The sequence below is a fragment of the Eucyclogobius newberryi genome, unplaced genomic scaffold (assembly GCF_026437365.1).
Source record: "Eucyclogobius newberryi isolate DKJ021-1_F unplaced genomic scaffold, fEucNew1.0.hap1 SCAF_10, whole genome shotgun sequence".
NCBI lineage: Eukaryota > Metazoa > Chordata > Actinopteri > Gobiiformes > Gobiidae > Eucyclogobius > Eucyclogobius newberryi.
In genome coordinates, this window is record NW_027315724.1 from 11,860,200 (window position 1) to 11,982,095 (window position 121,896).

Below are 121,896 nucleotides of genomic sequence, written 5' to 3' on the forward strand. Positions count from 1 at the left end.
CGTGAGTGAAGGAGTGCGTTAGTGAGTGTTTGGAAGTAGGCTCGATTTCGTGCGCACTTTCGCAGCCGTGCTTCGCACGGCCTTACGAGATTAATAGGCCTCTCGCCAGCTTGTGGCGCTCGGGCCTAATAATAATCATCATCATCTAAAACAGAAACGTTCAGTGTTCATCGGTAAATATGACCATAATGAGTGAAGGGGAACGTGAAGAAGACAAGAGACTCACTCTATAGTGGCAAGTCATGAATCAAAAAAAGAAATATACAACCTTGACTCAAATAAAGACGATGGATGAAAACTGTTCTTAGTCTTTAAAAATGTGCTCATCCAATGCTTGACCAATGCTACATAAGAAATTATAAGAAAAAAATATATAAGAATTTTAAAAAACCCATGACCGTTTAAAATGATAATACACATTCTGATAGTCACATACATGACCCTGTCTGGAGCCTGTTTAGAAGCCGGCCCGTGACTCACTCCTGTGTCACTAATGCTTTTGCCATGAATGAACAAACACATACAGATAGTGCCAGTGCTACCACCGCTCTGAGGAAGTGTTGTGGAGTGTTGTGCATGAGCCATCCTTACTCATACTCTTGGGCTGTCTGAGCATCCCCATACAGTCACAAGTAATTGATCTAAAAAAAAAAAAAAAAGAATTACAAAATATATCAAAAGCGTCTGTCTTTCAAGTAGCGGGGAAAGTGTGTGGGGACTGAGCAGAGATGCGGAGTGGAACACCTGTTGTCTGAAGCCGTCCTCTCATCTCAGGCAGGTTCTTCTCATTTGGCCGGCTCTTCGGGAAGGCAGCAGCTCCAGAGATGTGCGTCCTTGTTAGGAGCCTGACAGTTCTGGCGGCGGGAGAGACAGGGAAGTAGCTTGTTATGAAGAATAGACTAACTATATGTCAATCCTTGCTATGTGCAGGGAGAAACGCAGGCTCGGGATAAACAAGACACTACATTTGAATGAAGTTAATAAATGGTTTGATTGCAACGAGAACATTTTGTTAAATGTATTTTGATGTATTAAAATGTTATACTGCATAGCAACATTTGGGGGCCTCCATTCATGAATGTATATTACAATGTACACTAAGTAGCTGCCTCGTCTTAATTATTGTGTTTCAAATTCCCCTCTTCAGTTCATTTCCCTGGATTAAAGGTGTTTCCATTATAGCTGGAGTGCCTAATTTTACACACCACAAAAGGTAGGATGTAAGTATTTAAATCTGTCCTGTCCCACAAACCCTAATGCCTTAATTTTGGGGCACATGTACAGCTTTAGAACAGCTTTTTTCAGAAGGTAAAGTGAAATTGGGTTGGACCACCAAAGGGCAGCCAATCAGAGTGCAGTTTACAGCGCTTTCTTCCAAGTTGACGAGATAAAATATATTATTATTAGCTGCAAAGTGCTGCTTTTACAGTATTCTCTTTCAGGGAAACAAACAACAAAACAAAAATGTTGGTGGAAAAACTGAAAACACACTGAACTACATTTTGACACAGTTGATTAAACAAACAGCTTATGATAGCTAAATGATAAATAATTAACAATGGCTTTCTGACCGACATTTTGTAAAGAAACAACAACTTAAACAGCCATAAATAAAGCAACATACAACAACAACAACAACAACAACAACAACCAACAACAACCAACACCACAACAAACATTTCAGTGCAAACCAGTTGAATGGTCATGGTGTGGCAATCCAGACATAAATGCTCCAAAGTCTGGATGATTTTGACAATGAGGCTATTTATTTCTAATTGAGCAAATGGACTCCTAAAACACTAGACTCAATTTTAAACGAGACAAGACTTAGATGCATGGGCAGTCTCTGTCATTACAAGCTGCCCTAAACTGTAAACCTAATTTGCTGCTCATCGAGGCCTGTCATAGCTGGGCTGTAATTACACTGCGCCCAATATCACAGAGAAATGTTAACAGATTTAGCAAATCTCTGATAGGCATTATAGACTTACAGTGATTGGGCTGTCTGCTAGGCTGCTTATCACAAGGATGTGGGAATGCAAAGCCCAACTTTACTTAAGTTAGAGGATTAATTATATATTGGGATTTAAACAAACGCAACTACCACTTAACTAAGGCTATAAAATGCAATAATTGTGCTATGATAATAATAATAATAATAATATAAAATGTTTACAATATCACCCAATTATTGTTCTTATGATAATAATTTTGCAGATATCCAAAACAACAATTGTGATTATCAACTGTTTGCTCTATCGCCCACTTCTAAATACTATGTTTCAAAATGAGCTATATGGAGCTATAGATTTTCATATGCACTGACTTACTATAAAGCTAAAAACCTGACTGTATCTTACATTTAGGCTTAACGTGTAGGTAAGAGCCTAGGAGTAGAGCAGAAAGGTCTCTTCCTCTGTCATCACATGTAATCATCAGACCAGTGAGGATTAAGTAATAGCGTCCCACTAAAGAAGCTTTGCACGTCCAAATGTAGGACCACGGCCACTCCTAAGCTTCCTAATATGCTCTGGAAGAAATGATGCCGCTGCCTTAACCTCAGATTGGATTAGAAGCTCAGGAATGGAGAAGAGCGCCTTGCTGTGGCCACAAGGGAAACTGCAAATGAAAGATGTAAGCCCACATGATAAAAACATCACATAAAACATGCTTTAGTGTCATATTTGCACAGGGAAAGTTACATTCAGCATATGTCATATGGACTCATACTGCCTTGACCGATAGGGCTGTATCCAAACAATTATTTTATTCATTGACTAGTCTAGGAAAATACATTATCAACGAAATAATGACTCAAGGCTTCTAGACAGCAAATATTTACATATAAAGTTCTTCTTTTGACATTTTGATTCAATATCAATATCCAATTTATTATTAAGATGATCAAAATAAGATCACTTATAGACAAGCAGTGGCGGTTTTTGGGGTGGGCGAGGTGGGCAACCACCCAGGGGGGCGTTGCCCAAGGGGCGGCAGGAGGAGGAGGAGTCAGATACGTGGAATGCACGTCACAACAGTCCTGTCATGCAGCCTTCAGCCTTTGATTCCTATAGTCTACAGTCTGGACCACGCCCCCATGAGGGCCCATTGACTGGGGCCTAAAGTCCTAGCCCCTCATCCCGGGACCTATCCAAGGTGGGAGCAGGAGAACGATGTGAATGATCAATCTGACTGAACGAAGGAGACTAAAACATAAAGTTCCTGGGCAATAGGGGTGTTTTGAAGCACAGAGAGACACTCTATTGACTCTATTGACACTCTATTTCCCACTTTTAATATTATGAAAGTAGACCTCATATTCTAGGATCATTATGATTATTTCTGATTATTAACTCGACAGGCACAGTGCCTTCCCCTGATAATCTCCACTGTGTACTGAGCATTAGACAGTGACTCGATCTATGCCAGGAAGTCCAGGGGCGGTTTTAAAAAGGGGGGATTATAAGAAGTTTCAAAACACACTCTTAATAGAACTCTTATGAACAAAACAAAAAACTCTTATTAACAAAACTCCTCTCCTATCTTAATAGGGAATGGAGGGGGGAAATAAAATAAAATAGATAATAAAAATACAAAATAAAGATAAAAAATCAGATAATAATAATAAAATAAAATAATGAAAATAGAATAAAATAAAATAAAAATAAAATAAAATAAAGTAAAAATAACTAGCACAAGACTAGGTAATACTATTAGCAGGTAAGTAAACAAAATAGAACACTCTTATTTACAGGTATTGCACATGGTTGATTCAGTATTGCACATGTTCAGGGCTAGCAGTGTTTGTTGTAGAGTCTGATAGCAGCAGGAAGGAAAGATCTGCAAAACCTTTCCTTCACACAGCGAGGAATAGACATGATTAGAGGCAACTGTTGTTGTGATTTTGGGCGTTACAAAAATAAATTGAATTGAATTGAATTGAATTAGCTGATTAATCACAGCGGCCCTATTGACCATAAAGAAGTTTTGAAGTCATAGCTAATATTGATTAAAAAAGGCTAAGAAATACCATTAACTGATATTCAGAATATTTTGGCTGATGTGATAAATTATTGGCTCATCTTTCGTATTGTGTATGTATTATATCAAAGGCAAGGTTAACCAGTTTAAATGTATTTATAAAAACATATATGTCCATAGCTTCATGAGACTATAATATAGTCCATTATCTTCTAAAGAGGTCACAGGAAAATCTAACTTCTACTTTTAGCAAACAAAAACAATCAATGTCTTGTGAATGATGCTAAACCAAGAAGAAAAAGATACAATGCATTCCATCTTGCCCCAGTCGCACATACTCTGGGGCGAAGGAAGTCTCAGAGGCCCAGGAAAGAAACAGGAATTATGCATTAAAATGGGTCATTCACAAGACCAAATGCGTGACATGGAATACCGAAAAGATGACATTCTGTGGTCACAGTCATTGGCCACATTATTCAGGTTATTGCTACTGTCCTGATTAACTTCAAGGATGGACGCAGACAGACGGAGGGGGCCAAGGAAGCAGGGGGGGAGGCAGGGCCGGACATGTGACAAGGCAAATGTGGACTCGTGAAGAATTCAGAGCAGGACAGTGGCTGTCTCTGTGTTCACCCGGCAGCATGGAGAAGGCCTGTGACATTGATCTGGTCTTACCAATAAACTTCTTCCTCCAGCAGAATGGCATTGTAGTAAATGCAAGAGAGTTCAAACATGCAATACAAACACCATCAGACAATGTTGCTATTATCATTATTATTTTATTATTCATAGTTTAATGTTGCACCTTAAGTTCCGATGTTTGCAAACTGTGTTCAATGGCAATGGCAACACCTTTTCTGTGTCTGATTCTGAGACACACAGTAAATTCGGGGGTGGGACTCAAATTAAATCCTTGCCATGATCTAAAATACGTAAAAATGCCACATTCATAATAAAGGTAGTATTACCTCAGTAAGGCATTGAGCGGTAACGTGCCGGCACATTGGTGCAGTGGCAGCGCTGTTAGACCCTAACCCAGGACCAGACACTCAGACTATCCTGGTTTGATTCCTTTTGTGGTTATATATAGAGCTGTATGCATATGGGGAGTTCATATGTAGGGGTGGGCGGGGTGTTTTTCTTTCTATTTTCTATTTTTTAAGGACATGCAGATGCAATGTTTTAAGTGTATGTAGCAGAATGTGCTCATTTTCAACACCTGCCCATTGGGCCAATTTAGAGTTGCCAATTTTACCTAACAAATGCATGTTTTTGGACGGTGGGAGGAAGCCGGAGTACCCGGAGAGAACCCACGGCAGACTCCTCATGTGATGTTGGTCTGGTCCGGGAATCGAACCCATGATCTCCTTCTTGGGAGGCAAGAGCGCCACCGTGCACTCCTTCTTATTATGCATTGGCAAAAGTAATATTTCAGCCATAGCAGCAGCTCTCAGAGGCCATGCTCATGTGCTGGAGAACAGGACTGAGGCAGCAGAGGCTGAGGCAGAGGCAGAGTTTGACTTTTGTGTTGGGGAAGCAAACTTTTTATCCATCATAAGTCTCTAGCCAATCACATGCTTTAGCATTCTGAGCACAAAGTCAATGTACCGGTATATATAGAGGCAACATTATTGATTTGAAATAGACACCTTTGGCAAATTGTCAGAGTCAGGACTCGACCGACACTGCGGCCGGCGGCACATGGAGCCTGGCATGTGTGCTGTGACTTAACTACTCCACCACCGGGCAGCTACGACGTGTTGCATTTACAACAAACACTGTTAGCCCTGAACATGTGTATACTGTCATACCCATGTGCAATACTGACATAATCATGTGTAATACTGACATAATCATGTGCAATACTGACTTAATCATGTGCAATACTGTCATATTCATACGCAATGCTGTCTATTCATGTGCAATACTCTGACATAATGTCAACCATATTGGTGCAATATTCTCTGTCCATACAACTGCTGTAAATAAGAGTGTTATTTTTGTTACTATTTTCTTTCTTTTTACCTTTATTAAGAATATAAGAGTTTTTTTTTTACAAGTTTTTTTATAAGAGCTTTTCTATTATTAAGAGTTTTTTTTTTTAAGTCTTCTATAAGTTATCTGTTCTCTCACTCAGTTCTGTACCAACGTTGCGTTGCAACACTGGAATTTCCCCACTGCGTGGACAAATAAAGGCTTATCTTATCTGGACCTTGGACAAGAGGGTGGGCCCAGGTACCCAGACTCATTGTGGCCCTGAGTGTGCATTAAACATGCTTGATAACCCCCCGTCACACCCAGGCTGGGCTATAGTAGAGATGAGCACGCACAGAGCTGCAGCACATCATGGACGGCATGTGTCATCACTCTATAAAAAAAACCTTTTGCATGAATCGTTTTGATATTAATAAAAGTCCATTGTAAAAGTCTGCAAGATTAGTTGCAATGGAACCAAAATAGCAGTTTGAAGGAACGCAAATAGCAAATGGCAAAGGCAGCAATTTTTCAAGCGCCATCATTTCCTCCACAAACATGCTCTGAAATTAGTTAATGACTCCTCTGTCCCTCCTCTATCCCTCCTCTGTCTTTCCTCTGTCCCTCCTCTATCCCTCTTCTGTCTCTCCTCTGTCCCTCCTGTCCCTCCTCTGACCCTCCTGTCCCTCCTCTGACCCTCCTGTCTCCCCGTCTGTCCCTCCCATAATAGATCCATGGTCCCTCCTCTGTCCCTCCTGCTGTCTTGGTTCCCATCGCGCTCGTCTCCCTCCTCTTTCTAGAATCTAACTTTTGAACTTGCACTACTACAGACCGTCATGTGACAAATAGAAAACAATGCGTGTGCACTAAGATCCTTTCCCCTTTGATCCCATGAGCTTTAAACACAATGAAACATAAACGCAGTGGTACAAGTCAGCCCCACAGTAAACATTCTGTGTGTGACACTCGTGGACCCGCTGTGGTAAAAGTGAACCACAAAGTGATCCACAGTTCAGCCAATTCCGCCCTGTCCACGAGGGGAGCGCGCCAGAAAAAGTTTGCGAAGCTCTGGCTCAGTGTATTAGAAACACATTAGATAGCTATATAGTTATTACTATTTATTGAACACTTGGTTAACTAATTGGCTTAAGGGCATTTTAACAATGCCTTCCAAGATAATTTAGCCAGCGCAAAGAGTGCAACATGTAAGCTAGTATATATATTCTCTTTACGTAAATACAGATAAATAAATGATTGTTGGCTGTATTCATAGAAAGAACACAAACACAAGAACCACAGACATTAACACAGCAAAACCCTATTACATCCATGGCAAAACCTCATCAGGTCGACATACTCACTTTAATTATGTCAGTCCAAATTATGAAGCGAATTTAATAACCACCACCAGAAAGTCTTACGACAGGAGAACCTTCACAATAAATTCAAACATGCGGAGTAATTCTGTAGATAAATAATAATAAAGCATTTTTTAATTTAACACAAAATAAATCGAATGCAAACAACACATTCCCACTGTCCCAATTTCATGTGCTGAAAATGCCGTAAAAACGACATGGTAACTGTTCATTGTTTACGTTTGACAGTACAAACCGGAAGTGCACGGAGGCATCTGTTTGGCTTGACAGAGTTGAGAAAGTTGATGGACGTGGACGAGAAACTTGCAGTGCTCAAGTCTTCGCGTTCACCCTCACCGTGCAAAATGTCAGCCCGTTGTGGTCATGTTTCTTTTGCACGGTGAAGTGGCAGCGTGTCCGTTATGGGGACCACACTGTGCAGACGCCCCTATGATGCAAAGTGAGTGAACAAAGTTTGAAGAGGTTGGAACTTGTCTGCGCTCCTGATCTGCGGCACCATGGCTCTGCACCACCGCGCTCCGCTCTCCTTTTGGCCATTTGTCTTGACTTTGTGCGCTGGTGTGTCCGAGGGTTACTTTGCTGTACCACTCAAACTAAACACAGGCAAAGTCAAAGTTACTTCCACTTTAAGTTTGGCTTCTCTTCGGAGCGCGACTGTGGATGGAAAAGGCTTGTCACTGGCCACGGACATCACCGATCAAGTCAACTTTCTGGACATGGTCAACAACCTGCAAGGAGACTCTGGGAGAGGCTACTACATAGAGATGACGATGGGCACGCCTGGTCAGACGGTAAGTGGCACTGGGTCACGCCACCTGCTTGTCTTCATGGAGATACGTTTAATCACGTATTATTGTGAACGGAGACGAGCAGGTGGTGCACCAGGCCCAAGTTACAGATCTGTGGAGAGGCGAGCCCGTTCACTGTAAGAATGTATGTTTGTCAAGGTATTTTTGAGCAATAAATACACCTGTAATTGGGGGGGAAATGCATATACAAAGATACATACGTTTAATGTCATATTGTGGAACGTTCCTGGCAAAACAATTACAGCTCCATGGTGGAGGACCCCCACTATAAAATAAACATAATAACTATTTTTAAAATGCTTAAATCACAAACAAGGTGGTAAGTTATGCCATTATTCTAAACCTTTCAAAGATAATGTCACTGATGGACCATTTGATTGACTTGACTGACATGTAGGCCATAATGTGTGAATGAATGAATGCATTTTATTTGAGTATGGTCATTTAGCTTAGGTCATGTAGTGGATTACAATTCAGACATAGATAATTATTTTTCTCCAGTGCTCATTTACTACTTTTAAACATATTTCAAACAGGGACTTCCCTTTTTGAGTGTAAACGTATTGTATGGCTTAGCCTCAGGACTTGGGGATATAACAAGGATTGAATTGTAACTATGCTCCATACTGTTTTCCCCCTCATTCCTTTCTGTTTCTGTTTTAGGCAAGTATTTACTCATGGTCATGAGTTCCATACATGCAGTGACTGATGCAGCCTGCCCACCATGTGACCACTGAACAGGGCTGTGGGAGGGGTCCCTGTCACATTCCCTGGAGCGTCTCTTCTCCTACTGTAGTGTCTATACATAAGCTTTAATTCATAAATCAAAACTTCACATGTCCGGGGAAGCTCTGTCCTGCATACTTGTCCTGGTGGAGAATAGATGAATGAAAAGAGCTTTTTATCCCAGTGTTGTCTGTGCTGAGCTGATGAGACCAGGGAGCTGCAGGGCTGCGTGCAGTGCTGCAGCCTTAGGAAGTGTAGGTAGACTAAAGGCCCGCTCACATGCACTCACATGATGTGGCCTCGCAGTGAGGACCGCTGCGTCTTACCAGGCAGCTGACCGGGATTAGGAGGACCCAGTGCGCTAAGAGCTGCCCCACAGTTAGCACACAAGAGTGTACATGCCTACATTTGATTTCCACTTCTCTAAAGAAATAGTTGAGTAAAGTTTTATAGAATTTTTCCTTGTTTTCCTTTTTCCCTGTAGGGGAAGTTGCCTGTATTTAGTGAGTTGATACATTCACTAGTTGTTATGGACCTTCAGTACAATATGATCAGACTAAATCATCCTGGAGGGGCAGAATCACATTTACACATTGCAGTTAAAAATTAATGCTGCTTGAAGGAAATCAAGGCCCTGTGCTCCAGATGGTTTAGAATGTATTAAATGGCTAATTGATTCATGGGAGACGTGACCTTTGAACAGTTCTCAGGTTAAGAGCAGGGCTTTTAAGGTCCTGTGACACGTCTCCGAACAGCAGCTCTGTGAGGCTTGTTAGTGCTTTCCGTGTGCCTGCTGAGCCCCAGAGGTAACTGCCGGGGCTCGCCAAAACAACGCCGTTCCCACACAACTCTCCAAATTGACGAATAGAAAAAGAGCCACACTACTAGCTCTACAGTGGTTTAAGATTACTCAGTAAATCCACTGTGTACATAGAGTGTTGTGTGTGTGTTCTGTGGGCGGGATAAGCTCAGAATACTGGGATCACTTAAAGCTTCTACTAGTTGCTTCCATGCCACTGGAAAAATATTGAAAATATATGGTAGTGTTGTTCATTGCCATGTTTGCAAGGTTAATTAAGAAAGGATTATAAAAGTGTAGAATCATTTATTATTTGTTTGGGACAGAGTTTCCTGTTGCTGATTTCATCTGTTCTCTTGATCTGGGGTGAAGGACATAGTGGCATTGTCAGTTCCAAGTTCAATAATGATGCCCGGCTGTCTATTCTTTTCTTTGATTCCAATATATTCAAAATTCACTTGGCTCCAAACTTTTGACACTTAAACAAAAGTTTAGCTGTGGTTCAGACCATAGACCAAACTGACTGAGGGTGCATCCGAGTTTCAAAGGGGTGCAAACATGATACTCTTCCATTAAGTGTCATTATTTTAATGTGGGTATGAACACTTTTAAATCAGGTTGCGCCTCTGTAGACCTGGTCCTGACCAGCATTACATAAAAAGACAATTTATATGTAATTGTATATATGGGCTTTTCTCAAAATAATTCTCTCCAGTATGTTACAACAACAATTGGTTTATAATCTATTTTTGAAATAGTATTGGCACAAACATGGGATGCTTTAGCAATGTTGTCCTGGAATGCCTCAAACACATTACAGCTGATTCTCACTCAATGTTCTGCTTGTTCGACTGTGATTACATAAGCGCAGTGTTAAACGAGGTACTATTCAAATGAGGCGCTAATTGGCGCATCTGTTAGCATGTGGCATAGCCGGGCCACATGAGGGGATGTCTGCCGCACTTCACATCTGCTAATTGTTACAAACAGGTAGCAGCTGCAAAGGGCCTCCATGGGGCCGTGCCAATTAAAGCTGGAGTGCTTAACTAGAGGTGAGAGCAATCAGCTTGAGGCTCTCAGGAGCATGATGTGACTGCAAGAGAACAGAAACAAGGCCCTGAGCCCCCTCCGACTTCCAGGTTTTAACAAATGGCTGTGTTTTACTGGTCTAGACTAGGCCCAAATGTTGCAAATAACCACAGCCATAGTATGTCAGTGTTTCCCAGGGAATCTTAATTCATTTGAACAGCTACTTTATGTTTAGGACCGTACAATGAGCAACAACGTGTGATTATGGTATGCTGACAATTGTCCAAGTTGTTGTTAATATTGATTGCCAATAATGTGTGCTATATGTCTTTCCAATATAAAAAGTATGTCAGTTAGTCTGTGTTCACACCTCCTGCTGCAGACCTGGTTTGGTTTGTCATCTTTACTGTTTAGTCTGGGTGGAGTCAGTCCTTCACATTTTGATGTGGTGTTTAGAGCTGCTTGATTATTGCAAAAATCATTGCTTCTTGTGTAAAATTGTTTTATTTATATAATAGTAGAAAAAGCTTCAGTTGTAGTCATCTGGACTCAGTTTGAAAAAATAGACGTTTCGACTCTCATCCAAGAGTCATTGTCAATAAAAGAATTTAGATCGAGAACTCCGATATTAATACTGTTCTGTGGTAAGACCCGCCCATTGGGAGGAGCCTTCCTGAAGTAGAAAGAGTTGTTTGTTTCAACAGAAACTCCCCCCTTGTATCTACCGACTCTTGGATGAGAGTCAAAACGTCTATTTTTTCAAACTGAGTCCAGATGACTACAACTGAAGCTTTTTCTACTATGGAACACGCCTGGACGAATGAGGGATTACACCGACTTATTTATCTCTATCTCTATCTCTATCTCTATCTCTATCTCTATCTCTATCTCTATCTCTATCTCTATCTCTATCTCTATATCTATATCTATATCTATATCGATAGATAGATAGATAGATAGATAGATAGATAGATAGATAGATAGATAGATAGATAGATAGATAGATAGATAGATCTATCTATAGAGATAGATAGATAGATAGATAGATCTATCTATAGAGATAGATAGATAGATAGATAGATCTATCTATAGAGATAGATAGATAGATAGATAGATCTATCTATAGAGATAGATAGATAGATAGATAGATCTATCTATAGAGATAGATAGATAGATAGATAGATCTATCTATAGAGATAGATAGATAGATAGATAGATCTATCTATAGAGATAGATAGATCTATCTATAGAGATAGATAGATAGATAGATAGATCTATCTATAGAGATAGAGATAGATAGATCTATCTATAGAGATAGAGATAGATCTCTATCTCTATCTCTCTAGATAGAGATATAGATATCGATCTATATATATATATATATCTATATCTCTATCTATATATATCTATATATATATATATATATATCTATATCTATATCTATCTCTGGTCTGAATTAAAAATTCAACCAGACATTCTAGTTGGTGCTATCATGGCTTTCCTATGTACATTTTCTTTTTGACCCCCCCTGGGGAGGCGGTACAGTCCCCCTGATATGACCTGGGCCCATTCAGTGAGGAGGAAGAGATAATGCCAACCCATGCTTGTCTTTCCATGCCTCACTGCTCTGCTCCAAAACACATGCTTGATTCCAACTACATGTAATCATTGATAGTAGTAGTATCTTTGTGCAGAATTATCAATAGTTGCAGACATGTGCACACTTTTAAATGTCAAATAATTCCCGTATTTTTGTAATAAAACATCGCTTTGGGTTTGGAAAACGTTAAACCTTGGGTTACTTACTGCAGTGTACGTTCTAAGTGTGGATCTTAATTGCATGTCTGACTGTTCCTTTCGTTATAAATGTCAAGTTTTTTTAAAATCAGACTCAGAAAAGGGTTTATTGCCATTTGTCGATGAACAAAAATTCACAAACATAGGAACTTGTCCTGGTGGTTTGGTGACTACAACACAGACTTCATCACTGAAACTATTTTTGTTCTGGACTAGGGTTGCACAATATTGGACAATAAGTACTGCAATATCGATAGTTTTGTGATATATTAGATACTTTTTGACACAATAGCTTCAGTTGTACTAAAACCGAGACAAAACTGAGACTAATCAAGGCTAAAGGCTAATTTAGATCTTAACATGGAAAAAACTTGAATAAAGTTGGGCTTTTTTTTCCTGCTTTTTTTTTTTTTCATTTTTTCTTCTTTTCATTTTAAAAACTACATTTGTATCAAAGGCGGTTCTTGGTTTAGCTTGTTATTGATCATTGCATCAGCCGATATTGCGATACATTATCCAGCCCTATGCTGGAGACTACTGTCAAATTCAAATTTTATTAATTAATCTAGTTGATTTTTGATTAATCACAGCAATTTTCAAACAGTGTTGTAATTGATGAATGGTTATGAGTGTGTGGACCATACAGAGACGCCAAAACATGCCAAACATGTAAATTTAGTGTTATAATGATAAAACATACTCAGGCATCGCTTTTGCTTAATCTGGTAAAAATGTAGTAAAAAAAAATATTCAGAGGAATCAAAACAACTAATTCATCATCTAAATAATAATTGGCAGAATAAATGTTAGTTTTGACTTAAGTATGGCTATTAGACTCAACTAAAACCTAATGTTCTTTTTTGTAAATAAAGGCAACTACATCCTGGTTATGTTTGCTTAGATAATGGATCATGAATGAATGAGGATTAACCAGCTGTGCCCAAGCCAACCAGCGCAGGCTTCTTCCTCATTGGAAACAGTCCGCTTGTGTTTGGTGTGTCATCGATTTAAGGCCCCGCGTTGGTGAGGAATGCTACGGGGGCCGTGGAGGTGACGACAGTACGCCGGATAATTAGTTCCTACTTGTCGACGTCACGCCCGAGGATCCGCTGTGGGCTGTTCTCTGCTGTGCAAATACTACAGAGGCCGTTGGATGTCTTATAACACATATTTCACTCAGTGAGGAGTAGTCCGATGTTAATATTTAAATCCAACAGAAACATGTTAAAATATGTCCTTAATTGTATTTGTTTGAGTTTAATTATCAGACAAATGTTAAGTGTCTGTCAAATGAGTCACAAAAGTGCAAAAATATCACCTGTATTCCCCTATTTGTAAAACATAACCTGTTTATTTTGAGGTCAAAACTATTTTATTTTTTGGTCAGTTACATGGAGAACAATGCAAAAGTACACCGTAAACTACTAGGGGTAATCATACTATCCATCCATCCATTTTCTACCGCTTGTTCCCTTTCGGGGTCACAAATCATGATATAATAATTAAACAATTATAATAAATTATAACTAATAAGATGGTACAGAACTGTCTAAAATCAGGAAATGCCTTTATATTAAAACCTCTGGGCTGCTCTTTATTTCATGTCGAAATAGTGCTACAATCAACTCCAACTTGTATCCAAATCAATGATCAATTAAAATACATCAATATATACATCAAATATATGGTACATAAAATAAAGTAATATTTTTGCATATTTTTCTTACTCAAGTTTAAGGCGAGACACTGCAGGTGAATAGGAAAAAAATCTTAAATTTATCAATTTGAAATGTCTCCTGTAATTTACTCACATAAATGTAAGCAACAATTGGATTACAAATGTTTCTCCATGCAAGGCTTTCTTATAGATATACGTATTGTATGTGTAAAAATGACCAAAATGCCACTTTTTGGTTCATTTTGTTGACATATTGGATACAAAAAAGGTGCAGATTTTGGACATCGTATTTAATTTTTGAGTAAACTGAAAATGTCACATTTTGCCCCATTTAGTATTAGGTTCTACTTTGAGTAGTGATCGTTATGTTTCTGTTGAAGAAATGTACATTTTAAGAAAAAAAGTTACAATGCCCCCATGTAGTGGATTCAATTAAATTCTTAAAAACTAAGAGTAAATTGAACAATGTTGTTGTTTCCACGTGAAAGCCTGTATGTTACTAGAGCAAACTGACCCAATAACATTTCAAAAATGAGTTTTGCCTACAGTGTTTTGCCCTAAAAGTTTTAGCCAAACGTCAGGAGCTTGTAAAGCAAATATGTGTGTTTTTCAGGTAAATATTTTGGTGGACACAGGCAGCAGTAACTTTGCAGTGGCGGCGGCTTTACACCCTTTTATCACTCACTACTTCAACACTACCCTGTGAGTACACACTGCACACTGCGTCATGGCCACAGGCATACTTTTCTAAAAGATATGGTTGTTGTTGTTAGGGAAAAACATGTCAATATTTTATGAATGGTATACTAATTAAGTGTTTCACTGTTACTTTAGAATGGGCTATAATCAGTTAAACCAGTGCTATGGTTCTTTTGTTGTGCTTTATTCAAACGTTTTACATTGCTATTGATCACCTTAGCTAACCTTGTAATGTTTTATAACAGTATTTAACAGTCTATCAAACAAGTAAAGGTAATCTACCCAGAACTTGACTTCAGTACTCTGTGTTTTAAGTGCTTGAAGTGTATTGCCCTAGGATTATTTGTGTGTCTCAAAAAACTCAATCTAAAATGTTAATGCAAGTTTATTTCTGTGTATACTGTTTAGGTCAAGTACCTATGTGTCTACGGGCCGAACGGTGATGGTCCAGTACACTCAAGGGAACTGGGAGGGTGAGCTGGGCATCGACCACGTGTCCATCCCCAAAGGCCTCAACGGCACGATCACCATCAACATAGCAGCCATCTTATCTTCTGAAAGCTTTTTCCTCCCCGGGATCAACTGGCAGGGCATTCTGGGCCTGGCCTACCCCACGCTCGCTCGGGTAAGAGAGTAAAGGCAGGGTCTCGTAATCAAATAAATATAGCACAATGTGAAGAGAGCACAGAGAAGCATTGTCCCAGAGAGAGACCTGATCTTATCAACTCTCAGGGCTCTAGAGCTAAGATCACAGCTCCACTCATAATGAGTGGCTTATCTGAGCAGAGTCATGGACATTCCACATGACAACAAAAGGTTCCGTGTGTATTATTTATTTTCATTACCAAAGGCTATGATAATGTAATAAAAAAAACAAAACTGTACTCATTCAATCTTAAAAGGGTTCAAGAGTGAATGAGTTCATTGCCTGCAAATTACAACTACAAACTCAATTAGAAGAAATTATGAAGCATTTCTAGATAAATAAATCAATTTCATGTAATATTATGGACATGATCGTTTTGTCTTGAATGGTGATGTCTGCTCAAACATGAACTTTGTCTCGGGAAGCTTTGGATGGAATGCAAGGGACAGATCCTCCACATATTGAACAGGTTTTTCTCTGCATGACATTAAATCAGAGATGTAAGCTAGGAAAAGATAAGACAATACTCTGGTCATGTTGGATCACAATAATGTTCCACAATCTGACACTCACATGGTGGGCATTATGTCTGTGGTGCTGTCTGGGAAGTCCGATTGTTCTCTTTTGAGTTCCATTATTATGTGCGTGTGCGTGCGTGCGTGCTCTTGTTAAAAAAATTAATTGTTATTTATATTTGCTGTGCAAACAACAAAGCGTGCGAGTACGTCTCCACCAGCTGTATTTACTCTGATCTTAAATGTTTGAAACTAAAGGCACGCACGCACACACACTTTGTTTTTACTATTGAGTTCAACATCATGTCCATGCCTCATGTTTTGTGTCTCCTCAGCCAGACTCCTCAGTGGAGCCCTTCTTTAACTCAGTGGTCAAACAGCGGGGGATTCCTGACGTTTTCTCCCTACAGATGTGTGGAGCTGGACTGTCTGCCAGCAGCTCTGCACAGCCGGGAGGCGGAAGTCTAGTGAGCATTTATTCTATTTCATTAGTGTTGGTTTTGCAACTACTACTACTACTACTACTAATAATAATAATATATTGTGCCATTCATGAGCCAACCAAAGTGCTTCACAGTGCAATATTTATTTACTTCAGTTTACTACAGTTTCAGACCATGTCTTTGTGAATTATTACTATTGTTGCTGGCCATGCAGAGACTGTCCTGGTTAAAGGCGCAATGGAAAATTTTTCGGCGATTTGAGAACGCAGGCGAAAGTGCGCATGCGCACTTCCCCGTGCGGACTGATACAACACACACGTGCGTTTGTTTATTAGCGCAACGGAGCGCATCGCATCTCTCGTCTCCTGTAGATTTCCGTCTTCTTCTGAGTCAGCTCGAACAGTCTTTCTCCGTCTTCATTTTGTCCCGTACACTGAGGAAACTATATTATGATAGATCCATGCGCTTAGACGCGCGGAACCGTGCTGCCCTTGGGGACTAACCGCACGCGGCTGCAGGTGAGCGGTAGGTGCGTTTTATGATTGATACTTGGCAGGACTAATTGGCAGTCCACGCCACGAGGAAATGAGACTCAGATTTGGGTAAAAAAAAAATCGTCCATTCAACCTTTAAGTATGATGTCGTATCAACATTAGCAACTTAGCTATGTTGTAATTTAATATAACATCTAGTGTCTAGGATATGATCCTGATGAGAGCAAATGTGTCAGTGACAGATTCATTAATATAGTAATGAGTTTATAGTGAACCTTGTGTGTTTTCCACAGATTATGGGGGGCATTGAACCAACTCTGTACCGAGGGGCAATGTGGTACACTTCGATCATAGAGGAGTGGTACTACCAAGTGGAAGTGTTGAAGCTGGAGGTCGGAGACCACAATCTAGACCTGGACTGCAAAGAGGTACAGTAGTTAATATTCACCAGTCACGTAAATGAATGAGTTGCTGTAACCATCTGTGTTCAGATGTTTTGACCTCAGTTTTCATTATGTAATTTGAGCTCACGGTCACCCATGTCTTTACCTTTTCCTTTCAGTACAATATGGATAAAGCAATAGTTGACAGTGGGACAACTCTGCTACGACTGCCTGCCAACGTGTTCACTGCAGTAGTGCAGGCTATCACACAAAGCTCTTTGGTATGGCCATATCTATTTATTATAGCCTGATATACATATTTGCAATTAATGATCTTATCCTTTTTAGATCCAAGATTTTTCCACAGGTTTCTGGGATGGTACAAAACTAGCCTGCTGGATGAAAGGAGAAACGCCATGGAGGTTTTTTCCCAATTTGTCCATCTACCTAAGGGCCACAAACACCAGTCAGTCCTTCCGCATCACCATCCTGCCCCAGGTGCTCTCACATTTACATCAACCATTTAAGACACTTTTCAAAACGATGCGAAGAACATGAATGACCTAAAACTCTTAATATGTAACTGTGTGCAGCTGTACATTCAGCCAGTCACAGACGTTGATGGGACTCTCGACTGCTTCCGCTTTGGGGTGTCGTCTTCAGCGAATGGCCTGGTGATCGGAGCTACTGTGATGGAGGGCTTCTATGTGGTGTTTGACCGCGCCCAGAAAAGACTAGGCTTTGCACTTAGCAACTGTGCAGGTAAGAGATAAGTCAACCAGGAAGTTGTGCAGAGGCCTCTATTACCGCTGCAACCAATCTCTGTACAGTGGCACTTCCTGTTTCTTCAGTATGATCTGGCCTCCTCATTCTCAAGAACAGGACAAAGATGACTTATGTTATCACATAAATAAAGAGGCTAGAAGTAGATGTAGGGAGAAGGTTCCTGCAGACTTGTGACAACAGGGCCGCCAGCTGCAAGAGCTGTCATGTCAATTGTAGTCCTGTGATTTCATTTGGGTTTTGTTCAGTTTAATATTTGTTACCATTTACTTTATTTAAACCCAAATCACTACTAAACCAAAACACATAATGCAAAAACCATCATAACAAATCAACAAAAAAAACACTGTCATTTAAGTTTGGTATATTTAGTTATTATCGTGTACTTAAATTAAGTGGCGCAGTGGCCTAAGATTGCTGTTGCTCCGCCCACCACGAGATTCTGGAAGTAAATCATTACTTCCCAGGCTTTTAGAGAAAAAAATCATATCAAACATTTGAAAACTTGCTCTGGGCTAATCAGCCATGTGGTAACTAATGACCACAATATTCTGTTTATGAAATCTTATTAACTGCCAATTCATTAAAACATTCTGCAGAAATGTAAGTTTTATTAGATAACTGGTTAGTTTCTGCCAGGCCTTTGAAACTCTTAATATTTGAATTTTCTAAAAAGGGAAAATGAACGAAAAATTTACTCAGCAGGTTTCGACTGTTGGGCTCCATTGCACCTTTTTGGACTTGACAATGTCGTTCAAAGTGATACACTGTAGTAATATCAGTCCATACTCTAGTCTATATGGTGGTAAGCTACTCCTGCCACAGCTGCCCTAGGGCTGAACAGAGGTTGCCAATCTGCACCATAGGCATTACTCACGGCACTCGCCACATTCATGAGACTCAAGGTGGGTGAACTGCCTTGTCCACATCGTCAGAACTTGGTCCGAGCGGGAATTAGGGATGTCATAATATCAAATTTGATTGTTACGATTAAACGATTATTCCCAATAATTTAGACCAAACAGTGAAATCTTTAATTTTGTTTAATTCCCTTGGTCTGACATGTTACCGTTCCTCAAGTTTGTGATCGGCTTTGTGAAATTGCACTTCCCAAAAGACTAACTAAATCAAATATGACAAACAGCCCGATAAAATAAAGTTATTTACATTTTGTTTGATTTTCGGGCTGTTTATTGAACAAAAATATAGCTCGTTATGACTCCACGCAACTGGTAGTGTGCTGTGGCTGGCTCCCGCAATCGAAACGGGAGCAGTTGAAACAAATTGCGACAGGTAGAATATACATTTGATTAATTTTCCATAATGAGGAAAAGCCACTTAATTTCAAATGCCCTAAAATCAAGCTTTTGCCATTTGCAGTGAGTGGAGGAGTCGCGCTCTCAGAAGTAGCCGGACCCTTCTCTGCCGCAGACGTGGCGGCCGACTGCTCCACGCGGATGCTCAAGGAGTCCGTCATGTGGGTGGTGACCTACGCCCTGATGGCCATATGCGTTCTGGTGCTCATCATCCTGCTTCTGCTGGTGCTGATGCTGCCTTGCAGACGCAGGCAACGCTCGGGCGAAATCACCGACGAATCCTCGCTAGTCCGAAACCGTATCAAGTGACTGAGAGTGATATCGCGAGCTAACAAGGTGAGCATGGAGGTGTGCGCTGAGCAGAGCACGACCGAATCAGTGGAGAAAGGAATTAGCCAAAGCCCACATCGAGCTGGTCCGACAGACTCAAAAGTGCAAAGAACTGCTCGTCCCGTGGAGGTAGATATAGAGACTTGTGCTGCCTCGAAAAGGGAAACGTCACCCTGAAATTCCACTGCACTCTTCGAACTGCTGATTGCAAATTGTGTTGTAATTACTTTATAACTGGTAATTGTTTGGGCAATTCTTGTAAATATTAAAAATTGTATTGTCACTGAACTAAGGAGTCGATAAAGTGATCGTGGCGGGTAGTGAGTTAGCAGTTGCCATTACGATTGTTTGCTTATTTATTATTACGGTTCTTTAATCTTTAACATTGTGCATATCAGTTACATTATTTGAAAGTAGTACTGTTGAATTTCCTTTGCTGACTATGGTTTAAATTTGATCACAGAACACTTCTTCCAATCATGTTCTCCCCTAATGGACATCAAACATGATTATGAGTTTGACGTTTGTTATGATTGAGTCAAAGGTCAAGTAAAAATAACTTCCGGGTGGCAGTCGAAATGTCTTGATTTCAAAAACATCATTTATTCAAACTACAGTTGAAACCTTTTCTACTAAAGTTTAAAGTTAAGGTTTCCGACAAGGCTGGTGACAGTAACTCATAAGGAACTATTGCATTTAAAATATTGATTCCTGGTTTTGGAAATGTACAGTGCCTGAAGTACCATTTCACTGCACTTTTTAATGATCATAAGCTAATACAAACTACATGTGTAAAAGTTAATGAGAAACCAATCTTTTTTTCTGAATTTGACACCTAAAATATATATTGTGAGTCTACTGTAGATTAAATTCTTTATTTTTAAATTGTTGATTGAGAGTACACTTGAATCTTTTGAATGTTAAATATCTCCTGTACTTAAATTTTATGTGTATTGTCTGTAATAACTTGTGACCACACAGAAGTGATATTGAAGCAGATCAAGGTTTCTTTTGTGAAAAGTGAGTGCATGGCGGCATCTAATGGAACAAAATAAAACTGCAATATTAAGTCTAATGTTTTTGCACCCTGAGGAGCATCAACTATCTTTATTATTCCTTTGGTTATTTCTGTAATGTTAACACAACAAAAATATAAAAGTTGTGTACAAAACCTCCCACACAGGCGACAGCAGAAATCATGTTTTGAGAGTATGATACTGACCGTGTACTAAATTCCTACAGTATAGGCTTGTAATATACACCGTAGAACTAAAGTATATACAATCTATAAAACAAAAAAATTATTGTTTCATTTTATTGACATTGTCATCATACACTACTGAATGCGTATAGTGTCACTGATATTGTATTCAATATGAACTTTAAATAAATAATACACATTTAAACAAAAACTCAACACTAGTAAGTTTAGTTCTTTGGAAGAATTATCCATTTTGATGCTTCTGTGAGAGAAAACGAAACCCATTTTAGCTGATATTTTGTGATGATGGTATAAAAGATGCAGTTATGTTGTGGTACCTTCATCTGAGAGAAGATCCAGTCCATGAAGAATGTGATGTTGGCATAAACATCTGGTTTATAGTCCTCAGTGCAGTGTCTTCCCCAAAGATTGTCCCCAAGCAGCCACCATCTACCATCCAGCAAACACATGAGGGGCCCCCCACTGTCGCTCTGGAATAGTGTGAACAAATGAAACACTTCAATGTCAACCGAGTATGAGGCCGATACGTGTGGACAGTGGACACAGAATCTACCTTTACTTTACTACTTCTACTTCAATCCTTTGTAGCTTAGCTTTTAATTCAAACTTGAATAATAAATACAAATGTTTACCTTTTTCTTTTTAAATATATACATATTTTTTTTCAGATTTTTACCTGTGTGAAAGTGCTTTGCAAAAAAACATAGATCTTTGACTTAGATCAAAGCCCACACTAGACTCCTTCAAGAGCATTAACACATGTTTGATTGACGTCTGCTCCCTTTGAACTAACTATGAGATGGATAGGACCGGACCTTTCTCTTTGGTGACACGTGTACAATTCCATAATCAATATTTACTCAGAGGGAGGAGGCAGAACAGTTTGGGCTCACCAGGCAGCGGTCTGTGGCAGTTTCCTTCTCACTGGCACAAGTCATGTGCTTGGTCACTCTGCCGTTGTAGTCGAATGAGCACTCTGCACTGTCCACGACTGACACCTGGGCTTCCAACAGGCTCAGTACATCTGCCACACACGGAACAATGACAAATGGAAAAGGAAAGTAAAACAATTCTTTCAAATCTACAGTATATTATGTGTCAAGATGCTGTATTATGCGACTGTGAAGCTGGGCCAGTCTTTACATGTTGGTATTTTATCAACACGAGCTACATCTTTATTCATATATAATAGTTTTTTTTTCTCCCCTCAAGAGCTTGTGTGAGCTTATGTACATGTTCTAAATTCCATTGCCACTCCTCTACACCACAAGCAAGATCGCATGATGATGAATTAAGCCTTTTCTATGACAATAAAGGAAGTTCAACAGTTTGAACACATTGGAATGCAGTGGAAGTAACCTTGCACTTTACCTCCATTTAAGTTGTAACCAAACTTTGTTATCCAGAACGATTGTGCCTCTGCAATGTTTAGGTCTGACGTGAGGAGGCATATAGGTTGAATATTATTGGAACCTGTTGATATAAAATGGAAAATTATAAAAAGGAAAATTATATTAATTGACTAAAAAAAAATACTTTTATGAACCCAGACTGGCCTGTCATGTCCAGAGGATTAGCCAGCCTCATCAGAGCGATGTCGTTTTGCTGAGTGACTGGATCGTAGTCTTGATGAGGGATGATGTGGCTCACGCTGTGGACTGGGTTAAAGAGAGTGTCTAAGTCTCCCACTATCCCAGCGTACACCTGCCAGCTCTGCGGAGAGGACTGCCTGCGGACCAGAGATACTCAAGAACTGAGCCAGAGCCAGCGCCAACAAGACATGTTTAAGAATGTCTCTTTAGTGCAGATTTACCCCATGTACTGTCAAAATCAAGTATTGTCATTGTCCATAGTCATTTCTCATGTCATATTTTGTAGGATTGTCTTATTTTGATTTGAGTCTTTTTGATGTTGCCTATAACCTATATTTAAGTCAGTATTATAAAATCCATGGCAATCCTGTGGCCCTCAGAGGCAACTGTTGTTGTGATTTTGGGCCTTACAAAAATAAATTGATTTGATAAATTGAAGCCCGACCAGTGGAAGTAAAGTTCTGCAAAATAACATACATGAAAATGACAATTAAATATATTTTCTCAGATAAGTTTATAATGTGTTGTAGTTTTTATGATGATCATGTTAACATACAGCCACCTGTTTAGCTCAATTTATCATCTATTGCCATTAGAAATATAAACAATTATGGGGAATTTTGTTCACTAGTCTCCAATATCAGATACCAATATTAGCATCAATATATTGCTCGCCACTACATTTTTGTTATAAATGCTAAATAAAATAGATCCAACGAAATACAAATAAAATGCTATATAAGTATATAAATGGCTGATTTGTACTTTGATTGAAAAAACAAACAAACTGAGATGTCTTAATTTCACCACACTAACCAGGTCTATTTGCAGTCTGCTATTTGAGAGGAGAAATGAGTTTGCAGGACATGGGCGTCGCACCTGAGCACACAGTGTGCTGCTGTGAGTATCCAGTGTGGGGAGATGAGCGCTCCTCCACAGCGGTGTGTGCCTTCTCTCTGAAGACTGAGCTGCCAGGGCCACGAGCCTGGGGCCGCCTGCTGTCTGCTGCTGGAGTTTAGACCGATGCCACAGTCTGAAGCAAGAGCAGCCATAAGAAACACTGCAGATTTGATGTGATATCTATGATGTTATCTGGTTTTCTGTAAAAGGAGATGTGCTTTTTTTCCCCCCAGATACTTAGTATTGAACTATGACATCAGTAGATCATAATTTTTCATTATGTTTGTTATAAGCCACAATAACATGCACAATACAGATCAAAAACAGCAGGGTAATTGAAACATGTCCACTGACTTCCTGTGCAAAACTGCAGAACTGATAAGCCCCGCCTCTACATAGTGACACTTCACTGTAACAAGCAGCGGATATTCATTTATATGTTTTTCTTTCTTTTTTAAAGTAGAACCCTACACGTGTCACTTGGAGCCTTCATATTTCAAAAGTACAGGTATGTGGGCGGGGATAGGGGTATTTGGACATTTCTGAGCACTGGAGCCCATTACAGGACAACACAGGATTACTCAAACATGAATCAATCAAAACACAGCTTTACAGAGTAAATTAACGATGAGGAAACATAATTGTAACGGTTAAAAGCTCATTTAAGTTGATTTAGTATAATATGTCCCCTTTAAATGCTTTAAGGAATGTAAATGAAAAAAACTGGTTTTACCTGTACAACGCAAGACCACCACACTTTTGTTAGGACAGGAATCACTGCAAATTTAGAGCAAAGTTGTATTTATTTATATCTATTTTGAGCTTTTTTTCTATCTCTGAACGTTTACCAACCTGTGAATAAGCTGTTTTACAATGAAAGTATCGGGTTTAACTTCAGCCTTAACAATCAGAAATCCATCACTATTGTTTGACACCAGCTGCTCTGATTTATAATATGTGTTCCTGTTGAATAAAGACATTAAATGTACTATAAACACGCTGGTGTTGCTGTGACAAACTGCTCTCTTACTTGCTGAATCCCATCTGCCGGCAGCTGGCTCGGCCCTGCAGCTCTGTCCAGCCGTGAGCGCACACCGTCCTCCAGCTCTTACTCTGAGTGCAGTAGATCTGAAGGAGGAAATCGGACCCATGCACCCGCACTGCGCACACAGAGCAAAGCGGCACATTGACGCGGCGTGATGGCAAAGGAAGGAAGGTGATGCCAACTAGAATCGATTATAAAAAATCCTGATGCAAATAGAGCAAATAAAAACACAGATAAGTATGCTAGTTTAAGTGTTTTATTGCAAAGTTTTTCAGAATAACATAACATTTTCATATTTCTATTATATATAAGGCCCATACTCTGTAATACAAATGTGAATAACATCTTGCTGTTTTCATTTGAGGTTCTTTTATAGTAATAGACGTGGAGTAAAAAGAATAATTACAAGTACAGTATGAAAAGGATAATTATTAATGGTTTGTATTCATATAGTCTCATCACACATCATAGAGATTTTAAGATACCAAATACTGAACTTAGCATTCATTAAAACGTTGAGTGATAGATGTATTTCCCAGTTGTGACCCAGCAGTTTTTTAATCATTCATCACATCTACAATTAACAGCTACAGTATGTACAAATCAGATGAGAAACGTTTGACTTTTGGCCAGTTTAAACAGTGCATATGACAGGTTTGAATGTTTTTCTAATTATTATTACTTAGTTTGGTAGAAAATATTTATAGATTTACATCGGTCAAGTTGGAGTTGAAAAGTTTAAATAAACAAAACTAAACTAGAAAAAAGAATCCCTGGCTATGTCCCATAGAAAACAGACAATTTAAACGAAACACAGTTTTCTGACCGTTTTAACAATTATTTCACAAAATAAAGGTGATATCAGGTATTATTATTTGTCAAATCTTCTTCTGAATTCTGGCCCTTGTTACAGTATAGATGCTAGGTACAGCTGTGGAATTACCTATACCTGTGAGACATCTGCTGCTCATGTCCAACCAGGAAGTGCAATTATAAAATGGCCAAAATGGGTAAGAATAGAACAATATTAAATGTAATGTAATGTTTTAGTGAAATGTGTAGTCTAAACTGTCATATGCACTGTTTGTTATGTACAATTTGCTGCTAATTACCACAGTTGGCTTCGTCCTGGCCCCCCCGACAGTCTACCACCCCGTCACACCACTGAGACTCCCACACACAGCTCCCGTCCCCGCACTGCAGCCCGTGGATACAAGACGACGAAACTGGGGCACAAAAAAGACAAGCTTTTTCAATGTAAAATGGCTTTCAATATTATGGTAAACGTAGAAGGTAAACAAGAACTCACAGTAGTAACCAAGCAGGATGCCAATGATGATCAGTAGTAACAGGAGGCAGCATAGGCCTGTTATCATCACGTTGATACATTTATCTTTGGCATCTAAAAGACAAAATTAAATGTTCAATGTTTCAGTTTCAATAAATTACTCTCAAGAAATATTTGTTTTGCTTTCTGTTGTGCAGAAAGTAGGAATACATGTTTTAGCTCCCCGTTTATAGATACATTTTATATCTATATACATCATGGTAACCTATAGTAACCAAAGACCAGTTCCAGGAGCAATTTTGTGAGTGTAAAATTCTACATACTTTAATATTACTGTACATTTTCTCTTAAATACTTTGTTAATGGGAGTTTACCATATATTTGTATTATATCTAATGCCCTTGCTAAACCATAATAATGTGAAAAACATCTTTGAAATATCTTATATATATTTTTTTTTTCAATTTTTGCCAACACATTTTTCTTTAATAGTACCGGTAATAGTAACAAAGAATAATTATCAATGGTCCTGTCCGCATGGTGTATTGATACACTCTACATCGATTCTGCATAAAAGTGTTGTCTTTTCAGGATGAATATTCATTTTTATTATTCAGACAAAAAACAGGGAGAGTTCTTGCATTATTAGAACAACAAATGTACCAAAATACATTAATATAAACCCTGTAATCAATTAATTTTCTGGTCCTGTTTTTACAGTTTCTCTCTCTAGCGAACCTTTATTATGCTTCAATGCTTTTACCCATTCAAAAGACCATGTAGTGTTAAATTTTTTTGGGGAAAAATCTAAATTGGGCCATCATTTATTTGCATGCCAGTCTTAACCAAAGGAGAAATGTTCAAATTGTCTTACTCTTTCTAGGGATGGAGGTTGTTATTTCAGGCGGGGGCAGAAGCTGGACGATGTGAACGTACTGGGGTCTGACGTCCACGCGACTTGGGGGTCTCTTCTCAGCATCCACCAGACTGGAACTCAAGTCTTCATGCTGTGGATAAAATATAAAAAGATACAAATTAAATAGTAGAATCAGCATACATTTTTTTTTTATAATTTGCAAAAAACTATTAATATAACTTTAGGGCACTGAATATTCGTTGTACTTACATTAGATGCCATTTCTTTCCCCAGATTAAGAAATCATTCCAAAATATTCCAGACTACAGTAATCTTAGCCTTACTTAGACTATCTGTAATACTTTGTAGCATCTTCCTCTCCCTACAACTATTCATTCCATTTAACCCTGCTTAAACCACACCTCTTCTGCCCAAGATACACCCCACGCTTTGATCATTTCCACTTCAACATCCATCCATCACCACAGAGACCTACTTAGGAACATATTAAGCCTCCAATGGTTTAGTCAATAAGTGACCGATGGAGAGGCCAGGAGATTCAAATAAGGACATTTACAACAGTTTCCATTACAATTGTTTTCATTAGTTTAATATTTCTAGTTTAATATTTCTAAGAGGATGGTGAATTTACAGTGAACTTTAAAACTATAGCGACAAAGCTACCAATAAAATACAAAGATATGCTTAAGTATGTAATGTTTTAAAAGGCAATTTATAGGCAATTGTGAAAGTTATTGCATATTCACAGTTTAGATCGATATGAAATGTTTACATCTGACCAAATAATACAGCAACAGTTGTATAAAAGTGCATGTCTTTTGAGAGTATGTTTGAACTGTTAATGTGTGCCCATAGTGTCTTTATTATATAAGGGAATGGAACGCAGCATCGTTTCAAGTAAAGGTTAGGAGTAAATGTTTTCTATTGATAACACAGAACATAAAGTACAAGGATGAACCCTTTGGTTGATCAAGCATCCTTCTCTTTAGTCTTTTTGCATCCTACACAAATATTGAATCTAGTCCCAGTTGTTTTGAGTTGGATGAAGCAAAAATAATGTGACAAAATCCGCATGAAAAAGCATAAAGTCAGTAAATCTTTGGTGTCTTTTGGTTCTAGACCCAGGCCTGCCATCCCGGGAACAGCCTGCTCAGGTTTTTGGTGTCCATGGCTTGTTGGATGAGCAGATTGACTTGTCCCCCCACGCTGAGCACTGTGCCCTCCTCCACACCCTTCAGCTTCTCCTGGAGCCTCAGCAACACCCGCTCTGCCACTTTGTTGAAGCTCTGACTGTCACTGGGGGAAAAAGAAAAAAAAAGGATAAAACAATATGCAGTTTGTTGTGGACGTGAGCCAAAAGGAGGCCGAATTTCTCAGTCTCGAGCCCCTCCCCTGAGCGTTACCATGAGACCCGTCTCGCTAATAATTCACTGTATTAAAATTATATACAATGAATTCTTATAAAACATTGTCCTTTCTTAGTTTTATATTCAAGCTTTTTAGGCCAACATTTCGATAAAATATGACTAGGCTGTTAAAGTAAGCCTGTACTGTTTTTCTATAGGCTAATAATGTTTAATCAATACAGGCCTTAATCTAAATCTAAATCTTGCTAGCCAAAAAAGTGTTTGTACACCTGCTTTAGAGGTCGTCATCACGAGCGTCTGGAAACAATTTAGAGAAGCAGGTCTTTAAAGATCAGAGAAAACTTAGGAGAGAAACCTTGTACCTAGATTTGCGCTGGTTGTCCAGATCATCTGCTCCCATGGTGGAGCTGAGGGTAGCATTGAGCTCCTGCTGCTCGTCGAGCTGGAGGTAGAAGGCTTTCAAAGGGTTCATGGTCCAATCAAACAGTGGGTCGTACAGCAGTACCTGAATGAGACGTGGTAAAGGAGCTTTAAAAGAGGTACAAGTGAGACGTCAAAAGAAGTTTCATTATCTGCTTTTCTACCTCAACGATTGTCAGTAAGGCCTCTTGGGAGCTCCTCATCACCTCCATGGTCTTTTCACAGCACCTGCCCACAACGACAATCATTAGTATGGAAATATATTTAGATTTAATTAGAGATGAATAAGATATGCAACATTTTAATTAAGTATTATCTTGTTTATAGAAAGAAACGCTACAAAAATTTGTCTGATACGTAAACCTCCACTAACAAGTTTAGAAACACATTTTAACACATTTTTATTGGATTCACTTGCACACTCCCATCTTTTCAATGTAACTCACCCGAAGACTTCATGTGAAAACCAAATTCAAATATTTTTTATACTGTATAATGTTTTATTTTTTTTGTACAAACCTTCTAAAAACTCCTTCCACACCAGTGATGCCCATGCCGTCCACAATGTCTCTGGACAGTCTGAATGGTACAGTCTCTGGGGTAGGCAAGATTTTCCCCTGCTCAAAGGCAACACCTGTTCCAAGGAAAAGTATATATATTTCAATTTCCTTCTGGCTTGGTAAAATAAGCCTGATTGTGAAAGCTTTTTGTAAACGACGTCACCTTACCTAAGTCAATGTGCACCAGTTCAGCCGTTTGTTCGTCCACCAGGATGTTCTGAATGTGTCTGTCCCCAAGACCCACAATGTATCCAACTGTACAAAGAAGAAACGCAGTCAATATTCAACTGGGAAGATTTGTGTTGGATTATTAAATTACCGTCACCTATAGAGGAAGTAGCGACACTGCGGGTGTAGGCCAGGCGCTTCTCCATCCACACAGCGGGATCCAGAAACTTCTCCATGCAGAAATACCTAAAGACAGGCCTGAAGTTCCGGCACACCTCTAGGTAAGCTTGGAGTTTTTCATCAAAAGCCATCTTCTGGGTGTCCTACAAAAAATATCAAGCGAAACGTTATTTCGATAGAGCAGGGATGGTGGTGCCAAATTCACATAGAAACTAACTGTGTCAAGAGATTCTGGGTTATTTTTGTACACTGGGATGTACAAATGATCGAGGACAGAAGAAAGCTAGAGCCTTTTATCGGATTTACAATGCTCCTAATTGACGGAGAAGTGGATTTTCTCCAACTAAATGGGCAGCAGTGAATCAGGCCTCACATAAACTAAAGTCTCATAATAATTCTAAATCGTTTTTTAAGGTTGTGCATTGGCAATTGGTCTAATAATTAAGAGAGAGTAGCTTGAAAAGAAACGATCCCAAATGCTTTTCAAAAACACCGTTTTTGCATAATTGACCTGCTTGTATTATGTTCACAGTAAAGCAAAACAGGTTTTTATTATTTTATCAAGATCAAATCATTTTTAATGCAATCTAACCCCTGCTTCCTCCACAAATGTAATCATGTGGGCTCCAACAGACTTATCATAAAAAAACATTCTAACAGGATGAAAAAACATGGCAGCAACTGTGGGTTTTTAAAAAAAAATCTCTTACCATCATTTTCTTGCGGCAGGCCAGGTTTGTCCAGTCTTGTGGCCGGAAGCGTTTGTGGGCTCCTTTGTTGGGGTCAGCCAGGAAATCCCCAATAGGAACAGTACCAGAGCACCACTCCAACACACCACTGCGCTGAGAGAAGGGCACAACCTACAAGAAAACACTTACTATAGGATTTGTCTAATAGAATAACATACAGATGTGCAGCCTTAAATTCAAACCTTGTAACGTCGGATGTTGAGCTTTCGTTTGCGAGTGTCGGTGTTGCGTTGCAGAAGCATCGAACACATGCTAAACACCTGCTGCATAACTGCGTCCTGTCGAAGATCATCCTGCCCCTGAACAAGAAATACATTTATTGTATTTGTATAATTTGGATCATTTCTGCATTCTGTAATATATAGTACAGCAATAACAAGCAATGGTACTATTTAAATGCCAAAAGAAAGCCATGTTTACAGAAAATATTAATACTGTGGTAAGTTTAAGGCTACCACAAAGGTGTTATTAAACTACACTGAAATAGGTCAAGTAAGGTTTAAATAATGACACTTAACAATAGTATCACTTGACAAATAGGACTTTTTTATCAAGACTGTGCAGTGTGGTCTGAGAGTGAATTATTACCCTTTAAGTGGCTGAAAATAGTTTTCCCAAACACCTTGCACTCAGAAGAATTTTTCTTTCACAAAAGGTGTAAAAGAACAGTGGAAAATCAACAAAGCTTTTGTTTGTTTCCACTTCAAAAACAGGATTAATCATTACCAACAAGCCAAAGGGAAGTGGAAAAGAACAGGACTCCACTGGGGCTGGTCACACTTTTAAAATGACATATCAGCAGAATTGTTGCTCAACCATGAATAAGGAAGAAATATTTTTAGTGAAGAGGTGAAGAGATGTCAGTAGTTGCCCAGTCATCTAAATTGGGTGGAGAGCAAAAGAGGAGGGTTGAATTCTGTCAACTGGAAAGAAGTCCAGATGATAAAATTCAACTAAAGGTGACTTTTTGATCAAATGTAAAAAAAATCATAAAATGTATTACACAATATAATTCAAACATCAGAAATGTGCTAAAATGTGCCTGTATATACGTCTTACTTGAGGAATCACACAAAACATGAATGGATCATAAAATTAACCAGTTTTATTTTTAACGAACCAAATTAATGAACAGATAATTTAGCTATGTAGACTTTTTTTTTTTCTAGCGCGCCACTCCGACATAAAATTAACCACTAATGGGCAGAAATATTCTTAGTACCCTTGATTGGGGGATGAAATAAGACATGTCTCTCTCTCTATAATGTCATTTTTAAGACAATATCCAATATTCTAATTTCTAAAACGACAATTGTCACTTTGCTGGACATATCTCCCTGCTCTACAACACACTTACTTTGACTAGCTGCCTTCTGCTCCTGCCATCAGAGCCCAAACAGTCGATGATCTTGGGCAGGTTGACTCCTCCAGCCAGGTGATATTGCGGAAGAAAGCTGTTTATGGTGACTATGTCCTGATACCTACAGGATGGATCGACCTGAAAAGACAAACAAAACCTTACAATAGATGGGCCGAGTAAACGTCAACAGCAAAATATAAAGCCTCCATTATTTCGACCCATCATTATTATACTGTATATTACATTTGCAATACTGGTGTACTTCATTGATTCCAACCCACCCATGTAAGCAAGTAACTATAGACTAGAATAAATATAAAATCATATCACTAGAATATTCAGAAAACCCAATATGTACATCTGATTTTGTGTTTACATGCACAAGAAATATTTGGTTGACACGTGGCATTTCATCAACTGTTTTCTGTATTTTGAAGCATGTAAAGAAGTAAAATGAATTTCAAATATTTCACATTTTCCCTGTCATTTTTGTCTTTGCCACAGTAGGTTTTTCTTTGCATAATTGTCTGATCGTTCCTTTCCTACACAGATGTGAACAAAGAATTCAGATTACTATCAGATGTAACCATTTACTTTCTACATTTTCATAATCTGATAACTCCAGAAACCATGTAAACGCAGCCTGTGATATCCCAGCTCTTTACCATAAGGATCCAAATGTTCAAAACAGCAGCAATAGTCATTTAATATAATTTCATATGTGCTTCACCTTTATCTCCATTGTTGGGATTGCAATCTCATCTAAATTCTTCATTTGCATGATGGGCTGGTCAGCAGGAATGGGAATAGCTCCTTAAAAAAAAGAGGGCAGGGCTTGTTAGAATTAAAAATATGAGGCATATTGCGATGTTGAATATACAGAATTCTGGTGCACACTTTTCTCCGCCTTGTGTCTGCTGGCGTCCATGTTGGCCAGAGTGATGTACGCGTCACACAGGCGCTCCATGTCCTGGATCATCTGCGGTCTTTTCTTCCTGATTGCGCTGATGATTTTGAGCGCAACGTTAGATCGCTCCTGTGTCAGAAAATAGATGCAGCTATTAGTTAGCAACTGCTATTTTACTCCAGTTTTCATCATCAACATTCTTGCCAAAAAATACCTTAAATATCATTATATAATAGGGATGTAGTGATATGCACATCCCACATCACATTTATCACAGTATTAATTCCACAGTGTAAAATGTTATTGTGGAGGCAAACAGAATTGTATAAATGACTTTAATAATAAATGCCTTCGCAAGCCTCTGGTTTCTTCATGTTAAATGGAGCAAACATTCCCACTGTTTCCTTAGCTGTTTTGCAACAAAACAATGCATTTAAAGATGTAGGTTTTTCCTCCATAGAGTAAAAGCAGCACCAGTTTCCTGTCTGCATGCATCTAACTGACTACAAACCCAGAATAAAAATGTTGATTCATCACCAAGATACATTTTTGGATGTGCGAGGGTGGTCCACCTTTGCTTCCCTTTGCTGCCTGAGGAAGCTGTTCTGAAGCTGTACAGTTGGATTCAATTCAACACCGAGACAACTTCCTCCTTTCACGGTTTGAAAAATCAGGTACAGCAGCTTTAAGCTAAGATGCTTGTAATTCAATATTTTGAAAGCAAAGTTTGCTTTAACCACTTCACATTTCTAATACTTTCCTACTACAAAAAGAAAGGAATCGGGTGACTATAGAACTCAATAAACCCTCACCAGGTCAAACTGTGAGGGTTGCCGTGGCGCGCCTTTGGAAAAGCGAGGTCTGCAAAAGTTCTCATCCTTGTTGGCGTTTACCAGAGCGAAGATGATGAAGAGCGTGTGATGAGGGTGCTCCAGTGACGAACGGCAAATGAGCTGTAAACGTGACAGAGGGAGGTTTTGTAGGTTATACGCAAGTCAAGGGAGTGTATTTTGAGTGTGAGTATAGTGCTTTACCTCACTGAGAACGTCATGAAAGCCCACGTCTTCATTGGTGGTCATTCTGGTTCCCATCCGAGCTGCCAGCTGATACATGAGCGGCAAAAACTTGTAGGAGGGGATTTTCTTTACCCCTTTCTGGAATACAAATGGATCTGGTGGATAAGGAAGGTTTTCAGTCCCCTTTCAGATCTAAATGTCTAAACCTTACTAATTAAATGTATTGTCACTAGAAGGTCGATGGAGATTGAGCAAAGGTTTTTACTTCTTACCCCTCACCGTTTTCATCTTATTCTATGCTTAGTTCATCTTGTTCTCGCTCTTTTTAAGTTCGACATGAAGGTCCATTCATGAGGTTTTCCTAGAGAGGCACGTACATTTCCAAACAAGAAACAATCAGGAGAATTTAGGAGTAGATCCCCCACGACCACGATTGAGAGGAACTGAAGGGTTCTGCAAGAAACTTCATGAATTTGCGTGAAGAACATGAATACTCTAACGGACTGAGGGATAGGACAAACAACTTTTGATAAATTTGTATTGTTTGTTTTTGTTCTTGTTTGCTCAGTCTGAACTCTGTTCCAAACCAAATGCTTTTAATGACAGAATATTGGCTGTGGACCTCTTGATTTAAAAGTCCCAAGCTGATTATTGACCATTGGAACTGACTGAATCTCAATCTTGATTAAACTTAAATTCATTGCGCAGCCCTACTTAGATTAAACACATTTATTTTTTATTAACAGTCTGATTTAGTATCCAGCTACACCACAGTAAAACACGCAGTGCTAGTGACCTTCATCATGTCGTTCACATCCTTCTGGTCTGCGTTCTCCAGCCAGAGCGAGGCCAGTCTGAAGACCCAGGTGTCATGCTCCTCGCCCTGCTCTAAACACTGGATGTAGTTCTCCACGGCTTTACACATGAAGCGCTGTCGGTCCGTCTGCAGATTGGATAGCGCCTTCTGGTCCAACTCCAGCTCTTTCTGGACTTTTATTGTGTACCTTATGAGCACAAGAACGTTAAATTGCAAATCAAAGATAAAATGCAGTTTTCTCTAATAAAAAACAGTCTTAAAAGAGGCACCTATGCGGTACAGGACAAACTTTACAGTTTTGTACTTAACAAGATTTTTAGCGCTTGTACAAAAGGATTTTTACACACAATTTTAAGCCTGATTTTTAGACACAATTTTAAGCCTGATTTTTACACACAATTTTAACCCCTAAAAAAAGAAAAAAGGCTAAATGCATTTTCAGTAAGATCTTATTTACTTCAATACTAACCAATAAATCTAAAATTTCCTCTGTACATTTTTAGTATCTATGTAAAACATAAAATGAAAATCAATCAATTTAAACATGGTTCTGTCCATTTTTAAGATGTATATGTATTAATTTGGCCAATTTTACAAATAAAATGCCTTGTATTTGTATGAAAAGCATTACATGACGGAAAACATGTAAAACATTTTTTCCTTACTTTTTTTTACATCACATGTATCTGTAGTGTCTCCCCTTAAATTATCCCTGAATACTTAAATTCTCAGGATTCTAGTTCAAGGACCTGTGTGGAATACACAATTATACACAAACCTGTTAGTTGTGACTTTGCGCTCTCTCATCAAATCTACTTCCTCTTTGGCCTTCTCCAGCAGGGCCTGCTTGTTCTCAAACTCAGAGGAGTTCATGTATTTGTCAATGCTCTGGTACTGTGCGTCAGAAAAGCGGGCCAGAGACAGAAAGGCCTCTGTCCTTTGACTCTGCAGCCGCGAGTCTTGTGCTCCGGATCCACCCTCAATGACCTCCACAGCCTTAAAAACACCATGCACAAGACTAATGTGTTACTTCTGTTATATTTCTCAATTATCAATAAACAAAAACATGTTGGTGTATCTAGATCTCTGAAATACAATTTAAAAAAAAATTACTTTACCCTCTCCAGGTACTTCTCCAGTATAACTCCAGGACTTTCCAGACAAGTTTCAGCCAGCCAGTTCCCACAAAGCCTCAGACATTCAGTGTAGACAGGAACAAGCGCAGGGTTAAAATCCACCTTCAAAGTAAATATAGTATTGTTGCTAGGAGAAGGGCTTGTATTGTAGTACAGGGGTATTCTTCTACACAGTATGAACATGTCTGACCTTCTCCTCTAAGTGGTGTATCATCTTTCTCAGCAGACCCAGAGCCAAAGCCTGCTCGCCTTTGGCCCAAAACACCTGGGCCTCCGCCAGTTGCCACGGCAATACACAGTTTGATGCCCAGGAGGCACCAGTACTGTGTCGTTTCATTTGAAAAACTGCTCGCTCTGCTAACTACAAGAATACAAGACTTTATTTGTGAAAAGATTGTACATTTAGCCACAACAACATTAGTGTTTAGTATAGTATAAACTCCACCTGTGTGTTACCCGCCCTCCGAGCGAGCCGGCACAGATCCATGAGGTGATCTGTGAACACAGAGCTGAGGTACTGCACAATGTCCGGCTCCTTCAGTGTGGACAGCAGAGTCTGCTGGGCCACAGAGCGCACTGCCAGAATGGGCTCCACTAAAGAAAAGTCACTGTCCACTAACAGCTGCAGGTGCTGCTGCCACTGGCTGCAAGCCTCCCTCAGAGTTATGTCTGAAAAAGGTCTGCGAGAACAAACAGAACATTATTCTGAAAGTAATCAAGAATGTGAGATTATTAAAGCTTGTTCTTCTCACCTGGAGAACAGATGCTTTACACCCTCCAGTTCCCCGATGGTTTGCAGATTCCTGAGAGTTGGATATAAAGAAGACACAGCTTCTAGACTGCCTCTGCACAGCTCCTCTACCTCGGCTCCTCTGAGGAAGTACACAGGGTTCACAGGGACTATTTCATGGAAGTCTCTTGCGAGTCATCCATCCACAGCAATAGGGTATTACCTTGCATCTTTTATGTTCACACCAAATACTGAGAATTCCTTATCTCTCAAGGCTTGCATGGTAGAGTACACAAACTCATGGAAGCCAGGTTTGATTTTGTCACCCCTAGAGATGAAAGACCATTCTGTATACAAACTACGGATTTGTTGTTATTTTGTGTGACATGTTAATGCACTGGTTTACTGACCTCTCTGAAATGTCAAAGTCCCACTGAGTGTTCCTCCAGGCTGCCTGAAAGCGCAGCTCTCTGAGCTCTGCCCCCCACTCCACCCCTTCACTCTCCAGACCCCTCATGTAGGTGGACAGAATACTGCTCAGACCAAAGTTCTGCAGCCCCTTCAGGCCACACAGGAAAAAGTGAATAATGATGAACATTAAGAGACTGAATTAAAAAAAACATTTACCTCCATAATGCCCACTTGTCGAATGACCTCAGGCAGAGAAGAGTGAAGATCATACGATGTCAAAGCCTTAGCCCACATTGCCTCATGTTCATATGTCCGAATCCTAAAGATGCAAATCAATAACATGGTGTTTATTACGAAATTTGCATTGTTGTTGTCTTTTTAAAATACTGATCTACATTCATCAATTACATTTGATATTTGGTTATAGTTGTGTTCACAATTTCTGAAGATAAAGCAGAACAAAATGCATTAAAATAAGCTAATAATTAGCTTGAATTATCCAATTTCATCAACACTTTGAGCCAAACCACTAGTTGACAATAATGCCTTTGTTTCACCTGGTCAAAGGACTGGTCATGGTCTCGCCTCCACAGCCGTACAGGCTGTCTGGCTCTCCAATGCTACGGTACACTTCGATCAGAAGCTCCTAAAACATGTTGAGGAAAGGTTTAGAAATGTTCTAAGGTTATGATACATTGATAAGAGCCTTTCCTGAAAATGAAGTTGTACAACAATAAAAAGGTGTGCACAATAGACTTACTTGTAAGCTGATGTTTGTGTCTTCCAAGCTCTTTTCAGTCAGATTAGAGATAGTTAAATTCTGACTAGTGTCTTCAAAGTTTATTCTACGTGTTGCTTTGGGCCGGCTTCTACGGAGAAAAACAAAAAAGAGAAAACCTATTATTTGCTGTTGCATTTGTTGTTGTACCATTTGACAATACCCTTTAATGTCTTCCAAATTGGCCTTGATTTTATCCACATAGATCTCAGTGTAGAGAAGAGCAGTGAAGTGAGCTGAGCAGGACTGCGCCGCTTTGGCCACTTCCAGGTAGTTCAGGTCCAGCCAGAAGTTCGAGTGACAAATTGTGCCGCAGGAGTTGCTAAAGGAAACGCATACATGTGATTTCAAAAGCTTTGGTCCAGTAGAATAAAACCATTGCATAGTTTTTACATAAATCACCTGTCAGACTTTAGAGGTCTTGGTTGATGTCTCAGATAGTCGATAACTGATAACATTGTGCGAAGAGAGGTTTTGTCTGAGAAGCCTTGACCTGCAGTATCAGACACTGGAGGAGAAAACAAACAGTAGATTTACAACCAAAGCTTAGTTTTATTGATCTATCGCATTCAGGAAATATTACCAGGGCTAGAATTGATGGGCGTGGCAGAACGGCTGGATCCCGTAGCACATTTGGAGAAAAAGCTGAAAAAGTCCTGAATGCGAGGCGATAGAATTGCCCTCCATGAACCACCCGATTCATCCTGCAGCACCGAGTGAACGATCAGAGGCAACAACCTCTGACAGCAGGACACCTTCACCTGGAAATAGTCACCAACAATAAAATTACTTGAAATTATTGGTAGTCAGGGTAATTTAATTCAAGGTAACATTAAATGACATGCTCACCAGGCACAGTGGCCGTGTCAGCAGCAGCGCCTCATTCCTGACCGCTCCACTGTCCAGAAGGGCAGTGCACAGAGATGTGAGCCAGGCTTTGTGTCCTCCAGCTTGAGGAATCCAAAACTCTAGATTCTGCAGTTTCTCTTGAGCAGCCTTACTTTGTTCTGCACTCACATCCACAGCCTAAATAGAGAGAACATGTTTCAAAGAACAGTGGTCAGCACTCCCCTGAAAGTAAGCGCATCCTGCAAGAAGAGGGTTTTAGCTTTCATTGTGGCTTTCTCTCATAATTTTTACAAACGTTGCAATGTGATTGATTCATATACGTTTGAGCATATTTCCCTGAAATTGAGGCGCTTGAGTGCTCAGAAAGTTTATCCTCACCTACAGCCCGATGCCGGGCCACAGCGCCGTACTTGCGATTAGTATAAAGAAAATAGGCTTTGGGTAAGGCACAAAAATGTCAGCCATTTCTCTTGAATAAAAACACATAAATGAAAATCTGCGCTTTTGTGAAATGCCACTACAGAGTCTCAGTGCTGAAGTTTTGAACATGAAGTTCATAGTCTCATTCTTATTACTTTACTAAGCCATTTCAGGGCAATATTGCCGCTTACAATGAAAAAAAAACAATCTATGTATGTTATGGTTTATTCCCTATTAAGTACCAGAATAAACAAAGGGTTTTATATGATATCATCTATTTTTCATGTTACAAATAAATTACAAACCTCCATCTTGGCCTTTCGAAAGGGGTTGAGGTACGCTAGCATTGGGTCTCTGTTGTCCTTGTATTCCTCCCAGAAGTCCATTCCACTTTGAGATGCTAAAATGTTCTTTGCACAATGAGCTGAGGCCTGTCTCACCTCAATCCTATAAAACAACAGTGTTAAAGTATAGTTAAGTGAAGATTTGGGAAAACCCGCTGATGGTAAGGCTGGAGTACCGCTGGTCCGTGAGGGTGTCATTGATGCAACTGAGGATGATGTAGATACACTGCGACTCAGAGGAGTTGAAGACAGAAGCCGCTTTATACAGAGGATCTCTGCCATGAAGCAACGCTGTGGTCGAAAAGTCCACAGGGCCCAATTCTCCCAGACAGCTCCCAGCAGCAACTGTAAAAATAATAATATAAAAACATTAAATAGTGAAAGTGAAAATAAGGATAACAGTTTGTTTCCTAGCAAAGTATTTATAAAGGCATTGATAAGTACTATATATTTGTTTATACACTTATAAAAGCATTTACTCGCCTTGTTATAAGCTATCAACAAATAATGTGTGTTATTAAACAACATGTTATAATATAATGTAAATGTGATGTAAGAACATTAATATGATGCTTACTAATTTACTTTCAAGGGATAAATGCCTTAAAAGTGATTGTAAACAAATAGCTAGTGGTGGAAACAGTACTCAAGAGTTTGTTATTGAAGTTAAAGTACTGCCACAGGGGCAAAGAATTACCTAAGCATAGTTAAAAGTATCACACAAAAGATTTTCGTAAGAATTTCACACAGATTTTGAAAACAATTAGTGTTCAATGTAAAAGCTTTGTTAAAGAATTGTGCTAATTTTTGGTCAAAAGAAGTCATTTTGAACACTTTTTTTTTTTCAAAGCAGAATGTCACCATGGCTATTTCATGTGCTTTCAAACCCTACAGAAAAGTACTTAACATGTCAGTCCAGTTGGAAAATGTAGTGTAGAAAGTACAATGTACAAAAACTTGCACTCAAATATAGTGAAATAACAGTAAAAAGTTAATTCCTTTCCACTACTGCCTTATTAATTTGTTTACTAGGAAAACCTTAATTCAAAGTGTTACCAAAAAAGTTTCACTATTGTCCTCAGAATTGTACAAGTAAAAGTAAAACTTTACTCAGAATGTCCATTCCTTCAGGATGAGTCACTGCCAGTTTACAAAGGTTTAGAAGTGAGAGGACCATCTTCACCAAGACACTATCTGTGGGCTCATCTACAGAAAAGAATATGAATATTTGAAAACAAAATATTCAGTAGCCTTTTGAAAAATACTTTGCATACTTTGACATTCTTTGAGGAGCTCTCTCATTTGTGCTTTGTTGACATGCAGCTGTCTGGTCAGCTCCTTCACACCCTCTAACCTGGTCAGAGGCAAGGACTCACATGGCGTCACAGACAAAAAGTGTGCTATCTCCTGAAAGAGTGGAATAAGTTTGACTTTTAACCAATTGTCTGAAAGTATTTGCTGACTAACAGTGCTCCTCTTTTACCTGTCTAAGAGAAAAGTTCCCAGTGTTGTATTTGAGCTTCTGTTGAACAGTCCTCAGCTCTCTGAACTCTGGGAGATCAGGAAAAGGATCCAGCTTGCAGATCGCTCCTTTCAACTTTTGCACATTGTCGATTACTAAAAGCCGTAACAGACTGAGAACCTGCACCAAAAAGCACACCATTTAAGACTCTAGAAAGAAAATAGAAACAATACGTGACTGCAACATTTATCCAATGTGTTTTACCTGCTCAGAAATTGTCGGTTGGGTGGTTACTTGTGCTGTAAGAGTCCCGGCAATGACCTGTAGGTGGCAGTCCAGTGCATCGTCACAGTACTGAAGGGATGCTTTGCAAACTGAAGTCAAAATGTCACAACACAGAGCCAGGCTGCGCCCAGACACCTCATCATTTTGCCCTGACCTGAAGACAAAAAAAAACGTGTTTAATTTGATATTCCTTAGACGTATTAGAATTATATCATTAGTATTATCATATGCTTATATCTGCGTTCAGGGTAGTTCTAAGATATTTAGGTTCAAAGTTGTAATCAATTGTACAGCACAAATATAAGAGGAGATAAATGTATTTGGAGGGTCTTGTGTATTTTGGAAGGAGGCCATTTTCAGATTCAGAACATTATAATTCTGAAAAAGCAATATTCATTTGGAGTTATTGGGTTCTATATACAAAACAAGCACTTAGGTTTCACAGGTCAACATATTTTAAATCAAACAACTGTTTTAAAGAATACTATATACAATTAAAAGTCAAATTAATGCTTCAGCATTAGTTGTAAACGACACCGTACGTTATAACTTAAACCTTTAGACCAATTAACAAAAAAGCATCAAATATGCGGGGCCCTGCCGGGCACAGCCCGAAAGAGCGACCCGGCCCCGGATAAAGCGGTAGAAAATGGATGGATGGATGGATGCCATCAAATAGGATCCAGACTGTAATGTATAAATACATTTTTGCTATGCTTGATAAATGAAAGTTATTGAAAATCTTTTTCTTCTTCCATCTTTTTTTTTCCATTTTCTATTCTCCCTGCATTTTACTTAAGTCAGATTAAAACTCCAAGTGGCATTTGATTTTATTTGTCATTCATAATGTCTCAAAATACATTTACTAATATAAAGTCTGAAGGCAGGTATAACACAAAATTAATCTTTAACATTTTGTTTGTTTTTAGTCATAAAATCCTCAAAACTGCACCAAACAAGAAGTGACCCAGGAACCAGAATATACTGCATGAATAAATCATTTGACAGAAATGTCAGGCAGAATCGTATAATAAATGATTGTGGATTTAGAATGTTGATTAACAATACACTGTATACAAATATTTCGTAGATTGTTCGTAGTACAACAATAGTAAAACACTCACCGGCTGTTGAGGTGATGTATTAGTGTGTAGATAATGTCTCTGAGCACAAAGGCCCAGGCTCCTCCCAGTCCATCCTTCACCTCCTTCAGCAGCAGATTCACAAATAAGTGGTACATCATCAGGATGCGGTGGCGTTCGTAGTTATTGGTCGTCTCTGCAGCCTTTTCACACACAGACAGCAATATTCTTTGGATTGAACTCTGGAATGACACGGGTAAAATCACTTTATCATAAATTAAACACCTGAGAGCAAAAGTAATACAATTCATTTTTATTGCGCACAGGGTTTTTGGACAAAATAGCCACCAAGGATTTATGGTTAGCACTGTGGCATTTGCTGAGGTAATCCAGGGTTGCTCGGATGACATGAGAACTAAAGTATGGAGGGTTTGGTGCAGGATCCAGTTCCCTAAAAAACAAACAAAGTATCATGAGAATATAAGTGGATATACATCTTATAGAGAAGTGAGACAAAGCATCCTTACCCAGTGAAGTTTTTCAGATCACTGTCTCCGTCCCCGTCCGCTCCACTTCCCTCATATAAAGTCATTATAAGCTCTACCACAATATTGGCCAGATTACTGTGGATCAAGTCGTCAATTCGCTGATGGAAAATACATACCGTACATTATCTGGGTAAGTTTGAGTGGTGGTCCTTCAAACAAACATTCCACTATATTTTATAAGCCATCTACCTGTTTGCCCAGACAGTTGGGCTCCTTGAGGAGGTCATACACCCTATGGGCCTTTTTTCTCTGCTCCGTCACCTGAGTGTCCTGACCAGGCAGTGCAAAGTACGGCAGGATGTTGACCATGATCTTAGGGAAGCAGTCAGCAAGCAAGATCCTCCAGTCCTTGTCCACGTATCTGCTGATAGATTTCACCTGCTCAAAGTCGTCCAAGAAGACCAAGTGAGGGACCAACACGGGATAACAAGAGCTTCATGGAAACATAAGGAATTAACTGTTATTTTAGACTCGAGCAATGGTATCAGAAGGACAAACTGTAAAGTATCTGACTTGTAAAACTCCTCGACAGTGTTGTGATCTAGAAGTGTGCTGGGAAATGATCCCAGAGTGTAGCGATCATCTGACTGTCGCAGTGCTAACCACTCAGCAATCAAGTAATGCAGATGAGAGGTAACCATCGTTTTCACATTTTTATAGCCCAGCTCTTTGGAAACAGTGCATAACATCTGTAAAAGGAAAAAAATAAGATAGATTAGAATTATACTAGGACAAGTAACTATATTACCACTGCTGTACCTTTTTAATCAACTGTTCTTCAATATCATTCTCCTTATATGACTGCAACAGTGCAAACAATGCCTGTTTTTCACATACTGGACTACAGCACAGCACTGTCGACAGAGTTTTTAAGAGAGCAACTTTACGATTAAACATTTCATCTGTTTTTGCCTCAGAAGAAATGTTTTTCTGCAGAACATATTAAAACAGGTAAATGTTGACATCAAATTATCCTTGACAGTAACGACGTTACACAACCCACCTGGAGCCCCATGGCCTCTTGAGACTTTAGATAAAGGGTTTCAAATGCCTCCTGCTGATTTTTCAGTGGTAACATTTTTAGATTCTCTGGTCTTGCGTCCACAAATAACCTGTTTCAAATGATGATAACGTATTGCAAGTACTACATTATATCCAAACTATTAAATTACATTGTGTACAGTGCAATGTACCTCTCCACTGACAAAGCTACTAGCATCCGGACTTGGTGATGTGAATCTGCCAGGTGAGATGGAAGAAGGACAGATACTGGATGGTTCACCTCTTTAAGGCTCAGAATAGCCCATTTACAGCAAGGGTCAGCCTAAATTAGGGAAAAAATAAATATGAACTTTTAAATGAGCAAATAATCCATATTTTCCTGGGGAAGGTAGTAGGAATCTTACCTCTAACAGTGCAACAAGGCACCTCATCAAAGCTGTACGTACAGTGACAATGCATTTCCCAGTTTGACTCAGAGTACTATAAAAAAAACACACATTTATTCATCTTAATACTTATTCCTCAAGAAATGTGTGCTCACCAAAAACCCGCCAGCACTTGCAGTAAAGATCCATGAACATGTTTCATCTCTTCTGGTGTGTACTGTGTTCGGCCTAAAGTTTGGATTGAGGGCAGTAAAGCCAACAGAACTGCAGCACAAATCTCTTGGTCCTGACGATAGATTGAGCACACGTCTCTAAAACAGGACAGAAAACCCACAGTGTAATGAACGCGTTACAATTGTGTTACAGCCACCTAATTTACAAAATATATATAGCCTTGAATACATACGCAAGTGGGCGGAGCAGAGAATCGAACTCCTCTGGTGTTAGTGAGTCCTCAGCAGGAAGATTTTTTAACAAAACAAGATACTGCAAGACAGACACAAATTCTTATCCAGCAGCTCAACGATCAAAGCTACATCTACTCAAGCTGTGACTTACCATGTGAAGGTGGAGTGGCTTTGTGGAGTCAATTTGCTCCAAAAGTAGCAGCAGCCTGCGTCGGACCTCCTGTGGGTTAAAGAGCAGGCCACGGACACGAGGCAAGGAGGCACACGCACACAGGAACTCCAAGATGGGGAGAAGAGCCTGATCCTGAAGAGCCAAGCTCTCGTCTGCTAATGGACATTTTGCACCTAAATGAAGATTAAAACATCAGGGAATGGTGTCATACAACATACAAAACACCAGTTTTAGAATAAACCTTTCCTTAACAGGGAACTTATTAGTCAAACTAACTTTACTGAGCTTTTAACCTGGTTACGACCTTCTTTCCTCATCTTGAACTTGAAGTTCTGTCCTGCAACTGAAGCTTGAGTGCTCCAAAAATTCCTGTTTTCCCATACCCTTTATCCCCTCCCACTTCCATGTACTTGGTTGTGATTATTTGAACAACTAACACTTTAAGGGATACATGTAAGGTTCTATGTTACATAGACACTAAATGACAATCTGCTGCTTGTTACGGTGAAATGACACTATGAAGAGGCGGGGCTTATTAGTTCTGCTGTTTTGACCAGGAATTCAAGAGACCTGTTTCTATTACTGAGCCGTTTTAGATCAATATAGCTGTTTACAATCAAGAAAATGTAAAATTAAGATCTACTATTATATTGTAGGAATTACCTGGGCCCGTGGAGTTGTCTGCGTCTCCCTTTGGCCCATGAGAGCCATTAGTGCTGGTGTGAGGATTCTCTTCATCCTCAAATAAGTCGTTGCCATCTCCATGTTGGTTTCTGGTCATGTTGAACTCATCATCCATAGGATCATCTTCCTCCACGATGCTGACCCTCTTGGAAACACTGCTCAGCTGTGAGACAACAGTCAAATGTTCGCTATAAGCCTGGAAGATGAAGTATTTATTATAGTTTGTTGCTTACCAACAATTTGCAGAGCTCAGCGAGATCACTCAGGAGACTCCCAGGCAGGGCCATCATGAAGAGACTCAAAGAACTAAAAAAGACATTCTAAAAAAGAAAAAAAAAACATCAGATGCTATGGCATAGGCATAGACATATCCAGATCATCTGTGGGCACCTTATTCTTCCTTTTGACTGATGTGGCGCAAAGCTTCATAACAGATATCAGTGTAGTCATGGTTCCTTCTTCTGTCAACTTCACTTTTACATTGGAAATAAAACCACTGAAGTCCTGTGCAACGGTCTGAAAAAAAGAAAAGTGTTATCAGAAAATACACACATTAAATGGGGATACATTTATGTAAAATCAGCTTTTATGTGCTTGTAACCATGTTATAAATGTGTTCCCTCTTGATTCATGCATACAGTAATCCTGTATTGTACTGCATTCAAGGCTTCAGTGCTCTGAAAATGTCTGTACTCACCTACCCCCTATCCCCCACAAATGTTCCTGTACTTACTTGTATATTCAAGTACTCAGGTGAGATTTTTGAACCTTCCTGTACATTCTAACTACTTTTCAAAACTAAAAACAAACAAAAATTCAGTTAGTTTCAGTGACATGTTCCTATGAGGCGGGCGGGGCTTTTCAATTCAGCAGTTTTTCCAAGGAAGTTCATATCCCGGTTTCTATTAGTAAGCCATTTTTGATCAATATAGTAGCTTACAATGAACAAATTGTAAGCTAATGATCTAAGGAGGTTATAGTTAGAAAAGAAAATAGAAAACCTAATGTCTGCTTCTAAATACTGTATTAAATGTATAGCGCACCTTTGCTTTACGGAAGAGCGGGGAGCGACACGCATCTTCCTCTGTCAGAAATCCAGTGGCGACATAAGCAGCTAAAACACTGGTCAGCAGACTGAAACATCGCACCAGACACTCTGGAGGTGTGGAAGGGGTCTGCAGAGGGGAAAGGTTAAGTTAAACTTAAAACACATCAAACAAATAGGTGATAGATTAAAATGTTCACCTACATCAGGTGAGTAGCATTTGAGTAGATTGTCAGAAACAAAAAGTAAGGATTTCTCCAACCCAGCCTCTGGGACCAGGAAGAGCGGTGAATTGGCAGTGAGGTGTTCCCTTTTGCTTTTCACCAACAAGTCCTTGTTTTTCCAAGTGGATGCTACTGAAGCTAAACTGCGTGAAGAGTAGCTTGATTTCTCTCATAAAGTGTGTATCTGGTTGTAAATTGTCCTGATTCAAGGCACTAGAATGTAAAGAAAAATGAAAATAGTACCTGCAAAGTCAGTTCCATTGTCAGTGAGCCTCACCTCTCCACTTTATCACAACTGAGAAGAAACCTGAGCCCCGCTCTTGTGTCTTTAAAGGTTAAAGACACTAAGATACTTGCAATTAGAAGGTCAGGAAGGTCTCTGTACATGAAACAATTTAATGATAAAAAAGGCATGCTTTAGGTACGTGCAGGTTTTCTTTTTCTGCCAGGTTTTCTCTTTTTTTGCCAGGAGAGCCTACAGTACCTGCATATGATGGGATGAGGCCTGGAGTTGTCCTCAAGTTCATCACTCTGGTCACTCATTAGAAGCCATTCAACTATAGTACTCTTTAGGTTAGAGGGCTCAGATCCATCCATCACCCCTACAATGTCCCATCCTCGGTGCCCAGGATAAACTTTAGGGACAGGCCAAGTCATCAGAGCCTGAGCCAGACACAGGGCAGCACTCCTGTGCACAAGTGAAAAGTAAATAACAATATATTCAGCTTAAAATACAATATCAGTCACTCACTGTGAAGGTTTACATGCTGAGCCAGAGAAAAGCTTCCAAAACTCTCTGTCCATATTAATCAGTTCTCCATGGACAATGGATGCTAGCAGGTCTAGACTCGGGCCCTCTGTATGGGGGGAACTGACCCCCCGTAGGGTCAGAGACCAAACTTTACACCAGAGTCTGCTCAGCTCTGTCTTGCAGTTGTGATGTCTGCTAGGCTCCTTGGCCTGACAAGAGGACACTTCTTTCAGACAGTGGAGCACATACAGCCCCCTCTCCCCTTTTCGCTGCTCAGCCAGCAGCTGGAACAGCACTGAGAGTAAAGCCACAAGCTCCTGAGCAGGCACCATTGACGGGTACTTGGAAATGAGCAGTGCAGTAATCTGCAGCCTGAGAAGCAAAGAGGGACAATACTGTAAGTATTACTTAGCAGGGACCAAAATATTTGTAATTTCACTAACACAATGCATAGAAAATAATCTTTCCTACCATGGTATAATATCAAAGTCCTTTTGCTGAGGCTGCAGGTGATCCCGGAGGACCTCCCAGCTTAGTTCAATTCGGCGTCGTTTGCTGGCGGCTCCATGAGTGGGACTTCTTTGGGTGGCTCTAAAGGAGGCTTGAGTCACCTCCAAAGACTGGACATCATTCTCTTCACTGAAAAGCTACACAGACAACTGAAACATGAGAATATGACAAAAACAAACCACAGAAATAAGTATGTTTTCTTACCAAATGACATATATCAGCAGTAAGTTGGACTAAACTGTCTTTGAGTGCAATGTTTCTGGTTCCTGTGTGGTATTTTCCTCTGCTGCCAATATCACTAATCTCTCGGACCAAAGTATCATACATGCTGTACAACAGGCAGTGCCACCTTGTCCAGTCCTCAGCATGGGCACCTAAAGTGAAACATTTACCCTTATATAGTTTATCTAACATCTTACATAATGTAAATAAGAAATCACAATTAACATGCAGACTCCAACCTGTATCTTGAGTCCTGGACCCTTTGGGATGGTGAACATGGATTTGTAATTGACAAAATTCCACAATGGCTTCTTTGAGATGAGCACTGGGTCTCATATCTGCCCAGACAAACAGCAGCGGGGGCAGAAGATCTTCTCCCAGGCGGCACACCCTCATTCGGGAGTTCATCGAAGCAGATTTCAAAAAGATGTTTAAAGCTGAGACCAGGTGTTCTATAACAGTCAGGTGCTTTTCTTGCCTTAAATAATGAGAACATGGAATTATAATAAGGAGAAGGCATATGCAGTTTGGCAATAAAATACAGTGTTTATATTTTTACCTTGCATTAGGAAGTGCTTTGGAAAAAAAGGAAAATAGGATGTTATCAAACCCATCCGTCTGCATGCAGCAACCTTGGACTACAGTATGAAGGACTCTACTAACTAACACACGGTTGATGGACTTGGATGAGGAAGTAATCAAACCAGAGTACAACTCCAAAATACCTGAGGATCACAGAACAAGCCGGCATAAGAGTTCTTCTGTTAAGTGTTAAGTGTTTTTTAAACTTCCTATAATCTGTTATCTGTCCTTTTCCTCTGTATCTACCTGCGTTGTATCAATGAAATTTCCCCATGTGTGGACAATAAAGGATGATCTTATCTTATCTTATAAGTAGATTCAATATGATGCAGTCTACACTTTGACATACACAGTTTGCATTTCAAATGTCAATCCCATTATTCACTCACTGTGCCACTGCTGTGGAGTGATGTCACACCAGTACTTGCGGACAGACAGTATGTCCTTAACCAAGAGGCTACTGTAGTCTTCTCCATAGACTGAACAGCTGTATGAACACTGGAGCACGTCCATCACATGTTTTAAGAGCTCACTGCACTTAAGCCGTGGCCCACCTGTAAAAGAATCACATTATCAATAATTATCCTATTCATTTTTAGATTAGAGTAGATTTATGTATTATATTATTTAACAACTCACGCTTGTTTGCATAGCGTATGAAGAACTTAATCAAACTACACATCTCAGCCATCTTCTTTTTGCGTATTGTCAATGTTGTTGATGTAACGTTGGCTTTGCTGGACTGTATGCTCTCTGTTTCTCTCTGGACATAGCGCTGGAGAAATCTGTTTCAGTAATTGGGGTAAGTAAACTTGATCAGTTTAATGACATGTATAGCAGATTACATTCATGTGGATAAGATCACCTGAAAACAGCATCCCATGTGAGCTGCTTGGACCCTTTATTTTTAGCTCCAGATGTACGATCCAACTCCTGTACAGTCTCTGAAGAACGGAGAAGCCTCCGAAAGCGCTCAGCTTCTTTCTGTGAGAGTGGACTAAGTTTATTATGTTACATGTTTTCATCAGCTATTCGTGGGTTTCTGTTTCCTATTATATGCAACATTTAGAGGATCTTTTGCCCATTCAAAATATGATAAATGTCTTACTTTCTCATCATTCCAAAACCCATGGATACATAGACTTATTACATGGAATATTATGCAAGAATAAAAATGAAAGTACTTTTCTTTCTGTAGCTTTGTCACTCTCAAGGCCTCTGCAGCACACCAGGAGATCATGAAGTGCCAGACTCATTTTGACCACCTTACTGAAAAGTGAGAAAAGCACAGCAATTATTACTCCATTTATAATAAAAAAGCATTCATCTCTAGCAATAGCAACATAGCAGGAGCAGCCTCGTGTGGTTTTGCGAGGATTTAATGACGTAAACAAACACACCACTGACCTGTTAGTATCTTTCCTGGTATTGCACGTACGCCTGTTTTGCTTGGTTGTTGGCAGCAGAGATGATAAATAGAGGCCACTAAGCTTGATCTCCTATTCTTGACAACTTTTCTATGTTGATGTGCGCAATCACACCGCGCACGTTCACGCAAAACCAGCAGCACAGGAAATTCCCGCCCCAGACGCATTCGCCACTGTATAGCGTCACCACTTCCTGACAGTAACGTGTTCATTCACTCGGGCCAGGTCTTCAATTTTACGTTTACTTAAATTGCTTATTCTCAAACACTGCATTTACCGTATTTTTATTGCCCAATGTGTAAATAATACGGCGAGATAATTGTCATAGAGCTGCAATTGAAAACAACAACGGTAAACATATATAAACCGAACTGCAACGACCATGAGCCTTAGCGAAAGTAAAGTAGTCCACTTCCGGGTTGTAGAAGCTCGAGTTCCCCGCCGTTTAACTAAGCAGCAGTGCCCTCCACACGTCGTTCTGACAACAATACAGCTGATTCTCCTGCCTTCGGACGGTCTTCTACTTGTTTACAATCTGCACACGTTAAATATGAAGCCTCATCTTTAGTAAAGTGCATTTTTATAAGTGATAACGGAGGGATGTTGCTGCCGTCAGACGTTGCACGGCTTGTTTTGGGTGAGTAGCGTTAGCCACAACGTTAGCACACATCCACAATAAAATGTCACAATACTGCTATTGTCTGGGTTGAAACTGCTATTGTTGAGCTATTTCAGGGTTTCATCATTTAAATAGATATGTAAACATGTATAATACAAATAGTAGAGTCACAAATAAATGTACTGAAATAATGAATTGGTCGATAGACTCTAAAATCAAAGCCATGCAATATGAAATGATCAATAAGATGTATTACCTGTCAACAACAATGCCTATAAAGAGTTTGTTTTTGACTCCTGTTGTATGATTCAAAACTTTTGTCTTGAGCTAATAGATTGGTTGCAAGTTAATATGGACAGAATTGGAACTTGGACTTTTTGGAAACTGGGGGAAAATGTCTGACGTGTCTCTACATATTTATTGCTGTTCCTTGAAACTGTTACTTCTGTAACATTTACTTTCACTTACTTATGGAGTGTTAAGTGCCTGTGGCAGGTTTTCACTTGTTTGGTGGGATAGTACCTGTGGTAAATATGTATCATAGTTTTCACTTCAATCAAGTGTCACAGGTTTGTGAAAATGTTGTAGAATAAAATAGTTAAATATTCTAGATATACATTTAAGCACCCTATTGACTACTGTTTGAATTAAGTTATCAAAATAAAGGCATTGGCCATTATGGTTGCTAGGTAATACTTGAGTAATTGAATTACCTCCTTATTATGTCATCTTTGTTCATGCCTAACCAGGATCTTAAATCTTAATAGTGTTCACTACATTTTAAAGGAACAGTTTGTAGACCGCTCTCTTACTGTTTTACAAAAGGAAATTGTTTAAACACACTGGATTTCAGCTTTGAAACTGGCAACCCAAATGAGAACTTCAACTGAGGCTCATTCTGTTTTCTGATTGGATAATCGTCTTGAGAAACTAAACACCAAATTATAACATCAACAACTTGGACATCATGTCCAATGTTTTGTCATTAAGAGTGAATCAGTTTACAATTAACAGTTTAGAGGTTTAGAGTATTAGAGGATGCAGACAGATAATGTGTTTGACATTTAAAATTAAAACCTTGCCTGGTCCTTTTGAGGCTTTTGTAAGATTTACAAGTTGAATGCACCTGTGTCTCCCATCAAGAGTTTTGTACAACGTTATATAGAACTAGACGGTTGGCCTGCTAAGTGTATCAGCTATTTGCCTTAACTCTCCAGCAGAGGTCAATATTTAGTTTGGGCCGACCAGCTACCCTAAAGAACATGCATAAAGCTTTTTTAACAGGGCACTGTACAAAATGTGACCACGCTACTCACTTATCCAGTTTGTAGTCAATTCAAATGATTATAATTTGGGGAAAATAATCAAGATAAATACAGGCCCAAAAAATATCTGCACAGCTCATCGATCATCAGTTTCTCTGGAGTTGATTCTAAATAATCTATATCAGCATCAGCCACGAAAAACCCCATAATGGTCAATCCCTACTGTTTTATGTAATTATTTAAAAAGGGTTTCATTTTGTAGACTTTTTAAAAATATGTAATGCTATGGCAACGGTCCTTTTCATCATTCTGAAAGCCCTGGATTCTGTGAGATTCATAGTGTTCCTCCATGTCTTTGATAGGGTATCTCCAAGAGGAAGGATTATCGAATACAAGCCGGGCTTTTATTCACGAAAGTCCAAACTTAAAAGAGTATGCAGAACACAGCTCAGAGGACGGGACTATTCCTGCTTGTGTATTCGTAAGCCTTATTTCATTTAACCCAAAGAATACATCTGATGACTTCCATTTCGTAGTTAATAATATGTGCGTTTGTTCTCTTGGTCCTGTTTGCAGTCTATTTTTGGAAAAGGGTTAACGACCATCTTGAACGAGTATGTGGCTGTTAAAACAAAAGGTAAAAACACTTTCCAGTAGCTTCATGTAATAAATGAAATGCACCCCTTTTGATTTGTTGTTGTATTCTCCTCAGATTCCAATCACCAGGTACCGCCCATGATGTCGTCTTTGTGGAAAAAGCTGGATTTTACACTCAATCAAATCAAGTCAGTAATTGCGCCCAGTTTTCTTATTAAATGTATTTGCTTGTATATTTATTGTTAAACTACTTTTCTAGATCATTGCAAAATTCTCCAGCTTTATCAGCCTGTCAAAGAGGTAAGTAAGCCTGATCATATACAAAACACCAGATAAAGCATTTTTCCTAAACAAACCCTTCATCTTCAGTGCGTAGTCGTGTTGGACTGGCAAACATAGCCAGGCAGAGGGCGTTGGCACCCACTGGAGTGGTGTGTACGACTGTTTCTGAGACCATCTCGATTGTCAGCCCCGCACAAACTTCTCATTGTATCCTCGCCCACTCAACACCTGTGAGCTACAGCGGCCCACTTAGATTAACTCCCAACAGTGCGCCACAACTGCAAAGCCATGAGGCCAATCGACTTCTTAACACGCCTAGTAAGGAAGCTTTATTTATATATTTCTTTTGATGGTTTTTGTACTTAAACAATGCACATAATTGTACTTTTCAGGGGACTCTCCTGTGAATGTAACAGAAAATCGCCTAAATCCAGCACCGATGTCTCCCGGGAGGAGAAAATGGTAATCTCTTTCCTCCTAAATAGTTAGATGTAGAGCTTATAATATAAACACTATTGTTTTTTCTCCCATCTGTTACTGAGCAATTCATATTAATAATCCGTCCCACCTCATCCGGATGCTAATGAGATGGCCTGAATATTGCCCTGGTGTGCCTTAGGCTGGCCATTCTGGAATGTTACGTTTTGCTTTATTGGGAGGGTCTGGGGGGGGTCAATATCTGCTGTGACCATCAAAATGGCCCTTGCTAGACATTGAAGGTGCTGATAATGGCAGGATCTGGGCCCCGCTGTGGTCTGGGCCGGTCCAGAGCATCACACATACACGCTCAGTGTGGACATGTCTGGTGAGGGCTGCCCATGTAAGAACTTGGATGTTTTCAGCTTTAGGAATTGTGTACAAATCCTTTAAATGCAACATGAGGTGTGGAGGAATGGCACAATAACGTTTATATTTTTGCTCAGTGTATTCAGAGTACAGTGGTATGCTTCATTATAATTATGTTCATTTTGTCTTTTTTATTAAAGGAAGCGAATTGGTGCATTGAGTGGCTCGGCTGGTTCTTCCAGACCTGTTCCTATCGGTGGGCTCGCTCTAGAAGAGGAAACTGCAGAGATGGTTGATGACAATTTTCCTGTAAGTGACTACAATATTCTTAATGTAAATGTATCTCATGTTTAGCTGTTATGTCTCATATATTACAAGAAACATGCATTTAAAACTGAACACATGTATTTGTCTTTTCAGCAACTAGTAATTCAAAATGCTCGTGAGAAAATATTAGGGGACCGATCAATGCAAGAAAAACTGGCTGAAAATATTAACAAAATTCTTTCAAGGTGAGTTATATTTCCCCAAGGTTTTTGTTCGTGTGCTTTTTTCCAAGTTGTTCTTCCAAACGGATAATCAAATATAACTCTCATATCAGTGAGCCAACACCTCAGTCATCAAAAGCTGCTACAAACATGATGGAACCCGATCAGTCCATTGATGAAATTCTGGGATTGCAGGTACGGTGCATAAAGCCATGTTTTCTTAGTATGGATTGTTGTTGTGGTTATTTTATTGTTTATGTAATTATACTTGGCACAGGCAGAGATTCATATGAGTGATGATGCCATTCATGACATTTTGGAGCAGACCGAGTCCGATCCAGCTTTTCAAGCTCTCTTTGACCTTTTTGAATGCAGTATGTACAAGTGATTTATTTTTGTGTCTCCCAAAACATGTCACTCATCTTAGTTTTTTGTGTGTCATTTGTTTTTAGATAAAACTAAATCAGCAGATGGGGAAACTGCAGATGGAGATATGAGTAGTCGCTCAGATGGAGTTGACCCTCTTGGACCTGGACCGTCATCTGTGGTCAGGAGTGTGGATTCAGGTTTGTTTTGACATTTGATTTCAGTTATAGATAGAGCACAGAACATAGAAAGTTCAACAAAGTTAGAACTGGAGGTGTCCCTAAGACGCATGAGATGGAAATTCCACACTGGTATCAATCTTTTCACAACCAACAATTTGTGAATTGATCATTATTTTTGGTCCTTATATATCTAGGTTTGTAATTTCAGCAATGATCTAAATAACAAGGGGTAGTCTGAACTCTATTATTGTCCATGGATGTCTACCTGATCACTATCACTTGTTTTACCCTAGAAATTGGTGTTTTCCCAAATCTCAGCACGGCAAAGTAGGGCATAACTAATATATCATATACCTCCCGTCATAAGAACGGTTTCTTTCCCTCTGCCGTTGGACTCATGAACACTGCCGAAAGCACCTTGCACTCATTGCACTGTTCACTCCTATTCCACAACATAACTTTATATTTTATTTTATTATGTACCACCACCGAACCACCATGATAAGTTCCTATGTTTGTGAATTTTTGTTCATCGACAAATGGCAAACCCTTTTCTGATTCTGATTCTGACAAACACTTCTGAGGACTAGACATTTCTTGTTTTCGTTATACAATGGTTATCATGATGGAGAAAAAGAAAAACATGTCCTTAAATATATTTGTGTAGGATTAAGTGTCGGACACAATGTAACATGAGTGAAAATGACCCACAAAAGTGCTGAAATGTTACTTTATTTATTTACAACATAGTTTTTTCCATTTCCATTTTTATTCAGTTCTTTTTGCATATTTTGTATTATGAATTATTTATTCGTATTATTAATTTAGCATACCTTCAAAACAGCAAACAGCAATATTAGACATATTTCGATAATCGACCCATCTCTAATACATTGTATATTTTGTTTTTCAGGTGCCATTCAAAAAGAAGCTCTTGATCCACTATCTGTGAAAACAAAAGCTGTCGTCGTCGAGCGTAAAACCAGGAAGTCTGCCCCTTCGTTGAAAAAGACTGTTATAGGCCCGTGCAACAGGAGCTCCAGGATTGAAAACAGTTCGGCTAGGTTGCTGCCAGTCTTTGGTGGTCAAGAACCCCAAAGAATTTCATCTACGAAAAGAACTGAAAAATGTCCTCCTTACTCGGACACTGCAACACCTATGGACATAGATGAGCCTCAAGCCGCAATAGCAGCTATGCCAACAAACATTTCCACCACGTTTGTTTCCCCCACATCCGTTTCTGCTGCTTCTGATCCTAACACGAAATCACCTCTTCTAATTACTGTGAACTCAATGATGTCCGAAACTCCTAACATCAGACGTCACGAAAATAAAGATTCTCCAACTTCAAATCAAAAAGACGGTTCAACAACTCCGCTACCTGTACCAAGCTCCTCTCCCTCAAGACAATTTCCAAACGGAGGTACAGAAACGCAAATATGTCCTGCTTATCCGGTATCATCTGAAACGTTGACTGCTTCCCCTACCACCGTCACGTCAACCGTATCACCATCAACTAATTGCGTGGGACCAACTACTTCAACGTCACCAGTGTGCGTTTCCTCCTCTACATCCATGACTGCGCCCATCTCTCCAGTACCCTCGCCCCCTCTCACAGCTTCTACAAACGAACTAAACGCCTCAAGCAAAACTGCTGCCGATCCCAACAATATTATGTCTCTAAAAATCATTATCAGTGACAACCAGGAGGAAGATTCTGCCGCTAACACAGCCTTAAGTCACACCATATCCAGCATTTCCAAGGACAAAATCCCCACTATCTTTCTCTCCTCCCCAGCCAAACCTCCCTCTGTCCATGGTACACCTAAGAGCGGTCTGGATGAGGCCGCGCAGGCAGTTAAATGTTTACAGCGGTCCGAGACTGTTATTGCATCTCCCCTGACTGGAACCTCTCAACCTCAGCAAAGCTATATTATTCAGCTGCCCTTTGATGGTGCTACGACGACTGCTGCAAGTTACTTCCTCTTGACTGAGCCCCCTGCAGCAGACGCTCAGAACAGACAGAAAATAGTGCCAGCTCCTGTCTCCAGAGGGCAGGCCATTGCACCCACTCAGTTTGGTGTGGCCCCGCAGTCTCAAGGATTCACTACTGGTAAGTGGCATCTGCAGATTTGTCAGCGAATGAAAACGGACATTGCAGGTTCACAAATAAAAAAATCTTTCTGATTCAAGGATCGACCCTCATCCTGCCATCACCTATGAAACCTGTGGTGCTTCCGTACTCTGTTATGGGTCAGAATACTTTGGGAAACATACAAATGGTGCCTAACCAGGTAAATCTAATAGTGCGAAAATGACACATTACACAATAGAATTGTTACAATCCGCTCAAGGCGACTTAACGACTGCTCCTCATGCCGGCAAAGTCATTTCTGGTCCAGCACTCTTACTTTTAAGCTGCAGGAAAGAGTGAGTCCACATTCCTTTGGACATTGTTGATACTCATTTTCAGAAGATCTTGGAGTAGAGCGTAATGCAAAAGCTGAGCTATAAACCGGACTAGAAATGACTATCGGTAGAAGAAACGCCCGTTAAGTTGCTTCGAACGTTATACACATAGTAAATTGATCTTGTGTTGTTGCTTTTATAGCTTGTTGCCATGGCAAGTCCACCAATGGTACAACAGTCGAATACTCTGAGGCCTTTACCTGCTGGAGGGGCAAACCCGTCTATCACGTCAAGTAGGCCTTCTCCTCTCCAGAGTAGATATCTTAATCTTCTCTTGGACATTATTACTGAAGTTTCTTATGTTTCAGGTTCAGAGAAGAATGTGGTTCCACCCTCAGCACCAGGTCCAGGCACTCAAAGTGCATCAGCAAGTCCCAGCTCTGTTCATAGGAGGATTCTGTGTTTTGATTCTTCTGGAGAATCTCAAACAAGTAAAATCAGTGCATCTTCATCTGCTTCAAGCACACAAGCTTTACCTTCAAAATCCCCTCGAAAAAAGCCTGCTATCCTCACCAGCAACAAGCCCAAGAGGAGGATTGTGACTGTCAGGTGTTCAGACTCAACAGCACCACAACAAATCCAAGAGGCTGCCAAAAAAGGCTCCCGTAAACAAGAATATAAAGTATGTAACGAGGAGTCCGGTGGAAGTAGGAACATCATTGACGTAACAAAGCCATCAGACTCCAGAAGGAAATCTTCTGATAGAAAACAAAATCACGAAACGGGAGAGGATAACAATAGGGAAAAGGAATCTCATACTTCAAGATCAGTGTCCTCTGACTCAGCCCAAAAATCAGGGAGTAGAAAAGATAAAGAAGCTGCAGATAAAGCTAAAACGAGAGAGGGCCGCACTGAGAAACGGGCACAGGAGATAACCAGTGTAACTGCTAATAAGGAGAATGAACTGAAGGGAAGCGTTCAAGAACAATCAGCAACTTCCTCCACAGCGCCTACACAGTCCAACACACAGTCCAAGTCTTCTAAACCTCCCTCAAAAGCAAGTGTTCTGGCCAAAAAAGCAGCAGAGATGCTTCAGGACTTCCAAGCACTCAACCCCTCATCCACCCCAAAGGGAGCGGACTTGAGTAGCCAAGAGGAGTCCGGTAGCGATTGCCCCAAGACCCCTACGAGAACAAGGAAAAGCAGAGACGCTGAAGGTACTCCGCGACACCTAATGCCACCCAACAGCTCGGATATTCCCACCTGTAGCCCCGCGAGTGAAGCAGGAAGTGAAAGCAGCATCAATATGGCGGCTCACACGCTCATGATTCTATCCCGGGCTGCGCTGGCCAGGACTGGAACGCCGCTGAAGAATAGTCTGCGTCAGGAAGGGGCAGGGGAACAGTCTCCCACGACATCAAAGGTGACCAAGAAGCGCAAGCAGTCCACCCCAACGTCCAGCCCCCCGGCAAAGAAAGAGGCGAAACGGACGCCTAGCAAGAAAAAAGTGAGTCATTCAGAACATTAATCAACTAATCGTGACTGTTCATTGACAATATAAAATAAACATCCTCATATTTTATACTATACAGACTCTAAAAGACATAAGATACCTTTTTGGAACAAAGATATGAGCATTATTAAAACGAAATATCAAAAAGGCACATCACTCATTTGTAAATATTCTCTATTTAGAAGCCTTCACGCCCCATATTTCAAACTTTATTTGGTCATTAATGTATTAAAAAAGTTCTGACTATAAGAATCATAAACTTTGAATAAATTATAGTTTGACTATGTCGGTGTAATCCCTCATTCGTCCAGGCGTGTTCCATAGTAGAAAAAGCTTCAGTTGTAGTCATCTGGACTCAGTTCAGAAAAAATAGACGTTTCGACTCTCATCCAAGAGTCATTGTCAATAAAAGAATTTAGATCGAGAACTCCGATATTAATACTGTTCTGTGGTAAGACCCGCCCATTGGGAGGAGCCTTCCTGAAGTAGAAGGAGTTGTTTGTTTCAACAGAAACTCCCCCCTTGTATCTACCGAGCTAGCCTATTCAGAATCTTAATGGGCTATTAGAATCCTCTTTGTCTTTGTGAGACCCTGGCTCAACCACCCTGAGTACCTGATTAGCATCTAAATGTCCTGGTCCTGGTCCTCTACCTTTCCAGGGGTTCAGTATACCATTATAGATACCAGGAAGATTGAATCTTAACCCTCCATTTCTGTTTAAAGAAGGTCTTTCTTTTTTAACAAAAATAGCTTCCTTAACTCCTCTTTCAAACCATCTTTTCTCCCTGCTTAAAACCTTCACCTCACCGTCCTCTAATCACTCGTTTGAAGACGGAGCTTTCAGTTCTAATAATCAGCCTCCATCAAAAACATTTTAAGGGTTACATTATACTGTGAAGGTACATTAAATGGCACAGTTTGGGTATATTAAGACACCAGTTTAGTCAGACGGTGACTCAACTTTTTAACATTTAACAGCATAATGTGGAATTCAATGTTTGTAATGCTTAACATTATATATAATTATTGCATTTAACTTTTGATACTTGTTTTTACATTTTAGGAAAGAAAGAAGCTTGTGGAATGCTTTCCTCAAGACTTGGATGTGGACAAGTTCCTATCTTCTCTTCATTATGATGAGTGACATGATTAAACATTGAAGGACTTTCACACCATGAACTACTTGAGTTACTAACCAGGAATAGAAAAAGCCATCTGCCAGTGCCTGACAGACTCCGGTTCTACAAGCTGACATATGAGCCAGTGAGTTAAAGTGAGGTCGTATATGTACTTTCCACTGTTATCTTGGCAGCAGTGGACGAATTACGTTTCTCTGTTTAGCACATTATTGGTGCACTGGATAGCAGCTCAAAATGTGTACATATTCTTGGTCAATATTTGACTGAATCCAGCTAACAATAATTACACTCATTCTGTCTTGTTGTTTGTGTTGCAAAAACTGGTGAACTGCTGGAATGTGATTAAAATATTATACTATATTTAGTTTGAACATAAATGCTTTTTAAACAAAGGACTTTCTGGTTTCATGTATTGTTTTCAAGATAAGAATGTAATAAATCAATGGAGCACTTTTGTGTACTTCCTCTATTCAAATTATTGGTTTATACTTGTTTTAATAATACCCCTAAAAGTTATTTAAACGTGCTAGTGTTTATTAGCTCACGGAGGAATTCATAGAAATGATTTAGACCGTTAATTATAGACTGGCTCATTCACTGTAATATGTTGGATCTGGCAACACCCGATTGGCCCACTATTTACTACTGGTGGAATGACGTAAATTTAGGACTTTCGAAATAAAACTGTAAAGGCAACTAACACATTTCTGATAACAATTACGCTTAAAGGAACGTGGTTTCAAATGGCTTAAAGTACTGCATACTTTACATTTGAAAAGGTGTTTTGCTGACCATGTAAACTAAACTTAAAAGCAGTCCTTCGGACCTTTAATTAGTTTTATTTAGAAACAGTGCGTATTTGCTTCCGGGTGAAAAGAACAGGCGAGAGGTATGCTATGCTTGTCATTTAACTTAAACAACTGCCTCTCCGTTTCGTTCTTTGGATCAGATTGTTACGTAAACGTAGGTGTTCGGGTCGAGACGTATTTTACACATCGCACAGCACGTGAGTCATTTAAAACATGCGTGTTCTTTTGTAATTTTTATGCTTTTCGTGCCCTACTAGCTTAGCGCGTTTGCTAACCGGTTAGCATCGGAAGTCTGGCCATTCCCTTGTATTTGACCATTTTGTTTTGGACCGATTCTAATATTTTATAGATGTTTTTGTGATGGGTACACATTCCAAAGATATTTCTGTACTCATGCCGTTTGAACTATTATTTTAGCAAATTGTTGTTGTCCAGAGCCAACTCTTAAATTAACATGGGATTTCAAAAGGGCAGGGGCTATCCTGAACTCCTCACATATCAGCCCCGTTATGAGTCTTAAATGTAACTTTATTACTTTTCCTGTCCACATAGGCTCGTCGGCCTAACAATTCGTTGACATGGCAGCCAATGGAGCCAGTTGTGAGCAATCACAGAGACGTTCAGGGGCGAAGGACAAACAGAATGGCAAGTCTACAGGTAAACGCATACACACGTGCTTTGAAGTTAAGGGTATACAAGCCGTGGTACGAGCCCCTCAGAGAGTTCAGAGAATCAGAAGGCAATCGTTGTGTACCTGTGAGGTTCAATAAATATCCAGAGCCCGTCCCCAACATACAGTGCAGTGTAACCTTCCTCATAAGTTTAGGCTCTGTAACTGCCTAACGGCACGAGATGACAAACGAGTTTTGGTTTGCTTATGCAAGCATGCACTGCCCTTTAACCTTTTTGGGCTTAGTTTCAGTTTGTAACATAACTAGTAGGATGACATTAGAGGAACATGGAGTGAAGGGTGTAGAGGTACCAAGCATACAAGAATGCGTTTTAATTAATGCAGAAACGATCTCCCCCTCCACCCCAGACTCCATACTAAGAGAGCGGCGGCTAAAAGAGAAAGAGGAGCGTCTTTCATTGGTCCTGTGGAGGAAGCCTGTCACTACTCTGCGTTACTTTCTCCTGGAGACGCTCCTCAAGCTAAAGGAATTGACCTTGAAGTAAGCAGTGGTACCGGTTTTTCCTCTTTCCAGCATTTTGATCTTGATCTTTCATTTTTCACTGAACTCTACTGATAAATAAATTAAAACAAAATTCTCTTGTGTGTTTATCCATCAGGCTTTGGCAGAGGCGAGGTGTAGTGCTCTTTTTTGTCTTGATTTGTTCTCTTTTCTCCATGGCCTACTCAACTGAAGGGGGGCACCAAGAGGTGAAGTATTGTTTGGTTGTTTTCTTTGGCATGTTAATTATCAACTGTAGTGACACAAGTCAGTTTAAAGGTTAAAGATAAGCCAGTGCTCCACATCACATGCTATCTAAGGGAAGCTATGCTTTGATATCTTTAACTGTTGCAGTTCTTACGATTAAAGTTAAGACAGTCTTTAACCCTCAATAATAACCCTCAAATGTATTCAATAAGTTCAGATCATTTTATTATTCATCATTCATTAACCCCTCTCTGACCCAAAGCAGCTGATTAATAACTCAATCACCCCAGCCCCAAACAGGATTAGGGAATAAAGAGGATTGATGTAAGAAAAGTCATGTGCTATAAAAATGCATGTACATGCCTTCTATGTAAAAAGCAGCCCTCCTGGGTTTTTTTTCAACAGTTTGTTTGAAAAATTCGTAGTAATTGTAGCACACCTACATGGCATCTGTGCACTGTCCAAGTATGCTTCCTCAAATATTGTGTAGTTTTTCATAATCTAATTATCATACCTGAAAGGCTGAATAGGGTTCTTGGGTTCTACCTTTTGTAGACGACCTTGTTCTTCATCTTGTTTGCTCTTTTACAGTATGTAAATTACCTGGAGAAGAAGTTCCTCTGGTGTGCCTACTGGGTAGGCCTTGGCATTTTGTCTTCAGTCGGCCTTGGCACTGGCCTACACACCTTTCTTCTTTACTTGGTAAGAGGGCAGTCTTTACTCTTTAAAGCAGTAGGACACTTTTTTATTCACTTCATTTTTTTTTATTTACTCCCTCACTGACATTCTAATATTATTCTAATATATTTTGTAAAATGAATGTTATGCAGCACAATCTTTTGTAGAAAAAAAATTGATCCATAACATAATTTTGAAACAAGGTATCACCAAAACTAAACTTTGTCAGCCACTGCTAAAAGACTCTAATGTTTTCAGTCTTGACATTGGTTAAACTTGCTATGTGGCAAAAATGGTGTACAATAGTTTCAACCTGATGATGTGGCTAAGTTCTGTTTACAGATGTGGTCGCGATGATCTAATCTTTTCCATCATAATGCAACAGCTATGTGTTTTACAAAGCTGTACTGATGTCGTCATAGTGATCGGAAATAGTCACTACTGTCCTGAGATAGTAACAATAGTATGCAGTATGTAGAAAGGTTTTGTATTTATAGTTTCCTTGTCAGGATCTAGTTTAGGTGGGATAGGTGCAGTGAATATTTCATAGTTTTACATTGACCAAGTGGCAGTGTGTGGACTTTTGAGTTCTAAAAATGAATCCCTCTGTAAATGCACAAAAGTCCATCACAAATACAGGGACAAATGAAACGCTAGAAACACATTTTTGACAGTTTAGACATCAGTTTATAAAAATAAAGGTTTTGTCATGTATTTTAATTTCTCAAATAATCACTATTGCGTTATGTAGCTGAGTAGCTTTAAGTTTAAAAAAAAAAGCTTAGTTTTTAGATTAGACTGACCTACAACCTGCTACACATGTTTATAAGACACATTTAATCTGTCATTAATGTATGCAAAATAACTTCAAAAGATCTCAAATGAACCCATGCATTTATATTGGTCAGGAAAAGCTGATTAGCCCACTCATGCCTAGTCACTGATGATGTTGTCGCCTATAGCCAGGAATTCCCAGTGTTATTTTTGCAATGAAATCTCACTTTTCCCACCAGCTGAGGTAAGCTCAAGCCTAAAGTGTTTATGGGCCATGAGGATGAGCTCACTGTGTACAGGGAAAGGGGATTCACTCACCAGTGTGATGGCAGCATTATTCACTCTTTGTTGCACCAGAATGCACACGTCTGCTCAGATGTCAAAGATGCAGGTCAGATAGTAGGAACATATTCTCTCAAACAGTTCACCTTTTGTGGCTGCAAGCGAGTTAGCAAAGCAACTAAAGAGTCACGGTATTTCAAGAGAAGCTCATCAAATACACTATATAGTAGACATGTTTTTACAAACCATTAATAAGATTGTATATCTTATTATTAAAGCACTCTTTGCAGTCTCTATTTTCTGCCGTTGCCACATGTTCAATAAGCCATTTTTAATGAACCAATAAATAAGCATAAAGCAATAACACATCCACATTTCCAATATGGAAAATCATACTACTGTGTTGTTAAAAAAAAAAAAAATCCAAACTCTATCTTCTGAGTCCCAGAGATGTAAGACAGCAAGTGTCATAGTCAACACAGGCCAATAGTGCGCTGTCCATCTGCTCTTTCTGAATGAGTCACTCTGAGCACGTATAATGGGCTGGCTGTTGTGGTTCCAGGTGTGCCTCGGTTGTTGAGCCCAGGTGGACCAGACTAACCCAGTCTGATAAATGAGAACCTGCTACCTGTCGGGAAGCTGTCAGACTTAGCCACTGTCCATTAGTGTAATGTACATGCATGTTTTTATACCAAGGACTGTATATGTCGATATGCATTATTTTGCAAAATAAAACATAATATACACTGTAGTACAAAGGAAAGACAATTCCATGTAGTGCAAAAGAGAATGCCTTTTTTAATGGTAAAAAAAAAAAGTAATCGTAATCTAAGCAAACGGCCACACATGCCTACAAAACATCTACATTTGTGCATTATGGGAATTATTGCACTGCCACCTACATAACCTTTTTGCTGTTGTCTAATCTGAATACATTCTGTCATACCTTCTGGTAGGGGCCTCACATAGCCTCAGTGACACTGGCAGCGTACGAGTGTGGCTCCATAGACTTTCCTGAACCTCCATACCCTGATCACATCATCTGTCCTCCCGGTGAAGGGGTTGAGCAAAGCATCTCTCTCCTCACAATCATGTCCAAGGTCCGTCTGGAGGCCTGCATGTGGGTGAGTATGAGCTGGAACACACGACACACATTTGAAGTCCAATATGATGAACAATGAAGACTGAGCAGACTTTTGATCAGGGGGCCGGGACAGCCATTGGAGAGCTCCCTCCGTACTTCATGGCCCGTGCTGCCCGTCAGTCTGGAGCTGACCCAGAAGATGAAGACTATGAAGAGTTTGAGGAGATGCTTGAGCAGGCACAGAATGCACAGGTCAGTCCAGAGCTTTCCATGTTTGTCACCCTACCATTGACTTTAAGCTCAGTTGAATTCTTTCAACCACTGATTGGTCTATGGATGTCATGTGACTTTAGTGAAGCTCCTCCCTTTGATTTCCAGTAAATGTGTTTGCGGGTGACTCACCCGAGCCATACTCCCCCTTTAATCATCCTTCGAGCTTCACTCTTTGTTCCCTCCTTTCTTCTGCCCGCTCTCTAATTTGAATGACAGGCATCCTGTCAGGAGTTCACATGACTATAGATGCTGAGTCAGCACAAGACCAGCGCTAGCTTCTGGTTCCATCACCTTCTCTCACTTCACTCATTCTCAAGGGATTAGACCCAGTGGGTCACCTGTAATCATCTTAAGCCAGCCTTTCAAAGGACAGTTTCCAATGACAATCTGAATTTTTAGACCAGGAAATATCAGTTAAATTAATGCATGATTGCCCTGCGATGAGTTGGCCACTGCCCAGGGTGTACCCCACCTAAGGCCCAAAGTCACTGGGATAGGCTCCAGTCACCCGCGACCGAAAAGCGGGTTGAAACGGGAAAAGCGGTTGAAAATGAATGAGTGGATTGTAAAGTTGTCTTTCTTGTAACCCATGAAAGCACTACAGTTTAATAGCTAAGTTAAGATATTTTTTTTTTATTTTAATCTTCCCTTTATCTTGGTTGAGCTGAGCCTGTCATCTTTCTGGGTAACAACAGAGAAACTTTAAAGTGCAGATGGAATAAAGATGGAATCAAAGAAAATTTGACAGCACTTTCGCTCATTTCAGCCTACTATAACAATAAATACCACAGAATGCAGGTTTAGCAAAAGAGCTGCTGAGGTGCATAAAATAAAGGTCTCTCAAGGTATATCCTATGCAGATGCAGTCAAGAAAGTTTCAAGTAACGAGTTTAGAGTAAATACAGAGAGAGGAGCCAGCGCTGCTCCCAGCCAGGGCGAAATGAGAAAGGCCCGTGGCTCCCAAGAAGTGTGAAGGTTTCAAGAGTGGAGGTCCCAAGTGTGCAGGTTCCAGAATTAATGAGAATACCCTGGTTGTGGATAGAGAGGATGTTGTACTCTTTATGGTGGATGTTGTAAACTGTGCTGCTCAGACTCAAAGCAGAACTGAAAGGATCAGGATCATTGCTAAAGCTGCAGGGAGATTCTTTGGAACAAAGGAGCTTGATTGGGCAGATATAGAAAACAGGCTAAAGGCGCTAAATGGGAGTCGGAGTGATGGGGGTCTGCTTTTGGGGAGTCAGAGTGATCAGAGTGACGAGATGGGGGTGGGGGTGGTCTCCTGTCCTCGCCCAGTCTCGTAGACGCACGGCTACCAAGCAGCGACATCAGTGGAAATATTAAAGCCTATAGAATGAAGCCTAAAGAATAAAGCTGTACGGCGGAAGCACCGAACGTCAACTATTCTAGTCACAAAGACACATATCATGACCTCATGGGCTTTGTAACACCAAAGCAATGGAAGGAGTACTTTTACGGACTACGACAGAGTCTGAGGACTACGAAAAGTCTGAGGAATAAAGTCTGGCGGTAATGCAACACTCGGATGCCAACCGCCATAAAACAACAGAGACCAACCGGCTTTATTCCAGGGAGACTCTTCTTCATCTTCCTCTCCCTCCCTGACGCTCGGTGCTTTGGAAGTACAAAGCCCATGAGGTCATGGGACGTCTTTGTTGTTTTACAAAGCCCATGAGGTCATGGGATGTCTTTGTCGTTTTATCCTTTAGAAGTCCTTCTTCCATCACTTTGACGTTTCTAGGCCCATGAAGTCAATGCGCGTTAGAACATCCTCTTGCTCCTCATCCTCGGCTCAGTCTCCAACACCCCCCACCTCTATAAACGTTTACCCAGCCCTGTGCTACATAAGTAAGCAACCACAGCCTGACACAAACCCTGTGACTGGATCGCCAGAACGTTCCGCAGATTGAACTCCCGGCCATTATTCTGAAACCACAAGGCCAACCCGGCCCTTTCTCTATCATAAGCCTCACAGCAAATCAGCACATGCTCGACAGTCTCTGGCACCCGACAGTGACCACACAGACCGGTCGGATGTTTGCCTATCCTACTCAGTGACCAATTGAGTCCAGCATGGCCAATCCTCATGCGGGCGAAGGCCCTTTCCTCCCACGCGTTCCTGCCCATAGACCCGCAAGGACCCACACTACCCTGTATGTGATAGAGATGCCGTCCAGTAACACAGTGGCTCCAAAATTCCTGCCAAAGGCCGACCACATGACTCTTGATAACGGGCTTGATTTCAGATTTGCTTAACTCAACCGCCACATCAATTGATGGCCGCCTAAGAGAACGTTTAGCCAGTGTATCAGCCATTTCGTTACCATCCACCCCCACATGCGCAGGGACCCAAATGAAGGAAACCCTCACATCCTTCCTGGACAGGGAGAGCATCAGACAGAAGATGCCATTCAACACATCCTGTCTGCAATCCGATTTCCCAGATTTAATGCTTTGCAATGCAGAAAGGCTGTCAGAGGCCACCACAATGCCGCAACACTGCAAAGCAGATTCCGCCCATTCCAATGCCAACCGTATCGCTATGAGTTCCGACGTGAAAACAGAAAGGCGATCTGTCAACCTCTTCTTGACCGCCAGCCCCAGGTCAGGCACAAAATAAGCGGCGCCAGTACGCCCACTCTCAGGATCCCTAGACCCGTCGGTATAAATAAACACATCACCTGAGTGCTTATCGATGAGCGCTTGAACGGCAAACTGCGGTGCCCTCCCAGCGACTCCTCTAAGCTTGCCATGCAAGCAAACATCAACAGGAGCCGGGACAAACTTCCACGGAGCCATAGCAGACAAAGCCACCGACGGGCTCACACGCAGATCACCAACCCCCGCAAGCCGCGCCTTCGCATTCCCTACCTGGCTAAAAACCATACCGCCAGCCTCATTCTGCCCCCCATCAACCCTGAGAAAGTCCCTCACCGGGTGAGAGCTCGTATGACCTTGCACATTCACCCAGTAAGCCAACAGAAGTTCTAGCCTCCGGAGCCGTAACGGCAATTCCCCCAACTCAACCTGCAGCGCCGAGACAGGGGAGGTCCTAAAAGCCCTACAGCAGATGCGCAAGGCCTGGGCTTGCTCCACATCAAGCTTCTTTAAGTTAGTCTCAGCCGCAGACATGTAGGCTATACAGCCATAATCAATAGCCGCCCTCATGACGGCCCGATAAATACCCAGGAGCGACCTTCTACTGGCCCCCCAGTCCTGGCCGGATAGACAACGAAGCAAGTTATTCACCCTTTTGCATTTACCACTGACCTCATCAATGTGCCGACGCCAACTAAGCCTCTCGTCAAAGGTGACCCCCAAGAACCTCACCTCCCTAACCTGTTCGAGCACCTGCCCATGCAGTCGAAGGGAGACGTCCCTATGCCCATTGAAGAAACAGATCACTTGAGACTTCCGTAGGGACCGTTTAAACCCCCACTTCAGGGTCCACTGCTCCACCTGCTGTATTGCCCTTTGCAGTTTTGCCTCGTAAAACCGGAGATTCCTCCCTCTCACCCATAGAGCGCCATCGTCAGCATAAAGGCTCCTCCCAACAGACCCATCCACATCGTCAAAGATGTCCTTAATCATAACATTGAACAAGATAGGGCTACACACACTCCCCTGCGGGATCCCATTCTCTACCTCATAGACCCCAGAGTAAGCAGCGCCCACTCTGGTTTGGATACGCCGGCCAGACAGAAAGCTCCGGACCCAGTTAAACAGTTTACCCTTCACACCACACTTCCGCAGCTTAATGAGGAGCCCATCCTTCCAAACCATATCGTACGCCTTCTCCACATCAAAGAGCACCGCAATAACCTTTTCTTTCTGAGCCCTGGCCAGCTGGATATCAGATTCCAAACACAACACGGAATCCATGGTGTTCCTGCCCCTACGGAAACCACTCTGGTGCGCGGGAAGCAAACCCTGACTCTCCAAGAAGTAATCCAACCGCTCGGTAACCATGCGCTCCATCGTTTTCCCGAGCTGCGACGTCAAGGCAATCGGCCTATAACTTGAAGGGTCAGACGCTGGCCTACCCGGCTTCAGAACCGGCACCACCGTAGACTGTTTCCACGCAGATGGAACACAACCTGAATCCCAAACACGGTTGAAAAGACCCAGGACTAGCCCAAGCGTGTCATCAGTCAAATGAGAGAGCATGTCATAGCACACCTCATCTTTACCCGGGGCTGTCTGTTTCGCCTTAGAAAGTGCTCTCCTTAGCTCAAACAAACTAAACGAAAGGTCAAGGTCATCTTGAGTCGAAGGCTGGTGCCCAATCAGCTCAGAATTCTGGGCCAAAGTACTCTCCCTGTAGTGCCTTTCCGCAGGTGAGAGATTGTCAGAGCTGTGCACCGACACAAAGGTGCTGGCCAACAGTTAAGCTTTGTCAACGTCGCTGACTGCTTCAACACCATTCAGTATTAGGACCGGGGTCCCGTGACGGCGCTCAACCCCATGCATCCGCTTAATCATCCCCCAAACATCCCCGAGACGCGTTTCTCTCCCAATTTTGGAACAATACGGCCTCCAATAGGCACTCTTGGCCGTTCTTACAGTTTTCCGCACAACAGCGCGGGCCCTCTTGTAGTCAATGAGGGCACCCTCAGTGTGGGTAACCCTTAGCCGGCGAAACGCCGCATTTCTCGCCCTAACAGCATGACCACATGCTTCATTCCACCACGGCACCCGCTTCCTATGTCCACTACCACCACCCTTAGGAATCGTGCCTACCGCTGACTGCGTGATGAGCGAGACAATTGCACTATTGAGATCATCCACCTGAGTCAATCCTCCTTCCTGCAGAACCCTAGAACCATCATCAGCTTTCCTCAGGAAAGCCCCCCAGTTCGCCCTTGCCAACTGCCACCTCTGGATCCTCGTCCCCCTGACCACACAGCTTCCAAAGCCAATTTCGGTGCGGACTAGACAGTGATCGCTACCAAAAGAAAGATTACCAAGAACATCCCAACTACAAACACCAGCTAACTCCTTGGACACAAGCGTAAGATCTATTGCACTTTCCGTACCGGTCCCCATATCATAGCGGGTCCCACTCCCATCATTCAGACAAACCAACTCCCTTTGATTGATAAAACCCTCTACCACCTGCCCATACCTATCGGTACCACTACCGCCCCACAAAGCGCTATGCGCATTAAAATCCCCACACCACACGGCCTTTACCCGAACATCCTTACCGATACTATGTAAGGACTCTAACGTTAACTCACCACACGGATTATAAAGGTTAACCACAGTAACAGCTTCACCACCCAGCCAGACCCTCACCGCCAGAGCCTCCGGCGCTTTACTCACACTGACAACAACGTAATTTATCTCATCTCGGACAAACACAGCCACACCTCCGCCTCTACCCTGCTCCCTATCATTCCTAACACATACATACCCTTGTATCCCAAAACCCCACCTAGGTTGTAACCAAGTCTCCTGCACGCACATAACGTGAGGCTTGTTCAACAAGGTAGAGACAAAATGCTTTTATTCCTGGCCATTAGCACGAAGACTACGCGCATTCCATTGCAAGACAACCACCGCCATTATGAGCCCCCGGAACCTGACGGCGCATCGGGAGCCCCCCCACTCCCACTGCCAGAATGGGGCAGGGTGCCTTCCCGCAGCGCATCCTCTATCTCCGTCCACTCGGGACCCCCAGCTCCAAAGTACTTCCCTGCCGCCTTAGCGATGATCTTAGTCTTTTCGGATCTCTTCTTGGTTTGACCAGTACAGTTAATCACTTCCACCATAAAGAGGAAGAAATCTTTACTCTTCACAACCAGTACATCCTCCGCACCCACAGGGCCTCTGCCCGTGGAAGCCACACTCACAGGGATCCCAGTGGGGACCTCCCCCTGGCCGCGGGCAACGCTGCCCCCTCCCCTGTCGCCTAGGTCACCAGCAGCACTGGCAGCCCGCACTGCATCCACCTTCACCTGACTACCAGACACCTTCTTGACCGCATCCGCGTAGGATATGCCTTGAGAGGCTCTAACTTTTTGCACCTCAGCAGCCCTCTTACTGAACACGCATCCCCCGTAGGCAGAGCTATGCTCTCCCCCACAGTTACAGCACTTGAGTTTTGCTCCTTCGTCACACTTCCCATACTCGTGGTCTCCTGCACATTTACCACACCTCTGCTTCCCTCTACAGACCGCTGCAATATGCCCAAAGCGCTGGCACTTGAAGCAACGCAGGGGCGGCGGAACATATGGGCGTACGCCATAGCGCATGTACCCAACGCACACCACACGAGGCAGGATCTCACCTTCAAATCTAATCATTATCGACAGGCTGTCACACCTTACCCCATCCCGGGTCACCTTCAACCGCCTAGCATCCACCACCTTAGCTCCAGTCAAATTCTCCTTTATGTCATCCACAGATGTCGTCGTAGGGACGCCTACGATAACTCCCCTGACCGTGCCTCTTACAGCATCAGACAGCATGTCCTTCCCCCCCCAGACACTTAGCTTCAATCGCCTTCCTTTGCTGAGCCACGTCCTTGCACACGACCAGCAGCGAGCCATCCCTAAGGACACTCGCATGCTTGACCACTCCCACAGCTACAGTCAGGCTCCTTGTCAACGCCATCGGATCCCACCCCTTAAAGGACGCATTATCCTGCGCGAGCTTTATGAACACCTTACACTCTGAACTCACATCCCCGATATCTGCAACCCCCCCGCCCTGCTCTTCACTGAGAGAGCCCTCCATAGACGAGCAAGAAGACGCCCTACGCTGCACAGGATCAGTGGCTCCAGGGGAGTCCTCCCCGCTGTTCATATCGTCACCGACCAGGTCACGCCTCCTCTTCCTCTTCCCCGTCATACGGACCGAGGCGTTCCTCTATGTTGCCGTAATATCCAAACAACGCTCAATAATCCACCGTTGGCGTGTTGATTTTAGTCACAAAGACATATCATGACCTCATGAGCTTTGTAACACCAAAGCTATGGAAGGAGTACTTTTACGGACTACGACAGTCTGAGGACTACGAACAACAAAGACGTCCCATGACCTCATGGGCTTTGTACTTCCAAAGCAATGGAATAAGAATTTTTAAGGACTACGACAAAGTCTGAGGGGAGGAAGAACTTCTATAGGATACAATAACAAAGGCATCTCATGACCTCTTGGGCTTTGTCAAAGCACTGGAGGTCAAAGCACTGGAAGAACAACTTTTAGGACTACGACAAAGTCTGGGGAATAAAGTCTGGCGGTAATGCAACACTCGGCTGTCGACTGCCATAAAACAATAACAACAGCAACAACAGTCTAAGGAATAAAGTATGGCGGTAATGCAACACTCGGATGCCAACCGCCATAAAACAACAACAACTACGAAAAGTCTGAGGAATAAAGTCTGGCGGTAATGCAACAATTGGATGCCAACCGCCATAAAACAACAACAACAGAACTTTGACTAGCGGCTCTGGCTTTGTTCTATGTTCTAACCATGTGACACATTTTGTCACATGGCATTTAATGCATCGGGTTTAACGGCAGCACGGGTGAGAGTTGAAAGGAAATTGAATGACCTGGTTTAGAACGTGTATTGGCAATGACGTGAATAATATGTGTGACAATTCAATTACTCATGTTTATTTTGCAGGATTTTGTCACAAGAGCAAAGCTTGGTGTCCAGCACATGGTCCAGAAAGTGGGCTTCTTTGGCATTCTGGCTTGTGCCTCAGTAAGTCTAAACACTCATTGAAGTTTCTCCTCAAATTATTACTGTATATTCATTGTATTAATCTTGATTTTGTATTGTAGATCCCTAATCCTCTTTTTGACCTGGCTGGAATAACATGTGGGCATTTCCTGGTCCCTTTCTGGACCTTCTTTGGAGCCACCTTGATTGGAAAGGCCATTATTAAGATGCATATACAGGTTTGTATTTGAAAGAGAATGTGTTAGTGAAAGCAGTATTATGAGCACTTTTTATTACTGTTAATAATATCCAAAAGACTTGCTCCTTTTGATCTGAAGATAAAGTGCTGTGTTGAGCCTAACCCACCAATGACTAATGTAAACTTGGACAGTGTGAGTCGCACACTAAACCAAAGTGCTGTTGGTGGTACCAGTCCATGATCTCAGTGAGGAGCGTGAGAGCAGAAGGTCGTGTGGATGGAGATTGGACGGGAGAGGTCTGAGGAGGAAACTAGACAGACTGCCGAAGGGCTGCAGGGGGGAAAGCCCTTTGTCTCACGTCTGGTCTTGAAAGCCCTGGGATATTACGCGTCATGTCCTGTCTGAAATTGTCCATGTGTCATGTTTTTTTTGTCCAAACTTCCTCAAATAGAAGAATAATTGCGAGTTACTCTTGGTAGTTTAACAAATGCCACAACAGTTTTATACCAAGAGTTCCTTTTCATTTGAAATAATTATTGTAAAACATAAATCCTCAAAAGCAGCTGAGCAAAGGTAATGGTAGAAAGGGTTTATTTCAGTTATAATTAGGGCCGTGCTAATAGATTTAAAATCAAATCAAATCAAGATTCATGTCATGCCTGGATCTTTTTAATACAGAGGCCTCAGTTCAGACTTTGAGGACATTTTCCTTGTTAAATGGCTGCTGCCTTAAGAAAATTAATGCTGTAATGCAATAAATAAGACAAAATGAGGAAACAAATTGTGTCTTTCTGCAGAAACTTTTTGTCATCATCACCTTCAGCAAGCACATAGTGGAGCAGATGGTGTCTCTCATTGGGTAAGTCTTTCTTATGCCAAAAGTGTTTTATTTCTGTATATTTGTACCACTGACTGGTTTCCATGACTGAATACTTCACTGTGGGGGGGCATGCAGCATTTTTCCCATAGAGGTATTTCTTAAACACGCATATGCAATCAATCTGCTGCATTAGCGGTCAAGCATGTGAGGTTCCATTCAAACTTTGATGATGTGACTCACTGGTATCGGCCTTACCCCCAAAGACTGCCTTCTAAAACCAGAGACAGTCGGCCCTTGTTCAGACTTAACACATTCTGATGTAGCAAACTTCGTACAGTGACAGCGTGTTGTATCCTAAAGGTCGCGCGCAATATTGCGACAACCAAGCATTTTAATTGTATATTTCTCATTGTCCACATCATTAACGTAACTGCTCAGAGTTCATGAATTATGCAGGGGTCTTGATGATTCACAGCCATAAGATCCTTCGTGACAATATCCAAAGTCAGTTCTACATTTTTAAACGCAGCCTTTGTTAGTGTCTCACGTGGTGCTTTAGTTCATATTTGAGGCAGAAAAATAGCAGTTGGTAAAAACGATTATGAAAGACAATATGCAAATGTTCATTAATTTTCATTTTAGAAAAATAATTACAATATTTTATTGGTTTCATAAGTTGTTTGTGTTTATGTATACTTGGTCATATCTGTCTGGTTCAGTTTGCTTATTGAGTTTGGTATGTTATGGATCTAAAATTAATATTAATATTAAAGTAATTACCCATGTGAGCTCATCCCTCCTGTGGCGGCCTCAAAGGCACTGATGTGATTCCACCCAGAAGGCTGCAGTAGTGGTAAAGGTGATGACATCATGTCGACTCACTTCCTGGTAGAGCAGGCTGACATGGGCCTCTGCAGCGGGCCGGGGAGTATAAAAGGAGAACTGTGGCCTTTGTGTTTCATTGGTCTGAGCTGCTCAGCTGCTGCTCTGAGATGGAACATGTTCACTTGCTTCTCTTCCAGCTGGAGTATGGTGAGTCATTTTTGTTTTTTATGTATTGAATTTTAGGTCTGTGCCCAAAGTTGGACCGTCCATCCAGAAGCCTTTCAGTCACTACCTGGAGGCGCAGAGGAACAAGCTTCACCTTGCCGGAGGAAAGGCGCCTGCTGTAAGTATATATTTACTATATACAAAATATCTAGGACTTACAAATCTGAAGCTGTCCACTTTAAGTTGGGTTTGCAAAGACAAAAATAAGTTCTAGTTCAAATCTATTTTTTTAAATGTAATGATGGACCAGATGTTGAAAACCTGGAGTATTTTGATCAAACACCAAATGCTTGCTAAACTTAAGTAGTGTAATCATTAAGATAACTTCTTACCTTTTCCTGTCCAGGATGAGAACTGGCTCTCGTGGATCTTTGAAAAGGTGGTCCTGATAATGGTGTGCTACTTTGTCATCTCCATCGTTAACTCCATGGCTCAGAGCTACGCCAAGAGGCTGCAGCAGCAGAGACACTCCGAGGGGAAAACCAAGTGAGGAGGGCATGAAGACTGTGGTGGACTTTTTTTGCTCCTCCAGCCTCAGACACTGAAGAACAAACCTCATCCGCCGTCAGGGGCTGGACTCAAACCAGGCACTGTTGTTGAGTGTGTGCTTCACGGGATGGATGTGATGGAAGTTTACTGTGTCTTTCAGGTTTTATACCTCTTCCTCTCATCTCAGTGTAGGTATGTGTAGTGCGATTGGTTCTAATGCTGGTCTTAACATCTAACTTTAACTTAATTTAATCCATTCATTGACCTCACATGTAAAGCAGCGGTCGGGGAGGCTGCAAGATGGGAACGTCAAACTTCCCCAAGATTATAAATGTTCACTTAGATTTGATTATTTAATTTTGTAACATTGAGTTATGTATGGATCATGTACAGTGTGCTGCCAGGGTAATGTGTGGTTGTTTCAGGGTTTCTTTTTTTTCCTCATTTGATCTTTTAAAACAGCAAGACCAACGTCTCTTTGCATTTCAAATGGATGGGGGGGAAAAATAGCAATATCAATGAAGAAGTGGGGCATTGATTGGTTTGCACATTGTGTAAATATCTTAATCTTTTTGACGGTATGAGCAGATTTGTATTTCTATTCAGCTGTTCTGTGTAACAAGACAACTAAAAGAGAAAACATGTGATATCATTTGTAAAGTGATATTGAACTAGACTCATTTCTGTACGGTAGGTTGAACGTTGGATAAGATCATAAAATGTAAATCATCACTTGTTTTTACGTCTCATTTGGTTTATAAAAAGAAATGCAATATTTAACAGCTGATGTCTAGTTCCTCAGTCATCTATCAGGTAAGTAAAGAGTTGGATCATTTCTTGTATTTTGGAGCAGAGTTCACCTTCACGTCCTCCTGCATCAGAGCCTCAACGCTGCAGGAACAGACGAGTTGATTAAAAAAAAAAATGTATCCTTTGTTTTTAATGTCTCACCATTTCCCACCCTGTCAGCTAGCTTATCTGACTGGTGTTGGCTATTTATTACTATGGCAACAGCAGTTTGTAAGCTGTCTGAAGTTTTGGGGCCTGACACTGCACTGAGACACTTTATTTTGTGTAAACCCTTTACGTATAACCATTTTACTGTGCTAATTAAATCTAATTCATAATAAAACCATGAAACATATGATTGCATTCCTACCATTTATTTTTTGTTGTCGCTTATATACATATTATATTTTACATTTCACCACGATTGCAGTAGAGCGCTGCTGTTGCTAACGAAGGTGCCGATAGCTGGAGATGACCTGCTCGAGTGACGTGAAGCTGTCTACAAAGTCCTCCTCTGTGATCCCGTGCTTGGTGTACTGATGAATGTAGGCCCTGCCAAGGAATCGAGATTTTACAATAAAGATCCCTCCAAATACGACTGCGTACATGTAAAGCTAACGTACCTAGAGGCAAACATATTCCAAGCTTTCCCCACTATGTTATCCAGAGGTTTGAGCAGAGATTGGCTGTTACTAACCAAAGTGGCCGATTTTTCATATTTATTGAAAGGAACGATAGACTTCCACGTCTTAAAGGCTTCACCAGGCGGCAACCAGGAAGCATAAAGAGCTGGTTCTTCAAAACTACCTGTAAAACACATAATATTGGCAAAGAAAGTTAAAAAATAAAAAGCCTTGTCTTTTCTTACCAGTCTCTGCGCTGTAGACATCTTTGCCTCTGAGTATGAGAAGATTGGCCAAAGATCTGTTGAAGTTGTGTGTAGGAAGTCCTCTGGTTCTTTCGTAGTTTGAGGGAGGACGCACCTGCCAATCTATACCTGGAAAAGGCCGACGTGTGAAGTAAAGTGTGCAATGTAGATTTTTTTTTTTTAAACAATACCTTCTTCCATCTTGGTGTTGGAGACGAGCATTTGACGAAGATGCTTCAGAAGCCCTGGCCAGGCGAACGCGCTGTAAGCTATAGACTCACTGGGCATTTGAGGAATCGTGCAGACGCTGAGTAGTTTATATTCTGGGTGGCATGCCAGGGAACTCACCAATTCACCTACAAGACAAACAAAATAAGGAAGATGTATAGTACAAACTTGTAAGTACAGTATTTTAAGTCAAATCTACAATTTACAGCGGATACTTTTTATTCACTACATTTGACAGCAAGTATCTGCTTCCCTACTTTTTTTTTTACTGGACTAGAAAGTACTTTTAATATGTTTTTGGGGAAATATGAGCAATCAAAAATATATATAGAATTATTCAGGACATTTGCAATATGGAAAAAATGACATTTGGACTTGATTTGAAAAGGGACAAAATTGACAAAATTTGACATTCGGATGGGTTTGTGCCTTGATTTTCTTTTTCGTTGGATGCCAGTTGGTTCTATTTTTGTCTATTCTTCCCGCTCTAGTCTTCAGTTTTTTGTTTCCCTTCTACGTTTATTTCTTATGTAAAATAAAATCTATTGACTCAAATTTGCTACGGTTGCCAAAAGATCAGCACAAAAGCAAAATCTGTGTTCAAAACTTTATCTTTAGTAGCTTTTTCTATGTGCTACTTTTTGCTACTGTATCTGTAGTTTTAGTTAAGTATCACACTTCTTCCGCCCCTGGTTGTGTGACGTTCTGAGTATTCTCTGATGCGTGGCGATGTGTTTTATCACCTAAGGGATTCCTGCTGTGGGTCCCGTAGGAGTCGGTGGTGAGTGCGGGTTGGAGCACGCTGCCGAGCTGGTGCGCGATGACTCGGTTCACGTCGCTGAAGGTGATGTGCTTGATGTTGAGCAGCCGGCTACATATTCTGTGGACGGTGTCGTTCTCGTGCACCAGTACGGCGTCGGACAGACGGTAGAGCTTAGCCAGGGTCAGCACGGAGTTATAGTTCTGGACAATGACCTGGAACAGACAGAATTCAACATCAGAAATGACAGTTGTGGGCAAACTGGTCATTCTATGGGGGAATTAATGTTCTTATTGTCCCGTGTTGAGTAATGTGCGGTCAATCCATATTCATCCTCGTTTCATTTTATTATTTCAAAAAACATCAAATAAAATATACAAAATGTTCAGCTATGGGGCAATGTTTAATAAATGTGTTGCCAACATTATAAGTGCACTATGTAACGTTTTCTGGCAGAGATTATTATTATTGCTTTGTCAGGGATATACAATATGGCATTACATTCTGTTTTGTTGTTGTTTTATGGCGGTTGGCATCCAATTGTTGTTGTTGTTGTTGTTTTATGGCGGTTGGCATCCGAGTGTTGCATTACCGCCAGACTTTATTCCTCAGACTTTTCGTAGTCCTCAGACTCTGTCGTAGTCCGTAAAAGTACTCCTTCCATTGCTTTGGTGTTACAAAGCCCATGAGGTCATGATATGTCTTTGTGACTAGAATAGTTGTTGTTTCAGAGACCAACCAGTGCTACATAAGTAAGCAACCACAGCCTGACACCAGTCTGAGGAAGAACAAGCCCTGGACTAAAACTGTGAGGAGACCTTGCTCAACACCCGGTCTGGAGAGACGGGAGATGGCGGAGGAGAGTGGATCGGGGATGGAAGACGCTCTGGACGGCGTGGAGGAGCAGCCTTTTCTGCCTGCACGTGCCCGGAAACGTAAAAAGTCTCTTAGCTCGTCCGAGGGTTCTGGGAATGAGCAGCAGGATGAGGCTGAAGCTATTGATATCCGGGGTGAGAGCAGAGACTGTAAGGTGATCATAAAGCTTGCACAGGATAGTGCATCCTTTAAGGAGTGGAATTCAGTGGCATTGTCAAAGAGCCTAACTGTAGCTGTGGGAGTGATCAAGAGTGCGAGTGTCCTTAGAGATGGCTCGCTGCTGGTCGTGTGCAAGGACGCGGCTCAGCAACGGAAGGCGATTGGAACTAAACGTCTGGGTGGAAAGGACATTCTTGTGTCTGATGCTGAAAGAAACACGGTCAGAGGAGTTATCGTAGGTGTCCCTACGGCGACGTCTGTGGATGAAGTTAAGGAGAATTTGACTGGAGTTACGGTGGTGGACGCTAGGCGTTTGAAGGTGACCCGGTTTGGGGTAAGATGTGACAGCTTGTCGGTAATGGTAACACTTGAAGGGAGGTGCCTGCCTAGTAAGGTGTTCATTGGGTACATGTGCTATAGCGTCAGGCCATATGTTCCGCCGCCCCTGCGTTGCTTTAAGTGCCAGCGCTTTGGGCATATTGCAGCGGTCTGTAGAGGGAAGCAAAGATGTGGTAAATGTGCAGGAGACCACGAGTATGGGAAGTGTGACGTGGGTGCAAAACTGAAGTGCTGTAACTGTGGGGAAGAACATAGCTCTGCCTTCGGGGGATGCAGGTTTAGCAAAATAGCTGCTGAGGTGCAGAAAATAAAGGTCTCTCAAGGTATATCCTATGCAGGTGCAGTCAAGAAAGTTTCAAGTAACGAGTTTAGAGTAAATACAGAGAGGGGAGCCAGCGCTGCTCCCAGCCAGGGCGAAATGAGAAAGGCCAGCGTGGCTCCCAAGAAGTGTGAAGGTTTCAAGAGTGGAGGTCCCAAGTGTGCAGGTTCCAGAATGAATGAGAATACCCTGGTTGTGGATAGAGAGGATTTTGTACTCTTTATGGTGGATGTTGTAAACTGTGCTGCTCAGACTCAAAGCAGAACTGAAAGGATCAGGATCATTGCTAAAGCTGCAGGGAGATTCCTTGGAACAAAGGAGCTTGATTGGGCAGATATAGAAAACAGGCTAAAGGCGCTAAATGGGAGTCGGAGTGATGGGGGTCTGCTTGTGGGGAGTCAGAGTGATCAGAGTGACGAGATGGGGGTGGGGGTGGTCTCCTGTCCTCGCCCAGTCTCGTAGACGCGCGGCTACCAAGCAGCGACATCAGTGGACATATTAAAGCCTATAGAATGAAGCCTAAAGAATAAAGCTGTACGGTGGAAGCACCGAACGTCAAAGAAGGAGAGGAAGATGAAGAAGAGTCTCCCTGGAATAAAGCCGGTTGGTCTCTGAAACAACAACAACTATTCTAGTCACAAAGACATATCATGACCTCATGGGCTTTGTAACACCAAAGCAATGGAAGGAGTACTTGTTGTTGTTGTTGTTGTTGTTGTTTTATGGCGGTTGGCATCCGAGTGTTGCATTACCGCCAGACGTTATTCCCCAGACTTTGTCGTAGTCCTAAAAGTTGTTCTTCCAGTGCTTTTACGGACTACGACAGTCTGAGGACTACGACAAAGTCTGAGGAATACAGTCTGGCGGTAATGCAACACTTGGACGCCAACCGCCATAAAACAACAACAACAACAACAACAACAACAACAACAACTGGCGGTAATGGGCTTTGTAGCACCAAAGCAATGGAAGGAGTACTTTTACGGACTACGACAGAGTCTGAGGACTACGACAAAGTCTGAGGAATAAAGTCTGGCGGTAATGCAACTCTTGGATGCCAACCGCCATAAAACAACAACAACAACAACAACAACAACAACGGACTACGACAGTCTGAGGACTACGAAAAGTCTGAGGAATAAAGTCTGGCGGTAATGCAACAATTGGATGCCAACCGCCATAAAACAACAACAACAACAACAACAACAACCGGCTTTATTCCAGGAAGACTCTTCTTCATCTTCCTCTCCTTCTTTGACGTTCGGTGCTTCCACCGTACAGCTTTATTCTTTAGGCTTCATTCTATAGGCTTTAATATTTCCACTGATGTCGCTGCTTGGTAGCCGCGCGTCTACGAGACTGGGCGAGGACAGGAGACCACCCCCACCCCCATCTCGTCACTCTGATCACTCTGACTCCCCACAAGCAGACCCCCATCACTCCGACTCCCATTTAGCGCCTTTAGCCTGTTTTCTATATCTGCCCAATCAAGCTCCTTTGTTCCAAGGAATCTTCTTGCAGCTTTAGCAATGATCCTGATCCTTTCAGTTCTGCTTCGAGTCTGAGCAGCACAGTTTACAACATCCACCATAAAGAGTACAAAATCCTCTCTATCCACAACCAGGGTATTCTCATTCATTCTGGAACCTGCACACTTGGGACCTCCACTCTTGAAACCTTCACACTTCTTGGGAGCCACGCTGGCCTTTCTCATTTCGCCCTGGCTGGGAGCAGCGCTGGCTCCTCTCTCTGTATTTACTCTAAACTCGTTACTTGAAACTTTCTTGACTGCATCTGCATAGGATATACCTTGAGAGACCTTTATTTTATGCACCTCAGCAGCTATTTTGCTAAACTTGCATCCCCCGTAGGCAGAGCTATGTTCTTCCCCACAGTTACAGCACTTCAGTTTTGCTCCCACGTCACACTTCCCATACTCGTGATCTCCTGCACATTTACCACATCTTTGCCTCCCTCTACAGACCGCTTCAATATGCCCAAAGCGCTGGCACTTAAAGCAACGCAGGGGCGGTGGAACATATGGCCTAACGTCATGGCACATGAACCCAATGAACACCTTACTAGGCAGGCACCTCCCTTCAAGTGTTACCATTACCGACAAGCTGTCACATCTTACCCGAGACCGGGTCACCTTCAACCGCCTAGCGTCCACCACCTTAGCTCCAGTCAAATTCTCCTTAACTTCATCCACAGACGTCGCTGTAGGGACACCTACGATAACTCCTCTGACCGTGTTTCTTTCAGCATCAGACACAAGAATGTCCTTTCCACCCAGACGTTTAGTTCCAATCGCCTTCCGTTGCTGAGCCGCGTCCTTGCACACGACCAGCAGCGAGCCATCTCTAAGGACACTCGCACTCTTGATCACTCCCACAGCTACAGTTAGGCTCTTTGACAATGCCACTGAATTCCACTCCTTAAAGGATGCACTATCCTGTGCAAGCTTTATGATCACCTTACAGTCTCTGCTCTCACTCCGGATATCAATAGCTTCAGCCTCATCCTGCTGCTCATTCCCAGAACCCTCGGACGAGCTAAGGGACTTTTTACATTTCCGGGCACGTGCAGCCAGAAAAGGCTGCTCCTCCACGCCGTCCAGAACGTCTTCGACCACCGATCCACTCTCCTCCTCCATCTCCCGTCTCTCCAGACCGGAGACTAGCTCTTCAACCACAAGGCCAACCCGGCCCTTTCTCTATCATAAGCCTCACAGCAAATCAGCACATGCTCGACAGTCTCTCTGGCACCCGACAGCTAAAGGGGAGATGTTGTTGTTGTTGTTGTTGTTGTTTTATGGCGGTTGGCATCCGAGTGTTGCATTACCGCCAGACTTTATTCCTCAGACGTTTCGTAGTCCTCAGACTCTGTCGTAGTCCGTAAAAGTACTCCTTCCATTGCTTTGGTGTTACAAAGCCCATGAGGTCATGATGTGTTTTTGTGACTAGAATAGTTGTTGTGTCAGAGACCAACCGGCCTTATTCCAGGGAGACTCTTTTTCACCTTCCTCGCCCTCTTTGACGTTCGGTGCTTTGGAAGTACAAAGCCCATGAGATCATGGGACGTCTTTGTTGTTTTACAAAGCCCATGAGGTCATGGGACGTCTTTGTCGTTTTATCCTTTAGAAGTCCTTCTTCCATCACTTTGGCGTTTCTAGGCCCATGAAGTCCAAGCGCGTTAGAACATCCTCTTGCTCCTCATCCTCGGCTCAGTCTCCAACACCCCCCACCTCTATAAACGTTTACCCAGCCCTGTGCTACATAAGTAAGCAACCACAGCCTGACACAAACCCTGTGACTGGATCGCCAGAACGTTCCGCAGATTGAACTCCCGCCCATTATTCCGAAACCACAAGGCCAACCCGGCCCTTTCCCTATCATAAGCCTCACAGCAAATCAGCACATGCTCGATAGTCTCTGGCACCCGACGGTGACCACACAGACCGGTCGGATGTTTGCCTATCCTACTCAGCGACCAATTGAGTCCAGTATGGCCAATCCCCATGCGGGCGAAGGCCCTTTCCTCCCAGGGGAGATTGAAGCTCAAAGCCTTTTTGTAGAACATTCCAGGTAAAGACAAGGAAGAACATTCAGCACACCAAATATGGTCGGCCTTTGGCAGGAATTTTGGAGCCACTGTGTTACTGGACGGCATCTCTATCACGTACAGGGTAGTGTGGGTCCTTGCGGGTCTATGGTCAGGAACGCGTGGGAGGAAAGGGCCTTCGCCCGCATGAGGATTGGCCATGCTGGACTCAATTGGTCACTGAGTAGGATAGGCAAACATCCGACCGGTCTGTGTGGTCACTGTCAGGTGTCAGAGACTGTCGAGCATGTGCTGATTTGCTGTGAGGCTTATGATAGAGAAAGGGCCGGGTTGGCCTTGTGGTTTCGGAATAATGGGCGGGAGTTCAATCTGCGGAACGTTCTGGCGATCCAGTCACAGGGTTTGTGTCAGGCTGTGGTTGCTTACTTATGTAGCACAGGGCTGGGAAAACGTTTATAGAGTTGGGGGGTGTTGGAGACTGAGCCGAGGATGAGGAGCAAGAGGATGTTCTAACGCGCTTTGACTTCATGGGCCTAGAAACACCAAAGTGATGGAAGAAGGACTTCTAAAACGACAAAGACGTCCCATGACCTCATGGGCTTTGTACTTCCAAAGCAATGGAATAAGAATTTTTAAGGACTACGACAAAGTCTGAGGGGAGGAAGAACTTCTATAGTGATGTCTGGGGAATAAAGCCAAAGCAATGGAAGGAGTACTTTTACGGACTACGACAGTCTGAGGACTACGAAAAGTCTGAGGAATAAAGTCTGGCGGTAATGCAACAATTGGATGCCAACCGCCATAAAACAACAACAACAACAACAACATCTATAGGATACAATAACAAAGGCATCTCATGACCTCTTGGGCTTTGACAAAGCACTGGAGGTCAAAGCACTGGAAGAACAACTTTTAGGACTACGACAAAGTCTGGGGAATAAAGTCTGGCGGTAATGCGACACTCGGCTGTCGACTGCCATAAAACAATAACAACAGCAACAACAACAAATATGCAATACAAAAGAATAAAAACATAATCAATGCCAAATTTACATTAAAGAGAAAACTTCCCATTGGGTAAAGGACATTTAGAATATTTATAACTAACTTTCTTTTCCCAAAGAAATGCATAATTTTACTCTGGAAAGATGATTCTGCTCCAACTCTAAAGTAATTTCTGATTCAAATGTCAGAATTTCTACTGCCCTCAGCTGCAGTTTTTGTTATTTTTACTCCCCCTTCCCAAATTATTATTTTTTTTCTCCAACTGAATCATACAGGTTAAAGGTCACATTTTACGTGTCCTCAAAAAACATAATAATACTTTATATAATAGCTAATCATAAAATATAAATACTAATCTAACAAACCATTTTTTTTATCATGAGCCTATTTTTAAACCATAATCAATTATCCCTGTTATGTACTAGAGAAGAGAGCAGATGTATCCACAATAGCATTAAGATCTTCATGGAGACGAGCAGGTGACAGAAAGGTTAAACAGTGCCCCTTTAAAACAAAGATGTATTGTTTTCTTGTGAATAGTTGAATGCAGCCACACCTCCCCGGAGCCATAAGGCCAGGTCAGGTGGTTCAGGATGAAGCTCTTGGGGAAAATGTCCCTCAGTTGTTGTGTTACGTAGGTGCCGACCCCTGACCCCGTGCCTCCCGCCACACTCATGATGGGCATGAGTCCTGCCAGTCGCTCGCAGCGCTCCACCTCTCTCCTCACCAGCTCCTCCACCACCTGCTGGTTCTGGGGCCCGTGGACGCAGAATCTACAACAAATAGTTAATGTGTGGAAAGGTAGAATTGTAATATTTGCTGTATACGATTTCAAATGCATTCGGTGTGAATATGGGGTATTTCTATTATATTAGTTACAATTATCAGCTAATAATAGGACTTATTGGTTAATATAGTAACTGTTTTGCCAGTTCCGGTCCAACATTTTGTGAAACGGTTTTGCTAAATGTTATATATTTATCCATTGAGTCATATTGACCACTGTCTAAAAGATTCTAGATTGGTCTGACCTGAGTGTAACAAACCACTGTCTGAAACACAAAAGCCCACACATATTATCCACTTTTAACCACGTGACAATGGTATTCTTTCACCATTGTCCTACTCAAAGTTGTATTTGTTTATAGACTAGCTTCTATTACAAAGCTGTTTCATATCAATAATGCATTTTACAATGAAAGCATGTTTTAATTATGATCTGCTTATGTAGTAGTTTAATAGTAAGTTCCAGACAAAAGCATAGCGTGTTTCTTCCATTACCCGTTGGCCCAGTTGTTGCCAGAACCCTGCTTTTGACTGAAGTGGGCCTTTTCTCCGTATCTCCACTTCCCAGACTTCAAAGCCTTTGTCATACTCTGGTTGATAACTTTGGGCTCCATGTCAATGAGCACTGCCCTGGCCTCAAGCTCTGGAAAACAGACACAAGATGAATAAGTTTATGAAAGACATCTCCAGTATTAGTTCCATTTGCTGAACGTTGAATTGCCGTGTTTGCCTTGCCGTCATCAGTGGACTATAAGCAGCCTACCTCCATTTGAAGTTTGGTGGAAGAAGCGCTCGTGGCTCGCGGCGCGGTACGTGCTCCTCTGACCGTCGCGTGCGTCGTTGGAGATGACATCGAAAAGCTCGAGTCCCACTTGGTTTCCACACTGTCCGAGCTGAACTGTCACCACAGACATCGCTCCTGCTAGTTACACTTGGAGATGTTTGAGCTACAAGTGTGAAAGGTCCTTCTCTGTAACAATAACCCTGCCGTGAAAATTGCTGTAAAAAGAGCGGCTACAGTATTGATAAAGCAACTTCCTCCAGGTTTAAAGAGCAGCAGGTGAGCGCTGTCGCGGGAACATAGGCGCGAGCTGGCGCCACAAGAAGTCAAAAAGTGACTTCCTGTTTTCAAAATAAAATTAATCACTGTGGCGTTAAACAGAAATTATTTAATAAATTGTCGGTGTTTAGTGTTATTAATACCCGCAAAAGATGCTTTACTTGATTTGTAAACAAAATAAAATAATAGTTGCCCATGTTTATTAGCACAATGTGGTGTTACTGTAACCCTTAAATCTTGATCTCACCAGTCTCTGAAAGCTATAGATGGCGGATTACAGTTAAGATTTAGATATTATGTGTTTTCTACTGTCTTCCCTGGAACCATATATAGCAGGATAAATGAATGTACTGTGTGTACCCCGACAATAAAATCTATTACATTACAACACCTCTTAACATTAAATATGCATCGCATGAATGAACCAATATAGGTATTTATACAAACAAAATGTGTATGGGGAAAAAACTGTAAATATACAATATTAAAAAATTGTATGATTATGATTCTGAAGATCAAAGGCTGGTCGTCGCCCCTCTGGGGCACCAGCACACTGCGCATGCTCAGTGTAGTAGCCGGTTATGGCGGCGGAGTGTGTTTGTCCATGAGGCGGACGCCTGTAGTTCTTGTGGTGTTTGACAGAGCGGTTCGAGGAAAACCTTACTATGGCAGGAGTGTTTGACATTGATTTGGATCAGCCGGAGGAAAATGTTTCCGATGATGAGATCGAAGAGGTACCATAAACAGAAACGTCAGACATAATTGCATTAGTTGTAAGAGCTGAAACTCAGCTGCACAGTAGCCTGCTAAGCTGAGCGGAGTTAGCCTGGTGCGCTGCCAGCAGCCACACAAGGCCTGCTTCTGCAGCTCCAGCATTCAGGCCTTAAACAGGCTTAGCCACTTTAGCTGCAGCAGCTAACGCTAGTGCTGCACCCTGACTGCACGGCTGCACCGGGAGCCTGACAGCGACCACAACAGGGCTGTCAAATACTACTCTTCTGTAGTAATCAAGGGCGTAAACAAACGAGCACACACTGTGGAATTTTGTTACTGTTGTTCAGCTTTAGTCAGAGAAAACTAGAGATGAATTTTGTATGTGTGCAACAGTTCATTGTGGCTGGACTCTTTTAGACTAGACTGTTGCTCTTGTTTCTTTCTTTTCTAAACTCATTAACACTACAATTTTTTACTTGTGTGAAGGACATATGCATTTCTCTGATATATATATATATATATATATATATATATATATATATATATATATATATATATATATATATATATATATATATATATATATATTAGTCAACAAAGAAGGGTTGTTACATTTTTCTGTGAAACGTGTTGCTTCATGTTGATGTGCAGCAGCAAATATTGGGCAACACTTATGTAAGATCTTGCTTCTCAGACTGAGTGTTGGAGTCAACCTCTTCAATATGAATTGTTTTTGGTTATTTTAATATTAAAGATTATCATAAGCTTCTGACTTTGTCTAGGCTGAAATCAATGACTTCATGGATCAGTGCAGTGGATTTGAGTTGTAAGTAATATGTTCCATGTACGGTAAGTAAACGATTGTGTAGATAGAATGTGTAATCACATTGATTTGTATCTTCAGTAATATGGAGGGATGTGAGAAGATTGAAATATCTGAGGACAATGTTAACCAGGGGACGGAGAACATCAGGCCTGAGTGCTTTGAGCTTTTACGGGTTTTGGGGAAAGGCGGATATGGAAAGGTATGATCAATGACATCAGCAATCTCTGAACACTGGTAGTTTGCTAGCTTTTTATATTTTTCATGGATTACATTTCTTCCTGTGCAGGTTTTTCAAGTCCGAAAAGTTGTTGGAGCAGCATCAGGCAAAATATTTGCTATGAAGGTTTTAAAAAAGGTAAGGATTCATCTTTCTACTTCATTGTGCAACTATAACACACAATCTATTCAGTGAGACGAATAAACATTACATTACTTCTGTCTGTAAATATCAGCTGTTCTTGAAGTTTGAAGCCAGTGGTGTTGGTGGGGTAAGATTTTGCTGCTCCTTGGTAGATTGCGATCGCTGCAGCTCAGGCCTTGCCCTTTTAGAATCTGCTTGGCCAGCTAAAATGACCTCAGTGACCCTTTAAAGACTGAGCATCTCAAACAGTCAGCGCAAATGTCAAGCTTCAAATTGGGTTAGAGCATTAGAAAGTAGTTTTAGGATAGTGGCTTGGTCTTGTATATTCCAAGAAGATCTGTCCATACTTGACTTGTAAAGGTTAAGAAGAATATAATAGAATTGATTTAGAGAGCGGGAAAGCTGCTTTACCCTGTTTGTAGTAGAGGTCGTGAGCTTGACAAAATTGAATACATCTATTTTTTGGCGTATCCCGATAACAATATTCAAATTATTATCATGTCAATCCTACAGAATTGCGTAGACTCTTTATTAGTTGATTTTAGTTGAATTATCAGACAAGATGTGTCTGTCAAATTAATCACAAAAGTGCAGAAATATTACCAAATATCACTTTTAAAAGTATACACTTTTGATTTCATTATTGTTTTTAATCGGCTCTTTTTTTTCTTTTTTTTAATAAACAATACAAACAACATTCAAAATATCTGAGTTTTGAGATATTGCCCACTTCTATTTAGCATTTATTTAATTTGTTTGTTAATTTGGAAATGAACATGGAAAAATACATTCGTAAACACGTCGGATGTTTAATTTCTGTCAAGCAAATAATATCAGTAATATACACATACTCACAGAAGTGTAGTAGACACTGAAGTATGTAATCTATGTGTCCAAACTACGGCCCGGGGGCCAAATGCGGCCCTCAGACCAATTTTTCTTGGCCCTCTGGCTTCCTGCTAAGTTGGTCCAAACAACAAAGGTAGTGCTTTTTCCTGTAAAAATTCAAGCATTTCGATGTTGTACCATCCAAGTTTTATTAAAGGTGTGGAGGCTCAAAACGATGTCAAATGCAACATTTCGAAAGTCATTCAACAAATTTGACATTGATGGGTTGTTTGTAGCCCTTTGGTCTATAAGTTTCAAAATGCAGCCCTCGGTGAAAAACGTTTGGACACCCCTGATGTAAGGCGTGTACATATCACAACTTAATGGCTTTAATCAGTATGCAAGAAGTGTAAAGGCTTAATGTTTAGGAATGTAACATTTTTTAAAGTTAGATAACACTGTGCCAAAGAACGCTGAGGTAAACAGTCCTCTTTTCACAATTACTCATAAAATACTACAATGTCTAGCAGTTTTGGGTTAAGCGGTGCTGTTAATTAACTTCACAGCTTTTTGCTAAAAGTTGTACGCTCTTACCAACAGTCATTATCAGCAGTTGTACAATACCAAGAATACACAATAGGTTAAATACTGATTTAAGTATTTAACAAGTATTTTGTTTTGTAGGATCAAATGCAAGGACCTATTAAAAGTTGCTCTATTAGCCAAAAAGACGCTGACGACTGACCTAGATATAACCTTCAGCTTTTAACCGACTGTTTTAAATGCTTCTTTATCAATTGCTCGACGTAACCCTGCTGAAACGGACCTGAAACATTAACACTTGTGTTCAGGCTATGATTGTCCGTAACGCCAAGGACACGGCCCACACCAAGGCAGAAAGAAACATCCTGGAGGAGGTGAAGCATCCTTTTATAGTAGACCTCATCTACGCATTCCAGACTGGAGGAAAGCTCTATCTCATCCTGGAATATCTAAGCGGTCAGTCAACACAAAGTCGCACACATTTCCAAACCGGTTGTCCCCTAACAAGAGGAAATCAGCCTATTTTTACCACCAACCACTATTTACAGTACGTATCATGTTTCAGGCGGAGAGCTTTTCATGCAGCTGGAGAGAGAGGGAATCTTTATGGAAGACACAGCCTGGCAAGCGAAATCCACCTTTCTTAGAAATGACAAATTGTAGAAAAAATCTAATTTTATAACTGAAATGTGTTTGGTCAGTTTTTACCTAGCTGAAATCTCCATGGCTCTGGGACACTTGCACCAGAAAGGCATCATTTATAGAGACCTAAAGCCAGAGAACATTATGCTCAACAACCAAGGTGAGCCAATATTACTGTGTATAGGGGTACTTGGGTTTGACTTCTCTGCAGTAAGATATAATATAAAATAATTCGGCTTATAATGTTAAAGAGAAACTACGATGTAATTAACCAAAAAAGGCCAAAAATTGCTGATTGAAGATGAAGAATTCCAAACCTTATATTAGAATTATTTTTTACAATCCATAAAAAATACTGATATAACAGCTTTTTACTGCATGTTACCTTTCATTTCATCTTCTCTTTGTGCAGGCCATGTAAAGTTAACAGACTTTGGCCTCTGTAAGGAGTCCATTCATGACGGTACTGTGACGCATACATTTTGTGGGACAATTGAATACATGTAGGTAAAGTATAAGCATTCATACATGGCATTTATGGAGTCTCATTTGTGTTTTTTGTTTGTTTTTCGTTTCAGGGCACCAGAAATCCTAATGAGAAGTGGACACAACAGAGCGGTAGATTGGTGGAGCCTGGGCGCACTGATGTATGACATGCTTACAGGAGCGGTCAGTATATATGTTTCAAGCTCACAAACAAGAAATGGTGGTTATATTATTATATTTTCCCATACAGCCCCCATTTACTGGTGAAAACAGAAAAAAGACAATTGACAAGATCTTAAAGTGCAAGCTCAACCTCCCACCCTACCTCACACAAGAAGCTCGGGATCTCCTCAAACGGGTACCATTACATTCATTTCAATTTGTTCTATTTAACACACATGATTCAGTGTATTTGAAATGAATCATATGTTTGTGCTTCAGTTGCTCAAAAGAAATGCTTCATCCCGGTTGGGTGCTGGGGCTGGAGATGCCACTGAAGTGCAGGTGAGCACTCGTCACATAAAGTTAGTTTTAAAGCGTAGTTTGTAATTGTACCAGGTAACCCACTAAGCAGACCTCAGACCTTCTGTTTACACTGTGCGATCGGTTTTGCAAAAGAATGTCTCATCTGTGAATTTCTTGTCTTCTGTCCTGTAGGCACATCCTTTCTTTCGACACATAAACTGGGAGGAATTGCTGGCTCGGAAAGTAGAGCCTCCTTTCAAGCCCATCTTGGTGAGTAATGGATAGTAATCAGAACAGTATATTTTCAGTGGAAAAACTAGATCCATTTTAAGGTCCTATGATACAGGGGTTCCAAAACCTTTCAGGTCAAGACCACAAAAGTAACCATGCAACCAACTCAGGACTCAGGAAGTTGTTACCCTTTTTAAAATTAGGTTTATTTGTATTTATTTTAGTAGTTTATTGTGTTGTCTGACCCAGTTTAAATTCAGTTTTCAATAAAAAAAAAATAGATTTAGTGTCATAATTTTAAATTTACATCTTGAAATCATCTCGCAGCCCCGGCTCATGCCTGACCCTCACTTTGGGAACCTCTGCCAAATAAGACATTGTTTGGTCTTTCTAAAGTAATCTACTTAATACACAATAGACCTGGTGTTTCTTGTGGTATGAGGGAAATGCCTGGAAAATACTGTTAAAAGCTTAAGCAGTCACAAACATTTTAAAGTGAGAATACATCAAAACAAGATCTGCCTCTTCTGATGTGTATGTCAACATAATAAAGTTAAGTCAGACTAAACCAGTGTTATTGATGCACTGATTCTAGTTGTGTCCTCTTTCCTCACAGCAATCTGCAGATGACGTGAGTCAGTTTGACTCTAAATTCACCAGTCAGACACCAGTGGACAGCCCTGATGACTCCACACTTAGTGAGAGCGCCAATCAAGCTTTCTTGGTAATTATTTCAATGTGTTCAAAGAAATAAATATCAACAGGCATATATTTTCAAATTAACATGCCTCTCTTTTCAGGGATTCACTTATGTTGCACCATCAGTGTTAGAAAACATCAAAGAAAGGTTTTCTTTTGAACCAAAAATCCGGTCGCCGCGGAGGATTATGGGCAGTCCAAGAACTCCTCTCAGGTATGCTGCCAACAGCCTTTTTTTCTTCGTGGTCTGTCCATTGAGCATCTACGTAACACTTCTGTTTGATTCAGCCCAGTGAGGTTCTCTGGCCCAGAGTGCTGGATCCGCAGCCCCCTCCTCACAGGCGGAGGTTCCAGTGTGCCACAGCCGCCTCAGGACCAGGCCATGGAGGTGTCCACACCAGAGCAGATGGACATTACCAGCAGCTCTGAAGCTTCTGCACCTCTGCCAATCCGCCAGCCCGCAGGACTTAATCTGGCCCAGATGAAGCAGCAGACCTACCCAGTAATGGCCAAACGGCCTGAGCATCTACGTATGAACCTATGACCCGCCTGCCTCAGTAGCAGGGATTATCACTTCATGACTTTCTTCCTTTGATATTTTTAACAAAGCAAAAATGGGGATGCTATAGACAATGAATGATCAAAATTGCACATCCATACACTACATTTACTTTATATCCTCCAGATGTCAGGAAAACTGGGAAATGAAGGTGAAATCCCAGACAAAATCTGAAGTGCTTTGTGCTATTTGAATTAATGCCAGTAATTGCTTCCAGTGGGGTTGTTCATAGATGAATGTGTCTTGGCTCCTGTGTGAAGTTAAGTGGGTGTAATGTGAAAATAATGACACAATTAAGTGGTCAATTTGAAAAAGTTGTGTTTTAAGGTGAGTAGCAAACTTCCAGCATCAACTATGCCAACCGTCAAATAGTTTAAGAGCCTGTGAAAAAAGGCCCCTGGAGCTTCTATTGCTGGCAGTGTGGCTGCCTAGTGAAACAGCTTCTCATGTGGGCTTGGTCCTCAGATCATCTCCTTGCTGTGCTAGGATGGAGACGTTCTCACCAGAGGAGTGAACACATCACTAGACTTCAGTCAGCTTGAGGCAGCTCTGTGCTCACTCTAACCCGGGCCGATGTGGTTGAGACGTGGATAGTCCAACACACGGAGGCCGGCAGTGGCTCCGACGCAGCCCGTGTCGCTCTAGACATGGGGCTTTGATACTTATAGCTGGGGCAGAATTTTCCAGCCATTTGCATCAGCATTAACTTGTTTAGGAGGGGTATTTTAGAGGTCCCAAAAAGCAAGTAAATAATAAATTTCTTTAAATACACATTTGTGTCCATTTATTTCTAAGCCATTCCTACTATATCCAGATCTTTTACCCATTGTGAATGTTTTGGGTTGATGGGAGAAACAACTTCACACAGAAAGGCCTGAAGGTCGAACCCACAACCTGTGAGGATGTTTCAATCATTTTATTTATATATAGTACATCATTTATTGACCTATTGGTGTGCAATAAGTAAAATACATTTAACAGAACTTTCCACATTGAGTAGATGACAACGTAAGCAACATGTGAAAACAGAAAAACAGACTTGACCAAACCATGATGATGAATATACCTAAACATTGTATTAAGTATTTAACTTAACTTGGAATAATAGTTGATCCTGCTCAAACCAGCTGAGCAAAAGTCTAAAATTGTTCATCAAATTTGGAAGTTTATTTTAGCTGCCCAATTACCTGTGGTACAAACAAGTGCCTTAGTCCTAAAGAAGTACAGTCTGTGGACCATTTTTGTTGGTCTGATCAGCGCATCTGTTATGATGTAAAATGTTAGATTTTAAAGATTACATTTTAGTTTTGGTTCTAAAAACATTTATTGCTGATTCTTCCATCAGGAGATGGCATGTTGTATATATAAAATAAACTAGACAAAGTGAAAATAGATTGAAATTTCAAGCAGAGGCCACCCTTTATCAAGCACCCTCCAACATCACAAAGGCACAAAGTCTAAAGGCCAAGAGTATACCAGAGAGAAATTACAATTGTCATAATTTCCCTTTGGTAATTTAATCAACACTCAATATCAATAAGAAACCACTGATGTTATCTAAGCTAACAGATTTCATAGTTTGGCTGCACTCGCTGATTAAGATGTTCGTTTAAAAAAAATCTGAATTTGATTTTGAAAGCAAGTGGATTGTTAAATATGTAATTTAGAATTAAGGTACACTTAATTGTCTCTGTATGGAAAGTCCTCCTATGCAAATGACCCGTCCTTTAATGCTGGAGGGAAACCTGTCAGTTGTGGTAACCCATCCAGATCTTCAGCTATGCTTGGTCAAGACTACCATAGCAGGAGGATAATTTATCAGTTTTCAAATATGACAATCATGACACATTATCCTCCTCATGGTGGAAGCAGCTGAAAACTGCAGAATATTCCTTTGGACTGGTAGTCTTTATTAATTAATTCTACATCTCCACGCAGCAGGACTTGCTTCCTGAAGCCGCCTCATTTTCTTTCCAAGCCAAACCCACCAGATTACGCCAATCACGACACACACAGCAGACTCCACATAGTAGCCGTCTAGAGTGGTCAGACAAGCTCCGCCTTCCTGTGCGCACAACTACGGATGGAACAAAAAATCATTGTCATTTGTGCTTAGCAGTTAAACTCAGATGGCCTAAAATAGTCTTCTCACTTACCCGAGCAGCTTCTGATGAAGCACAGCTCTGTGCAGGGGCCCCCTGGCACTCTTTAGTGGTGAGTGGATCCACCAGCCACAGAGCCACAGTGGAGGGCCAGTTACCTCCCAGATTAGTGACTGTGTTCAGGAGAGTCATGTAGGTCCCACCAATCAGTGGATCACTGACTTTGGCATGGAAGGCCATGCAGGCTACATACATACTATACACTGCCACCTAGAGAAAGATTTAAACATTAGATATACTCAAGAATTTAACAAGTATGTGAACCATTTAAATGAAGCACATTTTTGAAGACAATGCAGGTTTATTTGTAGAGCACAATTCATACACAAGGCAATTCAAAGTGCTTTACACCACAGCAAAAAAAACAGTAAAAAAGCCTTAAAATCACATAACAGACAAAGACTTAGAAGCCTAGATGAACATTGTCAGTGTAGAGGCCTGTCTCACATGTTTAGTCCTGACTCTGGGCACCAGCAGGAGGCCAGTCCACGTTTAGTCCTGACTGGCACTAGCAGGAGGCCGGTCCACGTTTAGTCCTGACTAAGGGCACCAGCAGGAGGCCCGTCCCTGAGGTCCTCAGAGTCAGAGAGTGTTTATATGGCACTAAAATTTATTTTTGTACAGGCTTAGCCAAAAATACTTCAATAATAAGTTTGACAGAATGGCCAAAGTGCACTGTGCAAAACAATTATGTGAACATGTACATATGCAGGGATTGCAGGCCACCCATATACATACTGGAGTCAAGATTTTGGTCAATGTATATAAACTATTTTCCATTTTGTCAGATCATGTACAATTCAGAAAGGAAAGAAAGAGGAAAAAACAAACCTGATGCAGAGCGTAGCAAAGAAGTACTACAGCATAGTAGTAAATTGGATATCCATTTTCATGTTTGACAAAGGGCGTCCACCACACTAGCCCAGCGTATCCCAACCCAATGAGCAATCTGCAAGAACCCACATTTTCAACACGGTATGAAACATTAAAAAAAAAAAACACAAGTGAGTTTAAAACGAACCTAAAAGGAAAGGCTTTGTAAAAAACATCCAGTGGCCGGGGACCTGCAGTGTATTTACTGATGATAACTGGAAGTAAGATCTGCAGGGGCACCAAAGGGACAGCCAACAAAGCTAATTGCTCCTTAGGAACTCCTTCTTCAACAAGCTTTAGACCAGTCACTGCATCTGCTGCAGAGAAGCCAATCTGACAAATAGAAGACATTTAAAAATAAATGTTCTACTACATTTAACATTTAATCATTTGTTGATTGGAAAGCACCTTGGCAGTTAGAAGCATAGTGCAAAAGGTGAAAACAGTGGGCATCTTAATTATGGTAAAAAGTAACTTGTAGGTTTCCATGACACCCTGCGTTTCTTCCTTCACTCTTTTCTTCTCTTTGACGTGTCCATTTTCCCGTTTTATAATGGCCACCAGTGTAGTGGATACCATGAAAATCACACCCCAGAAAAACAAGAAATCTGTAAAAATAGAATATTAGTACCTCTTTTCTCCCCCACCAATTTCATACACTATCCATCAGACCCACCTGATAAAGTGACAATGCCTGTGTCCTTAGAAACTGTCCGGAGGTATTTGTTGCAGAAGTCAGCAGACTCCAATGCTAAAAAGAGCACATTACCAAGGAAATAGCCCGCTGTTTGGCCAACAGAGTTACATGTAGATGCATAGCCCACATTTTCTCTGGACAACATGGTCAAGGCCCAGCCATCTACAGCTATATCCTTAGAGATTTTTTTTTTTAAAGGAAAAAAAAAAAAGAGATCATATTATATTTTACATGTCAATATATCTATATAAACTTAGAATATACATATATACACACTTAGAAATATATATACAATATAATAGTTTATATATATATATATATATATAACTATATAGTATAGTTATATATAACTATATAACTAGATAGTATAGTATAGTTATATATAACTATATAGTATAGTATAGTTTTATATATATATATATATATATATATAGTTATATATAACTATACTATACTATATAGTTATATATAACTATACTATACTATATAGTTATATATAACTATACTATACTATATAAGATAAGATAAGATAAGATATTCCTTTATTGTCCCACATGGGGAAATTCCATTGATGCAACGCAGGTAGATACAGAGGTAGATACAGAAGAAAAGAACAAATAACTTATAGGAAGTTTGAAAAACACTCTCAGTAGAAGATCTCTTATAAAAATCTCTATATAGTTATATAGTTATATATAACTATACTATACTATATAGTTATATAGTTATATATAACTATACTATATAGTTATATGTAATATATATATATATATATATATATAACTATATATATATATAACTATATATATATAGTTATATATATATATAGTTATATATATATATATATATATACATAGTTATATATATATAGTTATATATATATATATATATATATACATAGTTATATATATATATATAACTATATATATATATATATATATATAGTTATATATATATATAACTATATATATATAACTATATATATATATATATATAGTTATATATATATATAACTATATATATATAACTATATATATATATATATAACTATATATATATATATAGTTATATATATATATATATATATATAGTTATATATATATATATAGTTATATATATATATATAGTTATAGTTATATATATATAGTTATATAATTAAAAAAAAAAAAAGTTTTCCTTATTCCCCCCTCCATATTCCATAAGTACCTGTGTGGCGGCCAAAAAGGATAGCATAAAGAACACTGCTGTTAGTGTTACAATATCAGGTCCACCCTCTCTCTGCAGCAGCTCATTAACAGTAAACGATAGCCAGATCATGAACATACCAATAAGGTATTGTGTGGGCACCAGCCATGACTTTCTGTAGTAATAGAACGGAATTAGTGAATTGTTAAATGACTATAGAAAACACAAAAAATAAATGTAAAATGCCTTTACCTTCTACCAAACTTAGTAAAATAAAGGGCATCGACAAGAGGCGCCCAAAAGAGTTTTAGACTGAAAGGCCAAAAGACAAAACTAAAAAAGGCTTGATCTTTATAACTAGCATGTTTACCCTGTAGAATAAGTGGAATGCTCCCTGCAAGTCCTAAAGGGATCCCCTGCATGACATAGAGAAATAAAAGCAAAGAAATATTTCCCAGCTCTCCACGAACACTTCGTTGTGGCCTGGCACTCCTTCTAAAAGAGCATTCAGAGTCTGAGGATTTAATCAAATCATCTAATTCTCCATCCATTTCGGATTCAGGGGAGCTCATCTCCGTTCTGTCACAGTCCCTTAAGTTTTCAGAGAGAACAGAACCATCAGCCATCTTCCTCTGTCGCCTATTCTTGTGAGTGAGAAGATCTGAGTGCTCCATGTTGGAACACCAGGCATGAGGCTCGACGTGCCCTGCACAAATCTGGAGGTGAGAAGTTTGTGTTAAAGTGACCACTTTTCAAAATATTCAAATTGAATCAGCAGTTCTAGTCCACAAAGTAATTTGGACAATTCACTCTCACAGCATCAATCTGAGTAAAATTAACTAAATGTACACACAATTGCAATTTACACCTAACAAAGATACAATTGTTCCCTGAGATGCCAAGGGACTTTGTGGGTTTAAAATGAGAGACAAAAATAGTGTAACAGACAGTTGCACTGGTAATAAGAGATTATTACGGAAATGAAGATAATAGTTAGTTTACATTTACCTCAATATCCACCAACGTTTAATTTCGAACAAAAGACATGACGAAAACATGCACAAGTAGCAAAATCTCAAGATGATAGCATGCATACCTGGTGATGGTGATAGCACACTACTCAACATGCCAAATCAACAAAAGCGACTGAGTAAATAAATACAGAAAACATTCTTATTTCTCACGGAAGCAGATCAAACAATGGTGTAAAAGTGTAAAAATAAAATAAACCTACAAACCCGAGAGTAAACGACAAATGGTATGGTTTGTGTTGGGTTACTTCATGAGTCAACCATGAATGGCACAAACACAGAAAAATCAGGAAGTGTTCGTGTGTAGCGTTAAAACCTGTCCGGCTGCAATCGCTGACGTGTCGCAAACAGTCACAAAGGTACCGCTTTGAACCAGATCCATGACGCTCCAAAATGTATGTGTCGGAAGAAGAAGATGGTAATGTAACACTTGGATTCCAACCGCCATAAGATTATATAATCCTTTAATATCCACACAAGGGGAAATTTCGTTGTTACAACGCAGTAGAACTGGAGGAAAGGACAGATTATAGGAAGTTTCAAAAAACACACTCTTAATAGAACTCTTATGAACAAAACAAAAAAACTCTTATTAACAAAAACTCCTCACCTATCTTAATAGGGAATGGAGGGGGGGAAATAAAATAAAACAGATAAATAAAAAAATAAAAAACAACAACAACATGTGTCAATTATGAAGAAATGTATATGTAAAATGTCAAAAAGTTAAATGTTGCTATTGTTGCTTTGGAGATGGTGAAAATAATGTATAACTATTATAATTAATTATACATTATCGAGATATAATTTTTTTTATTAATATCGCCCACCCGTTATATATATATATATATATATATATATATATATAAATATATATGTATATTTAAATATATATATATATATATATATATATATGTATATTTAAATATATATAATAATTATTATTGTTTCTTTATTTCTTTATTTATCCTCGTTTCTTTGTACATAACATATTTATTTATAGTGTTTTTGATCTGGTGTATAAATTCTGCTTGCCCTGTTCTGTAAAAAAATATTTATTGAAAAACATAACAAAAGAGAACTCTAAATGTTCTCCTGCTGCTGTCAGACTTTATAACAAACACTGTTAGTACTGAACACTCGCAATACTGACCTAACCATGTGCAATTCTGTCATATGTGCAATTGCTGTTGGAATTCATGTGCAATTCATGTGCAATTACTGTGAAATTCATGTGCAATCTATGTGCTGTTGTGACACATATTCATGTGCAATTACTGTCGGGATCACATGCAATGGTATTTATTTATTTATTTGTCTATGGGAGTTTTTTTATTTATTTATAGGAGATCTTCTACTGAAAGTGTTTTTCAGACTTCCTATAAGTGATCTGTTCTTCTGTATCTACCTCTGTATCTACCTGCGTTGCACCAATGAAATTTCCCCATGTGGGACAATAAAGGAATATCTTATCTTATCTTATCTTAAATTGTTCATGCCTGTCAAAGTCATGTAGTGTCTTAACTCAACTTACTTTTGATTTTGTAGAACTGAAACAAAAGCATACACCAAACCCACCAAAACTGAAACATAAGCGTATACACCAAAACAAAAATACTTTAAAATACGAAATACTCTAATAATGGATCTAGCATGACATGCACACATTTTACCATGGTGCAAATGATGACATAATGTAGGCCTATGCATCATACAACTTTAGAGTAAAGGTTTGATGGTTTGACCCCATGCTTTTCCTTGTGTTTCCTGCATGTGAAACTACTCTAGTCCATGTATGTGACTGTAAGAGTGAAACAAGAGTAAACAAATGTTGAATGAGCTTAACACGTAGGTCAAGTGTTGAGGTTATTGGTGGTTTTCTTTGGTCGAGACCTGAGTCGTACATGATTATGTCCACACGAGGGCGCTCAATTACTATCGCCCTTTCACATGACCTTCCCATGCATAATTGGAAAATTCTACTCCAATTTAGGTAATAAAAAAGCACGTGAACACCACTCAAATATCATGTGAACGTGTGTTACGTGGGTTGCGTGAATTTTTTTTTTTTTTTAAAGGCCGTGGCTGGAGAGCCGCGGCGCGGTCAAATGGCCGCGCAGTTTCAGGGACCGCGGCATTTCCCTTATAGCCCGTTATAGCCTCATGGCTAACCTTAACCTTAACCTTAACCCAGCGCGGTCTAAAACGGCGCTAAAACGCGGTCAAATAGCGGCGCAGTTTCAGGAGCCGCGGGGTGTGTGTGTGTGTGTGTGTGTGTGATTTATAAATTATGGAATTATGTTGCTGAATTTTGGACCCTATCTGTTAAGAATGCTTTTTGGCACTGGCACTTTTGAGTAAAAGTCCAATAAAATCGTGTTAAAAGAAACGTGTAGTCTAATAATATTGTATTTATTTGGTCTTACTTGTTTGGTTAGTAGCTTAGCCCTAAAAGTAAGTCAAGTTTGCTGTTACTATGCATCTGTTAAAGTACAGAGTATCACATAGCTGCTACCTGACAAGTCTTCACACTGGCTGCATTGTATTGGGCCTATGATAGTATAGCTTATTTTTTTAATTACACCGACTCTTGTCTGTGTTATACAGATGGCAACCAGGCTGTAGGCTACTTCGACATACTTAATACCGCGAAATATTGTCATTAAATGAGGTTAGTATGTTCTAGCATATAGATGGCATGTTGAAGTCAGTAAAGCGCTTTTAAAGTAACCTACTGTAAGAAAAACTAGATATTGTATTCATATGGATCATAATTTAATTGTGCACATACATTTGTTCATAAATGATTCCACACTGTAGGCTCATTTTTTATCAATGGACTTCGTGTTCATTATCCTATTCTTAGAAGGCCCATGGCCATAGAACGACTTTATTTCCCTTAAAAGGCTTTTTTTTTTTTTTTTTTTTTTTTTATCAAGAAAGAGAATATTTCATTCCACCAAACTGAGGAGCCCTGCACCAGGAGGAGCTGTCTTCTTCACACCAATTTAGTGATGTTGTGCTCCACCCCCAACAGTCACATTTATGCTCATGTTCACACAGTGAAAGTTATTTTTCCAAGCAAGTGAGAGCACTCGCCTTCTCAAGTGTCCGCTCTTGTGTCCACTCTTGTGTCCACTCTTGTGTCCACTCTACACCGCTGCTCTTTCGCGACAGTAGTCGGCGTGCTGAGCCAGAAGTGGACCGTCACCGCGCTCTCCCCGGGACTCCGAGCGAGGCGCACGGAGCTCACTCACCACACGTCAGACCTCCATGGCTCAGTGCAACGGAGACAGCAAGGTCAGTGTCGAAAGACGTCCGCATAGGCTCAGCCCTAGTGCCGTGGGCTGACGTTATGTCCACAGCCTGGGTAAGGCTGTGTCCCCCGGTAAAGGACGGCCTGTGTCTCTCTGGACAAAGTTGTGTGGCAGAAGCTGTGCTGGGGGAGCGAGTACGGCGTAGTAAGCCTGTTGCAGTGTTACCAACACATTAACATGCTGTTTGCATCAGGCTTAGTGAATGTAAGAGTATTCTAGCCATGTACGTATAGTGTCTCACATCAGTCTACGTCCGTGTGTTCATCTTACGGGGACTGGTATCACCACCTTTTCCCCCTTTCCGCCACCGCGTGGGTTTAGCTTAGCTCTGCTACATACGAGCTACTAACAGGCTAGTGCTACTGATTACCTATCTTTTAGCGCTAGCATGCTAATGCGCTCGGTTAATGCGTAGTGCTAGCTAGATTTGGCTGTCAAATAATAATAATAATAATAATGCCACGGCGCCTGTAATACCGAAGCTAAATAAAGGTACATGTTTACTATGTATTAAACTGTGGAAATGGTCACTTGACTTGAATCTCTCCAATCTCACTTTTAATTAAGTTGAAATGTTTGAGAATGCTGCTGTTAAATCAGTTTAATCGGCCCGACATGATCAGACTTCTAAACTCTTCACGGTACTGTCTGTTTCTTTCGTAGTTTTACTGTTAAATGCATAACCCACGGGGGTTTCGCTCATGTAGACAGTTTTTAGGTGTTTTCGGGAGAAGCCCGCCTCGGCTCGTTTCCACTTTCATCCAATTCCATTTTATTTTTACAGCGCACTTTATTGATACGTTTCCAAAGAAATGCACAGAGAAGACAAAAATGGAATACTGCTCAGTTCCATCTTTTTTACTAGAAATATTTCCCCCCTGGGGATGATTAAAAGTAAGTCTGATAGTGGCTTTAAATTGGTAAAATATAAACTTTTACACCCAACCTATTGCCTCATTTTTGTTTTCGTTTTCTGTGCAACTTTCAAACCAATAGTTAACTAATAGTAAACGTCACGTCTGCCTTTTGATATGATCCTAGACTTGATTGTATCCTATGGGTTTCATGTGAGTTTACTTAGTGACTGCACGATTTGTAGTGATACTCACATGATCATTATTGAGTTAGTGCCATTGCCTAATTTTCACAGTAATTTTCGAGGTCCATGACTGTAAAAGCTGCTCATCACATGAGTACAGAAATGGAAGACAACTGACTAATGCCCAGTGCTCTTTTTCGTACAGCTGGAGATCAGCCCTGCAGTGCAGAATGGGTCCTATGAGGGGGCCGTGGCCATCCTGGATGCAGGGGCCCAGTATGGTAAAGTCATTGACAGAAGGGTGCGAGAGCTGTGTGTTCGCTCCGAGATCCTCCCCTTAGAGACGCCGGCCTTTGCCCTGCGAGAGCAAGGCTACAGGTGAGAAAGACGTATACATTTTAAAATTGATTACTGTTTGTGTATTTGTACTGTATTTTAGAATTGTTGTTGTTTTCATCCTAGAGCTATCATAATATCCGGAGGCCCAGCTTCTGTTTATGCAGAAGATGCCCCCTGGTTTGACCCTGCCATATTCACCATTGGAAAGCCTGTATTAGGAATTTGTTATGGGATGCAGGTATATTCAAGCTTTTTCTTTCTGATGTCATTACTATTTGTTACTCCAGATATTCCAGAAGTGTTTTTGTAGTTTTTTCAGATGGTGTATGAAATTGGTAACGTTATTGATATTGGCCTTGTGGCAAACAGATTGAACCATATTAAGTGTAATCCGCCTGATTCAAAGGTTTCCAGGTTTGGAGGAAAAAAATGTCATAAATAATAATTATAAAACAAGTCATAAATCAATTTACATTAACTCTTGGATGAGAATAAAATGTCTTTATCCAGGTCTAGAACATTGCTTTTTAACTTCCTATTTTGGTTTTGTTACAGATGCTGAATAAAGTCTTTGGCGGCACAGTACACAAAAAAAGTGTGCGTGAAGATGGCGTGTTCAGTATTAACTTGGATAACACCTGCTCTCTTTTTAGGTAATAAAAAGTAGAGCTCGTGAGAGATTATTTCTCATGACGCCTCATGTCTGTGGGGTCAGTCTGATTATGTTGACACCATTTGTTGGGTCCCTGCTCCAAAACTTTAAATCCTTAACTTATGATAAACATTTACTATTGTTGCCTGCAATCAACTTTAAACAGCCTATCAGATTAGTCTTGACTGCGCCATACACACTGCCTAGTGACGTCAAACAGTCAGACCAACATGGACTGTGTGTTAACTTTCATTTACCCTTTGACCATCAGTGCTACAGTGAGTAACTGGCCTTACTGTGCCTTAGTGCAGCTCACACTGCAGAATGAACGAGCAGGATTAAAGCCACATTTGTTTTTGTAACACCTGACTCTTGTAATAATAACGCACACACCTTTTATTTATTGCATATTAGCCGTTATCAGACTCTGGATATTTTCTGAACACCTAAATTTGTCCATCAGAGGCCTTCAGAAGGAGGAACTGGTTCTTCTCACTCATGGTGACAGTGTGGATAAAGTGGCTGATGGCTTTAAAGTGGTCTCTCAGTCTGGAAATATAATTGCTGGTGAGAGAAACTAAGAACCTTTTTTCAGTCATCTTTTCTTCTTTGATCTTTTTTAAGTTCTGCTTTTCCTTTACCTCAGGTATTGCCAATGAACAGAAGAAACTTTATGGGACACAGTTTCACCCAGAAGTAGACTTGACAGAGCGAGGCATGGTTATGTTGAGAAACTTCCTGTTTGACATTGCAGGATGCACAAATAACTTTACAGTGCTGAACCGCGAGCAGGACTGTATCAATGAGATCAGGGAAAAAGTAGGCACGTCAAAAGTTTTGGTAAGTAACAACTAATTTGACTTTATTCAAATATTTAATTATGACTATTAGTGAGTTTTGTTTGCCTTTATCTCCAGGTGCTTCTCAGTGGTGGGGTTGACTCGACAGTGTGCACAGCCCTTTTGAACAAAGCACTGGACCAAGAACAAGTTATAGCTGTTCACATTGACAATGGTTTCATGAGAAAGAGAGAGAGTCTAAGTGTGGAAGAGGCCCTTACAAAACTAGGAATCAAACTCCGAGGTAATGAACTAAAAAGTGTGGTGAAATGTTGAATTATAATATCAATTGTAACTGAGGGGTTGTTTTGCAGTGGTAAATGCAGCACATACCTTCTACAACGGGACAACTACCCTTCCAATCTCAGAAGAGGACCGAACGCCAAGAAAGAGGATAAGCAAGACATTAAATATGACAACCAACCCAGAGGAGAAAAGAAAAATCATTGGAGACACCTTTGTAAAGGTATTGTGTTTTAGGCATACTATATTCTTTCCAAGTAAAACAAATATAATGATTTTAATTTCTTTTTTAACCTGTAGGTGGCAAATGAAGTTATAGGGGAGATGAATTTGAAGCCAGAGGAGGTTTTCCTGGCGCAGGGCACCTTAAGGCCTGACCTGATAGAGAGTGCCTCTCATTTGGCCAGTGGCAAGGCAGAAGTCATCAAAACACACCACAATGATACAGAGCTGGTCCGAAAACTCAGAGATGAGGTAGGGCAATCCTGCCTCACAACGACACTTGAAATAGCCTTTTTTCATACTGTTGTCAACAAATATTGCTCTGTTCTTTTTAAATTGTTATTTTATGTTCAGGGAAAAGTAATCGAACCACTTAAAGATTTCCACAAAGATGAGGTCAGAGCTTTGGGTAGAGAGCTGGGCCTGCCAGAGGAAATAGTCTCTCGGCACCCATTTCCCGGTAAGCAGCGTTCTACCCGTCTAGTCTAATGCGACAGTGCATGTTCATGTCCATGCCCTGCTGTTATTTATGGAGCTGCCACTTGCTGTATTGGCGATCTTTGAATCAGTCCCATTTGCCTGCAGGTCCTGGACTGTCGATTCGAGTCATCTGTGCAGAGGAGCCCTACATTTGTAAAGACTTTGCTGAGACAAACAATATTCTTAAAATTATCACAGACTTTTCTGCCAGTGTCAAAAAGGTAAATACTACTTAAGCGTTCTCTCACAAAGAAGATAAAGTGTATTCAGATCCTTGTCTGTCTCCTCTAGCCTCATGCCTTGCTTCAGAGAGTTAAGTCGTGCATATCTGATGAAGAGGAGGAGAAACTAATGCAGATCACCAGCCTTCATTCACTCAATGCCTTCCTTTTGCCCATCAAAACTGTTGGTGTCCAGGTAATGTTTGCTTTTACGCCTGGTGAATTGTCTAAAAATATATGTAATATCGCATCAGCTCTGAGAGGCTTGTTTGTTCACTTCACCATTCTCCACTCTGTCGGATGGACTTTTAAAGTGCGTGGGTTTAAAATGGTGCAGACCAGTGTTTTTGTCTCCTCTGGTAGAATTACGCTGGTGGTTAACCATAAACTCCACCCACAAATTTAAGCATGTCAGTATAACTGCTTTCTCCTGGGCTTGGATGAATAGCTGAAGGAGCTGAAGTCACAATAACACGTTTACACACTATCCTTCATCCAAACACTGGTGTCAGTGAGTGAGCGTACTGTGGGCGTGTTCCTGTTGCTTCCTGTCTATTCCAGACGTTAACATTTGGCCTTAACCTCAAACTGTGACTCAGGCAGTCAATGGCAAATCTCTATTCTGACAAATCTTTAACAGAAATACAGAACGGAACTTAAAAGTGACACAAGTTAAACCCTACTTTTTAAAATGAAAATGTCTGATGTGCGATATCTTATGTATATGTGCGAGTCTGATGTGCGATATCTTCCTAATCCAGGGTGATTGCAGATCCTACAGTTACGTATGTGGTGTCACAAGTAAAGAATCTCCTCACTGGGAATCCCTCATGTTCCTGTCCAGACTCATCCCTCGCATGTGCCATAGCATCAACAGGTACAGATCTGTTACTCCACTGCTTACACTGTCAGTGTGAAAATACCCCCCAGAACATTTTGTCTTTTCTGTCCAGAGTGGTGTATATATTTGGGTCCCCTGTAAAGGAACCTCCGACAGACATTACTCCCACCTTCCTGACCACAGGCGTTCTGAGCACGCTCAGACAGGCGGACTTTGTAGCCCACTCTATTCTCAGAGAGTCTGGTAAGTGCGTGAGCAATGTTTATCTTAGCAATTACAAGACTACTACTATGCTTATGTTTTTTTCTTTGTGTTGTTTTTTTCAGGCTACTCTGGTAAGATCAGCCAGATGCCAGTAATTTTAACTCCGCTGCACTTTGACCGCGACCCTCTGCAGAAGCAACCATCCTGCCGTCGCTCTGTGGTGGTTCGCACCTTTATCACCAGCGACTTCATGACAGGAATTCCTGCTACACCAGGCAGCCAGATTCCAGAGGAGGTACCACAGTCACACACAGTCAACAAAAAACAGTACAATGTGTTTCCCACTAAATATACTCATGTTTATTATATTAATTGCCTAAATCAAACCTTTTTAAAGTCACACAGACATGAATGAAATAGAGGGTTAAAATATTGACTGTGAGCCAAGGGTGGGACATTACTAACGGTGTCTTATGTTATTTCAGGTGGTTCTAAAAATGGTGAATGAAATCAAAAAGATCCCAGGCATCTCCAGAGTGATGTATGACCTGACCTCCAAGCCCCCTGGCACCACAGAGTGGGAATAGATTGCGTATGCTGCCCAGGATGACACACAACTACACAAAACTACACATAATATGCACAAACACTCAGCTGATCTCAGAGCGGGCTCGCCCTTCTCTTCTGTCCTTCCTCCCTCTGTTTGTCCACTCCAACACATTCCCACGGAAGGCAGACTGTACTGTGACAAAGATTCTTCTACTCCTCTCTGACATCACATCTTTTGGGTCTTAGCGTTTTGCCAATAAGAATTGAATAATGTTAGTTCTTGATAATTGTCATTTTGGTTTATATTTGACAATGAATAAGTTCTCTGAAACTGCTGCTTCCTTGGGGTAATTTAATGAAAAAGCGAGCAGCTCCATGCTGTGACATTGGAAGTTCAGAAAAGTGGACTTTGATGTTGTGCCTCAGATTGTGAGATGTGCGATATATAAAAGCTAATTATATACAGTATAATGTTTTTAGAACAACTGCAAGGTGTTTTTTGTATTTGTTTTTGCCTTATGCTATGTTTTTTAGTAGTATGTTCCCCTCTGCCTGTATACACATCTGTCCAGGGAAAGTACCTGAACAGAACAACCCATGTGACCAATTTACATGAGGCTTATGTTTGCCAAAAGGACATGTTGAGTTACTGAGTTCCATGTATTTTTCCTCTTGAACTGTAGTTACTTGAGAGGCAGGTGCATATAGCGGCACCAAAGGTCAATATGATGTGCCTACTCCTATTTTCTTTAGAATGATGTGGCCTGACTACCCGAGATTCTACAACACTATCTCTTAATGCTGCAATCTTTCATGAAAACCTCACTTGGCAAAAGGACAAACCACAGATAATACATTGGGAACTGTAACAACTAGTGTTTTAAAAAAAAAAAAAAATCCACAAACCTCTTTTTTCCCCCTCCCCCCTCCTTTTCTCTTTGCTGCTCTTTTCAGTGCAGGGCACTTTTGCACATCACTTAACTCTTTGCAAACCTATTCCCTAACACAATTCTGCATTATGTAGGTCTTGGGTAATGGTCATGGCTGTTTGTTGAATTAACACAAGTTCACTGTTTCTCTCAAAGGCTTTACAGCTTCATGTTTCTGTTGTAGACTCTACAATGCACCTGTTAATCACTCACTCCAGACCTGTGCTCAGGTTCTATCGAGCTCAAAAACCTGTGATATTTTACATGTAAACTCATTCCTTCACAATAGATTTGTGCCTGTCATCCCACATCCCATATACCTTTAATAGAGATGATGGCAAATTCAAAATGAATTACTTTCTGACTTGTCTTAACAATGTCTTAACTGCTATTTAAAGTGTTCTTTTGTTGTGTTATTTTCATTGAAATCATTGGCTTGACAATTACCTACATTTTTTGTAGTTGTAATTTAACTGCAATATTGATAAGATTAAGTTATGCAATGAATGTGTCTAATGTCATATTTTTTCAACTTTGTTCTCCTTAGTAATGTGCCTCAAACCAAGCCTCTGCATGCAGTTTCAACTACAGTGACATTTGTACAATGAAAAACTGAGCTTTAATAAAGATCTTCATGTTGAAACTCATTTGTATTTGTCATAGTATACTATGTCATCTCGCTGAAGGCCCATGAGAGACACTGCATTGTATTTTACAGTATCCTACAAATACACTGACTTTGAGTCTGGATATTCACTTCTTAAAAAGATAGAAAATAAATGCCAAAATAAAGACATGAATAAAGAAGAGAAGTCTATAAAATCGGTTTGTTCTGAAACACTGGTGGTGTGGCAGACATTTAAATTCAAACCAAAGGACATGTGCTAAGAGGAAGCGTACACAAGTTTAATGGCTTTGTTATCTTTATGTGGAAATTAAATTCTTATTATTTTCACTCTTATATAACAGATAAATGGCTCGTGCTGAGGGTTCAGGTGTATGTTGCTCTGCCAAGGGACTGACTCAAAACAGGACGAGACAAGTCGAGTCACCCATCAACAAGCTACAGACCTGCACCTAAGGGACCTCAGCCATTTTGGAACAGGAGCAATGTCACAATGTTGTGTCAAGTCAACAACACATGCAGCGGCCCCTCAGCTATGGCCTGTGGCACGGCGAAATCAATAGAAAAAAGTGAATGTGACAAACATTTATTTAGACATTTAGGGAGATAACGTTTAATTTAAATTTTAAAAAGCTGATATGATAAACACACTATTATGAAAAGCTTTTTATGCAATAAACATGTCTATGTACGTAAAAAAACAAAACTCACAATTATACTTCTTCTCACGCCTATTTTTGGCAAATAATAACCCCTGTACAATATTAAAATGAAAAGGAATATTCTATTTCAGTAGGTCAAAAGACAAAGTGAAATGTTTGTTACAATATCATTTAAGTTATTTATCCATGCATCTACTGGTATTAATTGGAGCTTGTGATTATGGTAGTGACGTTAAAATAGTCACGATTTTACATTCAAATAAAGGTTTGTTAATTGTTGCTTCACTGTTAGTAGATCATCACATCTTTAAATTGCCTTTCTTTTATTTTTTGTGTGTCTTTTAGTTTGTATTAATACTACATCAATAACCTTGTATAGCACAGTTTTTAACCTGTACTTGTTCTCTGCCTTTGCCACTCACTCTATCATCCCAGCTTGTCCCCTGAGATGGCAGCAGACACCTGTCACACTTGCATGTTTTTCTTGCTGTCTGCCACATCCAACACTTCAGCGTTCACACAACATGGAAATCTGGCTCTACACTCTGCGATTCTGTCTGGTTTTATACTTCCCTCTGTCCATTTCAGCAGAAGCAACTTGCAATCTGAAGGCCAAGTTCAACCTGAGCGGATACAAGGATGTGGAGAAGAAGAAGGTGGTGATTGGGGGGATGTTCCCCATTCACATGCGAATAGCCTCCAGTGACGGCAACACATCCAGGGTCCCGGTGTCCTCTGGCTGTGAGGGGTAAGACACAATATAGCTTACTGCTACAAGAATGTCCTCCCCAGAGAACAAACTATCCTGTCTTCTTGGGGTCCTATATTATATTATATTATATCATCGGTGTAATACCTCGTTTGTCCAGGAGTGATCCAGCATAGAAAAAGTTAGTAGTAGTCATCTTGACAATGCTTTAAAATCAAGATGTATTGACTTCAATCCGAAAGTAATTTTCAGTCTGAAGGAGTTGGTATGACAAGCTACTTCCAGCTACTTACTTTAATATCATATGCAAGTCGATATTTTTTTCAAGAATAATCAACCCCTATTGCAATCACTTTTAATAAAGTTTATCAGATCAGAAACAATATTTTGCACTGCATTTCCCTACTCCTGGTCATATGAAACAGTACTTGGTTTTACAACAGGACAGAGGGCATAACCCCAGGGGCCAATTAGCTACTGCAACCTGCATGTATTACCTATTATGGTTGAGAGGACATTCTATTTTTTCTTTTTATAAAACAGAAAACAAACAGAATTTTCAAAAGAGAATTTTCAAAGTTATTTCAATCCAGTCCTTGAGAGTTGGTTCTGTCCCTGTCATCCATTTCATTGTCTTGCAGTTCCACGTTAATCTCAGTCATTTGAAATTACTTGAGAATTTGGAAGTCCTCGCTCTCTTGATGCCTGGAGTTGAATATCTGTCTTTTCTTTCGGTGTATGTCTTCCTTCATTCAGGATTGCCAAACTATTGAACCCTGACACAATCACCCATTACTGCGACCAAAGTGTGCCTTGTGTGCACAAGTGTCTCACACAGCAATCAACAACATATAGAGGTAAAGTCCAGTGAGGGTCCAGTGAAGGTCTGGATATCTAGAAGGTCAAGCAATGACCTACAAACTAGAAGGTAGCCAAACTTGTCCTTGCTTATTAAGACGTCCACATTGACCCCTCCAGGCATGTTTCACTCCCTTTCCTGTTTCACTTTAATGTATCAATCATCCATCCAGCCATCCATCCATTTTCTGCCATTTGTTCCTGTGAGGGTGACTGGAACCTATCCCAGTGACTTTGGGCCTAAGGCAGGGTTCACCCTGGACAGGGGCCAGTTCACAGACATAGACAACAATTCACTCTCACAAATGCATATCTTTGGATGGTGGGAGGAAGCCAGAGAACCCGGAGGAAACCCACAGTAACACGGGAGCACTACTTGCTCTGCCACCGTGCACCCCCAATCAATTAAACTTTATTTTCAAACATAAAATGTAAATTTTTTACAGTTCACAAAAAACAGTCCCACACACACACACACACACACACTCACAGGTACACACACACACACACTCACAGGTACACACACACACACACACACTCACAGGTACACACACACACACTCATGGGCGCACACACACACGCTAAAATACATGAGACTGACTACCAATGAACCAATTCAGGAAGCACGATCAGAAGAGCCGTCTGCACCAGGAATATAATGTAGTATATTATATTGGTTGTTCATTTCTAATTTAAATTTTCAGCTTTAACTTCCGGACGTTCCGTTGGACACAAACTATGCTTTTTGCCATCAACGAGATCAACAATAGAGAGGACCTGCTCCCAGAGACAGACCTGGGCTATGTCATCTACGACTCCTGCTTCACCATCTCCAAGGCCGTGGAGGGCACACTCACCTACCTGACCGGACAGGATGAGGCTGTACCCAACTATCGCTGTGGCTCCGGTCCACCTCTGGGTGCTCTGGTGGGAACTGGAGGCTCCGATCTTTCCATTGCTACAGCCAGGATAATGGGACTCTATCATTTCCCACAAGTAGGTGCCAAAAGGCTTTGCTTTGTATTTGTAATGTGAGGCACATTTTTATTGGAATTATGTGTTTTTATTTGAATCAATAGCCTACTAGTTTCTGTGTACACTCAGAATTAGAATAATATTTGCGTGTTTGAATAGTGTCTGACACCTGCTTGCCTCCATGGAGATGTAATTGCGTTGCCACAGTATGGCAGTAAACCTATCTAACATGTATTTATCCAACTATGGATATTTTATTACCAAAAAATTAAAATACATAATGAAAACATGCATTTTTACAGTACGTGGGCTCGCCTTTCCACAAATCTGACCCGTAACTTGGCCTGGTGGTGCTTGTTTCCATGGAGTTAAATAAGAGTTTTCTAGATAAAGCAAAAAACAGAGCCTCTTCCTGAAAAGTGCATCCTTTTAATCACTATTGTATGTAAAATATGACTCTAACTGTCATGGATTAAAGAGAATTCCTTCAAGTGAATAGGTTGTGTTCACGTGCCATCACAACATTCTAGAGCTCCTACGGTTTAACATTGAGCTGGAGGGCAGTTACAAATTCTGTACAGTACAAATTACTGGACATAGTGAAAAAAAATAATTTCAGAAAGTGGTGCCATTATTCCACTCAAAAAGCATGGTTATTGTCATTTGAAAGGACTTGAAGACATAATATTAATATGTTCAATGTTATAAGGTTCAACATTTGTGGATGTTTACTTTGGATATTTCTTCCAAAAAAAAATAGAGAGAGAGAGAGAGAGAGATAAATAGAGTTACATAAGCCCATAGTCATCCGTCTGAAATTGACATATCATCAAATTCTAGAACGTGAACGCAACTTATTCCCATAATGTGTCACAAGAGGTCAACATGAACTTAATTCTAGTGTGCACCCAAAAACGTACAATAAATCAATGCCTATAAGTATGTTGTTTTAGTTCTAATCTTGAATATTCATACTGACTACAAATACAACTATTGCATTACTGTATATTTAGAGTTACTAGGAAGAGACATTCACATTTGAGATTAACATCCTATATCTATGAAACACACGTTATGATATACTTTTCTTGTTTCCAGATTAGTTACTGTTCGACCTGCAGCGCTCTGAACAGCAAGTTCCAGTTCCCCACTTTTCTGAGAACAGTGCCCAATGACGAGTTCCAGTCCACAGCCATGGCCCAACTTGTTCTGCACTTCGGGTGGACCTGGGTGGGCACCATCGCCGCGGACGACGACTACGGCAAATATGGCATCAAAGATTTCAAAGAGCAAGTGGAAGAGGCCGGTGTCTGCATCTCCTTCTCCGAGACTCTGCCTAAGGTGCACACATGGTCTACTTGTTTAGGTTTTCAAATGCAGATTCAGTTGTTTTATTTTAAATTCTACCCTATGTATGCCATTGTTTTTAACATTACCAGACACATAGAGTACCAGGAGACACAATCAATTTTGTAGCCTACATCACAGCTGACTGAGTTTCCAACTTGCAAGGATGTTAAAAGAAAGTATACAAGAATAGTTAAATAGTTAAAAAAATTGTATTTGACTATAAAATGTTCTACATTTTACATCCCCAACAATGTTTATGTTGGATAAGTGTGGAACAAATAATATTAAAACAAGAAAATATATAAGTTATAATGTATAAAAAAAATATATTATTCTTTTTTTATTGAAAGAAAAACAAAAACAAAACCCCAGACCAATCAAAAACAGCGGCATGGAGGCAGGGGAAAAAAACGAAGTATTGACAGGGAAGCACCAGAGAAGAAAACTAAGTGTATATTACTTGAGATTACTGTTTTAAGAATAATGCATCCAGATGAAAATAAAGTGCATGGTTAAAGCATACCATGTCCAAAATTTGAGTTCCATTTAGTCCAGTTTATGTCAAATTTGTCCATTTCCAAGATCAGTCCGTATGTTATTTTTTCCATTTTCCATATGTCCATTATGATGTCGGTCCAGTCCTTTATTGTTGGTGCAGATTGTGTCATCCATTTTTTTGTGATGGCCTTTTTCCTGGCCTCCAAAAGTATCCTCAAGAGATACGCATCCATTCTCATTGTCTGTGGCAGGGGTTCTGAGACCTAAATACATGGTTCTAAAGTCAAATGGGATGGTAGTGTTAAAAATTGTCTCCATCGCCATATTCATTTCTGTCCAATAGTTCTGTGCAATATGACAGTCCCTAAATACATGATAATGATGTGCCTCCTGGCAACCACAATTTCTCCAACATTCATTTGAGTAATGAGCACTTTGACATGGTGTTATAAACAAGCAAATTTTCATTTTCTTTAATTTCATGAATTATTTTGGTCAACTGAGCATCCACAACTTAACATTTGCATACAAATAAATTAACAAACACAACAAAAATACTTTTGGAGAGTGATAAACTGTAGAATCATCTACAAGCGACATATAATGAAAAACATCAGATATCTTATGAATATCCTTTATATACAGAAATAACAACCCTGCGGACATCACATTTCAATCTCTGCAAACAAGAATCAACTTAACATATTGGAACCTCTCTGTTGAAACCATATACCTTTTTTTGTAATGAGATTGTTTTAGATTTATTGGCAATTGACTTAGCGTTGATGTGACAAGATTGCCATGTTAATCCTGTCCTATGTCACAACATAGGAGAAAAAAACATTCATAATTAGATGACATGAAAAGTTTGAAAAAAGTTAGCGTTATAAATACACAGAATGTAACATTAAGATACAAGGAGCCCATCTAAGAATGAACCAATCACAGGTATAAAATAAATTTGGGAGTGTCTACAGAGCCGCGGCGCGCGGCCGAAACGCGCCATTTTAGACCGCGCCGGGTTAAGGTTAGGGTTAAGGTTAGGGTCAGGGTTAGGGTTAAGGTTAGGGTTAGGGTTAGGGTTAAGGTTAGGGTTAAGGTTAAGGTTAAGGTTAGGGTCAGGGTTAGGGTTAAGATTAGGGTTAGGGTTAAGATTAGGGTTAGGGTTAGCCATGAGGCTATATGGCAGTGCCTGCGGTTCCTGAAACTGCTGGGCCATTTGACCGCGCCGCGGCTCTGCAGCCACGGCCAATACATTTTGGTGTTGGTTTGGCTCATGACCACTAGATGGCGCCTGGGTTATAAAAACATGCTGAAGAGAGGAGCTCTCCTTCAGGATGTGCTTTAGGGTGTGTAGTGTTGCCTCATCCTGCCTCTCACTCAGGGTAGGCAGGAGGAGGGTGGAATGCCTATGATCCTGCAGCATCTCCTTTACACCCAGTCTAACTCCTCTGACAGGCCTTTGGTCAGCCCGCCCCACACAGGAGAGGCATACAGCAGCCGGACTAATGTTCAAGATCTTTATTCAAGATCTTTTTAACTTCAGGATAATGACCTTTTTAGAATAATGAAAACAAATAAATAATTCAATAAATTACATGGATAGATAAATGGATTTTTGATGACCAAGGAAACACTAGTGCATGATACACTCAAAGTGAAAGGCAAGAATTTGTGTGCATTATAGAGACAAAATAGAACCGACCACTGTCATCCTCTCATCAATGAGCCCAAACCAACAAAGCTAACACACATACCAAAAATTTAAAAAGTGATAAATAATCATAATCATAATCATAATCATTGAATTGTGGCCACTTTATGTATCCCACATACCAGTTTTTCTTCAAAACGTAAATTGTTACATTTTGCCCTGTGTAGGTGCACTCCCCGACGGACATCCAGCGCATTGTGGAGACAGTGGTGGAGTCTACGGCCAAGATCATTGTGGTGTTCTCATCCGACGTGGACCTCAGCCCTCTGATCGGAGAACTTCTGCGGCACAACGTGACCAACCGAACCTGGATTGCGAGCGAAGCCTGGGTCACATCCGCTCTCATCAACCAGCCCGGGGTAAGATCAAAAGAAAATTATGTTTAATTTTAGAACCCTATATATATATATATATATATATATATATATATATATATATATATATATATATATATATTTAAATGAGAAGGTGTGTCCAAACTTTTGGTCTGTATATATATATATATATATATATATATATATATATATATATATACACATGGAGCCCTGTATATGTGCTATCCACTCGGCCACCCAGTGACACAGTCTTAATTTTTCAAATAATCAAAAAGTATGGATGTGGGTATTTTCTCAGTTATAGGACATTATAGGATTACATAAACATGCAAGAATCAATATAGTTTTAGTTTATATAATCAATTAGTTTTATAATAGACGGTGCATAATATCTATTAACCTCATCAGGAGAGATGCATTGTACCAGGTTGTAGCTCAAGTGCTAATTTCCAGAAAGTCCTTCTGCCAGTTAACTATATTAAAACAATTTGGTTTCTTCACTTTCCAGTTTATTAAAATTAGCCGTTTTGCTGAAAGGAAGGCTCGGTCTAGTAAAAATGGAATTTTTTTTGTGGTTGCTCCCTCTACTTGTTTTATTAAATATATTCAAATTACAATAATTTTGAATTTTATATATTATATAAAATTCAAAATTCTCAAAATTAGGAAAATGATTTTAATTTACTTTTGACCAAAGATGTATAAAAAAAAAAAGAAAAGCCTACAACATGCAGATGGTGTGTGACAAAGAATCTGTGATATAATAGTGTATTAGAAATAAAATGATGGGTAAAAATAGGCACAAAAAGCATCTTGAGCAAAAGTATATAACTAGTGTTTTATTCTGTAACCAGGTGAACTCTTTGCTTGGTGGGACACTGGGATTCGCTGTGAAAAGAGCTGACATTCCTGGTCTTCAGGAATATCTGCTGGATATAGACCCATTTGAGCCACTCACCACGGAATTCTGGGAAACGGTGGGTTTCCACGAACTCTGTTGAGATTGTGTCCTCAAAATGATCTTATACTGTTTATCCTTGCAGTACTTTCAATGCACAATAAACATTAGCAAAGCTCTGACGCAGTCCAAGCTCAGGGCTGATAAGGCCAATGGCACCCAGGCCGGAGTGCCTGAGGGACTGTGCTCAGGGAAGGAGCCCCTAACCAAAGTCAATAACACCTACTGGGATGTTTCACAGCTACGCATCACCTACAAGTAAGTTTTGGCATTGATAATAACAAATGTATAATATATCTTAAAAAGAAGGCATTGTCTTTGGCCTTGTATTATATATTATCTGTATTAATTTTGCCATAGATGATTTACAAAAGTATATCTTGACTAGACATTTATAAATGTTGAAATTAATGCCCCAATCTCATTTCCATTTCATACTGTGAAATAAAGCCTACGGGCCAAGTAAATCCTTTAAAAAAATGAAAATGAAATATAGCCGCAAGCGGCAATGATCGGCCCTCGCCATGATTGGCCTTCGCCATGCCGCCGCCCATGTCCACCCCTGGCAATTTCTCCATTGGAGGTTTCTGTCATCGCTACGGCAAAGCCGTAACAAATATGACATGGGTCTCATTGACGTTTTTGATCGGGATGCCGAAATTGAATTTTGTGCCAAATTTCGTAACATTTCGCAAAACTAAACATTTTACCCTCCATATAAAATTTTATTTCACTCTGTAGGGGGTGCTGTCACGCCAAATTAATTAATTTCACTTCAAGTAGATTTAGGGCAAAGAGTTTAACAACTGATTCTAATTTGACACAATTCGGACTTTATCTGCGCAAACAGCAGCAAATTTAAAATTTGGGAAATTTCAGAAATTCTAGCTACAGTTTACAGAGACCGTGAATAGATATCAAAGTAATTTGAATAACTTTTGATATCCCACTCCTCAGCACCATTTTCACCAAATTTCAGTTTTTTAGGGCCAACGCTCTGGGAGGAGTTTGTAAAAGTACGACATTTGGAAAAACTCCCGAGTCATGCTTAGCTATTTTTGAACCAATATGGCCGACATTTGGTTGGGCGGACGGCGTTGCCGTAATAATATTTTTTACGCCAAATTTCATGATTCTAAGATCAGATTTTTTTTTTGTCATTTCCTTTTCCTCAATGCATTTTTGGTACATCTGGGGGCGCTGACGCGCAATTTTGTTTTTATTTTAGAAAAAAGAGATATAATATAGAGGCAAGATTTTTAGAGATGTGCACATTTTTGTGACTTTTCGTCAATATTCACTGGGGGGTTGATCCCGAGAAGAAGAAAGAAGAAAGAAGAAAGAAGAAAGAAGAAAGAAGAAAGAAGAAAGAAGAAAGAAGAAAGAAGAAAGAAGAAAGAAGATTCCGATCCGAAAACAATGTTTCCCATTTTTCAAATATCATAAACTATATATTTACACCTCATGGTGTGGGTCCCTGGTCACTGACGGGTACTTTCGATAATTTTGAGTGGGCTCCGCCCACTTTGTGTTTTTGACCCTCTATACAGTAATAATTTTTGCATTACATGTTTATATGCTCGGAACGTGCAAGAGATGGGGAACGTATTCGTGAGCTACTTAGCGCAAACTTGTTTAGTGCACACTTTTGCAGGGGCTTCGCCCGTTTACAACGGTCATGTTCCATTTTTTTCTACTAATTAGTATGCAGGGGGCGTGCATGAGTGGAGGAGTGCGTTAGTGAGTGTTTGGAAGTGGGCGAGCGCTTTACGCTCGATTTCGTGCGCACTGTGTGCGCACTTTCGCAGCTGTGCTTTGCACGGCCTTACAGAACTAATTGCCCTCTCGCCAGCTTTTGGCGCTCAGGCCTAATAAAATGCTTAGTAGGCTAAAATATAATATTATGCTAAAATAATTATTTAATAATCTAATATTTTTTTTACCTGAAACTGTAAATATTATTTTTATTGTTTTATTAGGATCCCTATTAGCTGCCCATTTAATGGTCACTATTCTTCCTGAGCTCCTCTTAGAAAATTGTCAATACGTAACAGAAACAATAACTAGAATATCACAACATTACAACAATAATGGTTACATATGGATCAATGATAATACAATTTCTTAAATTACAATGAAAATTAGTCTTTGAAACATGTTCACATGGTCATTGGTAGTACTGGTTGCCTTAAATAATACGTTGGAACTGGAGAGCTGAATCCAATATGACTATAACTGTTGACTTCAGAGAAAACCTAGTGCCTGTCTAGTCAAATACCTGTGACTGTTTAACTATTACTTTCAGCATTAGTGTATTCACTTACCCCACAGTGTCTACAAAGCTGTCTATGCTGTGGCCCATGCATTACACAACATGGAGCACTGCCAGAAGGGCAAGGGGCCGTTCACTGGGAATACCTGTGCTGACATATCCAACTTTGAACCATGGCAGGTATAATGTGTTTTTAATTCATTAGTGATGATATGATGTGTGTTTCATTCGCATGTATCTCCTTTCTTTTGTATTTCAGTTGATGTACTACATGAAAAATGTGGAGTACACAGTGCCACACACAGGAGAGAGGATCTACTTTGTTGATGGAGATGTGGAGGCCTACTATGACATCATTAACTGGCAGGTGAACAGTGACGGGGATATTTCCTACGTGACAGTGGGGCAGTACAACGCCTCAGCAAATAACAGCATGACCATAGCAAATGAATCTATCAAATGGAATAACCAGGAACTCATGGTTAGCTCTGCATCTGTTTTACATATTAAAATGCAGATGTATTCACCATTTTATATTTACCTGAATGCATTGTGTTTAGCCTCCTAAATCAATCTGCAGTGAAAACTGTCAGCCAGGGACAAGGAAAGGAATCCGCCAGGGGGAGCCAGTGTGCTGCTTCGACTGTATCCCATGTGCTGATGGAGAGATCAGTAATGTGACCGGTCAGTAGACACATTATGTTCGTATACTTAGACTGATTTCTTAGTAAAATAACATATTTTGCCTAGTTGATGAACATGATATTCAGTAATAATCTGAGTATGTCTGAGTACTATTGCCTTAGTTACTCCATGCACCTACAAACTCTTAATAGGAATAAACAGAAAACTGAATAAATTTTTTATTTGTGTTCATCTACCGACAGATGCTCGAGAATGCATCCTGTGCCATGACGACTACTGGTCCAATGAAGCACATGATGAGTGTGTGCCCAAGATCATTGAGTTCCTGGCATTTGGAGAGCCCCTGGGCATCACCCTCATCGTCATCTCAGCATTCGGGGCCCTTGTCACCATCGCTGTGGGGGTGAAGTTCACTGGCTAAACTTCTTACCTATACATAATCTAAACTTTGATTTGGACACACTCAAATGCCTGCATTCTGTTGCTAGGTGGTGTTTATAGTCAACATTAACACTCCTCTGGTGAAAGCCAATGACCCAATCCTGAGTTTGAGCCTGCTCTTTGCGTTGGTGGTGACGTTCCTCTGCTCCATAGTCTTCCTTGGACTGCCTCAGCACTGGAGCTGCATGACCAGCCAAGTGGCCTTGGCCCTGGGCTTTGCTCTCTGTCTGTCCTCCATCATGGGTAAGATTAAAAAGACTCGTACAGTCATCACTCACTTAGGGTCTCTGGATTTGATTAGATTTTTAAAATTATATCTATTTATTGCAACACTTAAAACATTTGTGTTTGTGTTGAACAGGTAAGGCAGCAGTGCTCATGATGCGTGCCCTGGCCTTGAAGGCTTCCCGGGTCAGAACCAAAGCAGCTGCTAAAGCTGCTAAAGCTGCAGCTGAAGCAGCAGTCAACAACGGCAGTCCTGATGTTATAGTATCCAACAGTAACAACATCGATCTGTGTGGAGTTCCAGAGACAGACAAACTCACGTGTGGCCACCAGAGGGCGATGGCTGCTGTAGCTACTTTATTACAGGTACTACTCAAGGCTTAACAGCGATAACTAGGCTTCCCAATGGTTAGAGTTAGTCTGTAATCAAGGAAATATAACCTCAGAAATACTGAGACGTCTGGCTTCTAACAGCAGTGATATGTAACTGTATTACTATGTCCACAGGCCATAGCGTGCACTGTATGGCTGCTGACATTCCCTCCTCACCCCATCAAGAACACATCCACCCAGAACATCAAGATCATTCTGGAATGTCATGAAGGCAACGTGGTCTTCATCTGCTGCATCTTCGCCTACGACATCCTCTTGGCTCTGGTGGCCTTCATTTTTGCTTTCATCGCCCGTAAGCTGGAGGACCACTTCAGGTCTGGGAGATCCTTTTTTATATATTTTTTAATGTGTATTACATTCAGACTTACATTGCCTTACTGTGGGGCATTCTTGGTAAAACAATAACATATCCATAAAGATAAAGTTAGATATAACATATTTAATTAATCCATTTATTTATGAGGGAAAAGCAATTCAAACTAATACATGTGAAAACATATAAAAAATCTTAGAGTTTTTAATATTGTGATCGGCAGCATTGTTCAAACAAAACTTCACAAGCATCAAAACTTGTTTTTCTTTTTTCTATTTAACTAGTAGGGATTCTATTTAATTGTTTTTCTAAGGCTGCAACAATTGTTACTAATTATATTCACAATAGTTGTGATAGCAATATATTTTCTAAGCCTCGATTAACTGTAAACCTGTCTTTCAGTGAGGGGAAGTGTGTGACATTTGGAATGCTGGTCTTCTTCATCGTGTGGATTTCCTTCGTCCCGGCTTACCTCAGCACAAGGGGAAAGTTCATGGTGGCTGTCCAGATTTTTGCCATCCTCGCCTCCAGCTTTGGACTCCTTACCTGCATCTTCTTACCAAAGTGCTACATAATTCTAGTAAAACCCGAACGCAACACTGAGGAGCTGATTCGGGCACGCTCCAAACCCCGGGACTCCACGCTGACCGGCACGTCTGCGTCTCTGGGCACAGCAGCCACTGACATCAACTCATCCACTGCCTCCACAGCGATTGATGATTATTGATTAGGGACGTTATTACTTAAATGTTACTTACTTTTTAATTGTTATGTTTTATTCTCATTCTCATCCACAACATCAGGTGCGGCGCCAAGGAGGAGGGGCTAGGATGGCCAAAGCGCCTTCTTTTTCATAGGGAATCCAATCACATCTAAAACATTCAAATGGCAACCACAAAGGGCCTCATTTATCAAGCGTTTGCTCATGTACAAAACAGCTAACCTCACTAAAAGTCGAGCAGAACTCTCAGACGCTACAAAAAATGCAGCACCGTTTTTCTCTTATGAGTGAATTATATGCAAATATTTGTGTGGCCAGATTGATCATAACTGTGAGAGCTAATACTGTGTAAAATAGTACAGTGGCGCTACAGGTGCAAACTGCT

The 121,896-nt window shown here is 40.6% G+C and overlaps 10 protein-coding genes across 14 annotated transcripts; 6 read left to right on the forward strand and 4 right to left on the reverse strand.

Moving 5' to 3' along the window:
* The first annotated feature begins 7,653 nt into the window (after nt 1–7,653).
* On the forward strand, nt 7,654–20,193 carry bace2 (beta-secretase 2). The gene is made up of 9 exons (XM_072461066.1): nt 7,654–8,125; nt 14,786–14,874; nt 15,280–15,496; nt 16,368–16,499; nt 17,263–17,397; nt 17,532–17,633; nt 17,701–17,850; nt 17,946–18,114; nt 19,516–20,193. Exons 1-9 carry the CDS (start codon nt 7,832–7,834, stop codon nt 19,758–19,760), a joined length of 1,533 nt encoding a protein of 510 aa, XP_072317167.1. The 5' UTR covers nt 7,654–7,831; the 3' UTR covers nt 19,761–20,193.
* On the reverse strand, nt 19,843–26,909 carry LOC140372440 (transmembrane protease serine 2-like). Its single transcript, XM_072459541.1, has 12 exons — nt 26,703–26,909; nt 25,850–25,942; nt 25,653–25,766; nt 24,526–24,655; nt 24,348–24,458; nt 24,229–24,272; nt 23,475–23,628; nt 22,560–22,732; nt 22,375–22,476; nt 21,897–22,027; nt 21,264–21,473; nt 19,843–19,929 (listed from the first exon to the last, which is right to left on the reverse strand). The coding sequence occupies exons 1-12, from the start codon at nt 26,881–26,883 to the stop codon at nt 19,843–19,845; spliced, it is 1,530 nt and encodes a 509-aa protein (XP_072315642.1). The 5' UTR covers nt 26,884–26,909.
* A 524-nt stretch (nt 26,910–27,433) lies between these two features.
* atm (ATM serine/threonine kinase) lies at nt 27,434–49,552 on the reverse strand. Its single transcript, XM_072461251.1, is given in 63 exon segments — nt 27,434–28,001; nt 28,435–28,577; nt 28,657–28,720; nt 29,012–29,126; nt 29,221–29,307; nt 29,378–29,543; nt 30,111–30,260; nt 30,332–30,448; nt 31,507–31,647; nt 32,240–32,322; nt 32,407–32,545; nt 33,229–33,369; nt 33,451–33,570; nt 34,229–34,436; nt 35,028–35,245; nt 35,368–35,487; nt 35,576–35,746; nt 35,831–36,065; nt 36,138–36,257; nt 36,339–36,443; nt 36,526–36,674; nt 36,743–36,845; nt 37,084–37,172; nt 37,287–37,395; nt 37,468–37,626; nt 37,707–37,812; nt 37,888–38,065; nt 38,154–38,330; nt 38,879–39,020; nt 39,094–39,262; nt 40,028–40,123; nt 40,192–40,324; nt 40,401–40,559; nt 40,644–40,818; nt 41,789–41,988; nt 42,071–42,197; nt 42,274–42,392; nt 42,484–42,727; nt 42,808–42,983; nt 43,054–43,224; nt 43,298–43,406; nt 43,488–43,618; nt 43,701–43,776; nt 43,838–43,993; nt 44,089–44,168; nt 44,241–44,434; nt 44,925–45,108; nt 45,179–45,265; nt 45,336–45,461; nt 45,989–46,120; nt 46,195–46,254; nt 46,256–46,427; nt 46,492–46,593; nt 46,699–46,902; nt 46,966–47,337; nt 47,437–47,612; nt 47,680–47,849; nt 47,937–48,175; nt 48,257–48,422; nt 48,669–48,833; nt 48,919–49,064; nt 49,145–49,263; nt 49,464–49,552. Coding segments are annotated over 63 exon segments (9,243 nt in total). The 5' UTR covers nt 49,536–49,552; the 3' UTR covers nt 27,434–27,820.
* Nucleotides 49,553–50,064: 512 nt separating this feature from the next.
* On the forward strand, nt 50,065–59,808 carry npat (nuclear protein, ataxia-telangiectasia locus). Of its 2 annotated transcripts, none has more exons than XM_072461086.1 (17): nt 50,065–50,343; nt 51,953–52,071; nt 52,167–52,227; nt 52,303–52,375; nt 52,447–52,487; nt 52,557–52,787; nt 52,862–52,931; nt 53,456–53,568; nt 53,683–53,767; nt 53,857–53,938; nt 54,021–54,117; nt 54,196–54,309; nt 55,205–56,404; nt 56,485–56,585; nt 56,903–56,993; nt 57,069–58,207; nt 59,278–59,808. In XM_072461086.1, exons 1-17 carry the CDS (start codon nt 50,307–50,309, stop codon nt 59,356–59,358), a joined length of 3,735 nt encoding a protein of 1,244 aa, XP_072317187.1. In that variant the 5' UTR covers nt 50,065–50,306; the 3' UTR covers nt 59,359–59,808. The 2 variants fall into 2 exon arrangements, with proteins under 2 accessions (XP_072317187.1, XP_072317179.1); XM_072461078.1 differs by having other exon boundaries at nt 50,068–50,343; nt 53,456–53,564; nt 53,676–53,767.
* A 904-nt stretch (nt 59,809–60,712) lies between these two features.
* vmp1 (vacuole membrane protein 1) lies at nt 60,713–75,527 on the forward strand. Its single transcript, XM_072461100.1, has 11 exons — nt 60,713–60,819; nt 61,202–61,334; nt 61,453–61,543; nt 62,133–62,243; nt 64,232–64,399; nt 64,480–64,611; nt 72,290–72,370; nt 72,451–72,567; nt 73,326–73,387; nt 74,417–74,516; nt 74,745–75,527. Exons 1-11 carry the CDS (start codon nt 60,741–60,743, stop codon nt 74,886–74,888), a joined length of 1,218 nt encoding a protein of 405 aa, XP_072317201.1. The 5' UTR covers nt 60,713–60,740; the 3' UTR covers nt 74,889–75,527.
* A 539-nt stretch (nt 75,528–76,066) lies between these two features.
* tubd1 (tubulin, delta 1) lies at nt 76,067–85,659 on the reverse strand. Its single transcript, XM_072461111.1, has 8 exons — nt 85,344–85,659; nt 85,076–85,223; nt 84,351–84,567; nt 77,516–77,747; nt 76,736–76,900; nt 76,545–76,673; nt 76,300–76,483; nt 76,067–76,228 (listed from the first exon to the last, which is right to left on the reverse strand). The coding sequence occupies exons 1-8, from the start codon at nt 85,492–85,494 to the stop codon at nt 76,123–76,125; spliced, it is 1,332 nt and encodes a 443-aa protein (XP_072317212.1). The 5' UTR covers nt 85,495–85,659; the 3' UTR covers nt 76,067–76,122.
* A 524-nt stretch (nt 85,660–86,183) lies between these two features.
* Nucleotides 86,184–92,765, forward strand: rps6kb1b (ribosomal protein S6 kinase b, polypeptide 1b). The gene is made up of 15 exons (XM_072461228.1): nt 86,184–86,374; nt 87,137–87,180; nt 87,259–87,379; nt 87,467–87,535; nt 89,221–89,368; nt 89,478–89,535; nt 89,614–89,714; nt 89,967–90,057; nt 90,133–90,223; nt 90,291–90,398; nt 90,482–90,544; nt 90,698–90,775; nt 91,353–91,460; nt 91,537–91,649; nt 91,724–92,765. Exons 1-15 carry the CDS (start codon nt 86,306–86,308, stop codon nt 91,977–91,979), a joined length of 1,518 nt encoding a protein of 505 aa, XP_072317329.1. The 5' UTR covers nt 86,184–86,305; the 3' UTR covers nt 91,980–92,765.
* A 130-nt stretch (nt 92,766–92,895) lies between these two features.
* Nucleotides 92,896–98,227, reverse strand: slc33a1 (solute carrier family 33 member 1). Of its 4 annotated transcripts, none has more exons than XM_072461207.1 (9): nt 98,150–98,227; nt 97,164–97,627; nt 96,933–97,086; nt 95,706–95,901; nt 95,438–95,637; nt 95,178–95,362; nt 94,988–95,105; nt 94,151–94,366; nt 92,896–94,071 (listed from the first exon to the last, which is right to left on the reverse strand). In XM_072461207.1, exons 2-9 carry the CDS (start codon nt 97,583–97,585, stop codon nt 93,907–93,909), a joined length of 1,656 nt encoding a protein of 551 aa, XP_072317308.1. In that variant the 5' UTR covers nt 97,586–97,627; nt 98,150–98,227; the 3' UTR covers nt 92,896–93,906. The 4 variants fall into 4 exon arrangements, with proteins under 4 accessions (XP_072317308.1, XP_072317316.1, XP_072317293.1 ...); XM_072461215.1 differs by lacking the exon at nt 98,150–98,227 and adding an exon at nt 98,008–98,143; XM_072461192.1 differs by lacking the exon at nt 98,150–98,227 and adding an exon at nt 97,920–98,068.
* Nucleotides 98,228–100,986: 2,759 nt separating this feature from the next.
* gmps (guanine monophosphate synthase) lies at nt 100,987–108,464 on the forward strand. The gene is made up of 16 exons (XM_072461120.1): nt 100,987–101,242; nt 102,504–102,676; nt 102,761–102,875; nt 103,193–103,290; nt 103,753–103,856; nt 103,936–104,129; nt 104,207–104,372; nt 104,443–104,594; nt 104,672–104,845; nt 104,948–105,053; nt 105,179–105,294; nt 105,365–105,490; nt 106,056–106,171; nt 106,248–106,378; nt 106,462–106,634; nt 106,825–108,464. The coding sequence occupies exons 1-16, from the start codon at nt 101,216–101,218 to the stop codon at nt 106,924–106,926; spliced, it is 2,073 nt and encodes a 690-aa protein (XP_072317221.1). The 5' UTR covers nt 100,987–101,215; the 3' UTR covers nt 106,927–108,464.
* A 1,118-nt stretch (nt 108,465–109,582) lies between these two features.
* vmn2r1 (vomeronasal 2, receptor 1) lies at nt 109,583–121,601 on the forward strand. Its single transcript, XM_072457679.1, has 14 exons — nt 109,583–109,852; nt 111,376–111,667; nt 112,745–112,987; nt 115,376–115,567; nt 116,398–116,520; nt 116,587–116,759; nt 118,833–118,953; nt 119,033–119,254; nt 119,334–119,457; nt 119,661–119,821; nt 119,907–120,102; nt 120,221–120,450; nt 120,592–120,791; nt 121,193–121,601. The coding sequence occupies exons 1-14, from the start codon at nt 109,629–109,631 to the stop codon at nt 121,515–121,517; spliced, it is 2,826 nt and encodes a 941-aa protein (XP_072313780.1). The 5' UTR covers nt 109,583–109,628; the 3' UTR covers nt 121,518–121,601.
* Nucleotides 121,602–121,896: the final 295 nt, after the last annotated feature.

What these genes read in the sequence shown, in the direction of transcription:
- slc33a1 (XM_072461207.1), bottom strand. Translation starts at nt 97,585, where the DNA reads ATGGAGCACTCAGATCTTCTCACTCACAAGAATAGGCGACAGAGGAAG. An exon ending in CCTTTTTGGCCGCCACACAG is followed by an intron (nt 95,902 to 96,932) that starts GTACTTATGGAA and finishes AAAATCTCTAAG; the next exon opens with GATATAGCTGTAGATGGCTG. An exon ending in AGGCATTGTCACTTTATCAG is followed by an intron (nt 95,638 to 95,705) that starts GTGGGTCTGATG and finishes CTATTTTTACAG; the next exon opens with ATTTCTTGTTTTTCTGGGGT.
- vmp1 (XM_072461100.1), top strand. Translation starts at nt 60,741, where the DNA reads ATGGCAGCCAATGGAGCCAGTTGTGAGCAATCACAGAGACGTTCAGGG. An exon ending in ACAGAATGGCAAGTCTACAG is followed by an intron (nt 60,820 to 61,201) that starts GTAAACGCATAC and finishes CCTCCACCCCAG; the next exon opens with ACTCCATACTAAGAGAGCGG. An exon ending in CTAAAGGAATTGACCTTGAA is followed by an intron (nt 61,335 to 61,452) that starts GTAAGCAGTGGT and finishes TTTATCCATCAG; the next exon opens with GCTTTGGCAGAGGCGAGGTG.
- npat (XM_072461078.1), top strand. Translation starts at nt 50,307, where the DNA reads ATGTTGCTGCCGTCAGACGTTGCACGGCTTGTTTTGG. An exon ending in TGGTTGATGACAATTTTCCT is followed by an intron (nt 53,565 to 53,675) that starts GTAAGTGACTAC and finishes TTGTCTTTTCAG; the next exon opens with CAACTAGTAATTCAAAATGC. An exon ending in ATTAACAAAATTCTTTCAAG is followed by an intron (nt 53,768 to 53,856) that starts GTGAGTTATATT and finishes CTCTCATATCAG; the next exon opens with TGAGCCAACACCTCAGTCAT.
- LOC140372440 (XM_072459541.1), bottom strand. Translation starts at nt 26,883, where the DNA reads ATGCTGATTCTACTATTTAATTTGTATCTTTTTATATTTTATCCACAG. An exon ending in AACCTCCATCCCTAGAAAGA is followed by an intron (nt 25,943 to 26,702) that starts GTAAGACAATTT and finishes TTTGTCTTTTAG; the next exon opens with ATGCCAAAGATAAATGTATC. An exon ending in CTGCCACAGACCGCTGCCTG is followed by an intron (nt 21,474 to 21,896) that starts GTGAGCCCAAAC and finishes ACACTATTCCAG; the next exon opens with AGCGACAGTGGGGGGCCCCT.
- rps6kb1b (XM_072461228.1), top strand. Translation starts at nt 86,306, where the DNA reads ATGGCAGGAGTGTTTGACATTGATTTGGATCAGCCGGAGGAAAATGTT. An exon ending in TGTGGGACAATTGAATACAT is followed by an intron (nt 90,058 to 90,132) that starts GTAGGTAAAGTA and finishes TTTTCGTTTCAG; the next exon opens with GGCACCAGAAATCCTAATGA. An exon ending in GCGCCAATCAAGCTTTCTTG is followed by an intron (nt 91,461 to 91,536) that starts GTAATTATTTCA and finishes CTCTCTTTTCAG; the next exon opens with GGATTCACTTATGTTGCACC.
- gmps (XM_072461120.1), top strand. Translation starts at nt 101,216, where the DNA reads ATGGCTCAGTGCAACGGAGACAGCAAG. An exon ending in CTGCGAGAGCAAGGCTACAG is followed by an intron (nt 102,677 to 102,760) that starts GTGAGAAAGACG and finishes TTTTCATCCTAG; the next exon opens with AGCTATCATAATATCCGGAG. An exon ending in TCAAAACTGTTGGTGTCCAG is followed by an intron (nt 105,491 to 106,055) that starts GTAATGTTTGCT and finishes TTCCTAATCCAG; the next exon opens with GGTGATTGCAGATCCTACAG.
- bace2 (XM_072461066.1), top strand. Translation starts at nt 7,832, where the DNA reads ATGGCTCTGCACCACCGCGCTCCGCTCTCCTTTTGGCCATTTGTCTTG. An exon ending in CACTACTTCAACACTACCCT is followed by an intron (nt 14,875 to 15,279) that starts GTGAGTACACAC and finishes TATACTGTTTAG; the next exon opens with GTCAAGTACCTATGTGTCTA. An exon ending in AGCCGGGAGGCGGAAGTCTA is followed by an intron (nt 16,500 to 17,262) that starts GTGAGCATTTAT and finishes TGTTTTCCACAG; the next exon opens with ATTATGGGGGGCATTGAACC.
- tubd1 (XM_072461111.1), bottom strand. Translation starts at nt 85,494, where the DNA reads ATGTCTGTGGTGACAGTTCAGCTCGGACAGTGTGGAAACCAAGTGGGA. An exon ending in GGCAACAACTGGGCCAACGG is followed by an intron (nt 84,568 to 85,075) that starts GTAATGGAAGAA and finishes TATTTGTTGTAG; the next exon opens with ATTCTGCGTCCACGGGCCCC. An exon ending in CCACAGCAGGAATCCCTTAG is followed by an intron (nt 76,901 to 77,515) that starts GTGATAAAACAC and finishes TTTGTCTTGTAG; the next exon opens with GTGAATTGGTGAGTTCCCTG.
- vmn2r1 (XM_072457679.1), top strand. Translation starts at nt 109,629, where the DNA reads ATGGAAATCTGGCTCTACACTCTGCGATTCTGTCTGGTTTTATACTTC. An exon ending in CCAACTTTGAACCATGGCAG is followed by an intron (nt 118,954 to 119,032) that starts GTATAATGTGTT and finishes TTTGTATTTCAG; the next exon opens with TTGATGTACTACATGAAAAA. An exon ending in AAGCTGGAGGACCACTTCAG is followed by an intron (nt 120,792 to 121,192) that starts GTCTGGGAGATC and finishes CCTGTCTTTCAG; the next exon opens with TGAGGGGAAGTGTGTGACAT.